Source organism: Leptonotus elevatus, chromosome 5, assembly GCF_054856555.1.
Source record: "Leptonotus elevatus isolate MCC_2025b chromosome 5, RoL_Lele_1.0, whole genome shotgun sequence".
Classification (NCBI taxonomy): domain Eukaryota; kingdom Metazoa; phylum Chordata; class Actinopteri; order Syngnathiformes; family Syngnathidae; genus Leptonotus; species Leptonotus elevatus.
The window spans coordinates 7,597,761-7,702,030 of record NC_141243.1 but is presented as its reverse complement, the minus strand read 5'-3'; the positions used below and the strand labels follow the sequence as shown (position 1 = coordinate 7,702,030).

At 39.8% G+C, this 104,270-nt stretch overlaps 4 protein-coding genes across 6 annotated transcripts; 2 read left to right on the top strand and 2 right to left on the bottom strand.

Annotated features, from left to right (window-relative positions):
• Positions 1-4,671: 4,671 nt before the first annotated feature.
• Positions 4,672-8,138, bottom strand: tmem167a (transmembrane protein 167A). The gene is made up of 4 exons (XM_086077257.1): positions 8,089-8,138; positions 7,317-7,426; positions 6,011-6,045; positions 4,672-5,890 (listed from the first exon to the last, which is right to left on the bottom strand). The coding sequence occupies exons 1-4, from the start codon at positions 8,089-8,091 to the stop codon at positions 5,820-5,822; spliced, it is 219 nt and encodes a 72-aa protein (XP_085933383.1). The 5' UTR covers positions 8,092-8,138; the 3' UTR covers positions 4,672-5,819.
• Positions 8,139-8,194: 56 nt separating this feature from the next.
• Positions 8,195-36,559, top strand: LOC147173513 (DNA repair protein XRCC4-like). 3 transcript variants are annotated; one of them, XM_086076750.1, is made up of 8 exons: positions 8,195-8,297; positions 12,568-12,719; positions 14,654-14,859; positions 26,497-26,663; positions 27,075-27,227; positions 28,368-28,435; positions 32,615-32,779; positions 33,477-36,559. In XM_086076750.1, exons 2-7 carry the CDS (start codon positions 12,581-12,583, stop codon positions 32,740-32,742), a joined length of 861 nt encoding a protein of 286 aa, XP_085932876.1. In that variant the 5' UTR covers positions 8,195-8,297; positions 12,568-12,580; the 3' UTR covers positions 32,743-32,779; positions 33,477-36,559. The 3 variants fall into 3 exon arrangements, with proteins under 3 accessions (XP_085932876.1, XP_085932878.1, XP_085932877.1); XM_086076752.1 differs by lacking the exon at positions 32,615-32,779; XM_086076751.1 differs by lacking the exons at positions 32,615-32,779; positions 33,477-36,559 and adding an exon at positions 29,997-30,594.
• Positions 36,560-44,780: 8,221 nt separating this feature from the next.
• On the top strand, positions 44,781-79,978 carry LOC147173512 (uncharacterized). Its single transcript, XM_086075732.1, has 21 exons — positions 44,781-44,954; positions 46,279-46,342; positions 49,513-49,893; positions 50,410-50,584; positions 50,674-50,801; positions 51,930-52,223; positions 55,685-56,875; positions 60,129-60,349; positions 60,452-61,198; positions 61,907-62,952; positions 63,166-66,291; positions 66,859-69,566; positions 69,651-72,389; positions 72,573-72,797; positions 72,904-73,017; positions 73,111-73,224; positions 74,197-74,355; positions 74,519-74,601; positions 77,613-77,757; positions 77,985-78,167; positions 78,249-79,978. The coding sequence occupies exons 2-21, from the start codon at positions 46,279-46,281 to the stop codon at positions 78,407-78,409; spliced, it is 14,004 nt and encodes a 4,667-aa protein (XP_085931858.1). The 5' UTR covers positions 44,781-44,954; the 3' UTR covers positions 78,410-79,978.
• Positions 79,979-81,268: 1,290 nt separating this feature from the next.
• On the bottom strand, positions 81,269-89,646 carry LOC147173511 (hyaluronan and proteoglycan link protein 1-like). Its single transcript, XM_086077247.1, has 4 exons — positions 89,396-89,646; positions 84,251-84,592; positions 83,042-83,344; positions 81,269-82,651 (listed from the first exon to the last, which is right to left on the bottom strand). Exons 1-4 carry the CDS (start codon positions 89,484-89,486, stop codon positions 82,362-82,364), a joined length of 1,026 nt encoding a protein of 341 aa, XP_085933373.1. The 5' UTR covers positions 89,487-89,646; the 3' UTR covers positions 81,269-82,361.
• Positions 89,647-104,270: the final 14,624 nt, after the last annotated feature.

The following is a 104,270-nucleotide window of genomic DNA, read 5'->3' as shown; positions in this document are numbered from 1 at the left end:
ATTACACTGTTTACATGTTTAGATGTCATGAAAGTCGTAATTATGCTGACTAACTTGCGCCAAGATTGGGAAGTAAAAGTCTCTGAGGGAATTGATTATCGAGTTTAGTCATCAAGTTTCATTTCTGGAAGGGGCTCTTGAATAATTAAAAAAGAAATAAATCACATCTTAAATGCTGTATTTTTTGATGCACTGTTTGTACTAACTACTGCATGAGTTGTATATAATTATTACTATATGATGTTAGTTTAGCCTGTCTTTTTTTTATTTTATTTTTTTGACATTAGGTAAGACAGCTTAATTTATACAGCCACGCGTAGTGCACTATACACAAGGTAACTCAATGTTTCTTCATATAGTTACAAAACATTCATAGGCAAGGCAACATGATGTGTTAGCATTAAGCTAGCAGACTTTAAGCATTAAGCTAGCGAACGCTGATAAGACAGTTACCCGGTTTTGGTTCAAGCAACATGCAATTCTATGTGTTTTATTTATCACTAAGCTTCAACTTTGAGTGGCAACAAACAACTTGAAGTAAGTAAAATCATCTCCTTTTTGAGGGAATGTCCGTCTAAAACCGCGGTTTCCTTCATTGACAGACCCGAGACATTGTTTTGCGCATACGAGCTTTCCGTCAGCTCATACTTTTTAAACATTTTGTCGTATCCAAAACTCAGGGCGGTTGGATGTGACGCTAACTCCGCCAGCTCAGCAAAACTCTTCTCCCCAAAGTGGGCGTGTTATTTTCATTTCACGCAACCAAATCTTGCGGTCATACACACGCGCGTTCTGCCCGTGGCTACGAAACATCACTGCTTGGTTACCTCAGCCGAGCTGCCAAAACAACGCTAGTGATGGAAGCTGTGTGTCAAAATGGCACTTGATGAAAATAGGAGAAAATTACATACTTAAAAGTTTCAGCTTTTTAATGGAAGATGATGTACGGTGAATTCTAGTCGTGGTCATGTGCTTTTCGCCATCCACTGTGTGGGTGTTTCTACAACTATGGCAGCTTTTTAGAGATGATGTAGAAAGAAGAAAAAAAAGACTCACTTGCCATCTCCTGTCTGGAAAATTGCCTGTTGCACTCCAGAGGCCATGCTCGCTGCCGTATTTGAATTGGTTTTTGGTTTTACAGGAAGTGATGGAGAAACTCTTGTAAACAAAGACTACTGATTACACCCACCTACTTTGTTTTTGTTTTATACTCGAATATTGTTGTGGCAATGTTATATGGAGTGTTTCAACCTAAAAGGAGTTGTGGATAGTATTTTGAAATGTTTTAAGCGCGCCCTTTCTTTCTTTTTGTAAATAATTAGCTATAAATGGTTTGGATTTTTTTCCTCACAACTAAAGCATTTTTGGGAGCTAGAAGTAAAATACAGTACAGTAGTTAACCCCCCCCCCCCCCCGCACACACAAAAAAAAGAGCAAAAAAAAAAAACTCACATATTAAAAAAAAAACTCACATATTCAGCAAAATACTACTCCCAAAAACGTTTTCATTTACAACCCAAAAACCTCCCACTAACATAAAAACTCGCACATTAAAAAAAACCCTCAAAAACCTTTGATGCACGAAAAAATTTCCAACAGCAAAAGCCACTGACAATTACCAAACGATCTCTCACGCACAAAAAAATCTCATATACAACAAACAACTTACATATTCACCAAAAACCTCTCACACATAAAAAATTAAATAATAAAAAAAACTCAAGCCCAAGCTTTAAAGTTTCCATCCATTTTCTGTAGCTCTTGTTTTCATTCAGGCAGGTAACACCCAGCACAGAGTGCCAGCACATTTCAGAGAACATATAGACAAACAAACAAGCGCATACGCTTATTTTCACACCTGTGGGCAATTTAAGTCTTCGGTTAAACTAACATGAATGTTTTTGGAATGTGGGATTACACAAACACAAGGAAAATCATTCCGTCTCTACACTCGGAAGGCCTGAGCGGAGAATTCAGGTTGTAAATGTAATTTTCAGCATAAAATTCAGAAATAAGAAAAATCCTCTTTTTCGGTATGTTTTTGTTCATGAAAGGGTAGAAATTGTGCTCTCGTGTTGTGCCTCTTTCTGTGTTACTAAAAAGCGTTCCCAATGAAGGTCGTGCCCAACAGCCTTCATCCGCCTCCTTCATCCGCCTCCTCCTTTCACACCGTGTATGAGGAAGTTTGGCTTCAAATCTAAAGCAGCCACCCAAACTCATCTGTCCTCCAAGATAGCAGTAAACCGAGAAACCACTCACCATTCAAATAAACCAGGATGAAAAAAATAGACCAGGATAAATAAAACAAAAAGTTGGAACGCTGAAGTCATCGGCTGCACTGCCAGACTTCCGACCGCTCTGTGCTTGTCATTCACGCCAACTTTATACAGTACATGCTTGTTCATCTTCGAGAAAATTAGGACACTGGTGGAGGGTATGTAGCATTTATGGGGGTGGGGGTCCATCCAAATAACATGAAATTGATTTGCAATATTTCTCGAAGACATTGAAAATACAAACCAAAAAGTAGGGGTGTTAAAAAAAATATTTTTTCGGCAATGTATGGCGATATTACAACGCGCAATCAATGTTTAACTCATTCACTGCCATTGACGGCTATAAACGTTAAAAAAATATTTTAACTATTTCTATTAGTTTAACATTTTTTCCACTTGTTACAAGAGTATAAAAACCTATAATTTTTTTGATAGAAAAATTTAGAACAGATCTAAAATTTGTGATTAATCGTGAGTTAACTAGTGATGTTATGCGATTAATTACGATTTAAAATGTACATTTTTAGTAATCTTAAAAAAAAAAAAATGAATTTATGGCAGTGAATGAGTTAAACATCAATTTATTTTAATGAAAATATTCAACAAAATGTTTTACTTTGGGTTAGGGTTCACACTTTAAGCATGGAAGGCCTTAAGCCTTAATATTTTATTTCAATGCTGTTCAAACATGAAACCGATTGCAACCCGCTTGTTAAATACTCACAGCCTAAAGTTTCAGATAAATACATTTTCTTACAGTGAACATTTACAAGTTGTTGTTCTGATTAGTATTTTCCTCAATTTGAGTAAAAATCGCAATCATCAACTTATAGATTCGTATCGGGATCAATCGTATCGAATTGAATCGCCAGGCAATTCAACCCCCCCCCCCCCCCCCCCACACACACACACACAAAAAAGACATTCAACGAACACGTTTTTTTTTTTACACGGTGTTTATTTTTTTGTTAATTAAACAAAATACGTTTATCGAATGTGCAGGGCTGATGATAAAAGCTTCCTTATCTTCCCCTCTTTCATCATCAGCAGAGACTTGAAGGTGGCACGTTGACATCGGTATCTCTTACTCGCCAAGATAGAAACAGATGCCTGAGAGCTTCCTGCTTCTCTTTGGCCTCCTTGTCCCCGAGCCCCGACCTGATAATCACGACGTTTACCGGCAGCCGTCACTTGAACTCGACCCGGCAGGGCCTAAAATGAACGCAGGCCGACAAGGGAAAGTCACGCGGGAGTGACGGGATACGGACACTCAGCAGGTATCAAGACTATCGAAGGTGAGCGAGTCAACAAGTCTTCCCGCTTTATTTAGGCGTCGTCGCTGCATGGGAAAGAGGAAATGTTTGTCTGGGAGTGCTCCTGTTATCGGTTGATTTATCTTGAAGTTCACTTGCAGCTGACTGATGTAAGAATGCTGCAATTTTAAGACCAAATAAGGAACTGCAGGCACATCGCATGAGATTCGTTCGGTTGCGTTTAATCTTTGAGAATTTTATTTTGTTACGTTTCCCCTTTAGTTTGCTGTGCAATTGCTGTACATTGAAATAATTTTTTGTAGTTTGACTTTCCTATATTGAAGTGCAGTGTTGATGTTAAACTGTGCATTTACATACATACAATATGGATGATCTGGGATCAAGTTCGTCAACATGCGGTGCACTTAGTAATTGAACTCATTCACTGCCATTGACAGCTATAGACGTCAAAAATTCATTTGAACTATATCAATTAGGTTAACATTTTTTCCCCCTATTTTTGTTAACAAGAGTATGAAAACCTAGATTTTTTTTTTGGTACATTTAGAACGGATATCTATAAACGTAAAAAAATATATTTTATTTATTTATATTAGTTTAACATTTTTTCCACTTGTGTTACAAGAGCATAAAAACCTAGAATTTTTTTTATTGAAAAATTTTGAAGATATAAAATTTGTGGTTAATCGTGAGTTAACTCGTGAAGTCATGCGATTAATTACGTGTACAAATTTTAATCGCCCGATGCCCCTAATTTTTAATCATCTTTTCTTTTAAACAAAAAAACTTTTAATATATATATTTCTTTAATTAGGGGCGCCAGGTGATTACAATTTTAAATTGTAATTAATCGCATGACTTCACTGGTTAACTCACGATTAATCACAAATGATATATCTGTTCTAATACAATAAAAAAAAAAATCTAGGTTTTCATACTCTTGTTAACAAAAGTGGGAAAAAATGTTAAACTAATAGAAATAGTTCAAATAAATTTTTGACGTCTATAGCCGTCAATGGCAGTGAATGAGTTAATGTGATCCAAACCAAGAATCCATTATTTCACCTAATTAAGGTGCATTGCTCGCTTTTATTGTTAATTGCAAAAAAAAACACAACAAATGTGTGGCACTGACTTTATTGTGTTTGGTTAAGTACATCGCCAATGGAAAATTGGAAAATAAAATAAACTGTTAGATTTTACATGGAATAATTATCTGACAATGATGCTGTTCATTTCCAACTCTTCGTTTGTACAGTACGAGTGTAAATTCTGTAGAGTAAATGTGACTATTTAGAGTGGGGCCAAATCGACTCCGTTTTAGAGTAGGTTAACATTTACACTTGGAAGAGAGTAAAATAAAGAATTGAGGAAGAAAAAATCAAGTCACTCAAGAGTTGAGGAACAAACTCACGACCTTCCGCTTGGGGGACTGCCACGCTACCACCCGAGCTACGCCACTCCTACTGTTTGCTTACCTCCAAGAGGAGACCAAAAATCTTTTTTCTTGGTCTGGGAGTTAGGAAGATTGCGGCTGACGCGAGTGATATACTAACAGAAAGCAGGAGCTGCGTGGCTCGGGGAGTAGATCGGCTGTCTCCCAAGCTGAAGGTGGTGAGTTCGTTCCTCAACCCTTGAGTGACTTTTATTTATATATATTTTTTCAATTCTTGATTTTACTCTCTTCCAAGCGTCAATGACTCTAAAACGGAGTCTAATTTACTCGACAGAATTTACAGTGAACGAGTTTAAAATACAGTAAGAACAACGCAAGTGGTTTTTACTGAGCATGTTTTCACTTCTTCTGTCGTCCGCTAACACATTTGAGCGTTGACGGGAAGTTCACGTAATCCACTTGAGTCTGCTGTCGAACATGATGGTTGAGAGAACACACGCCTTCACGCCCACATTGATAAAAGCTTCCGGACAATTTGAAACGTGTAGGAAAATGTAAGAACAAAGCTGTGATCTCGATTTTTTTGTTTGCTTGTTTTTTTGTGGAGACATTGAGATCGTTCAACGTCAGACACAGATTTGAGAACATCAATTCTCTCCGATGGCGCCCCCCCCGCCCGCAAGGATCCACGGGAATGGAAGAAGGACAGACGACCTTGTCCACAGAAGAACGGACGTTCCTTGCTGCGGAGAGCGAAGACACTTTCCTCTTTGTACATTATCCAACAGCTACTGGAGTTCTTGCTGCGCTTCCACGATTAGCGGTCACTGTCCGTGTTCTCGTTGCGCCGTTTCCTTCCTCCTCTTTGGATGCCTACTGTAGGAACAGTATACTAAACGCCATGACGATACAGCAGCAGGCTACCCAAGGACTCTTCCGCTCGCCTGAAACAAAAAGGAAAATCGTATCACGATCCGTTGACGCAACAATTGATTGACTTTCAAATTGGATTTAAATACAATTACATACGCAGTGGATTGTGTTGTGTGATAAAACCGTCTCACCTATTCTGGCGCATTTCCAGAAAATCCCTAGCAGCCTGGAAGATAACAATAATTATTATTATTAAATCACACATGTTTAACTATTTGCACATGCGTCAGCAAACAACTCATTCGTAGTTTTCATATGATTTATTAGGGGTGTGAATTGCCGATTCGATTTGCATCACGATTCGATACCGATTAATCCCGATGCGAATCTATAAATTAACGATTGCAATTTTTTTAAACTCAAATTTAGAAAATACTAAATCAGTAAACTTGTACATGTACACTGTAAGATTTGTATGAACATTTATTTATCTGAAAATTCAGGTTGCAGTCTGTTTCATGTTTGAACAGCACTGACATAAAATATTAAGGCTTAATGTTCCATGAATATAACATTCTTCCATGCTTAATGTGTGGATCCTAACCCTAAGTAAGACATTTTGTTGAATATTCAAATAAAAAAATGGATGTTTAAAAATAGATTCGGCCGCATATCGAATCGATTCGAGAATTGCACGCTTTAATATCGCGATATATTGCCGAATCGATTTTTTTCTAACACCCCTATGATTTATGTTGTATTTTTTTGGGGCCTGTTTTACTGCCACTTCTCTCTCTGTGGTGGAACTGACCGGGAATCAAACCGGTCTGAAATGTGGCCTTGAGACATATTACTTGCGCGTAGGAGATCATTTAAATCTAATAATACAAAGAAAGATAAACCACAAGTGGGATGAGCGGCTCCATTTCAAATATTTGTCTTACGACAGACGGTTTCCCGAAAACCCAACACACACAAAGATAATCTAACCAACTCAGAGCCTGAGTCATCCATTCTGACCCAAGAACGGGAACGGCAGCTATCTCATGTCACTATAAAGATTAGGGCTCGCAAAATTCTGGGAATGTTAAAAACTTTCCATGAGTATTAAACACAGGAATAAACCAGGATTTTTCAAAATTGAAGGTTTGTGGTTAACTTTATATTTCCGCATAGTCCTGACTAAAACAACCAGATGTCATGCAAGTAAAGTGAAATCTTGATTTATGGTGTGCCGCAACTTAGGTTTTTTTTTTCCAGTTATGAGCCCTCACATCATTGATTTATTCATTTATTTTGCCTTTTGTTGCAAGCCAATATTTGAGGTAAAACCAGGGTTGACATAAAAAAAACAAATGGAGCCATTAAAGTATTGCAATATTGTCTTATGGGCGTAAACCTCGGCTGCATGTGCCTGACCGTTTATTCAATTATGCCATAGTATTACGGGCTAAATATGTTAAATATGTAGATTGAGTACACATGATGGGAACATACCCAGTTTTATTCTTGTCCAGCAAGCTGGGAGCCAGCGCTCTGATGTAGGCACAGGTACATATAAGGAGAAGAATCACCGTGAGCAGTGACTGGAAGTTGAAAATGGCTGACTGCAAAATGACAAGAAAGAAAGCAATACAACTTTAGGCATAATTCAGTTCAGTGCCACAGGATGGATGTGCTGGGATTTAAGGCTTGTTCTCCCGTGACGTCACGAACCTCGGGGACTCAGCTGTTTCTTCACCCATACTGTACCACATCACAAACGGACAAAAATGTTTTCCTGGCTATGTAGCGTACAATTTAAATCATTCAAATGTGCATGTATGATGACATAAAAGCTCATCTTCACGCGCATTTGCATGTGTTTTAAACAGCATCCAACTATGTGGTGGAAGCGTCCTCAATGGGACAGCTGCAGCGACGTGGCACAGTCCACGAAACGGTGCTAACGTACCAGCAAAAGAAATCAAGTTCGACATATGATCCATCGTATTGCGACGAGTTAGGTGGCGATAATCGATGGATCAGTCATGTTTAAAACAGCAATGCAAAGTGATCATTTGACTTTTATTTACTGGCTAACCATTTAGCATCATAGCTAGCGCAAGCCAGCTCCTGTACGTCCAAATCCGTCCAACTACGCAATAAAGCATTATTTAGTGTGTCAGTGGGAGTGAAACGTAGACCTAGTTAAGCGTGCATTCATTAAATCTCGACTAAAAGGATCATTAAGCGAACACATGCACTTCTTGAACAAAAATATGCTTACCATTTTGACGGTGAGTCAACGCCACATAACACTTCCGGTTTTGAGGACCGACGTAGGTTTGACGTAATGACGCAATGCGTGACAATTCTGGGTTGCTGATTGGCTGACGAAACAAGGGTTTAAAGTGTCACCTTGAACAGGGAAATAACTTGCATACAGTCATTTTCATTTTCATACAGCCGTCGTTCGGACAACGCAGTGTCCTAACTGTAAGTCTTTTGAGTATGTTTTTACGTGCAGCATAAAGCACACATTTGAACATATGTCGTCATGTTATTAAATCACTGTTCAGCGGCGCGTGTCATTTCTAATGAAAACGACACGCGCCGTATATTTCCGGGGTGTTTTGCAGTGTCAACAACTTATTAAGTGTAGCTAATTAAAGAGTTTGTAGAAGTTTAATTCCCCGTAACTTGGCCAAATGAAAATATATATATTTTTAAATGTGCATACAAAATACTTGCCTTCTTTTATTAACTTTGTGCCTGCATGTACTGAGAAGGAATAAACATCAATGGACACAGTTTTTAATTCTGAAAGGATGATCAGGAGTTCTTTTCGGTTGCTATTCACCTCGCAAGAATTATTTGTGAGTGGAAAGTACATTTACGAGTGCAATACAAGGATCATTTGTGTCTGAGGTTGAAATTGTGTTATTCTACCAGCCTGTTTTGGTGTTGGGACATGCATTTGTTACTCTGACTATCCGTGATTGTACATTTTAATGGAATAAATAGTAGGCTACAATATTTATTTTTCAGTATTAAGTATACGTTTTAGGAACCAATTGTCTGGCTCATTTTAGATGAACTCGTTGGCCTACTTCACCGCTTTATTTTAGTTGGCTACCTTACACGATAGTGGTACTTGGAGAGAAAGTATTTATTTTACTAGACTACCTGGCCCTTGAAAAATTCATGGAAACTTATTTAGTCCATTGGTCATTTGGAGATTCAACTGATTTTTTTTTTTAATGTGACAATACTCCCAGTGAACATAAACTTTCATATTCATTTTAATACAGAGTGTTAGCAGTTGTAAGGAGAATGTCCAGTGAAAATAATTGTTTAACTCATTCACTGCCATTGACAGCTGTAGACGTAAAAAATTCATTTGAACTATTTTTATTAGTTACATTTTTTTCTCCACTTTTGTTAACAGGAGTATGAAAACCTAGAAAAATTCTTTATTGCACATTTAGAACAGATATAAAATTTGTGATTAATCGTGAGTTAACTTGAGAAGTTATGCGATTAATTACGACAAAATGTTTTTATCACTTGACGCCCCTAATTTTTAATAATCTTTTGTTTAAAAAAAAAAGAAATGATTATTAAAAATAACAAAACAATTAAAATTATAAAAAAGAAGAAGAAATGATTAAAAATCAAAATAAAATTATTAAAATATATTTTTTAAAGAAAAGATTATTAAGAAATTTAAAAAATAATTAAAATTACATTTTTATTTTTATATTTTGAAAAGGAAAGATTATTCAAAATTAGGGATGCCAGGCGATTCAAAATTTTTATCGTAATTAATCGCATGGATTTTTTTCTAGGTTTTCATAAAAAAATAGAAATAGTTAAATATAATTTTTTACATTTATAGCCGTCAATGGCAGTGAATGAGTTAATTAAGGACATCTTAATTGTCAGAGTCCTTTGATTGTAATCCGTTCTTCATGTAAAGCACAGATTTCTTCAAAACTGGATACTTTCTTTGCAAATTCCCCCCCCAAATCATCTCTTGTTTGTTTAGTACTTCCGGAACATAGCGTTGTGTTTCATTCTGTTTTAACGTCGATAGGAAAACACAAGACAATGGTTGCAGGATGAAAGGGTCAAAGGTCGCGAGTCAAAACTGTAGGGGTGCTATTGTTGATGATTTAAACACTCCAGTGATTCTGTGTTTGTGTATGTGCGCCGATGCAGCACGTGAACAGATAGACTTCAGGATTCACTCTGAGGGTTTTTGTCTAGCTCGACATTCCTAACAGACAACTTTTTTTTTTTTTTAAATTGGAGTGTCCTTCTGTCATTACCAAAGGGTCATCGTCCCCGCACACCAGATGTTACAGTAACTAATGACTAGCTGTGCTCCATTTATGAGGTTAAAGTTGAACCCTTCATCTCCCTCATCATCTCATTCGGTCCCTTCCTGTAGCCACACCCCTTCTCAAGGCACAAAGGCTCAACTTTAATCTGCTGCCGTAATGTAACATTCTTTTCGCGCAGCTCAGTACGTCTGTGCGCTTGTCAGAATATACGGTAAAAAAGAAAAATGAAAGGTGCTGACACGTTCTAAGTTATTGCAAGGTGTCTAAAGGGAAACGGAGACAACTAGCAACTAGGCCAACTGCCAATTTAGCTTCTCTTTTTCCCTTCAGTTCCAATTTCTTTACCCTGTATTTTAGCAGGGAGGATGTCAAACTCACTCCCACTTCCACTAGAACCACTAATCACCTATTCTAGCCTGGACATCCGCAATCAAGTAAAAGTTCTCAAATGATTTCATAGGAATCAAAAATGTTGCCAATAAATGGACAGTTAAAGACTGTTCAAGGTCATTTTGCAAATAACAATTTGCTCATAACTCAAGGTGCAATGATTAATCCACAGCTAATGAATTATCAAATGAATGATTTGTTAATTATTTTTCGATTGGAGGGTTGATCATTTAAAGACCTTGTTAAAATGGTTTAAATCCTCGGAAATCAACTCATCAGTAAATATTCTCACATTTCACTTTCCTTTCTTTTCTTTGATCCTTCCTCGGGTCTCCTGACAACCTCGCGACTCTCGCTGGATTCTGAAGTATTCGGTTTAGGTGAACGGTATGGGATTTTGAATAGGTTTTAGGTGAATTAATGAGTACACACTCACACGCACGCACACATGCACACACACATACACACGCACATACAAAATAAAAATTAAAAAATGTAAAAAAGAGAGAGAGCAATGATGATTACATGTCGAATTGGTAAAATTACAGAATTAACAATACTGAGCTCTATCAAGAAAAAGAAAAAGAAAAAGAAAAAAACAAGTAAATATTCTCACATTTTTGTAGTCCTCCATTAAACCAGGCTGATTATGTTTGTGTTTTTTGTAAGAGATTTGCAAGCATCTGCGTATACTTTGGAAAATAATAATTAACATTTTTGCACATTTTCGGAATCATAATCAATCACATTTGTGTATTTTTGTGCATTTTCTGCAATGCTAAATAAATGCCTTATTTTGAATAAAGGATGGACATTAAAACATATTTGAAACAAAATCAGATTTTTCTAGTTAATTGACAAAATGATCAACAAATTAATCGATTATTGAAATAGTCTTTAATTGCAGCCCCACTCTTAACTCATTCACTGCCGTTGACGGCTATAGACGTCAAAAATTCATTTGAACCATTTCCATAAGTTTAATTTTTTTCCCACTTTTGTTAACAAGAGTATGAAAACCTAGATTTTTTTATTGTACATTTAGAACAGATATAAAATGTGTGATTAATTGTGAGTTAACTAGTGAAGTCATGCGATTAATTATGATTACAAATTTTAATCGCCTGACGCCCCAAATTTGTAATGTTTTCTTTTTCTTTTTTAATTCATTCACTGCCATTGACGGCTATAGACGTCAAAAATTAATTTCAACTATTTCTATCAGTTTAACATTTTTTTCCCACTTTTGTTGACAAGAGTATGAAAACCTAGAATTTTTTTTATTGTACATTTAGAACAGATATAAAATTTGTGATTAATCGTGAGTTAACTAGTGAAGTCATGCGATTAGTTACAATTTAAAATTGTAATCGCCTGTCGCCCCTCATTTTTAATTATTATTATTTTTTTTTATGAATTCATGGCAGTGAATGAGTTAACTATGTCCTACAATCCGACATGGCAGTAGAAGTTCCATCCATCCATCCATCCATCAAATTTGTAATTATTTTTTAAGTGCAAGCTGTAAATAAAAAAACATTGTTAATCAAACTAAATCCATTATCATGAGGTACTTCTGTGAAAAAGAAAAAATAGATTTTTTTAAAAATTAATTTACATTGATATGAATATAAGAATATGCGTTTATCTAAATGTTCCAATTAATTGATAGACGGGCGAATAAAATAAAGTGAGGCTTTGATTCCACTTATTGCCACATGTAATTAATTACATCCCGGTGGTCAAGCCGGCCTCACTCCCAACACAAAAGCCTGCCAAAACCTGATTATCTCCACGTGGTCTCACTGACTCAAATGAGACCCCCATTAAAACACACACACAGGCTTTTATGGCCAAATCTGAGAAGAAAACAATGAGGCGTTTTGATGTAACTAAAAGATGAATACAACGCAAGTTGCAATGTCAGACTGAAATGGTTCTGCGGAAACCGCAGGTTGTCCGAGTAAGCTACCGATACAGCCCAATACTGGAAACATGTATTGCATCACAACATTCTTATGCGTCTGCAGGTGAAGGTGACACATGAGCGGTGCAGTCAGACAGGTCACCGTGGCCACAGATTCAGGGATCCCTTATTTCCTGCGAGTTGACTTTGCTGTCAGCGTCAGTGCTGGATTCACGCTCGCTCTCTCCGATGGCATCGCTGCGTGGCGTGGAGAAGGTAAAAGAAAAGGAACTTTTTACAACTGCAGATTTCAGCTCAAAGGACTTTGTCGTTTTCCCCTCTCTCCTTCCTTATGTTTTCTTTTTTTCCATCTAAGAAATTCGGGGCGCTATAGTAGCGAACCGCCAGGCTTCCTGTTATTTTTCATTTTTATTTTATTATTTCTTTTAATTTATATTATTATTTTTCGTTTTGTTTCTCGGACAGGTTGCGACTAAAGAGAAATTCCTTGTGTACACGTAAACAGTTGACCAATGGCAAAAAGTGTCTCCATTTCAGATTCTCGTCCTATTGTTTTTGTTTAGTTTTCCTCTTTTGTCTGTTGGTTTGGTTTATCATCCGTTTCTTCCCTACACAGAGTATGCGCCTCAACTTGTCGTAATATGCAGTTGTATCTTTTCATGGGATACAAATTTGATTTGAAGGTTGATTTTATGTTTACCAGCTTGTGTGAATGAAGAAAGAACGGCAATAATGGTGGACCTTTTGAAACTGTGGCACGCTTTAAAGAGTCATTGAAGAAGGTGGAAAATAATTCTCATGCATTAATTAGCTCCTCCAGACACACATTTTTTTCTGCTGGGCAAAATTTATTTTTGTGTGTGCTGATTTAGACTCTTTTCCCACATAAGAACATATAGATTTTTTTTTTTGGGGGGGGGGGGGGTCTATCTCATGTTTTTAGTTGTTATAGTGGATGCCAGGATAATATGGCTGTAACCTGTTGTAAAATGACCAAGCCTATATGCAACATTTTTAACATGCATATCATGCAAATCAACTTGCGATTGTGATTGGTTAGTCAAGATCTAATCATGAACCAGAAGTGTCGACATCATCCATTCCAAAATATGCGTTTTATTGGTTTAGAGATGCGAATATGTCATGTCCACTGGGACCATCTATGATCTCTGATAAAAAAATTTTTTTTAAAAATCCTAAAATCAGTAGTGCAAGCAAAACATAAAAAAAAAAATACACTTTTCAGAATCAGATTTAAATTTGTCTTCACAGTTGCAGCCCGTCCGAGCAACGCGAAAAATAACAATGTCCAACAGAGAGAGACAGAATTGGAAGCCTGTCGGTTTGCTAATTAACGTCCTGAAATTCTTTGCTGAAAAAAAAAATGGAAACAATGAGAAAGGAGGGTTTCTCCGAAACATTGTTTGAGAATTAATCATCTGTTCATTCATTTCAGACGAATTTTCAGACAAAGATGTGTAGTTCGTCATTTGATATAAACAGTATTTTTGAGGACGATCTTGCCATAATTGACCTGCAACGTGTGCGTGGAAAATCAGTATGTAACAGTTGCAAGCTGCAGGGGTCCAGGGACCCCCGTCGGTCGGTTTCGAGTGATTGATAGATCACCTGCTCTGTAAATCAACAGACTGGCCCAACTGTTCACTTGCACCTGGCAAAGGCCTGTCCAATAATATTGAACTCGAAGGACACAAATGAAGCAGTTTTCCATCATTCCTTCACTTGTGCTGCAGCGCACAGGTGTATAAAGTAGATGCACCTCCACAAGAGCCGTCTTTGTACGTGCACGCCTGTGTTGAGTGTGTGTATGTGTGTGTGTGTGTGCCTGGCATAAGCACAGGAGTGTACACCTGGAAACTTAAGCGCTCCTTGATTTTCTATTGCTGCCCCTCTGCAGGGCTGACAGGTTGTGGGTCGCGACAGCTAAGCATGCGCAGACTCCTCGCTCTCACCGCGTGTCTGCGTTTGATGTGTTAATTGGGACCCTCGGCCCTCGTGTGCGCAGCTGCGCAACAGCCCATGACATTGCCCCGCACGCTTTTAAATTGAAATCGCCGTTCACATACATTCGTGCCTTACTACGTAATTTGTATTGTTTTGCTCCGCCGTCTGCTATTATCCATTTGGTCCTTGATAAATACCAAAAAAAACGCTTTCTTTCTGTCCAGTTTCACATGACGAGGTCAAGAGAGAGGCCAATGACATGGGGGTCCCAATGGAGAGATATGTCGAGGATCTTCATCTAGCGCTGACGACGGGCGGCGGGCTAGAGGGACGAGGCGGGAGGAGAGCCACTGACAAAGACATCTATTCTTTTCAGCTCACTTTGGATCACTGTCAATTCTCTTATCACAAAATGTGTGATGGCATCCCGGTAAGACAGCATTTTGAACATGTACAGTTTTATTCACTTTTGTTTTAAAAAATGACCCTTTTGGTGGTCGTTCTGAATAAAACAAACAAAAAAATAAATTCTAAAATAAATTTGCATCTGTCATATAAACACGTAAATATGGAGGACCAAAATTGCCAAAATTAAAATAAATGGCTAAATAAATAAATGAATGAATAAAAGTGAAAATAAAAACGGGTATAAACAATATAATAAAATTATATATATATATATATATATATATATATTAGGGGTGTGAATTGCCTAATACCTGGCGATTCGATTCGTATCACGATTCATAGGTCACGATTCGATTTGATGCCGATTAATCCCGATACGAATCTATAAATTGATTATTGCGATTTTTTGGGGAGGTAAACTCAAATTTAGAAAATACAAATCAGTAAACTTGTACATGTACGCTGTAAGATTTGTATGAAAATATATTTATATAATTTATATTTATCTGAAAATTCAGGCTTATTACTGAGCCACTGCATTTAACAAACAGGTTGCAGTCTGTTTCTTGTTTGAACAGCACTGAAATAAAATATTAATGTTCCATTAATATAACATTCTCCCATGCTTAATGTGTGAATCCTAACCCTAAGTAAGACGTTTTGTTGAATATTCCCATAAAAAATTGATGTTTAAAAATCGATTCGGCCGCATAATGAATCGATTCGAGAATTGCGTGCTGTAATATCGTGATATAGTGCTGAATCGATTTTTTTCTAAACCCCCCCCAAAAACAAACAAACAAAAAAAAAATATATATATATACATATATAAAATACATACATATATAAAAACATATATATATATAAAACGAGATTCAAAAAATTTTAATAAATAAAAATAAATGTCGAAATAAATACAAAAATATATAAATAGAATTAAATATCAATCAATAAATAAAAATCCTTTGAATACCACACTCCTGTGTATAAATGATTTGATGTTGACACGTACATCACACTTAATATAAAAGATGGGTTACTAACAACCCTCATAAGTGCTTGACGTAAACAAAAGCCCATGTTTAGAAAGCTGTCATTGGTGGCTCATTACTTTGCCCTTAAATTCCTCAACATCCTGTGAACCCCCCCAACTCAAACCAGCATTCTTCCCCAGGGAGAAATACGTGCAATGGCATAGCCCCAAATAGAAAGGAAGTCTTTTTACAGGGGGGGGCTGTTAAGAAGATAAGCTTTATAGTCGACGTTATTGCAGAAATAGAAAAGCCCTTTTCCCTCCAGGTGGCCTTGGACAAAAAGGCACATGATAGAAATCATTGTGTTTGTTGCCAGGAGATTGTGCTGTAATGGGTACAGCTTGTAAACGCTTTGGCAAAAAGCTTTCAGCTGTGGTTAGATAGCGCGGTGCAGATAGTTTGTAAAAGGTACCTCACATCAAACACACGCTAGCTTCGTTGGTACCAAATAGTGTTCATTTTATCCGCCATTTTAAAATTCAGTCTCTCAATCACGCTTGTTAGTTTTGATCACATTTAGTCCAGTTTGAGTCGACTATTAAGCTAGAATTTTAGTCTTTATTTTAGCGCAAGGAAATATAATTGTATTCATATAGTTTTAGTCAACAAAAACTGGCAATCATTTAACCCCTGTATACGCCCAGCAGATTATGTTGAACACATTTTCTCTCATATTAAAAAAATAAAAAATAAAAAATGACTTGACACACAATTACAGTATATCAACAAGTGGCTACTATGGCTCCATGCTATGAGCTAGTAAGTTAGCCAGCATTAGTTAGCGGTTGGATCATGATTATTGTTGGAGCGTTATAGCCGTTGGATTAATGTTACGTAATTATAACTATAATTTACTCTCTTTTTTAAAAATGTTTTTACCTTTCACCGTGAATTCAACTCCCATGTGTTTATGCATGTTGCATTTGCTAGCTGCAGATTTGAAAGGGGATGTGTCACATGACAGTATCACAGTGACAGATTAGCAGAGGCAAGATTTTACAAAATTAATAAATCGTTTTTGTCTCGTTTTTGTTCATGAAGTTTAAAATATCCATCGTTTTAGTGAAGTACATTTTCGTCTCGTCTTCATTAGTCGACAAAATTGCATACAGATTTAGTCTAGTCTAGTCCAGTTTGAAAAATGTGTGTCGACGAAATCATTTTTGTTTAGTTTTCGTTGACGAAATGAACACCCGTACCAACTCAGAAGTGTGCTGAGTGAGGCTTGACATGTTAGACACCCTGGGGTTCTTCCACTGCTCGTGGTGACTAGCAGCTTTTCTTGCAGAGTGCTTTTGCCCTTAGGATGCAGGTCACCTTGGATCTTACGATGTCTGTGTCGGCAGAAGAGGCCAGAAGGCGAAAGCCGGAGGCTTAGGAACACTGTCAAGGCCCGTAAAACCCCGATTTATGGACAGGACGTCCTAATCTACCTCTATTATACACAAGTTGATTAAAGCTTGTTCCCTTGGAACGCCCTCGAGCTTTCTCTTTGAGTGCGTATGCACCGGTGCTGCTCATTTTTTTTAAAAACATAACAATTCGACTTCAATCAAGGCACTTTTTCCGATTCGAGTCGTGAGGAAAAGCGGTTGAGAAAATGGATGGATGGATGAAATCGGTTTTCGTTACGCTCCTATGAAATAGCTTTTGGTATAATGGATGGAAAGAAAGTGGCTATTGTGCTATGTAGTCGCTGAAGTTTGGGGATTTTAAACCTTCGCTTAAGATAGATAAACAGCCCACCTGCTGCAGCAGCTGCTGTGCACGGCAGGGAGAGAGTACAAACGTGTGTGTATGTGACTTTTGGCTTAATTACATGTCATTAATCCATTTTATTTATTTTAATTCGGTTTTATTCTGTTTTGTATTCATATTTTACAATACAGTGCTGTTTTTATTTGATGAAAAAGAGCAAAAAGTGAATTTTTTGGGGGGGGGGGGGTGGAACAGATGAATGACATTTGGAAAAATCAGTTATCGTTCAGTATTATTTAGGTATAATCGAATGAAATGAAATAATAGCGTATTGAGGCTTGACGCATTTTTTTTCTGTCTTTCTATCTTGGCACAATCAGACCAGTGCGTGCATTGTGTGTGGTACTCTACCCACGTTTTTTTTTTTTTTGCATCTTGTTTAACACCTGCTTCTTTTCAAATCTCTTTCACTGCTTTTTCCCAGCCAGATAATTTGAGGGTGCACAAATAGTCAAATATTCGACAGGTTTCCTTTCAGAGAAGAAGAAAAGGTGGGTTGGGACAAAACAGGTGTTGAACTTAACCTGACATGAATATTTTATGAATATGACCCCCAAATTGGTAATGATGAATGTAATTGAGATGTTTGTGGTTAAACAGCTACCAAGCAGGTGTTTTACGTTGCCGAGTCAATTATTATCTTCTCCTCGATGCATGTTTAAGTACAAATCTGTCATTGAGTGAATACGTCAACAAAGACCTTGACCAATCCAGACTGTTTCTAGGAAAGTTCCCTTTGCGGGTGACTTTTTCATGTACTTTGATCAACTTTAGTATTGTTATGTTACACATAGTTTTTATAATTCATTTGCTCTCAAAATTGTATACAAATTTTCTGTTTTAAATTTTGACGTGTTCCCCAAAATGTATTTATACGTTTTTTAATTTTTTTTTATGCTAGAGCATACAGAAGGCTTTGATGCAGCCTCTGACCTGAAGAGGTCGCTTAAAGCAATGTCAGTTATTACAAAAAAACTGCCAGCAGGTGGCAGCAGAGCATAAGAGATCAACCAGGGCCATGTTGCCAAACAGATTTGTGAATAATGATGAAACTTAGCTATATACTAATGCTAATTGCTGCAAAAAGGAAACGGATAGATTTTTTTATTTTTTTTTCCTGATGAAAGAAGAGACTCTAATATTTATTTTGGTAGGTTCCATGTTTTTACTGCAATTAACAGAACACAATATTCCGTGGGCCTTGCAAAATCAGTCAAAATCCAGTAAACCAGCCGGGAGCGAAGGGGGTTGCTTCGGTGAAAATGGCTGGGTTAATTTGACATACCACAGAGGAGATGATCTTTTAAAAACCCTCCCGTATTTGAACGTTTACAAAAAACACACATAATATATCAAATGAGCCTTCAAAACCACTAGCGCTAGCCACCAGATAGCTCACAAGCTAACAACCTCCTCGCTTGGGAATTTAAATAACAGACAAAAGACTGAATTTAAAAAAAAGTTGCAGAAATGATTTTTTCCAGTTTTTTATTGGACACTTTCCTCCCTCAATGACGGTGGGAACATCTTTTGTTATCAGGCATGGCCTGGCGACTCCCGCTCCTGCTTCCTGCTCTTTATCTATAGCCCCACGCCCCCTGACGGCGCTGATGTCTGCTCCATGCCCACTCTTCCTGTCCTGAGCACGCTTGCTCACTTTCTAATACTTTATTCTGTCATCATGCCACTCAGGGTTATCACGCTCGCTTCCCTGGAGATGATGCTTAACCCTGAGATACCGTTTGGGATCCAAATTTGACATTTGACACCAATAATCATATTTCTGAAGACCGCCACAACATGGCGGACACCGTGACGTATTATGTACAGGATTTTGTGTGCTTGTATTTCCAATTTTCTCTCCGTTGATGTCATATACGTATTTGTGTTAGCTCCATTTCAACTCTGACCCACGCGGAATGTGGTGTTAAGTCCGCGTATTAGCTGATATGACAAGCAAAGCTCATTTGCACCGTACGCCCGACCCTTCTGCTTTTGTTTGACCTCATGCTCTGCTTTAGCTGTCAGGAGACACACAAAAACAAACATCAGACCACACATCGTAATTTGAAGCCATGAACCTAGATTTATACTTTCAGATATCCTGCTCAATTTAACATAAAAGCTCTGGCCATCAAACTTTTGCCTTGAAAATGACAATGCTCTTTATTTCTGATTTGCACTGTCAAGTGTCAAACCATATTTATTTAACAATGAGTTTTTATTGTAGTTGTAGTTCAGCGGTGCAAGAGTCATGTTCAATTCACTGCCATTGACGGCTATAGACGTCAAAAATTCATTTGAACTATTTCTAGTTTAAATTTTTTCCCACTTTTGTGAAAAAAAGTATAAAAACTTAGATTTTTTTGCATTAGAACATATATACAATTTGTGATTATTTTAGTTTGAGTTAACTATTGAAGTCATGCGATTAATTACGTAAAAAAAAATTAATCGCCCGACGCCCCAAATTTTTTTATAATTTTTTCTTAAAAAAAAAATCATTATTAAAAATTAAAAATATATTTTTTTTTAAAAGAAAAGGTTATTAAAAATTAGGGGCATCAGGCGATTAAAATTTGTAATCGTAATTAATCGCATGACTTCACTAGTTAACTCTCGATTAATCAAAAATTTTATATCTGTTCTAAATGTACAAAAAATTATAATCTAGGCTTTCATACTCTTGTAAACAAAAATGGAGAAAAAAAAGTTAAACTAATAAAAATAGCTCAAATGAATTGTTGACGTCTATAGCTGTCAATAGCAGTGAATGAGTTAATATTTCCATACATTGAATGGGTCAAAATTAGAGCTGTCAAATGATTAATAAAAAAAAAAAATCAGATTAATCACATCTTAGAATTTTAATTAATCATGATTAATCGCTTAATTAAAAATTAAATTAAATTAATTAAAAATTGAAAGAGCACCTGCTATGTGTTATAAGGACGTCTTCATCATTTTTTATTCACTGCACACGCTTATCCTCCTCTTTTTCTAATCAGTTAATTACTTGTATAATTTAAAAAAATTTTTGATCAATTAATGAGTTAAAAGCTTTAACTTTGGCAGCACTAGATCAAATATAAGAAATGACAATACTCGATTTACACCGTCAAGGCATATTCAATTAACGATGAATTCTTTATTGTCGTTGTAGTTCAGTGTTGCATCATACTGATGAGTCATGCTAATATTTGGATACATTGAATGGGTCAAAATGACACAATCAACATATTTACTGAAATGTAGGCTACTTAATGTGGGTTATCTGAATAAGTGAAAATAAATATATTTTTTTATGATCAAAAACAAAACACCTCTGATTATCAGATGTCCATGAAGGTGTCATTTCATGTTGTGTTGTATTGATTTAAAAACTCATGTCAATTCTCGAGAATCTTGCATTACTTTAGTTGTGGACTAGAGTACATAAATAAGTGTCAGTAGGTCATGGACCTTTAAACCTCAGCCAGACCTCCCACACCTTAGCAGAGCCAGGCTGACCTTTCACTTTATCTCTTTGTCTCAGGGGAGAAGCAGACGCTCAAGAAAATAAATGGAGTATTCTAAGATCCCTTTCTTCTTTTCACAAAAGACCTACAATCAATAACAAACACATTCCATCTTCCTCAAGCGCAAGGCTCGGTTGCACTTTGAAATCGAACTCTTGTTTAGAGGATGCTTCCTCTTTTAAGGTGAATGAGTGTACGGAAAGTGATGTGTTTTTTTTTTTTGTCTAACCCAATCACACGTATAGAATAGCTAGAAATCGAAAAGATTTCAGATTTTTGACCAAATCCTACTCATCGCTCAGGAAATCCCACCGCTACTTCGTAAGCGCTTAATATTAGAGCCACACTTGACTTTACGCGACCCCCTTTCACATACTGTTGCTGATTTATTGCCAAATGATTTACTTTACGATCAGATGACAGACAGCAGCAGGTTCGGGAGTAGATTGACGGAAGATTACGGCGGCAATGAAAGGGTTCGAAACAGCTCGTAAATTACAGTTGCAATTCTTTGAGATGGATAGTTGTCTTGCGGTCGTGTATAGCATTTAGTGTATGCGAACTGAGACGCGGGTGTAGCCTTGGGGTCTTAAATCAGCCATTCCTCCGAGTGGGCTTCCGCCAACCAAAGAGTCTTCGTTTTGTGTTATTAGTGGAACATCTTGCGCAAACTCTGAGTCACAAGTCCGTGTCACACGGATTTCCCCTGGACAGTCTGCACCGGATCAATGTGACATTCTTATGTTGCTTTGACTTTTATGAGTTTCCCTGAGCATCCTTCTTCTTAGATCTCGGGTGGTCTCCCCATGTGCTATTTCCACTGACAATACTTTTTTAAATTTCTTTAGTTACTTCATTGTGAGGAATAAGCGGTTGGGAAAATGGACGGATGGATTTATAAAATCGCGGATCCCCTTGTTCCGTTCTGTTCAGGCTAGCCATGTCTAAACATGACATTCTGATGAATTTTATATTTTTGGAATATGAGTTATGAAGCAAAATCCGGGGGCGGCCATTTTGCCACTTGCTGTCGACTGAAGATGACATCAATGTTCTCAGGATTCAGGCAACAACCAATCGGAGCCTGCTTGTTTTCTGAAGCTGCACTGTGATTGGTTGTTACCTGAGACCTGAGCAACGTTGATGTCATCTTCAGTCGACAGCAAGTGGCAAAATGGCCGCCCCCTGAGATGGAAAAAATTTGCTCAAACTCAAATATATTCCACTAACAAAATATTAATCAGAATGCAGAGGTGGCAAATCCAGGTCCAGAAAGTAAAAACCCTGCCACAGTTTGGCTTTAGCCCCAGGTGCTAGCTAGCTAGCTAGCTCCCTAGCTCGCTCCCATGGTGCTTGTTTACCTTTTAGAGTGACAGCTAGCTAGCATCAGGGGCTAAAGCCAAACTGTGGCAGGGTTTTTAGTCTCTGGACCTGGATTATCCACCTCTGCTAGAATGCCATATTTAGTAAGGGTGTGCCAAAAAATTAATTCTCGGCAAGCGATCTCATTTAGTCCGATTCAGAATCGATTTTTAATGTCCCAAAATTTATTTTATTTAAATTATTTTATACTGTCTTCCCTTTGTTTGTGTGTGCCTTTATTTGGCGCGCTGTTCATGTTGTACCCGGTTTGGCCACTGAGGGGCAGTGTGATTCCACGCGGTCGTGTATTAGACCGCGTGGAATCACACTCCACAGTTAAGTTGTAGCCACATTAGCGAGTAAAAGGAAAAAGCCACGATCAAGTTATTCCAAAAAGAGCCATACTTTTGAGTGATTAAAAAGTGCCGCAAGTAGCTAATTAGCATTAGCGAGTCAGACTGGAGTAGATCATTACAATTCCTTGCACATCTATAGATTGAAGCAAAAATCATTGTCAATCAAATGATTTTGAATCAAAAATCGCTCTCACTCGGAAATCAATTCTGAATCGAATCGCACACCCAAAAATCGGAATCGAATCGTGAGACATTCAAAGATTCCCACCCCTATCATTTATTGTATTTGTAATTTTCATTTATCATAATGTAGAAGTGCATGCAGTATTGTGTTCCCTATACTCTGCTTTATATTCTTTTACACGCAGCAGAGAAAGGTAGACCACACACATGCAAGCATGCAGGGAGAAATGTCAGCGGGAGGGGGCACACAAGTGGACACCCCTGATGATGAACATGACAACTGCATTCTTCTTCAAACAAGAACAGTAGTTGCCTTGAGTCATCTTTTGCGAATAACCATAACGTGATGGCTGAGAATCTATGCAGACTAATGTGACAACGACTGTGACACACAAGTGAAAACAGCTGTGCGGCTTGCCAGGGCAAAATCAGGCCTGGACAAAAAACAACACGTTTTATGGGTGCTTTTGAAGATGGCAGCTTTATTGCAGTGGGATTTGAAAGTTTGACACATCGCGTAGTTCACATTCAGCGCCTCGTCACCTTCTGGTTTAATAAGTGAATCATGATCTGCACCTCAGCGCGTTTGTGAGTGGACATAAGTGTGCCCTTGTAGGAAGTCGGAAATCCGGAGCGCTATCTCCAACAGTTTGTCAGTGCAGTGATAACATGATTGCAAAGGTGATAGTCTTTTATCATAATTACAATCAGGGTTGGGAGGGTTACTTTTAAAATGTAATCCGTTACAGTTACAAGTTACCTGCTAAAAAATGTAGTTAGTAATGTAATCCAAGTACCATAATATTAAAGTAATGGATTACTTTTGGATTACTCCAATATTGAATATACTCATGAAGGCAAAATAAAAACAAATATCACCACAATATATATTCTGTACAAAGTGCCCCTGCAATTTGTGAGTGACTGTAATGGAATACAGTTACATTTTATTTACAATCTGATTACGTAACGGCGACACATGTATTCCATTACTCCCCAAGCCTGATTACAATTTACAGTGCTGAACAAGTACTGTGCGTATATTTCAAGAAAATGTAGTCAATAAAATGACTGTTGCTCGATTTTGTAAAAAAAAGTTTCAAATTTCTTCACCATCAATGCCAAAAAGGCAAAGAAAAAAGGCCAAATAAGAAAATGTTTATAATATCCAGTTTTGAACAAGAAGCGAATGGGGAGGAAAATCTCCTCGTTCAGCGGATTAGCTATGAATCCCGCCTGTATTTCTCCCAGACGGACGAAAACACCTCATCATCACATGAAGTCTGGCACTTCAGAGAAAACCTGATGTAATGGTTTGTTGCACCTTCGTACTGCAGATCATCACGGGATGGCACACAAGTGCAAATGTTTGCTGAAACCAAAATGCAGATTTGGGAAGCTAGTGGAGATGAGAGTTGTTTATTTATTTCCCCCGCCATGACAGTTCTGCTCTGTTTTGATGATTTCCCCTACGTTAGCCAAGAAAACACACCTTCAACTGGCAGAGTTACATTTGAGAGTATCCTTCTTGCCTTGCAGTCTATTGAAGGTTTTACTTGTAGTATAAAATGGTTCAGCAGCGGAATGGCCGCCGTGCGCGGAGCGACGCGAGTCCAACTTGCTGCAGCAAGAAAAACTGCAACCCTCGGTGTTCTTATCAGGAAACAACATTTTAAGATGCCACTTTTATCGAGCCACTAACAACACAGGGTGATTGTCAATTAAAAAGAGGATTGCCGTGGCCCCCTGTTGGTATATTTGAATGCAAACAGAGGAGAAGGAAGGAGAGTGTGGATATTTGACAAGCTGTTGCACTCACAGCAAATATAAAAAACAATTTTTTGCATAACAAATTTCCATTTCCATTTTTTTTTTATAGATCATTTTAACACAAATAAACCTTGTGTGATACATAATCATTAGTCTACTTATTTGAAATGCATAATCCTCAGGTTTATGTATTTAGTATTAAAGTAGCACTAAGGAACTTTTCAACCTTCATAAATATTTTTATAACTCTTGAGATGAAATATAAATTTAAAACTAGTTGAACGGTACCTTTGCCATGGCCTGAGGGGGTCTGTATCAGTTTTACTGGCACTAAGCAACTTTGAGGAGGATGGTAGGAACACTGCCACACAAAAAACTACAAATGTGCTGACTGCTTGATGGCATACGTCACTTTACCCCTTTACCCATTCGTTATAAAGATGGAAGTCAATTTGAGCTAAAAAAACAAAAACAAAAACAAAAATGACGCAATGTGCTTGTCCTCATGGGAAATGTGATCTTCCTTCAGTCATAACATTACCGCTTTTGCCCATATGGCGCCGCCATAATCAACGTAACCTGAAAGTTCCTTAGTATTGCTTTAATAAAGTATAATTACTTTTTTGATTTTTACATTTTTGAGATGTCTGCATTCAGTTTCATCCCAAAAACAGAAATGTAAAAAAAAAAAAAGGACATAAGTGTTTTTTACATAGCAGCGACGATATATTATTTATCATGTATCGTTAACCTGATTATTATGCAATTCAAACAATACACTTCATGTATTTTAAATACTCTCATTTAGAGTAATTATACTTTATTAAAACTAAATACATAAACCTGAGGATTATGCATTTCAAATAAATAGGCTTGATTAGACTAATGAATATTTATAAGGGTTATGTGTTAGGTTTGTGTTAAAATTATGTTAAAAAAAAAAAAGGGGGAATTTGGCATGTAAAAAAATTACTTAAATGTTAAATTAGGCTTGAAATATTTCTGTGAGTGTGGTAATCCCCAATCATGGACTGCACTAGTGTTTTTCAGCAACAGAGATTCTCCACACTTCGCTTTTTAGCCACAGGTACATATGAAATTATCAATAAAGTTAACTATTATTGTAAAAAGTATGTATACTGTGTTGTTACAGCTTGCCATAACCAGCTGCATCTCATTTGCTACCCGGAAACATAATTGGTCTTGTGAAAGATCATAAACAACACTTTTTTTCTTCTTTTTTTTCTTCTTTTTTTTTTAAAGAGCTCAGTATTGTTCATTCGGTAATGTCATCATCATTGCTCTTTTTTTTTCCCTTTTTTTTTTGTATGTGGTTGTGTGCGTGCGTGCGTGCGTGCGTGCGAGTGTGTGTGTATTCGTTAGTTCACCAAAAACCTATTTTTAAAAAATCCCATACCGTTCACCTAAACCGAACACCGCCGTCAGGAGACCCGAGGAAGGACCAAAGAAAACAATGGAAAGTGAAATTCAGCACCGACCAGACACCACCCACCGGGCCACCAACCAGAGTTCTTCACCAACCCCAGAAACATCTAAATTCCAACAAATCCAAAAAATCAGGGAGACCTCAATTATCAAGACCTTATTCCATTCTGACGCTGCAACTACAATTTGCAATACTGTTTTCCAAAACTCTTTTATCTCCTCCCATTTTCAGGTGCACTTGGGCTCTGTGAACCTTCAGCCTGCTCAACACCCGGTAGCGCTGACCCGGGATATGATCGGCCAGTCGCTCAAACGCAACGCTAACCTGGCGAAAGAAAACTTGCTGCTATTGGAGGAGAACCGTAAACTGAAAGAGGACCATGCACAAATACTTCAAGAGTAAGTTTGAGGAGTTTTTTCTTTTTTTTCAAACGGCCTTCAAAATGTGAAATAAATGATTTCCCCAAAATGTCAACAGTCTAGCAGAATAGTAATACTGTAATATTTGTTCGCCGTTAGAGCCGTTTGCTTGCAAGCTCTTGTTGTTTTTTCGCACTCACTGCCAGCTGTTTTTATGCACAGCAGTCAACCGTTATGACATCATATACCGGTCGCCCCTATGAGAAATGAAGGTTACACCCAGAGCGCCAAACTAGGCTTGTGATTTCTGGGAACTGGTGCATGGCTTTCAAGTTTTTTGTTGAGTTGTTTATAATTTAGCCAGCCTTCATAATTATTTTGTGCAAATGACTCCAAAAGTTTTGTTCAAATATGTGATGTGTGTGAACATCTTGGCCCCTTTGTTACTAGGCTTGAACATCAAGTTCAGGATAAGGAAACATTGACAAGCGACCTTTACACCCGATTTGTTATGCTGCTCAAAGAGAAGAAGGCCAAGATCAGAAGCCTGCAGGATGCTCTTAGTGAGCTCCGACCGACTGCCACCGTTCAGAAGAAGCAAAGGTCAGATGCAGATAATGACGTCAACGGATTCTTAACTCGTTTGCTCCCAAAAACGTATAAAAACATTCTATTTAAAATATTGCCATGGTCCCCAAAATGCATTTATACGTTTTTTTTAATGAATGCAGCCTCTGACCTGAAGAGGCAAAAACAAAAAAAACGGCCAGCAGATGGCAGAAGAGTATAAGAGATCAAGCATGATCAAACTTTACTTAGCTATATTCTAATGCTAATTGCTGCAAGACGGAAACAGATACAAATATATTTTTATATTTTATATATTTTTTTCCTGATGACTGAAGAGACTCTAATCTTTCTTTTGGTAGGTTCGATGTTTTTATGGCAATAGAACACAATATTCTGTGGGCCTTGCAAAATCTGTCAAAATCCAGTAAAACAGCCGGGAGCAAAGGGGATTGCTTCAATGAAAATGGCTGGGAGTGAATAAGTTAACATATGTGATGTGTCCAAAAAAAATAAAAATAAAAAAAATAAAAATAAAAAAAATAGGACTGGAGTCACAAAAGATATTTAGCTGTATATGGTATGTTTCTGCTGGGCTAAAGTGATTTGAACTGTGGGCAAACTTTTTTTTGTAAGGCATTTGTCCTCCACCTTAACTTGTAACCGTGTGTAATGTATTTCCAATATATAAAAAAAAAACCTTTGAGAATGTGCTTCTATAAACATATAATAACCACGACAAATTAAGGGTGTGTTGTATATCGCATTCCTGTAAAGTAGATAAAAGAAGTTGTTTGTCAGGTGAATTGAAGTACAGTACTTTGTAACAGTGTCATAAATTTTAGTATGTATAACTCTACTTTCCATTTAGGTGAATGATTTAGTTTTTAATGCTAATGTCTGGAGACTATCATGGAAACTTCAGAGCCACCAAGAACCACTTGGGCCGTTTTTTATCCAGTACCACAATCATGTCAAATCAGCATGAGCCACAGCTGAACCGCTTTTTTGAATTTTTTTTATTTATATATTTTTAGTTTTCTCTCTGTCTACTTGTTTTGAAGAGCAGCATAATGATTGGAAGACTTTACTCTTAGTCTGCCTGGCCAGGTATCATCCGTATACATTTATTCCTACATAATTCAGACACCACTTTTGCTTTTTTGTCTTTTACAGCCCAGACAGAAGAGAGGAGACAATTCAGGACAGCCATCTATCACTGGAACCAACCGTCCTCATCACAGGTCTGTGTTGTATCACAAGAAAAATGACTATACAGTCCAATTTAAACCAGAATTGAATAGTAAAAACGAGAGCCGCCGCCTGATCAATTTTTAATTGCTTTTTGTTGCGATGCAAAATTTGACTTGCGGTTGAGCTTCAGATTGAGAAAGAAGGGCCACGCTGTCGCTCACTGATGCGCGCTTATTGAACGAGACAAGCAGCCAGGCAGACAAATAGAAAAATGAGAGCGCACAATAAGCGTGAAGCAGATGTTAGCCGCGTGGCAAACGGCCAAGTGGAGCTGGAGTCAGAGCGACTGATGTAACTCGCTGGGCACACTCCCACGCACTTCCACTACTGTGTACACTCTAAAAACAGTTGGGTCAAAAATAACCCAACGACGTGTCAAAAATGGACCGATCCTCTACTTGGGTCTTTTAGTGTAAAACAACTCCTAAAAATTGGCCATATCCTTGACTTGGGTCTAAAAATTGGGTTATTTTGTATGAAATAACCCAGAAAGTTGGGTCAAATTGACCTATAGAGTGGATTGGTCCATTTTAAAAAAATCTATAATTGGGTTAGTTTTGAGCCAACTGTTTTTAGAGTGTAGTGTCGCGAGACTTGACCCGTGCTATAAATGTAACGGTCAGTCAACGGAAAGAATCTACCAACCTATTATGCACATTTACTCAATTTTGCTATGTGCATTTGATGAGCCATATTCTGCACTCTAAAAAGAGAATTGTTGAACCAATATAAGATTACACACTCAAATAACAGTTGGGTCAAAAATAACCCAAATATGGGTAAAAAATGGACCGATCCTCTACTTGGGTCAATTTAAGCCAATTTTGAGTCAAGGAATGGGTCTTTTTATTGCATAACAACTCATAAATATTGCTCAGATCCTTTACTTGGGTCAAAAAATTGGGGCATTTTGTATATAACAATCCAAAAAATTGGGACCCATAAAGTGGATCGGTCCATTTTTTATCCATAATTGGGTTACTTTTGACCCAACAGTTTTTAGAGTGCAAATTGAATTGTTGACCAACTTAAAAAAAATTGCTTCAAGTCGTAAAACACGATTTATTTCAGTTGGTCCAAAGTGAATATATTAAGTTTAATTAATTATGAGTTCATTTAACTTAATATGTTCATGTGAATTAAGTTAATCCACACTCTAAAAACAGTTGGATCAAAAGTAAGGCAATTTTGGATCAAAAATGAACCGATCCAAATTACGGGTCAATTTGACCCAACTGTTTGGGATGTTTTATACAAAATGACCCAACTTTTGGACCCAATTAAGGATCTGACCAATATTCAAGAGTTGTTTTACACTAAACGACCCATTTCTTGACTCAAAGTTGGGTCAAATAGATCCAAGAAGAAGGTCTGTCCATTGTTGACCCATAGATGGGTTATTTTTTACCCAACTGTTTTTAGTGTGCAAAGTAATGATCTCATAATTAATTAAACTTAATACATTCATTTTGGACTAACTAAGGGCTTTTTTCAAGTTGCCAACAATTCAATTTGTCTTTGAGTGAAACGTGACTTTTGGCTCTCTTCCAGTTCTTGCATATTACCAGCCAATAAAGTTCACAGTTGAAGAATATAAACCTAAAAGCACATACAAGCACAGATTTCTGGGAGACACCACACGTCCATGAGTCAAACTGCAAAGTCGGCCGCGATTGCTCCAACCCGGGGCAGCTGTGAGGTGGTCTCCTACTTCCTGCGTCACACAGCAGCCATGATGTCAAACCCCCGCAATGAACCAATGCAGTCTGCAGGGAACGCCGTCCCATCGCTTTCATCCTATCTCATGACACAAGACGATACACCCGCCACACCTCTACCCGACTGCCAAGTCAATAAATCTACTGTTCGCTTAAAACATGTCATTGAAAATTACTCACCACTCATGTATCAATGAACTTTTCCTACTATTCCGCGTCATTACACAGATGTTGTCAAGATTGTGCGTATGTGGGTGTGTTTTTCCGAGTACCGCTTTGCAACAGTTTCTGGGCGTTATTTTTTTTTCTTGGCCAGCAACTCTGTGACGGAAACAACTCATGCATTCATTGTGGTTGCATTATTTTATTGGATGCTGAATGCATTGTTCTTCATTATTATATCACGATTAAAATTACATTATATGTAGGAGACTTGGTACGGAAGCGTATTGCATTCACTTGAAAAAAAAAAGTCCTGTTTTTCTGACTAATTTTTGCGGGAGCTTTGTTTTTTTTTTTGAGTATTTTTTTTTCTGTTTAAAAAAAATATTTTCTCTGTTTTCCTGAATATATTTTTTCCTGTTTTTCTGAATATTTTTTCCCCCTCAGAGATTAGAGAACAAACCACAATACAGTATACACATTCATTCCTTTATTGAAAGCCAGTAAGTAAAGATGACCATCTTATTGCATATAGAGGTATGCGGCTTCCGCTATTAGCGAGCCTGCAACAAGTCACTTAAATAAATTACTCCGAAAAACAGAACAGCTGTATTTTTGGGGAAAAAAACGTCAGTTTTTTAAAATAATTTTTTTCTTTCTTTTTTAAATATTTGTTTTTCTGTTTTAAAAAAAATCCCTGTTTTTCAGCAAAAACATTTTTACCCTGTTTTTCGGAATATTTTTTGACAGAACAAAATATTCACTAAAACAGAAAAAAATATTCAGAAAAACTGAAAATTTAAAAAAAACAGGAAAAAAACAAAGCTCCTCAAAAAAAATTGTCAGAAAATGTTGTTTTTTTCCCCAAGTGAATGCAATACGCTTCCATAACTTGGATTATCTTAAATGATCATTAAATATTTTAGTAGTCGTTTAAAAATGTATTAATTTTTTTACTAGTTGTCATGTAAACAAATACGGAATTTGCATTTAAAAGTCTTTCCCAATTTTACATACTAGGCTATACTTTCACCCCTTGATTGGCCTTTGTTACCTCAGGCTGTGTTTTCATATTCGCGAGCCTTGATAAACAAACACGCGCGCGCACAAAAACTAATGACGGAGCCGAATTGGAAACAAAAGAATAAACGCAGCCTCTGGGATTAGCATCTGATAATGGCGACATAGGAAACAAATCACTTGCAGCGAGTTGCCTCCAGATAAAAGAGCCAAAGATGGAAGTAAGATAATGGTAGGGAGGTGCAGTGTAGAAGAGGGAGGGGGGGGGGCGCATCTGCAGTACTAATGGATACAATTCACTCAAAGTGATTATTTTTAGTCAGATATAATATCAATTGGTGAAAATACGCTGCAAATTGTTCGTTTTTTTTTCTTTATTACTAAATCTGTTGATCTGATCTAAATTTGAATAGGCTAGCAACAGTATTAAACGGCAAACAAGTGGGTTTGTGTCTTCTGTCTGTATAGATATTAAGGATAGACTAATTATTACTATTATTCAGCATTTTGATGAATATTGGCCATTTTGAAGAATCATACGCTCAATAATAGATCAATTAAAAAAAAATAAAAAATAAAAACCTTCAGGGCACTAATTATGAAAATTTTCAGTTGTGTTTTTGTTTTGTTTTGTTCCTTTTGTTTTTGTTTGAAATTAAAACTAAGATAAGTACAATTTTAACTTAAATTTTTAATTTAAACTTTATTTACTGTAGAAAGAAATGGAGCTATTTACTTAAGTTTTTGAAAACATGCTACTATTGCCCCTGGGAGATCCCTGAACCTTTCTATTGACTGTTTTTTTTTCACTCCAATATTTAATGAACCCTAAAAGTTGTTCAAAAAACATATTCTTAAAAATGTAAAAAATGTAAGAGCTAGAGTTTGTATTTTTTTCAAATTTTTATGCCAATATTTTCCCTTTTAGAAAAGGAATATCGGCTCCAAATATCGGTTATCGCCGTCCTTGACTACTAATATTCGGTATCGTATCGGCCGTGGAAACACCATATTGGTCTATCTCTAATCTATATGATTACATCCTACTTTACGGCTATTTTTAGAATGTCATATATTTATTTGAGATTAAAAGGTCACTTAACGAATGGAGTTGTGCAAAATGAGTCAATATCTTCCAACACACAAAAAAAATATTATTATTATTAAAATTATGTAAATCTGCTTAGAAACGTTCGTTTTTTCTACTGTACGTTACCCATTTGTTAGCGATTAATGAAAGGGAGTGTAAGTATGTGTTTCTGCATGCAGGACATAATCAGGTCAGCCAGGGTTTCTCGTTAGACCACACCATGTCTCTTGACGAGAACGTTCAAGCACGATGGAAACCGACGGAAACACTTGACGACCAGAGCCCAGGAACTTCTAAAATGGAATGAAATCACAAGTTTGTCAGACAACCATGAAAAAACTAAAGTACAGTACTTTTAAATTCATTTTGCATGTTTGTAGTTATCGCCGCTATTACAGCAAAATGCATCTGACAAGCAGAAAGAGAATACATAAATGCAAGTGTATTTTTTAATCATAACATGTCACGGATGGTATTTACGGAAGACGATTAAGGCCGGTGAAGAGGAGAAAAAAAGTTGGAAAAGTCAAAATTCTCACTTTAAAGTCAGAATTCGGAGATGAAAGTGATAATGTAATAATTCTGAGATTAAAGTCAGAATTCTCACTTTAAAATCAGAATTCTGAGATTAAAATCAGAATACTGAGATGAAAGTGATTATGTGAGAATTCTGAGATTAAAGTCAGAATTCTCACTTTAAAGTCAGAGTTTGGAGATTAAAGTCAAAATTCTTACTTTAAAACAGGACTTCTGTGATTGAAGTCAGAATTCTCACTTTATTGTCAGAATTCTGAGAATAAAGTGAGAATCCTGCCAACCCTTTTCTTTTCTCTTCACTGGCCCTAATCATCTTCCGTAGGTACTGACTTCACTTAGCAAGCGGTGTGAAAAATAGATTATTCTTGTAGTTATTACAGTAAATAACATGCATGAAATGTAAGGGGCAATACTGTCTTTGACTGTGTTTAAATACATCTCCAAATAGAAAATCTAATTAATATAAAATGATTCAATTTCTTTGCTCCGTTGCTTCTTCCTCAGTGAGATGACACGTGGGAATCAACATGGACATGAACCAAGACAATTTGGACAAACTCGCTCCCTGTGATGCAACGCTGCAAGCTTCGTTTGGCTGCTTGGCTCCCCCACTTTTCGTCCTCAGCGGGGTTCTCAAATTTGATCCTTCCCTTACCGTAAAATTTCACATCTGGATTGTTTTACTGTAATTGAGCGTCGGCCTGCGTGTGGACATCGGTGGTGGCGCGAAGCACATGCTCGGATGTGTCACTGATCATGTGATAAAGAAGAACTGAGCGCTCCCCCTGAGCTCTCCTGGGAATGGATGGCGTTGCCGCTCATGACTTGGAGAACACGTTTGTGACTATACGGGCAGCATGGAAGTCATTTTTGAAGCATTTGGACGTCGCCTCGTTGAACCCAGCGGCCTTGGCTGTGGGTGAGACCGACGAGAGAGCAACATCTTGCGCTGGCTACACCCAGAAAAAAAAGTGTCATCACCAGGCAACCCCTCCTGCTTTGTAGCAGCTTATTTGTCACGCCGAGCTGAGGTTTCACTCGCTCTCCCCTCCTCGTTTAGTCAAGTGAAATATATGCCGTATGCTTTAAGCCAGGGGTGTTCAAATTACAGCATGGAGGCCATTTGCAGACCATCGTCCATAATTATTATTATTTTTTTGCAGCCTGCAAATATACAAAAATTTAGGGGTGGGAATCTTTGAATGTCTCACGATTCGATTCGATTCCGATTTCGATTCAAAGGGATTTGATTTACAATGATTTTTACTTCAATCTATAGATGTGAAAGGAATTGTAATGATCTACTCCAGTCTCACTCGCTAATGCTAATTAGCGCGCTACTCGCGGTACTTTTATCATTTAAAAGAACGGCTCCACGGTGAAAAAAACAACTTTCATTGGAATAACTTGATTGTGACTTTTTCCTTCTACTCTCTAATGTGGCTACAACTTAACAGTGTATTAGACCGCATGGAACCACACTGCCCCTAAGTGGCTAAATCGGGTAGAACATGAACAGCGCTCCAAACACACAGACAAAAGCAAGACAGTATCAAATAATTTAATTTTTGGGACATTTAGAATCAATTCTGAATCGTACTAAATGAGAATCGCGATTCTTATGAGAATCGATTTTTTCGCACACCCCTACTAAAATTATCAGATGAATGTCATTTACCTGCATTGTACCACTTTATTTCTACACTGGGTGGCAAGACATTAGGGATGTAACAATAGTGACAATATTGCGATATTAAAATTGCCACAATATCGTCATCATCGTGTAAGAAAGAAAAAGGCAAGGTTGTATTCCATTTGTGCAGTTCTCGTACACTCTGGTGGTTAGTTTAATAGTGCAGTTTAATTTTAATTAGGGATGTTTTGGCCACTGCAGCAGTTAATCGCTCCCATAAATCAGTCATATCAGCAAATATTTGATAACATCCCCATCGAAAAACATGACTTTTTTTCCCCCCGCTTCAGCCGAACACAGCATTGTGAATTAATAGCTGCGTTTCCATTACAGTTTTTCGCAAAAATAAAAGCAATATTGTACTATTTCGACTTGCCGGTGTTTCCATTGAAAAGCGTTTCGCTTCGGAGGCGCAATTCTCGCGGGATCTCGCAGTTCCGTCGGAGGTGCTCATGATGTTTACGGAAGACGGACGCCCGCAGTTGTTAATATTACTTTAAAAACATCTCCCTCCCCTCATCGGGCGGGTGCGGGCATTTGGTGTTGGTCTTGTGTGTGCGCGCGCTTATAACTCGTGTTGTGGTGCGGATGGATGGATTTCAGGGGCAACGGCCATTTCTCATGCAACGATATGGGACGTGCGTTGAACGGCGGCATATTAGCTCCATAGCTAAATTGCTTTGTGCATAAAAGGACTTGTTATCCCCTCGTTGTTATTTACTTGTCCTGTGACCTTAAGAAGCTAAGGTGTGTTAAGATGAGGTTAATGAGCTTATTCTCTCCTCCCTCCTTTCTTAACCCTCACCTCGGCTACCAACTTCAGATCCTGAGGTCATGGCAGCGAGTCGTCTCGCTGACAGTAATGAATCAAAGACGACTCATTATTCCCGCATGTCCGATTATCCTACCGTTGATTCCTAAATCCTGTTATAGTCTGTATAGGCGTATTGCATTCACTTGAAAAAAATTTTTTTTCCTGTTTTTCTGACAAATTTTTGGGGGAGCTTTGTTTTTTTGAGTTTTCATTTTTCTGTTTTATTGAATATTTTTTTCCCAGTTTATTTATTTATTTATTTTTCTGTTTTTTTTTTAAATCCTCAGTTTTTCTGAATATTTTTTTCTGAGTAATTTTTCCCTGTTTTATAAAATAAATATTTTTCAGTTTTTCTGAATATTTTTTTTCTTCTGTTTTTCTGAAAATTTATAGAAGGGGATTTCCCTCAGATATTAGAGAACAAACCACAATACAGTATAAACATTCATTCCTTACAGAGCCAGTAAGTAAACATGACCATCTTATTGCATATGGAGGTATGCGGTATGGCGGTAAGTCGCTTGGAGTTCAGCGGTCAAAAAAAATAATTACTCCAAAAAACAGAACACAATCTCTGTTTTTCAAAATATTTTTATTTCCAGTTTAAAAAAAAACTATTCCTCCTGTTTTTCTGAATATTTTTTTGACTGGAAAAAAATATTCAGAAAAACAGAGAAACAAATACTCAAAAAACAAAGCTCCCCCCAAAAATGAGTCAGAAAAACAGGAGGGTTTTTTTTCCAAGTGAATGCAATACGCTTCCGTAATAGTCATAATTTTTCTCCACTTATATTAAGAAGTTGCATGTATGCATACTATGTGTATTGTGAAGTATTTGTCATGGTGCGTTTGTTGTCAAATGATTTTCCTCACAACAAAGCAATCACTACATTATCTTCATTGAATTAAACAGATAATCATTTGCATGCTGGATGACTATTTTCATGTGCGTCACTCTATTTGGTAACACCATGTATGGCCAACTAACAGTTTAGGTTAGGTGTTAAAGTTACATATAATATCTTCCATGATTGGCTTTCATTTGACGTAAAAATAAAAAGTATTTTCGTCATTTGCTCACGGTGTGCACCTGTCGGCTTCTCGTCGTCTTGGGAAATGACAAACTTCTTCCTGCTTTTCATGAAGACAGAGTGAGCTTTGTATGGTTCTGGCTTCAATCTTCTCTCACTGCGATGTCTGAAACAGTTTGGCCTGAGCTACGCAACTTTTCTCAACCAAGCAGGACAACTTATTTGTGTTCAAGTCAAACACTGAACATGAACTCGAATCGTGTGCACAAATGTTTTGGCCCAATTGTGCGCATGCGTTAGCCCAAATTATTAGATAATGTAGATGGTTAGCTAGATATTTAGCTAGCTAGTTAGCAATAGGCCTATAGTTTTGTTTTTGTGTGTGTTCTTTTTTTTTGGGGGGGGGGGGTATTCCACATTATCAATACAGAACTTAACCTATACTGTTGTTATTTACCTAGCTAGCTAGCTAGACAGATAGATTCCGTAGCTATTTACCTAGCCAGCTAGCTAGAAAGATATTATTGAAAAGTACAATTTAAAAAAAAAACATTTTCACTTCAAAAAAGCTTTACCACAATTGTCTAATCTATTTAAAGGAAAGGTTTACACATGATCTACTATTACACCTTTTAAGGTGGGGATATAATCTGTAAATGGCAAGATTTGTGACAAAATACGAGACAGTCCTCCAATAAATACAACCACATGGATCGTTTTGAAAAGGTGCTAAATTACGACCAAGTGTTGCGTATTTTAGTTTAGCGACCTCTATCGGTTAAATAGCGCAAAAATCCAAAAGCGAGACTCGAACCCAGTCCGTCCGGCCCAAAGATGAGTGTTTATCTGACTGCGCTATTTGGCCAGTGATTGTTTTAGTGTTGACTACATGTTTTGTTAATGTTGGCTACATGTTTTCTAACGGTCTACAACCACTGTGTGTGCTTTTTTCTAACCTCAACCATTTAGTGTCCCATGTAAAGATGTAACGTGTACTGTGCAATCTCACTGAAAGCCTCATCCTAACCCCGAATTGACGGCGAATTGACATACATGTGAACAAAAAAAAAAAACCACTCATTAGCTCAATAAAATAAATGTTTGTCTTCCAACCATACGACCCGCGTTCGACCCCCCCGCTATTTGACATGGCTGATAGAACATGGCCGATAGAAGTCGCTAAACTACAATATCGAACACTCGGTCGTGATTGTTGGAGGACTTGTTTGAAAATGCACAGTGAGCAATATCGATCAAGAAGTTACCATAAGAAAGCCCATAAACATCTTGAGGTTGGTTCTGTTTGCACAATGCTGTTCTATTCTAACGCACGCGGGCCAGCCCCATGACGCGGGAATGGTCTGTTTCTCGTTATCGACCCATTTTCTCGGGTCTTTCTCACTCACTTCCTGTCTGTTTGTTCCTTTGCCAGATTTGCAAGACGGTGGTGGTCACAGTGATTCAGCATGCTGCCTTTTTTTTTTTTTTCCAAATAATCGCTCGGAGAACGTGAGCTGAGGCAGGGGCGTTTTGGTTAGTTGGCTGAGTCACAGTCACTGGGACCACTCATTGGGTGCAAATGCATAATAAGTTCTGGGTGTATACAGCACTCACTGTCCTAACACATAATTCATTCCCAGCATATTGAGCTTCACTAAGATCTGAAACTTTTAGTAACATTCAGTTTAGTTTGGAAAGGTACTTTTTAATTTTTAAAAAAAAATTTGCACGTACATCGCAGACAAAAAGGGTACGGGACGTTCCGATCACATGCCTCTTACTGCATCAGAATTTTATGCTATTATATTTTTACTGTAATTATAGAATAGGAGAATCCGTCTTGGCTTTGTTACGGTTGTGAATTGCCTAGTACCCGGCGATTCGATTCGAATCACGATTCATAGGTCACGATTCGATTCGATACCGATTAATCCCGATACAAATCTATAAATTGATTATTGCAATTTTTTTTAAAACTCAAATTTAGAAAATACTAATCAGTAAACGTGTACATGTACACTGTAAGATTTGTATGAAAATGTATTTATTTATTTGAAAATTCAGGTTGCAGTCTGTTTCATGTCTGAACGGCACTGAAATCAAATATTAAGGCTTAATGTTCCATTAATATAACATTCTTCCATGCTTAACGTGTGAATCCTAACCCTAAGTAAGACGTTTCGTTGAATATTCCCATAAAAAAATTGATGTTTAAAAATCGATTCGGCCGCATATTAAATCGATTCGAGAATTGCGCGCTGTAATATCGCCATATATTGCCGAATCGATTTTTCCTAACACCCCTAATACGCAGTTGTAATATTCCGGTTTGCTGCGTCTGGGGTGAAAGGCACAGGCTTTATCGACACTTCCTCTTTTGAATTGTTAATTTTCTGGAAACTGTTTATGGAAAGGGCTTCTAACAGCCATTACACATCCCTTTTTGGCATATGGTTTCATTAATTTAGGGGCAGCGCTAGACATTGCAGCTCAAATATGGAACCTTCAGAGCAGGCATGGCATGAGAAAAACATAAAACGTGTCCCTTCTCAAACAACGCTTGTATTCTTGCATAACATTGGATGTCCTTTATTGTGTTGTATTTTGTGTACTGGACTGTATCTGCCTATATAACCCGAGGACAAAACAAGCAAAAGATCAGAGTTAATTGGGCTAATCCAGTGGCAACCAATAGGCCCTCGGGCTGCATCGGGCCCGCCAGCTGCCTATTTGTGGCCTGCGAACTCTTATGTCATTTTTCACACTGAGCAAAGCACAATCCACGGTTTTGTCTCCATGCCAACGGTACACACACAGCCTGTTAATGAGTCACTGAGAGTTCACCGCTGCGAGCGCAAATGTTGACTTTCAGTTTCATTTTTGGAGCAGTGTGTGTTTTCGACTTTTGTCATCTGTAGGAGCCTAGATTAAAGGAAAATGTTACAAGTCGGTGCTAAAATATAAGTGGACTGTGAAAATGGGCAATTCATAGAAAAATGGAAGGAACATTTTACATTCAACCAGCACAAGCTCAATGCACTGATATGCCAGGAAGACGATAGCTGTGATGTAGAGTTACAATTTGAAATGGCGTTTTTAGACCAGGAATAAAAAAAAATTCACAGGTGAGAACAAGAAAAATCAATGCACTGTTGTGTACGCACAATAAGCTATGTACAGAAATAATAAAGGACTGCATCATTGATATGTTGGGCACGTTTGATAACAAATAGAGGAAATGGCAGCTAAAATTAAACAAATAACCTCATTCAGATGTGGCAAATCCAGGTCCACCCCTTCCATAGTTTGGCTTTAGCCCTGTGAGCTAGCTAGCTAGCTAGCTCCCTCGCGGGTAAATGAGCACCCGGGGAGCTAGCTAGGGAGCTCGCTAGCTAGCTAGCACACGGGGCTAAAGCCAAATTGTGGAAGGAGTTTTACTTTCTAGACTTGGATTTGCCACCTTTAACCTCTTTCCGTTTTATGTCAAGATGGAAATAGAACTAACTAATGTTTTAGTTCATCTCAATATTGTAATTGTTCAAAGTCACAGTTCAAAGATTTCGGCAGTATTAAAACACACACTTAAATTTGAGTCCGAGATGTGAAAACACTGACTCAGACGTATCAACAACGGATTCTGCTTTATGTTACATACTACCAACAGAGCTTTAAAAAGTAAATATGAAGTTTGTCATCAATCACAAATGTGTGGGGAAAAAAGATGTTCTTTTATATCAAATCAGTCGATACTGCACTTCCATTTCTCCACCACTTAATGTAAACCCAAAGAAAATGAAAACATAGATCGGCCTGATTTTGATTTGTGAGAACACAATTAAAATTAGCTCTTGTGCTGCTTACCTCTCGTGGCCTCCAAATAAAGCTTGACGGATCATCCTCAGTGGTCTGGGCCTCCATGCTGGGCTCCGAAGGATCAAGGTTCACATCTGTCCAGAGGCAACTTCATTTTCCCACAGAATGGATGGCTCGGGAAAACACGCTTGTTTCTCCTGTACCTGCAGGTTAGTTACAATGTGCTACTTTATGTGACACTGACAGATAAGAATTGAACAATGTGTTTATTAGTGGTAGTTTGCAGGGAGAACTGTACTAGGGGTGTGCCCAAAAAATTGATTATCGTAAGAATCGCGATTCTCATCATCATCGATTTTATTTAAATTATTTGAGACTGTCCTCTCTTTGTTTGTGTGTGCCTTTATTGGGAGCGCTGTTCATGTTGTACCCGATTTGGCCACTTAGGGGCAGTGTGGTTCCACGCGGTCTGATACACTGTTAATTTGTGGCCAGTTTAGAGAGTAGAAGGAAAAAGTCACGATCAAGTTATTCCAATAAAAGTATTTATTTTCCAAAGTGCCGCGAGCAGCGCGCTAATTAGCATTAGCGGGTCAGACTGGAGTAGATCATTACGATTCCTTGCACATCTATAGATTGAAGCAAAAATCGTTGTCAATCAAATCATGTTGAATCAAAAATCGCTCTTTATCGAAAATCGATTCTGAATCGAATCGCAGACACCAAAAATCGGAATGGAATTGAATCGTGAGACATTCAAAGATCCCCACCCCTATTGGTTACCACAGCTATCTCTCAGTGTGAGGATAATACAAAATGTAAAAGTTAAAAGTTAAATACAACTGAACGCTATGAATAGTACTTAAATCACCAAAGTACTTGCTTATTCAAGCTTATTTAAGATTATTATCCTGTGGCGCTTACATTTGCAATTCATTCCCAGGATAGCTTTCAGTCTAAGCTTAAGCCGTTTTCACAGTGTGGATATTTGTCATTTTGATGTTCCTCTTTATGTGTTTTCTGTTCGTTGAAGGACATTTTTATTTGATCTATGAAGGGGAATGTGCTGAGAAAAAACGTTGGTTGTTTTTAGTTTGAAACATTCATTTAGACATTTCTCCAAGGAAGACGCAGGAGTTTATTCTTACAAGGGCAATGTTTTCCACAGAAGTCATATTCCTGTAGTTTATGGTTCTGGAGGGTCCCTAAAAAAAAGAAAAGAAGCTTGCTCCGTTTCAATAAGACAAATCCCCGCGGGGGTTCAGCGAGACATTTAATGCCCCCTTTAATGCTGTCTGAGTTGGCATGGGGCCGGAGATGGACCACCTTTATAAGTAATATGATATGTGGGTCATCCCCGGGATCAAACACTGATTGGCTCTTTTTTATGCCATGATTTATGGCGACTGAAAAGCAACAGGGGATCCTGGATTACGCATGCGGTCGAGGCGATTTAGTGAGTGACTTGCAAGTTCGTGACGGTGACTCGTTTAAAAAGGTAAATGATGAAACGATTCCCGAAACCCTAAGCGAAGTGGTCGTTAATTAACGTCCGGGTCAGGCGGTTAATTCCATCCAGAATCCAGGTCGGGCTGAGTACTGTGTCAATGTCCTGTCATCTGAAGGTTTACAGTATGTCAACTTCTATTAGGGTCAATATCACTGTGAAGCCTTTGGCGTTCTTATCAGAGTGACTCGGCAAGAAAAAAATATATTCATATACTAATAAGGCTTTTAAAATTGATTTCCTTTATTTTATCCTTTTGAAAAAAAAATTGGATGTACACCATTTTGACATGTTCCACACGCTGTTCCACTAAATACAATGTCTGTAATAAGTAGTTTAACTCATTCACTGCCATTGACGGCTATAGACGTCAAAAATTCATTTGAACTATTTCTATTAGTTTCACATTTTTTCCACTTTTGTTAACAAGAGCAAGGAAAACCTAGAAATCTTTTTGTTGTACATTTAGAACAGATATAACATTTGTGATTAACAGTGAGTTAACTCGTGAAGTCATGCGATTAATTACGATTAAAAAATGTAGTAGCCTGACGTCCCTAATTTTTAATAATCTTTTCTTTTCTTTTTAAATCGTGCCAGGCGATTAAAATTTTTGATGGTTATTAACTGCATGACTTAAATAGTTAACTCACGATTAATCTGTTATAAATGTACAATAAAAATATTTTTTTCTAGGTTTTCATACTCTTGTTAACAAAAGTGGGAAAAAAAGGTGAAACGTCTATAGCCGTCAATGGCAGTGAATGAGTTAAGATAATGAATCCCTCACAGGCTCCCACACATACAAACAACTTTACATGGTTTTATCATCCACACCGTGCTTTTATTTTGAAGGTCAGACTTTAGATAGGATGCATCTTGCCCGAGTGCTTCAGCGTAGACTGGGAGGATTATTGCTTTGATTTGTTAATAAAAGCTCGCATAGTGGAATATTACTTGCCGTCTGTTGAACCCTTTTTATGCAACCTATGAAACGTTTCGGACGATCGCACAGGTTGTTGCTACCTCAATGAGATACCAAGGAAGAATTAGTTATGAGCAAATGGCATTGCGCAGCGATTCCGAGAAATTAATGGCGGTCTCTTTTTTTTTTTTTTTCGTACAAACACCCTTCACATAAATGAAAAGAGGGACACAATTTTAACAAAAATAGTTATTGAAAAATTAACTGTGTTTAAATATATGAAGGAAAAAAATCAAGTTTCCTTTGTTAGTTCCATTAACAGATGATCCATTTGTGTTTTTATGCATTTCAAAAAAATTTTTAAAATCCATTTCTTTAAAGAACCCAGTGGTCATAAAATAACTCATATTCTGTACTTATTGTATGAGTGCAGAGAGGCCAACAAACAACAACAAAAAATAAAAATCTGGAAACAGATTCCTTCAAATCAAAACTCACAACTCACTGCTTACTCCATTTAATGTTTCCTGCCAGTTTGTCTTTCCTATTGTATTGATTTTATGCCTTGGGTTTGATTTGAACTGTCTTCGTTGAGCTTACTCTGCCCTTTAAAGTGTCTTTGGGTGTCTTGAAAGGCGCTGATAAATTTCATTCATTATTATTATTATTATTATTATTAAAAGCACTGATGATTCAACGCCATTCCTTAAATCAACCTACAAAAGTACAATGAAATGTGCTTTAATACAAAACTAAAAAGTTAAACATGAAATGTTATTGTCGTTTCCATGCAGTACCTTTTTTTTTGATAACTTCGGATAACTGAAAAAAAAAAAACTTTTCACACTAGTTTCCTTCTAGCCGAATTTCACAAGAATCATCAGGACTGAACTGACCTGATGTATTTACAAATCTGAGAAGACCTCCCTCCCGCCTGCCCCGTATACTGACGGAATTGAGTTGCTGGCAACAACATTGGGTTGTGACTCAATTTGGAGCGGAGACATGACCACCCTGTTTCCATCGCGCGTCCATGAGCGCGATGGAGCGCACACAGCTCTGTCCGTCTTTGCGTGTGCGTACGCGATGCTAGCTGGGTTAGCTGCCGTGCTAGCTTGTGTGTGTGCATGATGCTAGCTGTGTTAGCTGCTGTGCTAACTGGTCAAGAAAAAACTAAGCAATATCGTTGTAGTTATTTTATAGTTGGTCCTTTTGATGATATATGATCATTTCGTAATGTACTTTAGTGATGGGATGAATGAGGTTGTTAAATAACACGAGTTAGCCTAGCATTGTTTTCGTTGGAGTGACACACTCTATTACGGCGTTAGCTTGCTGAATCTTACAACTGACTTTTTGTTTATTTAATCTTCCGCTAGATTACAGGTGTGAAACTGAAGGCCCGGGGGCCAGCTCGGGCCCGTCACCTCATTTTGAAAACAAATCATTTGTGTCACGTTTCTTGCTAAAATACCCAAAATACCAAATTGTCTTCAATTTTAATAACATTGGGTTATTGCAAGCGTTTTTGTTCCAATCCCCCCTCAAAGTATATTGAAAAATGGTTATATTTCTTTTAATGGATTCTTTTGAGTTTGTGTGATAATATGAAGGATCATACTTTTATTATATTTACTATTTTAAACAGCAAGCGCACGTTTCTGTATTTTGTGCATGGATTGTTTAAAATTCCATGGAAGGAGCACGGGGAGTGACAGTAAATGCCCTCCAATTCTGGGATGACTCTTTTTCTGTAAAAGTGATGATCCTGGCTGATAAGGACTCACCTTCTTGACAAGACACGATAACCTGGAAAAGTCCAATCTGATTGGACGATGATGCCCCTCAAGAGGCGCAGAGTCAAATGACGTGTCCCCCCTCCCTCCCCAAGGTGTCCCATTCACTTTCAGCTGGGGCACTCTTCTGCCCCTCCTCCCTCCTCCCCAACGCCAAGGAAATAACAGCGTGCGTTAGGCTCAAGTCAACTTGTCGATCGCCGGCAGTTGAAGCCTTTCTGTCGCTCCGTCCACAACAACCGCCACCAAGCTCGGAGCGTGTCCACGCAGCCCTGCAGCATCACGGGAGAGAGAGAGAAGAGCTGGAGTGCGCTCTTTTGGGGACGCTTTTACGCACGCCAGTTACGCGCTAGGATTTGCTGGATTTTAAGGAGAAACTTTATGGAATCATAACAGCTTCACCGTAAGTATTTTTTTTTTTTTTTGATGCTGTTGCTATTAGTGGGGTACAACATTACGAGTTATTTTTTAATAACATGGAACGGATCAATGATTTCCTGTTCATTGTTCATGAAAGTGAACCGAACAATGTGTTTAGAGATAGTGTTTCTCATGGGTTAATTATTTTTTTATGAATTGCTCATAGGATTAGGGAACCACCCAACGATGCTGTTGTCCTCATATAACCTTCAAACATGGTCGCGCGCGTACGGTCATGCGCACCAGCTACGCGTGTTCCAAATGATATGGCTTGTTGATAAATGCTTTGTGACCAACCATGAAAGTTCTGATTTCTATGCTGCTAAGATTTGATTAGATTATTTGAAAAATAGCAGGTGTTTGGACAAAAAATGTGCCAAAGAATGGGACCAAAACCATTTATTATTATTATTATTATTATGACTGTTCTCCCTACTGGATAATGCAACTTTACAAGTTAGGCGACGTTGGTACTTTCCTATTATTTAGGTCAGTAAGTATGTGTTTGCATTCAACAAACGATATTTTAATATTTAGTATTTGTTCTGATTTAGATTGTTTTTGTTTGTTAATGTAACTAAATGTATCGGCATATCAGACATTTTGTTCTTTAATGTGCCCCATAATGTCTGAAATATGTATTGCATCTATATATTTACAGACAGAAATAATGTACTGCTCAAACTATGCACCACTTCTGCTTAAATATTGTGAATGAGGGTGTGTGTGTGTGTGTGTGCTGTTGGGCTGGGGGTGGCTGATTCAATCCTCATGTGCAGTCTGACCCCACAGGAAGCTTTGGTGTCAAACTCATTTTTGTCACTGGCCAAATAATCGTTACGGCCTCCCTCAGAGGGCCACGATGATCGTCAGAATCCATTTGAATGGACAATCACCGCATCATAGTGCTGCATTCTTTTAATTGCAAATTAATATATGATCAGAAGTCAAGGAAAAATGGGGTAACGAAATATGACATTTTTAAGTATATAAGTATGGTTGGATTTAGTGAAGAAAATGTATTAAAAGTTAACATTTCAATACAAATTTTCTGCCAAAATGAAAAGAATAAATCTATTTGAATAAACAAGCAACATGAATAAGAATAATTTTTTTTATTGGGCCAAATAAACTGATATGGCGGGCCAGATCTGGCCCCCGTGCCGTACTGAAATCGACTAAAAACTGAAATCTCTACCAAGCCAATCTCAACATGATTATTTTGAATGATATTGTTAAACCCCACAAAAACAAGAACAAAAGCTCCTGTTTCTAAATGTGCATTTATGTGTTTTTTTTGTCAACAGATGATCCTAAATATAAAGCAGATCCTGTGGTTTTATTGTCTCTGTGAAGCAGCAACTGCAAGCGGTAAGTTTCAAACAGGCTTCCTGAACACTCCCCTTTCTTCCTACTCGTCCACTGCGCTTTACTCTTGTCTTAAGTCTGTCATTCATTTTGGCAAGTTGACATTCAACCATGTTGCCAGCGATGCCTCGCAGTATTCAAGTTAGCCACCATTTTTTAAACGAGGGGTATCAAACAAACTGCCTGCGGGCCAAAACCGGCTTTCCAGGGGGTTCAAACCGGTCCACAGGATGAATTTGATAGTGGGGAGAAAAAAAATAATGCTGAAGCACCCTTGCAGTTTTGTGTTGTGTTAAGAATTATGATGAGCATACCAGGCTAGTTAATTAAATATATTGTTTTTTTAAAGGTACTTTTTTTCCTTTTGCAATCAGTAGAGTACATAAGAAAGCAAATAATCCGTTTAACCTTTTAGAAGAGCATATTTTCAAAGGAAAATTTCCCCCCAAAAAATCTTCATCTTTTCTGCTGAAAGGAAATAGAAAATGCAGGTTAACGATACCATCATTTCCCTGGTCTGGCCCACTTAACATCAAATTAGGCACTATGTGGCTCCTGAACTGCAGTACAATAACTTTGACACCCTCCGCCTTAAACCAACCTGTGAGAGCTTTCTCAAGGTGACAGTGTGTCTTAAGACCTTTGCACCTGGGGTGGACCCGTTGGCCCCCAAGGCTCTGCTTGGCCCCTGGTCTCCGTATGCCCTGGACACCTTTCAATTAGAGCGAGTTCCCAGTCTGGAAATAACAGCTGGTTTCAGCTCTCATCCTAATAAGGCCCTCTGTTAAAGTGCACACACTCATGCCTCGAAGGCAGTCCCATCGCTGTTTCCAGAGCATTCCCTACATTATTCCCCTTCAATACTCCCCCACCCCCTCTGATCCCCACTTGCAACCCCCCCCCCCCCCCAAAAAAAATCCCTTCTCACCACATGAGTCAGCGTGATTCAGCCGGTTGCCATGTTGTGTTTGGTTGTCTGTCTGATGTCTCCTTTTCCTCCCGACTCGGAAGTGGACGGCGATACAGTCAGCAGGAGCATAGTAACAGTCACACTGTCTGGTTCAAGGCTGGTGTAATTATTAACTATGTGCAGAAATGGATAGAATTAAAGAAAATACATTTTGATTATGATTATTATCATCTCCAACTTGCATTGAGCAGTTGTGATTGAAGTACAAGATCATGTCCATGCTGATAGCGACCTGCCAACTTCCCGCTCTGTATAAGTGTTTTTAAATATAAGCCTAGCAGTGAAACTCACTATATATACAGTATATGGTACATACTTTATTAAAGTGGAAGTCAACCATAAATATTTCTTGACAATAATATGTTATATGTGACCTCACTAGTCTAAACACGACATTCTGATTAATATTACATTTGTGGAATAAGAGTTATGAAGCAAAATCAAGCCATTTTTAATCCATCTCAGCAATGTTGCCAAGGGCTCAGGTAACAACCAATGACAGCTCAGATTCAGAAAACAGGTGAGCTGTGATTGGTCGCTGAGTGAGCCCTGAGCGACTGTGATGTCATCTTCAGTCCACAGCAAGTGGCAAAATGGCCGCCCCAGGCAACGACCAATCACAGCTCAGCGGTTTTCTGAAGCTGAGCTGTGATTGGTTGTCAGCTGAGACCTGAGCAACATTGATGTCATCTTCAGTTGATAGGAAGTGGCAAGATGGCCGCCTCCTGAAATGGATAAAAACGGCGGGATTTGGCTGCTTAACTAATATTCCACTAATGCAAGAATACCGTATTTATACCAGCGGGGCTGCACAGAACATATTATTGTCAAAAATAAATAACTTCCCTTTTAAACCGTATGGTAGGCCTGAATCTCACTTTATCAACGACAAGGTATTTTTTTTTTTACTCTGCACTGCAACACTGTTCACCTGCGATTCAGCAAAATTAGTTTCCAACCATTCATGAACGCTAGTTGCAGAACCCACAGCCAAGTTCGGTTGCGTCACTCAATGTGCGGCGGACTTTAAACACACTGTATAGTCCATATTAAATGGGGCGTCATTTACAAGATGAGGTGTGACTTTCCAAGGGTAATTTTCAGAGCCATGATGTTTCTGACAGCTTGGGTGGTTTTGTCACACACTGTCAGACGAGACGAGTCAGAATGCAGACGAGTTGGGCAATAGTAAACCGTCATACCCTTTAGTGGTTCTTAACTTTGTTATAGGTATTGAACCATCTAGTTTCCTATGCACATTCACCGAACACTTATTAGAAAATAAGACGGGATTATTTTCAAATTCAAGACATTGGTATAGGCCGGTTTATTGCTGAACAAATTGAACAGGGAGAGTAGCATTTTCATCAAATCTGGCCCTCTTCACCTTGAATTCAGAAAGCGTTGTGTTCTTGTATCTGCATGCAGCGTCAGGAAATGTTCCTTGTTGTGCTGGAATAGAATCACTCAACTTGGCACTGCCCAGCACTCAACTCAACTCCATATTTATAGAGTGCGTTAAAAACAACTACTGCTGTTTTCTCAAGATTGAACTCAGAGGCAGCAAATACAATAAAAAAGAAAAAAAACCCGCAGAGGTTCCAGAATTGAACCCTGCGGAACACCGTACGTTCCGTTAATTCATATTGCGCATATTCATCCGACCACGTTCTGTTTTGCTCAGCATAGTTAGTATGAAGGAATTAAAATAATTAATAAATCACACGATCTATCTACCATAAGAACAGTTAAAAGTCGACTACTGATAGGCCAAGTAATCTAGCGTGCTCACCTGCAGCCAATGATGGCCAAGCAGGGCGTGTCATCATGAATCATATGAGTCGGGTGTTTGTCTTGACCTCTGCCGAACCCCTAAGACTGACTGACTGGTACCGTTAAGAATTTGTTTCTTGAAAACAGTCTGAATGCCCTTTTAGCTTAGCGCTACAGGCCACGTTAGCATGTTGACTGTATTTTGAAATACTGTCGATTCATACAACAGTATATTGTTGTTGATTTTTTTTTCTTTCTCTCTCTTTTTTTTGCATTTTTTTTCTCCTTGTGAAGCTTAACACTGACTGTGTGCTCTGTTGTTGCCTGAAACAAAACAAAAAAGAAATACATAAATAAATAAATAAATCCCTATTTTTGTTGTATGATGATGAATACACATGAACCCTTCTTTGTTTTATTTCCCCTTCAGTCGCCAACACATTACCAATCATCAAGCCAGTCACTGGGTCCCTCTCCGGGAAGGTTAACCTTCCCTGTTTCTTCTCGACTATTCCAACGTCGTCACCCGTCAACCCGAACGCCACCGTCGTTTTCTCCAAAGACTACCTACGCATCAAATGGAGCAAAATAGAAGGAGAGGTGGAGTCAACGGTGTTAGTGGCACAAAATGGGATCATCAAGATTGACTCCAGCTACGTGAACCGGGTATCCGTGCCCAGCCACCCCGAGGATGTGGGCGACGCCTCGTTGACGATGGTCAAGCTGCTTGCTAGCGATGCCGGCACGTATCGCTGTGAGGTCGTGTACGGCATCGAAGACACTCGTGATACAGTTAACCTCAATGTTGATGGTAAGAAGATTCTTTTGTAACTCCTAAATATATGTGCAGACGTATTTTCACAATCACTCTATGAACTATGATCTTCCTTTAGCTTGCTGTTGACACATTTACTTAATCAGGCGCAATCAACTGCTAGCGCTCCGTTGCGGATGATAGCACATGCTACGTTCCATTGTGACACCTCTGAAACATGATCCTTTTTTTCATGTTTATCTATCATCGCAATCAAACAGTTTTTGAATTATTATGTTATGTTATTTGAACATAACGAGCAAGCCACAAGATATAGCGTTTTTGGCCTATGGTTATTATCGGCAATGTGTTTTCACTTAGAAATATAACTCGTGTTTTTAGGATGTGGAAAGCATGGGTGGGATTACTGTAACATGTTTTGTGCTTGTTGACAATCATCACAACCTGATTTCTAGTTCCAAGGTCGTGTCAGTGGGATTTAAATGAATCGGATCAATTCTGGACCAAGATCATCATCATATTTAGATGAAATGATAACATTTTTGCATCCAGGTGTCGTCTTTCACTACCGAGCCAACACCAGCAGGTACAAGTTTGACTACGAGAAGGCTGTCGACGCTTGCTACGCCATCGGCGCAACCATCGCCACGTACGACCAGCTGAAAGCCGCGTACGAGGATGGTTTCGATCAGTGCGATGCCGGCTGGATCGCTGACCAGACAGTGAGGTATGTTGTACTTGGAATCTTTCTATCTAGCATTTTTTCCACATCTCAGAGAGATGTCAAATGGATCTTCCATCTTTTTGTGTCAATAGATACCCGATCCTAAAACCTAGAAAGGGCTGCTATGGAGACCTTCAGAATAAACCCGGTGTGAGGTCATACGGAACCAGGGAACCCACAGAGACGTATGATGTATACTGTTATGTGGACAAACTGCACGGTAAGATAAAATCAAACTTTCTAGCAAAGCATTCATAGACAACTTACTGATAAAACCAACATTCGCATGCACTCTCTGTAGCGGTCACATAACCAATAAAAAAAAAAAAAGTGACAATGGTGTTGTGAAAATATCTGGGATTGCTTCTGATGAACTTCCCTCCATGTTTTTTCTCTCACTCATGTTCCAGACTGTAGCTGCTGACAAGCTCAGCCAATTTAGCGCTCAACAGAGCCTTTTAATGACGCTCTCAAATCATTGCCCAGTCTCCTTTCAGTTGTTCATCTCGCTGGTATTTCTATTATGCAGCTCAGATATTCCATTGCAGCGTTTCACATCAGGGTAATTTAACTGTATTTAACAAATACAAATGTAGTCATTTAGAATGACATTTGCATCATGAGTGTGAACAGATGTACATGGTGGTGTCAGCCAGAGAACAAACCCCCGACCCAACAGCCAGCTAAATATCGTTTTTATTTTAATATATTGACTGCTGGTATATGTGTTTCTTCATCAGACATGGCCAATCTGATAATAATCATATTACTTAATAGCACATTTCATTGAATAGATTTTAACCATTTGCTGAAAGTCCAAGGATGAAAATGGTGAAACAACTAAAATCCAAATGGACTAAAAATGTGTGATGTGTGTCATGCTTTAAGGATGGATGACATTCCTTGGGTGGATGTCAATGCCACTGTAAATCAAAGGAATTTAAATATTATGGGATTGCTTGAAATGTTACACCCCGGACTAAATGAAAACATGTTTTCAGCCAGTTGTCCATTTTTTTACTTTATTTTGCTAAAGACCCGGAAGTAAATGTGTAGGTTTATCACTAAATGAGCAGTATAGTTCCGTTCAAAACTGTAAACACTGATACAACATGTGCTTCCACACCGTGCCAGTTAATACCATTTCTAATTTTGGACACGTTCAAAATTTCCTTGCAACAAGAAAGTGTTTTCTTTTTAAAAACACCAAAAACAAAAATTTGGAGGGGAGGCTGGTATTAGAAAAGTTGAAATGAAATCATGGCAACAGAATCAATTATACTAATATGCAGCAGTGTTGTTTATTCTTTTGTTAACCCTTCGTTGCAATTTGTCATGGTCGTTCCAGGTGACGTGTTCTACGCTCCTGTGTCCCAGAAAATGACTTTTGAGGACGCAAAGGAAGAATGTAAGAAGAGAAATAGCGAGCTGGCAACTCCCGGCCAGCTTCACGCTGCGTGGCGACGAGGTCTCGACAGGTGCAACTACGGCTGGCTTTCAGACGGCAGTGCGCGGCATCCTGTTTCTGTACCCAAAATCCAGTGCGGCGGAGGTCTGCTGGGGGTCAGGACCCTGTACCGCTATCGGAACCAAACGGGATTCCCAGACCCGTCAACCCAGCTCGGAGCTTACTGTTTTAAAGGTGAGCCCGTCATGTTGACTGAGGGTGATGAGTGCCGTGGAACATGGCGTTACCTGTGTGGGGTGGTGCTGACAACATAATGTGTTCATATTTGGCTTCATTGAAAAGTGGGATTGAAGGCGCAGACGTTTTTGTACAACAGCCCAGACGATGATCTCATTTGCTATTCAGTCCCCACCCTTTCACCCCTCCCCCCCTATACATTTAGGTACAAAACAACACTATTTTTGGGGGGTATGTTTTGTCAGTTTCTGATACATGAGATTCAATTATGCTAGAATTATTTTTTTAATATATTTTTTTATAGCCATTTATTTTTGATGATGTAGCTGTCTTTTTTTTCCTCACCGCCCACTTCTGTCGTTGCAAAAGTTAGCCAAGGGGAGGGGTAATGGTGACAAACGGTTTACCTAAAAATCATATCTGACCTATTGTTACTTTTAATTGGATTAATGGCTAAGATTTTATTTCTGAGCGTCTGATACCTCGTTTACACGTAGCTGGGGGTTTTGCAAACAGGAGATATTTTTTTGCGTTTTGTCCTGTCATCCACATGACCCCGGGGATTTATCTGGATCCGTGTTTGCGTGTGACCTTCGTAAACGGAGTTTTACGTCATCGCTCTCCACACATACTTTAAGTTGTTAAAAAAAAAGACTACTGAAGCTTTTTATTTTTTTAAATTTATCCTTTGTTTTCCTCTATGCTCCGTTTATGATGTACTCACTCTGATGGACTGTTTACATGTATTATTTTATATATATATAAAAATAAAAATAAACGATTTGCGTGTGCTGGATCCCAGATACAAGCGGCCGAAATGAGTTTCCTCCGCAGGGTAGCCGGGCTCTCCCTTAGCGATAGGGTGAGAAGCTCGATCATCCGGGAGGGACTCAGTGTCGAGCCGCTACTCCTCCGCGTTGAGAGGAACCAGTTGAGGTGGCTCGGGCATCTGGTTCGGATGCCTCCTGGACGCCTCCCTGGGGAGGTGTTCCGGGCATGTCATACCGGCAGGAGGCCCCGGAGACGACCCAGGACACGCTGGAGAGACTACGTCTCTAGGCTGGCCTGGGAAGACCTTGGGATCCCGTCGGAGGAGCTGGCTGAAGTGGCTGGGGAGATGGAAGTCTGGGCTTGTCTGGTAAAGCTGCTGCCCCCGCAACCCGACCCCGGATAAGCGGAATTGAAGACGGAACAGAATGGACTTGTGTGCGCTGACAGTCCGTGCTTGTGTGACGTATGGTGGAAGTGACGTCAAGAGCAGTATTTGGCAAACTACTGCCACCTAGAGGCTTGGCATGCATCTAAATGAGCTTAAAAACGCACTTCTCAGTTGATGTGTTTTTTTTTGTTTTTTTTAACAAACGAGGCATAGTGTGGACAGATTTGTTTTCTACATGGGGAGGAGGGAAATATTAGTTTTTTTAAATACCTGGCTACAAGGCCTGAATGTTTCCTTTTATGTACTCTTTTGGGCTTATCCTACAACATCCCATTGATTGATCTGAAACACATTCATGCATTCATGTACTATTCAAACACTGTTCAAGTATCTCTTGGCGTAGCTTTCATGTCAGATGAGAGTTAAATTTGTTTCAGTTGTGACATGTCTCATGTGATCTCAGGGCTTGTCCCATTGAAAAGATTCAAGTATGCGTACAAATAAGGTCATTGTTGTGCCACGGGAAGAGAAGTGACTATGGCAATACATCTCAACAGGAGTGACACTTTGTGGTTCACTGGAAGTTAGCAGACTGGGACAATTCTCAACTAATCAGCATCCCCAAGGCAAAGCAAACAACTGATGATAGGTTCCTTTTAAAGAAGCAGCAGAATGCCTCACCTGTCAGCCCTTTTAGGCTCACTATCTTACTCCCTTTTCGCCTTTCTCCCTTCATTTCCGCTGTCAGACTTTTTCGCCCTGTCATTCTCACTCGCACTTATCAGAGCAGACATTTGGATAATGGACAAAGCTACCGCTGGACTTCTAAATTCAGTCATCCTCGCTGACCCTTGACCTGGCCTTTCCATCTTTACAAATGAGAGCTTGGGCAGATAAGCCGTCCCCTGCCTGGCCATTTAGTGCCCTGAAGGAAGGCTGACTCTCGCGGTGATAAGTCCCCGCGGAGTTCAGAGGGCACACAAACAGCCCGCCCTCTCCTCCCCGCTGTGTCTTCCATGTCGCCTCTCTCAGCCATTTGTATTTACGCCCCCATCTGAGTGCTTTTCAAGTACCCTTGTTTGGTGGGACCCACTGCATCATTTCCTGCCTTCCCGCTCGCAGCCATATGTCACAAGACAAATTATTATGTAAACAAAAAAAAGTATCGAGACCAAAGCGGGTTCAGGTTTAAGCTGTCAAATTCCCCTCTCACAAACTTTAATCGCACTGAAACTGATTCAAACATTATAAACGTATTTCAACTAAAATATTTTTAATGGCAAATATGAGCTGTAGCTCAGCTCAGCTCACTTATATGGTTGGGATTCGCCGGCCTGAATCAAGGCAGCGGATAAGGAAAAAGGGTGTAGTTGCAATTTGATTGGTTCTGGATTGTCTTGTACTAAACAGGCGTCAGTAATAGCAACAGTTGAAATGTTTCTGTGAGATAATGCTCTCCCTTTGAAAGCTGCCTCTGTTTTCCTGTTTTGGAAAAAACGTGTCTTGTACTTGACATCAGAGATAGTTTGAGGATGGAGTTACCGTATGTGTATGTTAAGACCTGTGTTTACACAAGGTATGTACGTTGTCACAGAGGAAAGCTCTCTAAAGGCCACAGTATACAACAGTTTTCTGACAATTTTGCATGTGTGGAAGAACACAGGTCACCGTTTTTTGTCAACATATATTTGTGTTTAATCGTACTTTAACGTATCGACAAACTTCAATTCTGATAAAAGAAGTTTACTCAAAAGCTCACTGGTTGATTTTATTTGAATGATTGCCTAATATCATACATCTTTTGTTGAACAACTTCTCTGGTACTAATACATACGCAGTATCATATAAAAGCCAACTGGTCATCTGCAACTATCCATTTTGAGTTGTGTTTGTATTTGACAACCGTGAAGAAAAGCTGAAAGGTTCAAGCGCTAATAAATTGCGTAAAGAGTTTACACAGTAAAGGCCCTGGCGTGGTCTAAATGTTTATATTCTCTTCTTCTAAGAATGACATTTGTTGTTTTAGGGACTTGAGGAAATGTTTAGAGGATTATTCAAACTGGGTCCATTGCTTACCTGCAGCAATACTATTTTTTTTTCTCCAAATAATCACAAAAAAATAATGATGTATTGTAAATTACCCATCAGTCCATCAGTTTGATGACACCCTTAGGTTAAATATTCTTAACAGCGGAAATCTTTTTGTTATTCCCATAAATTGACTCTGCATTGAATACTTACTCTCTGTAATTTCGCTAAAAGATTAATTGTCTAATATTATAACGTTTGTATTTTACAGGAAAGAAACTGATGATCAACCAAACTTCTTTTGTGGACGTATCTGTGATCAACGAAACTAGCACCTCCTTCACTTCCTCCATTCCTTTACTTGAGAGTAGTGCGGTTACTCAAACCCAAACTTCTGAAACTGGATCAGAGGCTGAAGTGGACCCAGATCTTACAGATCCTCCATCTATGTTTTCTACAAGTATGGTTCCACCACGGCCCACTCCAGCAGGCAAAGAAGATAAGTTATTTACCACAGTGCTACCGAGCAATACGGAAGACCATGAAGACATTGATGATCTAAAACCAGTAGACCCTGACTTTGATGTCGATGACTTTGTACATGAGAATGTAACATTGGTTGAAACCGTTCCCCTTCGTGGGGATACGTTACCAGAACTCCACATCACAACAGGAAGTACTGACACGACAGAATCAGGGTCCGAAGCAATGGAAGAGCCAGATGATCATTCAGTGATTGAAATCAGCACCATTGAAACCGATGTGGTACTACAAGATGCCTCTCCTAGCACAGAGCCCATGTTTGCCGAAGGGGAAACAGAGGAAACTATTTTGACTTCTAACCTCACTGACACAGCAACAGAAGTTGAAAGTGAAAATGTTTTCAGTTTGTTAAAAACAACACCACCAACGGACTCAACACCACCATTCCCATTCTATGATGGCAACACGGATGTAGAGACAGATTTACTGGTAGAGGCACTGCCACCCACTGTCACAGGACCGTCACAGGACCTCTTGCTCAGCACAGATGGGACGGACATTCCGACCACCACTGTCATTCCGACCAGTACTACATTTATGTGTAACACCAAGCCTGCTGGCACTGAGATGGACATCAGCACCACCACCCTCTCACCACTGGAAACAACCATACCGAACAAAGTCCCAACACAGCATGCCGCAACTCCAGAAGAAAGTCTGTTGGCAACCGGGACAGGCGCGCCCATTCTCATCGAAGGTGTGACATCACATGATGCGTCCACGAGCGTCTTTGACGAGTCCACCGATCAGGTGTCAGAGCAAAGTGGTGACACCGTCACGCCGGTTGACACCACAACAAGTATTGATGCAGAGTTCTTCGCGACCGCTACAGTGATTTCAACTGCAGACAGCAGCAGCAACTCACCAGAAGCAACGGTCACAACGGAATCCGCTGTCATGCAGAAGCAGAACTCATCAGGTAAGACTCACCAACACGACCTTTAGCGTAGGACTTATTAATTGCCACCTCTTAACGCTGAATCAATTATTTCAGAATCTCTGCTTTAAACTTTCACTTTGTCTTGGACTTAGATCTTGTTGTTGCCGTTTTCTATGTTAAATTGTTGTTGCTTCGCAGAAGGCAAACCTTAAGCGAACTTGTTTGTAGCTGTCTCTCAAATCAATGAACAGGCAAGATATTTTCTGATGGGTACTTTGCTTTTTTTTTTTGTGGAGTGGTACAATTAGACACCATGTGCATCAAACACCATGCCAACTCGTTCTGCTTGCCAAGTTAAGATTCAAGACTTAGGTTGTGTTTCCTCTTTTTGGAGCTTTGCTTTGGATTGTCTTGAGAGTCAGGACTTAAGTGTGTCTGTTGTGTCATAGAACTTTCCGAAACCTCAGAGAGAGCCCACCTTGAAAAAGAGAGCCCACCTTGAAAAAAGCATACTGTCATTTCTGGACTACTGAGTGCACAAGGATTAGTCTCATATTAGGAGCTGTCACCATTCACTAATGGGAGACTAACCCCTCTCAAGGAAATGGGAAACATTTTAATATTTAAAAAATTGGCGGCATGAAGCTCATTAGCACATAAAAATGAAAAGGTAAAGGCTTATCAGCTCAGTGGTTTAGTGGTAGAGTGTCCACCCTGAGACTGGGAGGTAGTGGGGTCATACCATTTGCCTCCCTGCTAGACAGTCAGCATTAAGGGTTGGAATTGGGGGGTTAGATCACCAAATGTTTCCAGAGCGTATAGTAGCACACATTGCAGTGTCATGTCATTGCGTTTGTTATCCTATGATAAATAAAATAGTCGTTAGCACACAGACACAGTGCTTTTCTGCACATTGTTGGATGTAATAATCTGGAGATGAAGCTTTACTTTGGTTAACTTTTTCGAGTGTCGTCACTCGTCAACCTCAATTGATTTGGGTCGTTGCTGATAACGCAGCTATCGTCTCGGTCATGTGTAATAACGAATTGATTATTCAACGGGGGGCTTTATTCGCATTTCAGCAGCAAGCAATTTGTTGTAGCACTTCAGTTGCAGAATGAAAAGTTCGATCGGTGTAAACTAGCGTGTAGCTGCTACACACACACATTGGCCTTGTGTTGTCTTCCGCATCCTCTCCTCTCGCTGGCGCACACTCCATACGGAGATCATGATACTACTTTCCGCTAACACTTTATGCCATTGCCATTATTCCTTGCCACTGATTTGAATAGCATCGACCGGGTTAGCCTCAAGGCGCTAGCCATCGGCTACTGCTCATGAATTAACAGTGAGAGGCGGAACACCCACGGCGGCGTTTAATTCATACATACTCTTGCTTGCAGCAGTTTTTTTTGCTTGCGTTACCACATCCTATTTCGGCCATATATTTTCGGCTCCAATTTAATGCCGAAAATGCATATATTTTTTCACATTTTCGGACGAATATTTTCGGTGACCGAAAATTCGGTGCATCACTAATATAGATGTTCTTCTGCATTTAAAATAACTCGCAAGTCCAAAGCGCATTTGATCATAAGATCAGTTGCAAACAGCAGGTGCATCCCTTCTCCCCACTGTAATTTATGATCCACCACAGCTACTAACATTTCCACTGTGACTTCAACAATGACACAATGGATTTCTGAGTTAGAGAAGTCAGTCGTGCATGATTTATTGCATGTTTGGCTGCCTCGGAAACTGTATTCTAGGTTCTTTCCTCTTGGTATGTTTAATGGAACACGAGCAGTCAGTTTCCAGTTGCTGTATGTACAGTATGTCTGTGTGTACAGAGAGAGTCTGCCTGTATCGACTGCATGATTGCGCTTGCTCACAAGTAAGCACATATGCTCTTCTTTAGCTCACGTTGGACCTGCGATCAAGTGGTGATGTCACCTCTAGCACAAAGTCTCTGTTCGCTGCCAGGACAGCTGGAATCCACGTGACCAAAGTGGGCGATTACAGCTACTTTTACTTCTACATCATGTCATGTGGCTCAGATGACACACACTTTTTGCTCTCCCAGAATTTTTGTGGGAAACTTTTTGGAAAATTGGCATAGTAGGAGGCCTGTCTTGTCTGGTTGCATAGTAACAGTAACAGAGCAAAATAAGCTACTGATGTACATGGGATTCTTTGATGTGTGATGTGTTTGTGAATAATTGGATAGATGGCTAGACAAATACAAAATATGCTCAGATTTGAAGTGTCTTGTTCAGAACAACAATACACAAGGTATTAGTTCCATTTCAACAACTCAAGTGTTAGGCCTGTCACAAACCTGGACAGGCAAAAGCATATATTTTTTTACATTCAGAAATTACAATAATGTGTTTTCCAAAGACCAAAATGAAATAGTCTCAATGTCTTAAGGCAATCCTTTAGGTAAAAATAAGAATGCAAATGCAAATGTTGAGATAAAAGGTAGACAGTCTAGTGGGAAAAAATGCTCTGTCAAGCAGTCTTTGTGGTGACAAATTTCTGTCTGGAACTTTGGTAAATGACCCATAAAAGTCCCATACTAAGACCAAGGAGAGAGTGAGGGAGATTGTGTGTGTGCGTGCGTGCGTGCGTGCGTGTATGTGCTTGAGTGTGGCTTGGCCAGTTGGGTCCCTTACATTTGTTCCCAGGCTGGTCTGAACTTTAAACAGGTGGTGCAGGTTGCAACCAATAATCTTTTTCAGTCACCATTTACAATCATTTGTGGGAAACCACAAGAGGGAGGGTGAGGCAACTATGTTTGTGTTCAGATTTGTTGATAATAATCACCTGTTTTTTTAAATTCATATTTATTGAAAAATATCACATATTGTAAAAATGCAGTTTTCACTGCCATGCACGAAACCCAGAAGATAGCAGTGTATATGACATGACAAAATGTCAGCCCCTTGAGGATGAAAATGGGCAAATTAATTAATTAAATTTTTATTCCACCAATGCAATATGAATTACAAAGGGCACGTAGAACGTACAGTATTATTGGAATGAAATGTTTTGACTGGAGTTCCCCAATAAAGCCTTACATTAATTTTCCTAGGTTATCAGCATTTGGTTTAAAACAATTAACTTCCGTTATACAGTATATTATTAACACACTTTTTGAGTTTGAATATTTTAAGAATATTATGTATGTAATATTGTGAATATTGAATTCTGGAACTGTTTTTGCTTTATTTATGTAAAATAATTCCTAACACTTTTCCTTTCATGAGCTTTATCCTTTCTCTTTTTGCAGTTAACCAGATCCTTCAGTCACAGAACTCACAGTCTCCTGTCTCGCCTGACCATCCCACCACCTCAATGGTAGATGGTGAGCGTATCCTGCAGAGTGGACACCCACACTTGTCCCCTGCCACACTAACTACCACCCCAATTGTTAGTTTTATTAATGGAAAATATGAGATAACGCTTGATCCACTCAGTCCAGAGGACAAAGAAGCCAAAGGTACCCAGATTGTGACAAATGTGAAACATTTAGGAGGAAATGAAGAAACAACTACAGTGTTTGATTATGGATGGCCCAACCTCCCTGCAGATGGGTTCACTGAATTGGCACAGGGGCTTCTCTCAAGCACAGATAAACTGAACCCAAACCACCCTAACTCTGATATCCCAACAGTTGAAACAAAAAACCCTCGTGCTTTTCCTGAAAATGAAGAGGGCTCCACACAGAAAGACACAACTTCTGCTCCAACTGCAACTCTGGGTGGCACCACATCATTTAAAACCACACAAAAAGCCAGCTCCGAAACCACAGATGGGATGTTAGTTACAGCTACTTCTGCTCATTTCTTTCCGGGTGTATCACCATCTGAGGCACATAGGACCAAAATAGCAGAAGACAGCCAAATAACTTTATCAGATAAGATGACCTCCACTGTCATCACCTCATCGGCACAAAAAGGGGGAGACACGTCAATGGCCGCTCCCACAACTATGAAGAGTGACTCACAAGTGACTCAGACAGACAAGGCAGAGGATCCATTCCTTTTTACTTTGGCAACAGATCTCTACACAGACAGAAACATAGCTGAGGCAACAGTAGAAATAAAAAGCACTTCTGCCCCACCAGCTGCTGAAGATTCCGCTCAAGCTTCTCCACAGACTGTGTACATTCCCTTGTCTAACGATGCGGATAGGAAAACAAGTTCAACAAGCAGCATTACAGAAGGAGCGTTAAAACCATCCATATTACAAGTGACATCAACAATTTCTTCTGACATCAATCCAATATCAATGCCATCCTCTACATTTAGTACCACCCCAAGTACAGTTTCTAATCAGAGCACAGAGACTTCAATGGCAGTCACAGACAGAGTTAAAATCTATGAGGCTAAAACACCCACAGCAGAGTCTTTTGTATCTGGCATTACAATGATGGTCACAGAAACACCACCCAGCATGGCTTCCAGTGTATTCTCTGCTGTTTCAGAAACTTCAGATGCAGTTACTTTATCCTTACTTGAAGAGGAAACTGCAACGGATCAGACAGAAAAACAACCAATTCTGACTCCTGTTTCTGATAACACAGAGGGGAGTTCCCTTCTTGATGAGGGCTCAGGAAATGAAACACCTGAAATGTTCCTCACAACATCTTCAGCTTCATCTTCCCAAGACAGCACTGAGATTCCAAAACCAACATTATTGTTAAGAACAGAAAATTATTTAAAAGAGCATACAAATGTACCAACAAGTTCACGTACATATAATGCTACAGAAGGCTCTGTGACAATACAAACAAGCAGTGAGCCTGTTAAGGTTGAGTCGGTTCCTTCATTGAGTGAATCAACCATTACAACTAGAGCAGGTTCATTCTTCAATACCCAAGACCCAGAAAGGTCAGCTGATAACGTCGGTGAGTTTGCTGAAGAGTCAACGATAACAACTACTATCTCTTCAAAGTTTAGTACAGAAACACCAGCAATGACAGCCTCACATGCAAGTGGAACAAGTGTAATTTCGAGGACGTCTGTCACTGCTGCATCATCCATTTATCGTAATGAAAAACAAAAGCCAACAGCTAAGACTGAGGAACTTCAAGATGGTTCAGGTGACCAAGGCCTAGACATGATCATTCTGACATCTTCTGTGTCTGCTGCATCAGCTCTTTACAGTACAGAAGTATCTACTGTCAAATCTCCAGTTCTATCATCAACTGCCCAAGAGGTTAAGGTTGAAGATGCAAGCACTGCATCCAGTCTATCTGTCCTGGGGTCAAGCTTGACACCTGAAACAGAATCATCATCTGGAGACTCAGTCATTTCACCAACCACTCCCACCTCGATAATTAGCACTAACACCCAAGTAGTGAAAGAATCTCACAACCCATCTACTGAGCCCTATGCACATTTACATCAGACTGAGGACTCATTCCAACCACTAGAAACAACTTCTCAGACAACAGAAAAATCATCAGTGAAAGAAGAACCTTTAGTTTCTCTGCTCTCAAATGTAATGAACACAAGCTCTTTGTCTTCAAGTTCTTCTTCTGTGATATCGTATACAGCTGCAGATATTGAAGAGGAAGGTATGACCAGTGAGAATATTCCTTCCTTCAACAAATCAACTCTCCACCCTGAAACGGCATCATATTCCACTTCAAGAAACACAAAGGATTCTGGAGACATAGCAGATGCTTCTTTTGGAGACTCAAAAATTGCATCCACTGTTTCATCCATGTTTAGTACAGAGACGCCAGCAATGATAGCATCAACTACCAGGTCTCTTGAAATTCAAACATTGTCACATATGGCTAAGACTGTTAATGTGACATCGACAACAGATGGAACTTCTCTTATAAGCCTAGCAGATCAAGATGGTCCAGATATTAAAGATGAAAATGTGAGCACTAATTCCATTACATCTGTCATTGGCTCAAGTAAGACACCTGAACCAGAATCATTACCAGTCAGCAGCACTTTTCCAGAAGGTTCTGGAGATGAGCTCATTGGACAGTCTTTCATTTCAGCAACCATGTCCTCTTCATTGTTTAGCACTGATACTCCAGCAGTGACAACATCACATGGAACAAGCCAGACTGATGACGTATCACTTGCACCTGTAGAAAATGTATCTTTTCCAGAAAAAGAGGAAGGGAGTTCAGGTGAACAAAAGACTGAGGTGGCATCTCCAAACACATTCTTGCTTGGCACAGAAAAAACAACAAAAACACCTCTTGAGGATAAAGAAACTTTTGCCACAGGATCACCTTTTACCACCGACTCTGTGATGTCACATGAAACAACAGACAGCCATGACCTGAAAACAGAACTAGATGTGACACATCCAATGTCAACCATGAGTAAACCAACAATGAGGAGTGAAGTGGCATCAGTCTATACCACCACATACTCAGAGAGTTCTGGAGATGGCATTGATGTCTATGGTGGAGTGTCAAAAATCACATCTGTTTCTCCAGTGTCTAGCACTGATGCTCCTGCAGTGACAATGTCACATGGAACAAGCCAGAATGACAATGCATCCCTTGCACCTGAGAACAATTCAGTTTTCCCAAAAACAGACAAAGACAACTCTGGTGAAAAACTGACTGAGCAGTCCCAAAAACTGAAAGGATCTCCTACCATTTCATCATTGTTAAGCACAAGAAAAACAGCAGAACTGCATCTTGAGGATAAAGAACCATTTTCCACAGGTTCACCTTTCAGCACCACTGACTCCCAAAAGGCCATTTCACATGAAACAACAGAAAGCCACAAACCAGACATTGCATCAACTACAGGAAAACCATCAGTTTCCCTGGTCTCTGATGTGACAAATCCAATACCAACCATCAGTGGCCCAACGATGACAAGTGTAGTGGCATCAATCTATATTACTACACATACAGAGAGTTATGAAGATGGTGCTGATGTGTTTAATGGTGAGTCAAAAATCATACCAACTGCTGTTTCCTCAATGTTTAGTACAAAAACACTAACAACATCATCGCATGAAGATGTGATGCAAGACACTTCAAAGAATCCTTCAACTACTGCTTCACCCCTCTATAGTACTGAAAAAACAACTCAAGTAGATCCTGAAAGGCAAACATCATTAGGTTCAGCTATGATTGAGGAAGCTTTGGCTCTGACCCCAGTAGATCAAGATGGATCAGGTGAACAGACTCAAGAAATGCTCGCATCTTCTCCCAACACTGAATCTACTACACTTTACATCACTGAGGCATCAACTGCAGAATCTCTCGTGAGATTATCGACACTTCCAGATGGTCAGGTTAAAGTTTTTAGCACTAAACTACTTCCATCGGCCAATGAACCTAGCATCACACCTGACAGAGAAAGTTTTACAGGTATTGATGATGGAATTATGGGCAGTGTGCTGGTTGAGTCTTTACCTTCTTTATATGGAACAACCATGATGCCTGGAATGTCAACAGACATTGAAAGTTCTGGAGACAACATGAATGAGTTTACTGGAGTGCCAAAAATCAAAACAACAGCGGTCTCTTCAATGTTTAGTACAAAGACACCAGCTGTGACAGCCTCACATGAAGATGTTACACATATTAATTCAAAAATCTCAGGTACTGCTGCATCATCCCTGCATAGTACTACGAAAACAACTCCACTGTCTTATCTTATTACAACATCTGTACCGATCACAGTAGACCAAGATGGTTCAGGTGATCAAACCCAGGACATTTTCATTCAAAGATCTTCTTCCATCACTACCGCTACTCTTCCCACCACTGAGGCACTAACAGAACATCCTACTAGTTCATTTACAGTCACAAATATTGAGAATGACAATGTGAGCGATGAGTTCATTTCATCAGTTATTAGGTCAAGCATAACACCTGAAACAGAATCATTACCATTAGTCAGTACCACTTTAAATGACAGTCCTGGAGGCACTATTGGTCTTACTAGAGAGTCATTCATTTCAGCAACTACTTTCTCCTCAACGTATGGACCTGACACCCCAGCAATATCACACGGAGCTCATTCTAAGCCACCAGCACACACAAGTCAGACCGAGGATTCATCAGCTACCATAAAAGCCAGTTCTATTATGAAGCTCTCAAATGAAGACACTACTGAGATGCTCAGTAAAGTCACTGCAGCTCCAGATGGTTCTGGGGAGAGCATTGAGGACTTTACCGGAACTTCGGTTTCAATGCTTCGTACTGATACACCAGCAGTAACAGTATCACATAAAAATGGCACTAATACTTTCTCAAAGACCTCCAATGATCTGTCATCCCGCTACAGCACTGAAGTACCAACAGCAGAACCCCTTATGTCATCTACGCCCATGCTTGGATCAAGTATGACACCTGAAACAAAATTATCATTCAGTACCACTGATGGCTCAGGAGCTCTTGTTGATCTGACTGGAGATTCATTCATTTCAGCAACAACTTCATCCTCTTCATTGTTTAGCACTGACACCCCATCATTTACAGTATCACATGAAACACCTTCTGAATCCCACGCACATGTAAGAAAAACTGAAGACTCATCAGAGACTATTCCGACATTGCCAGACATTGAGGAAGAGAGCTCAGGTGAACAAATTACTAACATGACCCAAAAAGCTCCTTCACCTCCTACAGCTTTCTTAATGTTTCACACAAAGAGACCAACACAATTGCCACTTCAGGAAAAAGAGACTTATACTAAGGGCAATTCTTTGTACAGTACCCATCCCCTACAGCCAGTGTCAAGTAAAACAACAGAAAGTTATGAAACAAAGTTATCATTAGTTACCACAGCAGACTCTGAGAGTTCTGGAGACAGTGGTGATGAGTTAACTAGAGAACCAAAAATAACACCACCTACATTTCCTTCCATGTTGGTTACAGGGACATCTGCAATGAGCACATCACATGGTGACATTTCAAAGACATCTGTTACTGCTGCATCGTCCTTCTTCAGTACTGAGAAACCAACTCCAACTGTATCGTCGACTCTTTCAGACAACGAGGACATAGGAGATGAAGGAATTAGCAGTGACGCTATGATGGTCGAGTCTGTTCCTTCCCATATTGGCTCAACCATCAAACTTGGAATCCTACCATATGCCACTACCAGAGATTTTGAGAGTTCTGGAGACAGTAGAGATGGATTTATGAAGGAGACAACAACAACAACAACTGTTTCGTCAATGTTCAGTACAGAGACACCAGCAGTGACAGCATCACAAGAAGCTCAAAACAGTCAAGTCTCTAAAGCATCAGTAACACTGTCATCCCTTCACAGTACTGATAAACCTACTTCAGTGACTCCAGAAATACAGAAGTATGTGACTACAGCTAAGACTGACGGAGTGCTGTTCACAGTTGGGACAAAACCATCCCTCGATCACCTCGAAGGGTCGGGTCATCAAACCCAATACATACTTGCAAAGACACCATCTTCTGTCTCAAACACTGAGATGCCTGAAGGAGTACAAGGTGACCAAACAACCAAGCTCATGCCTTCATACTCAAAACCACAGCCGTCTTCTCCTAGTACTTCTGTGACAAGCTCTACTACCGAATCTTTGCTAATTGTCTCTGTTTCATCATCCGCTCTTGCAGACATTGAGGATGACGTTAGTAGCCAGACAGACATTGTGGAATCCATTCCTTCCCGCAGTGGAACGACCATGAAATTTGAAACCATTCAGGATATGGATACCTCTGGTGACCACACTTCAGATTATTCAAAATACCAGTCAAGCGAAACATCCACAGTCCCTTTAATGTCCAGAACCCACATACCAGTAACCACAGCATCAAATGACAATGTGACAAGACATGTCTCAAATGATACTGTTACTGTAGCCCTTCTTTCAGCCAACACAGAGAAACTAAATCCATTGTTACCTGAAAAGCAAGGAACTTCTAACATAAGTCATACAGAGAAATCTATTACCACACTTGAGGCAAAATCTGTAGTATCGACAACAGATGACAAGCACAACACTGATGTAGCCATCAAAGAGACTATTACAATTATAAGCTCTGTTTTTTCCCAAAGCCCTGAGCAACAAACACTGGCAGAGTTGCTCACCTCTGATCAAGTAGAAGGCTTCACTAAAGCAACACCTAGTTCTGATCTCTCTGAGCAGTCTGCATTACCAGGAATCACTAGTACAACACATGCACAGTCCATAAACACACAATCTAAAATACTACAGAGTACTTCAGATGTTCCAATCATAAATGAATTGGATGCAGGTTCAACAATCTTTCTTCCAGAACAGGACAGCTCAAAAGGACAAACAACTGAGATTTTAACAGAAGAGTCATCTCAGTCTTTATTGCCAACTACAGACAGTACTATGGAACATAGCAGCCACTCAGCTGTTGTGATTGGCACTTCTCAAGAGACATCTACAAAATCTCCAATCTCCCTAAAGCCTTCCATTCAAATAATTGATGACACAGAGATTATTGATAAAACCTTTGCACTTTCTACAGAGGTCACCGGGAAAACATCAGCAACCATCTCTTCAACGTTAAGTACTGGACCATCAACAATATCAACATCACATTCAACGAGAGGAAATGGCAGAGATTATTCTCATTATAGCACCGAGACTCCAATTTCCCCGGTTACACAGAAGAACACAGACAAAAGCATGGTTACAGTGTCCACTGCTGATAGGACATTCACTGAAGAGCCTACATCTGGCCCTGTCACGGATGTCTCAACATCTTTGTACAGCCCAGTGGAAGATGCAGTGACAACTATTTCACTTCCTAGTGCAACAGGTTCTGATGCAGAAGTTATCAACATTCACGAAGGCTCTGGAGACCTAATTTCTTCTTATACAGACTTTACCCTTTCCAGCACAGAGTTCCCAGCAACTTCAAAACACAGCATCAACACAGATATTAACTCAGTAGAGTCTATGCCAACCTCGAGGAAACCTACTGCTCCTACTACTAGCTCAGCATTTATCACAAACTCAAAGTTCGTAATCACAAATGATGAAGGTTCAGATGATGTCACAGCTGATCCCGTTTCATCCATGTTTAGCACAAAGAATCCATTTTCAACCGTTGCAGAGCAAACCCCTTCCACTAAGGTTCATACAGAAGCAGCAGCAATTCAAGTTCTTTCAGAATCTGTCAATTATATAACAGAGAAGTCATTAACACCATCACCTGAAATTGAAGCAAGTACTGTTTTAAAACCTCAAATTACTTCAGTGTCTTCTCTGTTCAGTACTAAGAAAATTACATCGGTGACTCCGATTGAAGTTCAAAGTGCATCCTCTTTATCGGCTGCAACAGAGCAAAGTCGTGATGCAGCGAGGCAGAGTGTTGGAAGCTTCGGAGATGACATCTCTGCTGTTACAAATGAATTTCTCGCAGTAACTCCAAAAGAAGAATCATCTAGACCATTAGTTACTGCCGAGAAAGAAAGTTCAGGGGATAGTATATTTGCTGTTTCATCAAGTCCTCATATATTTGAAGGGACTCAACCCATGGAAATGCCCAGTCACTCTATGCTTCCCTCAAAAGAATCTTCCACTTATGTCGACATGGAGATCTCTGGGCTTTCCCCTGAAGAGGATGATTTAGAGATAAGTTCAGATGGATCAGGTGGAGATATATCCCTTGATACAACTAGTGAGATTGAAATAGATAAGAACACATATGATTCGTCAACTCAACTAAGCAGACAGTCCACGCAGGAATTTGTATTATCAACCCAAGCCCCATACAAGACAAGCGATGAGATTTACTTAACTGAGCAAGGAAGTGGGGTTTTCAATGATAGAACACCTGAGGATGAGATATTGGGTACGGACTTTATTGACATATCAACAATATCCATACCAATGGCAACATCATCTGTGCTTGACACCACTGCAGCAGCCACAAGTCACATCACTCCTTCACCCATTGCTATTGCTGTTTTTGGGGAAACTTCAACTGACAGGGAGTCTACTGAAAAGGCTGTAACACAAAAACTAGTGAGCACTGCAGATTCTTCCCTGCACAGCACTGTGAGATCAACAGTCTTTTCACCTGAGACACAAACAAGATTATCGAATAAAGAAAAGGATGGCATACGTGAACATTCCACAACCGAGGTCATTTGGGCTACCATGTCGACATCTCATGAAAAGACATCTACTGAAAGTGAAACAATTACAGCCTCTTCCTATCAGCAGACAACAGCAACAACTGAGAATCTAAAAATTGCTGTTACAGAGACATCTTCTCTCTTCAGTAGACCAAAATCAACTGTGACTGCAGGGCCTACTCTCTTCAGCACAGTCAAACCTAACCCTAAAACATCATATGTGATGCCATCTGCCCAATCAGTTACACCTTTAACTGATAAATCAACACCAGATTTGAGTTTGACAGAAGGTGAGAGTTCTGGTGACCAAACCACAGAGATGTTCACTTCCAAGGCATCTGTGATTAAAAACATTACAGTTGGAGAGGCAACCGGCGAAAGTGAAACGTTAGTTTCAGTCAATTCAACCACATATGAGATTTCATCACAGGAGATGGAAATGGCTCAGGTTACAAAAACTCCCCAAAACATGGAGAAAACACAATTTCCAATCTCTAGCACTGGTACTAATGCATTTACTACAGCTGAGAAGACAACAGAGTCATCTTTTACAACTTGGCTCCCCTACACAATTGGAGGGTCAGTGGATGTTCAGAGTGTGAATGACCTCACCACAGTCCACTCAAGCAGTGAATATAAACAAGTTGAAGTTACATCTTTGCCAACCCCTATTCTTTCAGTTGAATATCATAGCATTTCAGAGCAACAGGTAGTCAGTGTTACTCCTAGCAATGAGGCCAACAATGATTTAGAAGACCAAACATCCACCATGGTGCTGCATGTGTCTAGACCATCGACCAACAAAACTATTCTATTTACAGAAGATACAAACGATGAAGATGAACTGCTCTCCCCAGTTACACACAGCATACAAGAGGAAAGCCCACCCCCCGAGCTCATCCCTAGCACTGATATTATTATTGATGCTGATACCATTTCCATCATCCCCTCTTCTCCATTTTACCCAACCATTGAGGCTGAGGAGGGAGGAGGTCTCACACCAATTACAACGATGCAACAATTGGAGGTGACAGAGGAACCAGAGGCTTCAGGAACAGATGCTATAAACTTCTTCACACCTACTCATGCCTCAGCAGCCTCTCCTACATACTCTCCAGCCCTTTCTGAATCATTACCTGTGGAAAGTGTTTTGACTACAGAAAATTCTAGTGTACGCACTGCATCATTGTCATCACAAACTGCCTCAACAAAACCAAGCCATGGAGCATTATATGATGTAACATCATCACAACCAGTTTTCTCACTTGATACTCATACAAAGCCAGTTCTCAAACGTGTCTATGACTCAGATGAAGGCTCTGGAGGAGAAAATGTGTTCAGTTCTAAAACCACAGCAACAATAGAATCATCCTCTGGATGGACAGCATCTGATATAGTAACATTACCAGCTTCTTCACTGTTCAGCACTAAGAAGCCTGGAGTTATTAGTGGAGTTGACAATGGTATAAAAAAATCAAGCATTTGGTCATCTCTCTACAGTACTGTGAAACCGACGCCCAATTTTGTACCTGATGTTGCTGGCACCTCAAGTAATGAAAGGCTGACAGCTTCAACAATGGAGCCTAAAACAATATCACATCTGGAAGTGTTGCCTGAGCCTGGTAGTGGGGAAGCTGAAATACTTCTATCAGGTGCCACCTCTAGTCTCTACAGCACTGAGAAGCCAACAGCCACTTCCTTCACTGATAACACTTCTGCAGGATCCACTCTTTCGAGCACAGATAAAGCCATAAGATCCCAAGAGCATGAAACAAATGATGTAACCACAATGCTACATGAAGCAGTATTTTCAGAAACTATTTCACATTCCTCCGACAGAATAACATTAACACCATCACAGAATGAGAGCACCATGGACCATGTCACATCTTCATTTACGAAAGATAAATTTTCTACATCTAAGGTACCTTTTGTTGAACACACCTCTCAATTTGACCCTCCTATCCAATTTGTTACCACATTTGCCCCAGAATTAGAATCTTCCCCATCTGATACATCCATCCAACAGGTTGAGGTTGCATTCACTCCTCATTCCAATATTGTTCAGAGTGGCACAGCCACAACAAGCCCAGGGTCTCCCATTGAGGGCTCAAGTCAGGACTTTGGACCTAGTAGTATGCTTAGTGAAGTAGAAGATAAGACATTTGAGCCTTCACCGACTAATGTTGTACTCATTTCATCCCAATCCCCTGAAATGCTAGATTCCAAAGCAATAGAATTGACTGATGTTGAATCTGTAACAACTCCACAATCTAGTCAGTCTATAAAACACCAGGAAGAAACTACTCAGGCGGAATCTGATTCAAGCTCACTTGAAATGTCTACTGAAAGTCCAAGTCCACAAAGAATTACTCAATCATTTTTAATCCAACCAGAAAGTACCCCATCTTCACTGCTAAGCCCTGCAACTCCAACAGTAGATGCCATTTTAGATGTTACAGAACAGTTATCCTCTAACGAAAATGTGAATTCAACTACTAGGGCACGTGATACAGCTGGTGAAAGTTCAAGTTCCTCAGAGAGCGTGGCGGCTTCTGTGTCAACAGAGACAAGTCTCATCACTTCAACAGAAGAAGACGGTTCAGGGGTCACAACACCAAGTGTCTACAATGCAGAATTGGCTAACCCAACATCGACTCAGACAGGGTCCTCTTTATATGAAGAGACATCTACTAAGACCCCCATGACACAGGTTTATTCAACCCAGTCACCTGGTATGTCCCGAATTCCTATTGAGAATAACGAGACACAAACTGACACATCAAGCACACAAGAACACACTGGTATACCAGATTCTGGAGAGACTACTACCAATTACCAAGAAGTGGCTACAACAAAACCAGCAGAACACATTTCAGATGTCCTTTTTGGAGCAATACCTTCACAGGAAAGTATTTTGGTCCATTTTGTCACAACCTTTCCTCCCCAACAACACCCAACACCCCCCCGAGAATCATTGGAACATGCCCGGTCAGAGTTTGCTATCACCCACCACCCTCACACAGACTACTCCTCTGAAGACGTATCACCGACCAGTCCCATGTCTGCAAGCCTTGCTATTGGCATTTCAGTCATTGAGCCTGTGTCTGCCACAGTGGCTCAAGATACAACTGACCTTACAGATGAGCAAATTTCAAGTGGTGAAATTATTGAATCAACTCCGGAAGCAGACGATCGAGGAACACAGTCGACAGCGGAGAGTGGAGAGATTCCAGACTATGAGGGATCAAATCCCAACAAAGTAGAGAGCATTCCAGATGACAATGAAAGTATAAAACCAACAGAAATACCAATGTACACAACTAGCCAAGCTGCAGAGAGTCAGCCTTTTGACTCAGCAACTCCTTCTCCAAGATCTGACGAGGCTTCAGAAAGCACCAGCAGTCGAGAAGATAGCATGAATACAAATAGCATACGTAAACAGGATCGTGGCGAGGTCACCACTATGTCATCCTCCATCTTTACGACTCAAGCAGGGAGAGAAACAGGCAGTTCTGTGGCACTGTCAGGAAAATTGATCACCACAACAAATCAAGGATCAGATGAAATCCAGACAGTCTTCAAGGTAGATGCTACCACCACTGCATCAAAGGGGGAGTCAATCCCCCCACAAGATGGAGAGTTCACAACAATGTCACCAGCTGAAACCCAAAGCCAGAACGTGCTATCGGTGCTCCCCACCCGACCTTTCTCTGGCAAGGATGGTAAACCAGGCAGTAACATAACTGCACCTCCATCGCTCACTGGAGGAGAATCACACAACCCAGGGGAGGGCACAACTTCGCTTCCAGTACAAGACCTGAGGCACACCATTGTAGGAGAGACTGTGGAAATTTCCGGTAGGTCTAAAATATATATATATTTTTAAATAACACTATTCTTTAATCAATATTATTAAGCAGACAGACCATTGTTGAGCAAATATATATATTTTTTTTTTATCAGGAATTGACTCATGTACTGAAAACATTTGCCTGAATGGAGGATCTTGCCTCATGAGTGGCAGCATCCAAGCCTGTAGCTGTGCACCTGGTTATAGCGGCGATCGCTGTGAAACAGGTAGAAAACTGTCTTCAAAAATATGTCTTTATGTAAAAATCCTCTTTTGAAGTGATCTGCTGTAGTTTCTAAATAATATATCTGTTTGTTTAGACATTGATGAATGCCAGTCCAACCCTTGCCGCAATGGAGGTACATGTGTTGATGGGGTGGCTTGCTTCACATGTGTTTGCCTCCCGAGCTACTCCGGGCTCTTTTGTGAGGAAGGTATGTTTTTAGTGATCAACCTATTTTTAAACGACATCCTTGCTTACGTCACAGTCAGACCAATAACCTGACGTTCAGTTGTATTAATGAAAAATATATTTGTTTTTACATTTAATACACTATTCAATTTCATATATCACAGTCTTTTTACAGTTTCTTGGATCAGTTTCAACTATTCACCAATCCCCAAAAAAATTGCTTAAACAAAAATTTGGAAGTGTATCGTTAAAATATTACTTTCATTTCATGAATGAATTGTGTTTTTTTTATTCCATGCTGAGCCCAGGGTATTTTTTGGGGTGTAGGCGCTTTTAGAGCGTGTCTATTCTCCACCATTCGTTTTGGAAGAGATCACTCATCAGTGAATTACACTCAGATTGTGTACTCTACGCAGCTGCTGTCTTAGAAGTGTTTGCTCAAACAGCGGCCCAGAGAGATATTTGCCCTTGCATTCTTCTTAATTGCGCTGAAATGAAAGGAGTTAAATTAAGAGAGTTGATGTTGTTGTTAATATTTAGACACAGGGATCACTGTCAGTGTGATATAAATCAATAGTACTGTGTTGTTAGGCTACTATGGGTCAAATCTCAATTCTTTGGTCACATACCCTTTTGGGTCAAATCTCAATTCTTTGGTCACATACCCTTTTGGGTCAAATCTCAATTCTTTGGTCACATACCCTTTTGGGTCAAATCTCAATTCTTTGGTCACATACCCTTTTGGGTCAAATCTCAATTCTTTGGTCACATACCCTTTTAACCTCACTTTTTTTGTTTTACCTTCTACAGCTCTTAATGTGCTTAAAGTGGAACTATCTAGCTGTCATCTTGATTAAAATGACTAACCAGAGCCTCATGGGTCAGGCGTAATTTGCGTAAACACTAGTTGAAGCCACAGAAAGATACTTAAACGGATCAGAGTAACTCAAATACTAGCTTATTCCTCAATATCTGTTGCTTCCTTTCCTTGCAGATGCAGAGGTGTGCGAATATGGCTGGCACAAGTTCCAAGGCCAGTGCTACAAGTATTTCCCAAGCAGAAGAAACTGGGATACGGCAGAGAGAGACTGTCGCATGCAAGGGGCTCACCTGACCAGCATCCTTTCCCATGAGGAGCAACAGTTTGTCAATCGTAAGTCAGAAAATCTCAGCATGTTCTTTGAAAATCACAGTCAAATCTGAAAATGTCGATTCAGGCATTGACAATATTGTTGCTTTGTACCCTCTTCTTTTTTGTTCATAAACACTCCTAACATGGGCAAGAAATGTCATCTGTTGTCTATTCTGTTTGGCAGGTCTTGGGCAAGATTACCAGTGGATTGGTCTGAACGATAATATGTTTGATAGCGACTTCCGCTGGACCGATGGAAGCCCCACGGTAAGATAGGTTGCTCTTTCCCGCAGTTCTTTTCTCCCTCTCAGCAAACATGGCAGAGCGACAGTCTAAATATTTGGACGTCATGTCAATGACGGATGCTCTCATGTGGAGAGGAACACCCTTTATTAGGGGGCACTGTTGATTTTCTCATGAAGTTCTGTTGAAAGTGTTCCCAGCGTGAGCCTAACAATATATGAAGGAGGCATTCGGAGTGCGTAAAAAGCAGTACACGAGCGGAAACCGGTTAGAAGTGTTCAATGGTGGGAAGTAATTAATACATAGTAAGTATATAATTTTCTGATATTTCGACTTTACTTGAGTATTTTTTTTTCTAATGGCATTTTACTTTTACTCAAAACAGATTTAGTGGTGACTCGAGATACATGTTTAAAATGTTCTTTTGACTAACGTTCATATCTGAAATCAGTTTCCCCCATTGAAATAAATGCAAATGCAATAATCCCTTTATGCTCTTATCTCAAGACACAAAAAAAAGACCAAGCTCAGGCTCTTCCAAGGCGCTTGTATCTCAAGGCACTACAGTACCTGTACTTTCCATGACTTACTTTGACAAAAATAGGGTCAGTACTTTTTTCAACCTCTATATGACACAATGTAAAAAAGACGTAACTAGACAGTGGTTAAGTCAACCGCGGCTAAATTCTTGATTCATTGATTATAAAGTGGGAAAAAAACAAGGACAGCAACAACATGGAGGAACGTGAAGTAGGTAGCATTAACGATGACGGCAACAGGTTCGGATATAAAGCAGGATATTTCCTAATCCGTTACCTTATTTAAGAGAATTGTTTGATGCAGTCGTTGACAAAAATGATTTGTGGCAACTTAGCATTTTTTGCTTGCCAGCCCAAAACATTAGCAAAGCTGTGGCAGCACATTTTAGCACCATAAAAGTTTTTTTTTCTGTAATTCCAACTTTTTAAAATGGATATTGTCTATAAGTAAATTTCTGGTACTCAAACACAAGTTTTTCCTTTTTTTTTTTTTTTTCTTTTTTAAACATAAGTATCAGGATTTACAGTAAATATAGCATGTGAATACTTTTGCTTTTTGAGAATAATGTCCACATTTCAAAGATTAGTCAACAGATCAGGTTTAAAGATAATCACCAGCCCTTTCTCAGCTGACGGGTGATGAGGGTACGAGTGACACTTTTGGGGGAGGGAGACGGAGGGCGCAGTGCGGCAGGCGTAGACAGGTACGGTTTAGTGTCCCACCATCCCCCTCGCTTCCCTCCCTCCGAGAGCAGGCAGCCACCAGGCAGGAAGACAACACAGATGGACAGCACCTGTGCCCGCCTGCAGAAAGACAGAGAAATGGACAAAGCAATATGGGGGGTCCGCATGGGTGGTCACACTCACCCAATATTAGAATCGCATTGGCTAAAAATACTCCACGTGTTTACGTGTTTTCTTAACCGTCATGATCAACGTTAAAATACAGTAAGAGTTTATTCCTTAATAAAAGCCAGTAACAATATGCTCAGTTTGGACAATAATGCCACACTTAAATATAGGGGGGAAAATTACTTAAAAATTATGACATAAAAAAAAAAAAGGCCTCTTTTTTTTTTTTTACGGAGTAAAGTCTATTTGGTTTTGTAAACGTGTATGGCTAATCAGGGTTTGTTTGATTATTTTGAGGAAGATGGCGTCCTGCTGTGCACAGTTGTGCAGCTGATGACATTTGTTACCTTCGCAGTAAGGCGAGCAGGAAGTGGCTGTGTTTGTAAAGCCTAATGACAGAGTAGCACGGCCCAGGGACAAGACTTGTCGTAGGGGTCGGGGGTTGGGGGTGCGCGAGGGTGTGCGGAGGGGGGTGGGCTAAGTTGGGGTGGTCTCATCTTTGAAGAAGTCGTTTGAACCCGCTAGTGGTGAAAGACTGCAGGTCGCACCAATTGCACGTCGAATACCCCGCAGCACTACAGCTGTGTGTACGTTGTATGAATGTGTAAATGAGCAGCACATCTGTGGAGTCACATTTAAGTATGTTAAGTATGCAGACTGTAAGCCTTAAGACCATTTAACATGGATCCCTGCTATGCAATCGGGGTTCGATTTGGAACTCATGTTCACAAATTCACTGAACTAGAATCATTTTCAAAACTTTGTTTAGTGTTACGCATGATGTCATGAAGCCTTGAGTCATTCCTTTATTACAGGACAATTTAGGCACTAAGATTTTTGAAAAACGGACCATTTATTTCACATTTTTGTTATGTTTCCCCAAAAATTAATAATTACTGAGGAACCTGGAAAAACATATTTTAAAGATATTGCTGAACCAATCCTCTACAGTTGCTATATTTTTTTTGCCAAAGCTACAAGCTAGCTGTGTTAGCCGCTATGCTAACTGGTCAATAACAAACTTAGCTATACTGTACTAAGAAAACTGATTTAATTGAGCTTTTTCTGATTTGAGAAACAGAGTTGTGTAAATTTTAGTGACAAGTTCTGTTATGTGGAAAACATTGACCAAATGTGAAAAATAGAAGCAAAGACTTACCTTTTAGGTCTATCTATGGAGTGTTAGTTTGACAACCATTTTGTTCACATTTTTGTCTTCCAATCGATGGCTTAAAAAGGTTTTTAGTAACATGGTTGCGTGTTTGGTCAGAGGTTAAAACTTCAAAATCATACCTAAAAAAGGATTATTTGAAACTTATTTTATCGGTTATATTTGACAGATGGTCATAAAGAGGGTTAGGGACATGACAAAAAAGCCTTTTTTTTTAACCCCCAAAAAATATTTAGGAATCCCTTTCACTACCAATACAGATACATTTGATCGCAGAGCAACTATAATTATACAAAAAGGGGCATACATCACACTTCGTGCTGATTTAAAAAAACATTTTTTTAACTTTGTGCTGATTTCGCCTGTCCATCTTTTCTTCACGCAAAAGCGACCTCTTGTGGCCATTGAGGAAAATCACAACTCAATGAAAAGTATTTTCTATTTGCGTGACATCATCCCTTCTTGAATTGCAGCACTATGAAAACTGGAGGCCCAACCAGCCCGACAGTTTCTTCACTGAAGGAGAGGACTGCGTGGTGATGATCTGGCACGAGGACGGCCAGTGGAACGACGTTCCGTGCAACTACCACCTCACCTTCACTTGCAAGAAGGGTACAGGTAAATGTCAGACATACCATGCAAAACATCGCACCTTCATAAATGCTTATATTTTATATTAGGAAAAATGACATAACAACTTCAGTATTGGACAGTAAATTATTTTATTATAAAAAAATGTTCATCTGGCAAATAGGGCTTGTGCAGTCACAGAGAGATGTAAAAAAAAAAAAGAAGAAAAAACTGCATAAACAAAACTTTCATGCAAAGTTGCTTTTGTTCCTCAGTGGCATGCAGCCAGCCTCCACTGGTGGAAAACGCGCGGACATTCGGGAGACAGCGTGAACGCTATGAGGTCAATTCGCTGGTGAGGTACCGATGCAGCACAGGATACATTCAGAGGCACCTCCCAAGCATCCGTTGTCGTGGCGACGGACATTGGGATGTTCCCAAAATCGCCTGCATGAACCGTAAGCAGAGCGAGCATTCATTTGCATTCAATCCGAAGTTCTCGAGATCACTTTTCACTTTTTTTTTTTTTTTTTTTGCAGCATCCAACTATCAACGAAGCTTCTTCCGGAAACATCAACACGCGCGTCTGTACAGCGTCGACAACTTTCGGCAATGGCCGGATCAGCAGGTTTTCCACCTCCATCATCAGCGTTACAGGGGACGGCGAGATAAGCCGGAACACAAACGGAAGAGGATGTGATGACCGATGCGGCTCCGGGAGCAAATCTATTATTTGTGTGCAACAAAAAAAAAATAATGAAAAGAACAAGCACAAAGGAATACAAACAATTTAAGAGGACCTGAATGCGGGATGACAATGGAATCGTATCAAGTGCCTTTTTAAAGAAGATGACTTTTTCTATCAAGAGACACGTGGAGAAATATTTTCAACTTGCTACTGGAAATGCAAAAAAAAAGACGCTTTTTTTTTTAAGGCAACATTGATATGAGTGATACTGCCATAAGTGGTCCTTAGAAAAATGTTGCAAATTGATAGCGCTTATGTTATGTAAATGAGTTGATCTTTTTATACAATGGCTTTGTTGACATTTCAGAGCATATTTAGTCGTATGAGTAATAATACAACGAATTTGATCTTGCCGTCATATAAATGTCAACCAGTTCAATCGTTTTGAACAAACCCTTTAATGGAGGCAGCTTTCAAAGGTACCAACCTAAACTCCAGCCTTGATGTTTTGCGGAGACATTTTTTTTTAATAGTAGAGAATAAAAGCAATTTTACTTCGTAGTATGATCCATGCGTCCTCGGTAGCGATGTCGCACAGCAATTAAAGCCATCAACGCACCAGTGGCTTTATATAAAGCACGTTGCAACATTAATGTGCACAACTTGTCGCTGTGACATGTTTACAATAAACATGCATGCTGTTTAAATGTACACACCACAGAACTTTGCTCTCATCTGCTGCTTCTGAGCGACACTTTTGCCTGTTATTGAGAGAACGTATTTTGTGAAACGCTCCCGAAAGACTTGAACGTAAGACCCGTTTAAGCAGAGACGCATGTAATTTATTTTATTTTTGCTTACCTGACAAATCAATGCCAGCCGGAATCACATTGAGGATGATGACCAATATGGTGGAATCTTGAACTCGTTCGCTGCCATTGACGGTTATAGACGTCAAAAATTCATTTGAACTATTTCGATTACTTTTGTTTAACAAGAGTATGAAAACCTAGATTTTTGTTATTGTACATTTAGAACAGATATCAAATTTGTGATTAATCGTGAGTTAACTATTGAAGTCATGCGATTATTTACGAGTAAAAATTTGAATCGCCCCTCATTTTTAATAATCATCTCGTCGGGCAATTAAAATTTGTAATTGTAATTAATCGTATGACTTCACTAGTTAACTCACAATTAATCACAAACTTTATATATGTTCTAAATGTACATTTTCATGCTCTTGTTAACAAAAGTAGAAGAAAAAAAAAGAGTTAAACTAATAGAAATAGTTCAAATGAATTTTTGACGTTTATAGCCGTCAATGGCAGTGAATGAGTTAATACAAGTAGTGGACCAAATAATATGGCTTTAATAATGCTGTTCTGTACCAAAGACGAAATAATTTACAATGGAAACGTGATTTTGTGAATGCCCTTGTGAGTGTCTCAGCCTTAATGTGCACATAATCTCCTTTTGTATTTATAACAATTTGTTTCTTTGTGTCACACTGTGAATGTCTGGGATGTTTTTAATTTCTTAAAGAGAGGTCAAGCCTACACTCTTTCTTTAACTCATCAAAGAAATAAAAGCGAATATATGAATATGCTGTAACATTTCATTCCACAAATTGAGGAAAAAGCTTTAAGAGACAATTTTGTGTTTGCACCAGCAGGTGGCACTGTTGATCAATCTTTTGCTTCATGAGTGAGTCGGGCGAGGTTTTACATTCCCGGCAGCAGCAGGCATAAATCTGTAAATATGGTTTTTAAATTGGCCAACAAATCCACTCAGAATGTCTTTTAATGTCATATTATTGTTTTGCTTCTGAAGAAAGAATCAGACATGCTTGACAAGGCCCTGCGGAGATCAACTTTACATTCTGGCGAGCAGATCATGGGAATTACAGAAAACATATGGAGAAAGAAGGGTTGCTTCCAGAAGCTGACAACTGATTTACAAAGCATTTGCAGCATAATTGCATTGCTGACACCAGCGATGGGGAACTTTCGAAGGCCATGTTTTATCCATACCCCCCAAGAACCAGAATGCAAAAAGCCCCAAAAGTGAATAATGTTTTTATTTTTATTTTTGTTATAGACCTAAGTTTTTTTATTTTCTGTTCTGTTTTTTTCAGAATAATTATTTTTTTCTTTTTTTTTAAATATTTGTTCCGTCTTTAAAAAAATATCCCCAAAAATTGAAATACAATATTCAGAAAAATTAATATTAAAAAAAAAAATCAGAAAAACGGAAACAACAAAAATATTAAAAAACAAAAAAAAACAAAGAAAGAAACAACCCCCCCCCCAAAAAAAATTACACAGAAAAAAAAATTAAGTCACTTCCATATTACAGTACTGAATTGTTCTTTTCACATCCACTTCTAAAACACTCATCCACACTACCGAAACGCTTACTTTCCATGTATGTATATATATATATATATATATATATATATATATATCACCCCCCCCCCCCCAGTGAGGAGCCTATATTTTTAGTTAAGTCTTGTTCTTTGCATGTGTTATGTAGACTTTCCATCAATGAAACTTTCACAAACCCATTTAAGTTTAGTTGGCATTTCCCCGCTCGAGCAACCTCAACTTGACCCCATTCCCATGCATTGCAACAGACTGCCTTTGAGACAGACGACTGTTCCTTTTGTTTAACTTGAGGGGCTTCCCAGCCAGCCCAGTGCAAATTAAAATGAGCCAAAGAATAAATAAGTGCATTGAGGCTTACGTTGGTGTTAAATCTTCTCAATGAAATGGGTCCGTGCCAGCTGCGTGGCCTCTCAATTGGCAGTTTTCAGAATTGTTTGGACGACAAATGTTGATTGTGGGAAGAAAAACTCAACAAAGTGACAGATCAGATGTTTTTTTTTTATTTATTTCAAATTGTTTTGAAGGAAAATGCAGTCGGAATTGTAAAAAAAAGAAAAAGAAGAAGTATAGAGTAAAAAAAAAAAAATGTTGACACATTAATTTTTTTCTGATTTAGATAAACGACTCTTAAAAAAATAAAATAAAATAACTCACGTGAGACCAGAATAAAATGTGTGTTGACAACATGGAGCAAACAGACTGACTGATGATTCAGGAATGCCAGGCCAAGTTTGTTAACCAGGATCATCATGTTTTTGGTTTGTTTTTAAACTTTAAAAAAAAAATCCACTCAAAGTGTTTTAAAAACATTATTTGTAATCATGACAAATTAGATGGATGTGCCAGACATTTTTGTCTCACAACTGCAGTCATTTCTATTGTTATCGGCAAGTGGAATAAATGATTGCCCAAAAGGAAAAGTATATAACTCAGCCCTTCAGGGAACCTTATTTTTTTTCCTGTACTATAATAAAGTGTAATTGCACATCCACTACAGTAGGTGGCAGTGGCGCTCTCATTGTCAGAGAGTGCGCAAAGAGTTGAATTTACCACAATTTCATATAGACAATTGATATCGACATGGAGGAGAGATGGTGTGTGTGTGTGCGCGTGAAATGTTTTCTTCTTCCTGTAGTGGGGACGCATAAAAAAAAAGAAAAGAAATTAAGAAGCACTGATCTAACTGTTGTGGGAGTTGATTTGATTGGTGCTCTCTATTGAGAATAAATCACAGTCTAAGTTGTTTACATTCATTTTTACTGCACAGTTATATATTTTGCAAAGTTTTATTATAAAGAAACCAAGACCGGTTTCTTTGTTTGCACTCTGACCAAAGCAGCGCTAAACTTTTCCATAAGTACTCTGTGGAGAAGAAACAATCAAACTCCTTGTCAGTGATGTCACAACATTGATACATTTTTCAAACATTTGATGATATGATATTGTCCTGTAACTGGCAACCACCGTTTTTTTTAGATGTTCTGATGTTCATTTTATGCAAAGATTAGGTCAATTTTTTTGTACATTTTTGGGTTGTGGTTGTGGCTCTTTGGTGGTCGAGGCTTCAGCTGGGCTCCTCAGGGCTCCGGCGCAAAGCAGTAGACACCGTAGAGCTTTTGCTGCTTGTCAGGAAATCCCACAAAGCGCACCGCAGCCTCTGCGGGGCTGCAGTTCTTGCGCGGTCTGGAGATCGGGTAGCGGACGCTGCCGTCAGCCAGCCAGCCGGCGTCGCAGCGATCGTAGCCTTCCAGCTTCCAAGCGGCGAACATGTGACCCACCTTGGCAATCTCGGCGCCGTCATCCAAGCAAGCCCGGGCGGCCTCGTGGAAGTTGAGATTTTCAGGCTGAGTCAGCCAATAGAAACGTCCTGTGTGGAGCAGACAAATGGGAACATTTGGTCAGGACGGAGTTTCAGTCCCATAAATTGAAGTTAATGTCGGAACTGTCATGCTACAAATGACACAGACAAAAAAAAAAGGCACTTAAGTGCACTCTGCACAGCAATAAATTATGGTCCACGTGAGCTAAATCTGTTGGCCAGATGCACCTCTCATGCCTCCATCTAGTCTTTTTCCGCTTTTCCCGTGTCCTCCTTCACCAGTTGAGTCATAAAGTACAAATAATGTGTACAGTAGTTTGGCAGATTTAGGAATTTTCGGTGCTTGACTTCAGCATTTCTTGAGTTGATCTGGCCTATCGTACCCGGAGTCCGGACGGCAGCAAACAAAAAAACGCAACGTTCCGACTTAATGCTCACCCTTCAATTGCGTGGCGTAGCAGAACACATCAAAGCGGCTCATGTACTTGTCGCGCCTGCCGTAGTTTCTGAGGCCGGGTCCGTTGTTGGCGCCGCCGCAGGGTTCTCTGGGCTTCGTGATGGGATACTGCACGGTGCCGTCGTCCAGCCAGCCGGCGTTGCACCAGTCCAGGCCGTCCTTCCAGGCTTCAAACAGGTGTTCAAAGGAGGCGACCACCGCGTCCTGATCCAAGCAAGCCTGCACAGCCTCGTCGAAGTTGAAGCTGTAGCGGCCAAGTGGCGGGAAGTGGGGGAACACCACGCCTGCAGCGGAAAACAAATACCATTCAATGCATTGATCGGGATGTCAATGTGATGTCATCCATTTCTGTCGGTACGCAGCGTAACTGAATCTTTCATTCGCTCCCAGCCATTTTCACTGAAGCAACCCCCTTCGCTCCCATGTTTTACTGGATGTTGACTGATATTGCGAGGTCCACAGAAAATTGTGTTCTGTTGCTATAAAAAACATGGAACCTACCAAAAGAAAGATTAGAGTCTAAAAAAGTACATTTGTATCGGTTTCTGTTTTTGCAGCAATTAGCGTTAGAATAAAGCTACGTTTCATCATTATTCACAAGCCTGTTTAAAACACTGGCAAAAAGAGCTTGTTGCAACACGGCCCTGGTTGATCTCTTATACTCTGCTCCCATCTGCTGGCCATTTTTTTGTAATAACTACCATTACTTTAAGCGGCCTCTTCAGGTCAGAAGCTGCATCAAAGCCTTCTGTATGCTCTAGCATAGAAAAAAACATAAAACACGTCTAAATACATTTTTGGGGATGAAGGACAAATAATTAAAACGTATTTATACGTCCTTGGGTTTGAATGAGAAATGGATGCTAACGATGGATGGATTCGTTTGTTTACCGCAGTTGGACTGATGGTTTATTAATGTAAAAAAGTAAAAAAAACTATTATCTAATGGTGGGTCGAAGCTTTGTCATTGCTCGACTCGGCCACTTGAGTTGTGCTAAGCTAAAGCTGCGCGATTCTTTCAGCAAGTGCAGTGTGAAAAGGGCTTTACTCTGAGCCTCCTGTGTTCCATTTCCTGTTTGAAAGCAGTAATGAATATACAGCACGTTTCACTATTTTCATTTTGTTGTTCAATAGAAACGAAATCCATTTTATATACGACAAAAAAAAAAAAAAAAGGTACATCAATTTACCATCAGTGAGGCCACTTTGCACCTCCAAGCCAATCTCTTGTACGGTGTCCACCATCCCGTTGATGATCTCACAACGGTACGTTCCGGCGTCGTCCGCGGAAACGTCGGTTATCACCAAAGACGCGTCGTCGCTGTCCAGCTCCTGCAGGTAGACGCGATCCTCGAAGCTGCCGTAGGTTTTCTTGTGGAAGCCCATGGAAAGCAGCACGTCCTCGTTCAGGGCCTCGTCGTGCGCCAGCTTGGTCCATTTCACGCGGATGCCGACGCTGAAGAAGCTGTGGCTTTCTTGCGGGAGGCGGCACGGCAAAGTAACGTTGGCTCCGAGGTCGGCCGAGACCTGAACTGGAAGGAAGAACGGGATCGGTTGAACGTTGTTAGAAAAAGTTTAGTTTGTCCCTAAATGGATCTGAGTAAGACAGTTAAAAGTAATAAAGCAGGAGTTGAAACAGATATAAACAAAGCGCAACACGTAGGTAAACGAAATGCGCGCTTCGAAAACGGGAGCGAATTTATTTTGCCACATTCGCTCTCACAACCTCTATAATCACCGTTTTTAGACCTCACAGGGCTCGGATAAGTGGGCCCGAAGCAGCAAAGCAACGGTGCCCCCCCCCCCCCCCCCTCGGCAATAATAAGCCCCAGATGGACAGATGTACACAACCCCTTGACCCCTGGCTCCACAGGAACTGCCCTTGAACCAGTCGAGTAATTGGAGTCAGGAACCGCGGTGAGCTGCTTTTTGAAAACAGTATGTGTTTGATTTTTGACAACAAGTTGTGAAGGAAATGAATGCTGGATCTTAAGCATAAGATTTTCTCCACTGGGCAAACAGGGAATACGTGGCGCCACTCGTACCCTTGAACCCATTTATAAATAATCTGCTCAAAAGCATATTTGACACTTAAAGACCCTGTTGTTTCTCAGTTGAAATTGTTTCAATGTTTCTATATGAAACAGACCAAAAATAATAATAAGACTGAGAGCTACTGTAAGCTACGTAGCGCTCACAGATTTTCACCAGTTCAGACTTTTTTTTTTTTAGGCATATAATATGGGTCCAGTGACATGTTAGTCCTCCCTGACTCTATAAGAACTTCAGCACCTTCATTCACGTCAGCAGTTAGCTATTGTAGTTTGCCTACACCTAAAAACCTGTGTTATTTTAGAGTGCCTCGTTGTTGGCTGCGAGTGCAGACATTACACAGAAAAAAAAACAAAAGGAGTGAGGAGGTGGGTAACAATTGGTGGACGTGGGCTTCGGACTGATGCGGGTGCTTTAGAGCGCCTCATTGTCGGCTGTGAGTGCACGCACGTCATTCAGAGAAAGACACAAGAGAGAGTAGGAGGGATTTTTTTTTTTTAAGTCAGACTTAATTGAAAGCGTGTGGACAGGGATTTTCTGATGGGATGAGTGTATTAGAGTGCCTTGTTGTCATGGCGTGGAAAAGCCCACTGACAAATATGTGGGATATATTTCAGCCACTAGAGGCTGGGCACAAGAAGGATGCGAGACAAAATAGCATCCACATTTCCAGGCAAAGTGATATTTGAATGACATTTGAGCGGCGTGAAGTGTCGCACATTCGGCGACACGACCAAACTGTGCATGTGAGCAAAAACAAAGACGATTTCCAAGACACTTTATAATATGCATGGTTCAACACCTGTGATTTTTTTTAATTTTTTTTTTACATTAAATAATTTTTACAAAATTTTTTTTGTTGTCTTTTTTGGGGTGTTGGGGGTTCAATTCTACACGGATTTTTACTTTTTGCGGACCGGCCTGCTTATTATCCCCCCAAAATAGACACGGGGGTAGTGTTTTTTTGTTGTTGTTTTTTTTAATTGGCAGGGTTAACACAATTTTTATGTGGTGGTAAGACATATATTTATTTTCAGTTTACAGGCACTTTAAATTATTGACACTGAAAAAGCATCACTAGGCCTACTGCAGTCTGCGGAATTTTTCTTGGGCAAACAAGGACTAACTTTAGCCTCTTGTCAGATTGAACCCATTTATGGATAATCTGCTCTAATGCATATTAACACTGGAAAGCATCCAAAAGGAGACCAGCGCTTAATTTGGACCACATGGTCGACATCCCTGAGCTGTCGTGCAGATTCAATCTGGCTCAAGTGAAAGCAGAATCATGCTTCACAAAACTGCATTTATGTGTAACCTGACTGGTCAAGAACATGCCAAGTATTATCAGAGGAAGCACCAGTTTGTGTGCCAAATCCAAGCATCTTCAAGCTTCTTCTTTTTTTTTCTTCTTTTTTTTGTCCGTGTTGCCAGAAAATGACTCAAGGCTTTGCTAGGCCTCGTAAATACTCTGCGCGAGTACTCGTTTCATGAGGTGCGCTTAAAAGCCGAGGGATTCAAAGTGACGAACCAGCTTTTGAAAATTCCTGGAACAGATGACAGTGACGTCAAGATTGGCTCTCCAGATGTGATTGAACTTGTAAATCTCTTTAAAAAAAAAAAAGTTGTTTATTTAATAAACAATGAAATGCATGTTATTGAGCGCTATTTTAATCTCGTTCTGTGGACATGTGAATCAATGAATGTCCAATCTGGTGTGTTCTTGAGATTTCACATCACAATCGGCACATTTGTTAGCCTAATGTGCAAATAATTGTCAAAAAAGTTAGAACTTAATGACATATTGGAAAAAAAAAACACATCTGTGAATGAAAGCACACCATGTGTTAAAAAAAAGAAGAAGAAAGTTTAACAGCTGCTGCTCATAACACTTACAATTTTAAAGCACTTTACTTTCTAGAGATAAAAGGTTGTATTAGAAAATGATTGTAACCATGTGCATCTTCGTTATAGAAGAAACAATTGCAAACTGACCTGACATTTCAAAGTTTAACCGCTGCATATCCATTTTCCATGTTTGCATTGTAAAGTTTGAGCCAGGCCAAGAACATCGTCATCGTGATTGTCAACATCAAACGGAGAACCAACGAAATGTATTCATAGCCTTCCAGACATTTAGCGATGATTAATCCTTCATCAATGTTTCAAGGGAAAAGGAAAATGTACATTTCACGTTTCACACCACTCCCTTTTGGATATGAACATCTATCAAAAAAACGCCCAGGTTTCAAAGCAAACACGGTGAAGCGACATTTAGCTGTTATGCTGCGCACAAATGAAATCAGTTGCCATAATTCAGAACACACTGGTAAATGCAAAATCCGTTTTAATGGGACAAATTCGACCTGGGAACGCAATGTTTTAGCACCTTTAAAAAAATATATATAATTTTTTTGGGCTAAATTTTGGGTCACATTAGTAAAAGCTCATCAACACTATTTAATGTCATAAAGAGTCAAACATCGTTTCAAATGTGACAGATGACACCGTGTTTGTAAGCAGGCTCCGCCCATTCTTTCAGATGACGATTGAACATTCCGACCCACAACTTTTCCTTCCTTCGCTGCTGGCCTGTTTGCGTCAATATGGCAGAATAATTAACAAAGCCCAGCTGGGGCAAACGCCGCACGTCGAAAACCTCCTCACTAATTATAATCCTGTACTGAATAATGAGCACAAATATAGAAAGTGGGTACAGCACAGCGGCACGGATGCATTCCCAGAACACGAGCAGTCAATTCATTAGCAGATACGGAAATGCGGCGACGTCCTCTCGTAACACGACTTGAGCGCCGGATTTGGTTTGAGGCCATTTCCAAGCAAGCCCTTTCCCCAAACCAATGAGCACAGCGGGAATCACACTCAACAGACTATTACCTCACAGGGAACGCGTCATTGGCCGTCATTCAGTGTGCGGTTCTAAACATTTGGCTGCTGGTCATTAATCTTAACTCGGCTCCTGTCAGGATCCCCCGTTACGGTGGCAGATTGCCAACATGCTTTGAGAGCAGGAGTGAATCACGAAAGCGGAGGACCGGCGACACCCTGTGAGCACTTTTGCATGCATTTTTAAAAATCAAGTATAGAGCAGTGATTATGTTGCCTAATGCAAAGTAAATCCTTATAGTGGACTACTAATTGATATTTCTTACTCTCTAAAAACTGTTGGGTCAAAAGTAGCCCAATGATTCATCAAAAATGGATCAATCCACTTTATGGGTCAATTTGACCCAACTTTATGGGTTGTTTTATACAAAATGACCCAAAAAGTAAAGGATCTGATCAATAATTATGAGATATTTTACACCAAAAGACCAATTTCTGGACTCAAAGTTGGGTCAAATCGACCCAAGTAGAGGATCTTGTATTTTTGACTCGAGAGTGTAATAAGGGCCCAATGTAACTTATGTAGGAAAATACATCAGAATTTCAGATTTGTGGTTGTGAATGCTAAAGAGCTAAAAAAAAAAAATCATTTAGTTTTCACAACAAATAACGTGAGTTGCATGATTTAAAACATTGCTGTTAAATGAGCAAACGTAAACTCGAACATAAAAATGACTTAAAACAAATCACATCAAACAGTCAGAAGTACTTTACCTAAAAGCTTAGTCCCAGCTGTGCAAATGTTTCCAAATAGTGCAGCCCCCCCCCCCCCCCATCCCGCCCCCAATTCCAACATTTGAACAAAAAGCTTCACTACTTCCCAGTGTTGTCACTCCCACAGACGACCCTGAATAGCACAAACTCCGGCCTGTGTCATCTGAGTCAGCATGCAGGGGATGCTGAAAGTGCATTTTTTTTAGGTTTTCATACTCTTATTAACAAAAGTGGAAAACTAAAAAAAATAGTTCAAATGAATTTTTGACGTCTATAGCCGTCAATGGCAGCAAATGAGCTAACTAACTAACTAATTGAACCATCTAGACTGACAAAAAAATCGTACTCTCTATTACCAGCTAACTACCAGAAGCCCCAGCAGACACATTGGCCCCTGTCAGACATTTCCTCCGAGCGGTTCTGTCTGACTCGGGGAGTGCTGGCAGCAAGGGTGATTTATTCTCCGAGTCGCTCCACAATGTGTTGGTCTGCTGGCAGAAAGTCAATGAGCCGCCGTCTATGTGTTACTACCCCAGAAAACTTCGCTCCAGTGACCCTCGTGCTGTGCGGAAGCACTTTTTGCTCATTCCACGGGTCATTTACTCATGATTTCAAATAACAAAGTCGGCATTTTTAACATGGTAAAAAAATTGTAATCTTACCTGAATATGACGTGGGAGCGCCTGTAAGCTGACTGGACACACTGCCAGCCAGGGCCAAAGAGAATACAATGATGCACAGCAGACTTGTCATTTTGTCTTTTTTTCCACACAAAAGGCGCTCTTTGGTGGTAATATGAATGAAAAAGATTTTTTTTTTTTAGAAAGTTGGTTAACAACTTTTGTTCTATTTTTTATTTGTTTTTAAATTATTGTAGCCCCTTTCAGTGCAGCAGATGCCTTTGATGCTACTGGAAAGTTTGGGCTCCTCAGAGGTCCACACAAGAGGCTTTTATTGAAGCCGCGTACGCTCGAGGCCACTCCCCCCCCCACCGTCAGCTCATCAACATGCGTGGCTCTATTGGGGCTCCTCTTTGGCGCATTCTCTGGAACCCCCTCCTCCATCTTAGCTCAATGGAAGTCTTGGCTTGGCTTGTTCTCAACAGCCAGCACGTAGACAATGTATGCGATTGTGTGGACTACTAAGATGCGAGCAATCGTAACAGTCAATCGGGTTTAGAAAAAGACAAATTATTGATCAATTTGAGAGCGAAGCTATGACTAACCAGTCAAAATAGTTCCTGTTTTTTTTGGGGGGGGGGTGCAAGTAATTACAAAGACATTCACAAAATATTCCACTTTATTGTTATTATTGCAGATTAGTCTGAAATTTCTCAACAAAAACAAGCGTACAAGTTTTGTCACGGCCAAGTTTCAAAATGTCACTCAATTGGTCTTCAGTGGACAAAATTAGCAACAAGTCAATTTAAGTGGAAAAAATGCAGTTTATGTTCTGTCCTCATGGGCCATATTGGACCCCCTGACGGGCCAGTTATGACCCGCGGGCCATATGTTTGACATCTTCCATCTGGTTTTGTGTTTATCGGTTTTAGCTTGCACCTTTGATACAAGGTGACTTCACCCAAAATATTGTAAGCATCATATTCATCAATTATTTGGCAGTATATAAGAAAAACAGTGGTGCCTAGTGATTAGGGATCGTCGGTCCGATACCTGGTCTTCTTTCAAGGTTGATTAAAAAAAATTGCCATTCATTTCATGCAATTGGAAAAAAAATGCGATATTGGGATATATAGGTATGGGTATTTCTTTAAAATTATCTGTAAAAAAAAAAGAAAAAAAAAAGAGCAATGATGATGACATTACCGAATGAACAATACTGAGCTCTTTTAGAAAAAAAATAAGAAGAAAAAAAAAGATTTTTTTTTTATCTGTAACTTTTTGTGGAGGAAATTTTGTATATCAAAAGTACTAGGGGTATCGGTACTCTGTATCGGTGACTACTCAAGTGTTGGAGTACTCATACTCTGACAAAAAGTGGTACGAAAGATACTCATTTAATCTGTTTTATGATCACTCTCCTAACTCAAAACACTTGCAACTAATGCGTGGCCCCACTTACAGTTTTCCCAGCCACCTCGTTTGTCCGTCAGAAGAACGCCAAATGCGGGAGCGGAGCGACATGGCGCAGATGCTGCTCTCAGCAAGCCCCTCCATCCCAAATGACCAAATAAGTCATTGGTTACAGCCCACTTGAGTTATCGCAGCTGTGATAAGCTAAACTGTTTTCTGCCGCCATCTCTGGCTTCCCTGTCTGCCTGTCAGTCTTTCAAAGCCCGCTGAGACGGACGGCAGCGTGGTGGGCCTTCCATTGTGTATTTTACACTTCCAGCTCGCTCCAGTCTTGGATTTCCCCAATTCTCGAGAGATGGAAGGGAAAAGTTGCGTAAGATGAGGAAGGCTGGACATACATCGAAGTGATCGACTTATATGGTCTCAGAGTGAATATTACTGATGTGATCGATTCTTACGGTTACGTTAGGATCATACGAAGACATCTTTAGAGCATGTGAGAATGCTTACGATTAAAAAACAAAAACACATTTTCTAATAGGTTTTTGGTGAGCTAACGAATACACACACACTCGCACGCACGCACACACATTCAAAAAAAAAAAAAAAAAAAAGAGCAATGATGATGACATTACCGAATGAACAATACTGAGCTCTTTTTAAAAAACAAAAACAAAAAAACACTTTTAAATGTCACACAATATGCGTGCCAGGCAGAAAAATTGGCAACATGGTTGACCTATGCTTAATGAGATGAAAAATATGACAATTATGCATTACCATTGCTTCAACAGGGCACAGAGACGAGCTGTATAGGATAGTATAACTAAAAGTGATAATAAAGGAAACCAACCAGCATGACAAAAATGTACACGGTTTTACAGGCTGACAAATCACTCATCAGATTATGAAAGAAAAAGCATTTAGAGCAGCTTGGGCCAACGAATGTACGTGCCAGAAAGGGATATAAATTATTACATAACGACTACCTTTTTCAAACCCTGACGGGAACACAGCTATAACAATGATGTGGAGATATTTGCCATATAAATCAGCACTGTGTTCATTTTCTTTTCTCCCCCCCCCCCTTTTTTTTTTGGGAAGCACAACTACTTCCATTGCCATTTCATGTGGTAAATAATCTTATCATAAATTGTGTTTTATAAACTGTTAGCATCCTGTGGGAATCTTTATATCCTTTTGGCTTATGATTTGAGAGCGAACCAGCCTCCCCAACGGATGATAGGAAAAATGAAGAAAGTCACCACATGAACAATTTGTTTTGTTATCGGCCTGAACTTTTGTCACGTAACATTGAAAGATTATCCACGGAGTTACACTTTTGAAGTTTATCACCTCAGCGCTCACATTTCATGTAATGTTGCATTTGTAATTAGCTTCATTTTTATACTGAGAGAAGAAAATGAGATGAACATCATCCTTTTTTTTATTGAGTCTAAAATTCATTTATTTGAGCCTGATTGATTGTTTTAGCATTTTGATATAATGGACAAAATTGAAGCATGACTTCGATGCACTTTTAACACATGGCCCTGATTCCTGATTGTCGGCTCTTCTTAATGAAAAAAAACCCCGCTCAAAATGAAAGGTTTTCGTCAAAATTCTTGATTTTATGCAAATTATGGCCTTCATATTGCATTTTAGGGATTCGCTCATGATATTCATAAATAATTATACTATTCCACTTTGTTAATGCATTTGTTCAAATCAACTTCATTAAACTTCATATGAATGATAATTCGCCAAATAAGTCCTCAAATGAATGTTTGAGTCGAACGCTAACAAAAATGATAGCAAAAGTTACAAGTATAGAATTACACACAGTCCAATAATTTTAACTTCAATCGAGCACCGGCGTATCGAAAGCTTGCTTGTAAGAAGTGCAAAAGAAAAAAAGATCCTTTGGCGGCTCATAACTTCAAATATTCATAAATCGGGAGATATCATAATATATATCACTGTACTTGGGATAATTATTTATGACAAACCGCTTGAAGCAAAAAAGAATGGCCTTCATTTGGAGAGCTGCCGAATTAAAAACACGGCACATTCAGGAGCGGAAAACTACATATAAATAAGACAACAACCCAAAAAAAACCTACAACCGCCAACCTTATTATATAAACAAGTGGAAAACGCATAAAATAACACCGATGCACAAATCCTGCTCACAGTATGCCTCAACAAAAATATGCAAAAATGATACTTTGCATTTTGAGCCACACGAGTGTGTCCTAATTATTTTGTGTGTGCAGATCTAATTTAAAAAAAAAAAAAAAATCTAAACAGTTAACGTGTAAACAGAAATTTCATAACACTGTTTCTGCGAGGTAAAGACAAGCTAAGAATAGAGGATCGGGAAAAAATTGGCATCTTTGTTTAAGCTACGGGGCTCAAGAGAACTTTATGGACATTTATCAGCGTGTGTACACGTTTAACAGGACAGAATGTACTGGAGGGTTTTGATGTATAGCGGATGTCTAGGATTTGGAGCTCCACCCAAAGTCCTCCGCTGCGCAGTCAATTCTCAAGGCCGTGAGTGCATTCGCAGCTGGCTGTCGGGTGATTCGGCTTGCAGGTCTTTGCTGGCTTGTAAAGTTGCCGCTAACAACAAGCGGCTCTCTCGGTTGCGGGCCTTCAAGAGCACCGAGGGGGACGGGGACAGCCGAAGTCTTGTGGGACTCGCTGACGTCAAACTTCCCAGTGTGGTGGAAGCAAGCGCCGAGTTATGAAGCGCTTGCCAAATTCAGAACAGCCAGCGCCGAGCATGTGTTTCTCATTATTTTGCATCTGCTTTGCTCCGAAGATGAATAGAAGATAGTGCATTGTTTGCCGCTAACAAGGCAGAGCGACGACGTGAGAGATCGCCGACTGAAGGGCGTGTGCGGAATAAGAAAGAGTCAATGTGCTGACTGGACGCAAAAGTTGTGCAGGACAGCTGGTCTGCGTTTTGCTACGTGGTTTGAGAACCGGGAGGGGAAGAAAGTATGGTTTGTATTACGGTCTTTTGAGATGACTCGTTGCATGTTGGTGGCCTGATTGGGGGCTTCTTGGGTCGTTCTTTGTGATTGTTCGCAATATTGGGTATGCTGGATGGGTTGCGCAGTAGCACAAAAGGAGGGTCAATTATCCAGACATTTTATACACCACTTATCCCAATTAGGGTTGCGGGTGGGCTGCAGTCTAAAACCCCAGCCGACTTCGTACATAAAGCGTGTCAGAAACGTCCCGGGACGAAAGGATATAATGCGGCACCAAACTACCTACGTTGGAGGTCAGACAACACGAAGAGAAGTTAGACAACTCGTGGCTACTTCATGACAATAATTATTTTTTCTTCTTCCGAGCTCAGGAGGGTTCTGAAGACTTGGATGACATCAAGATGACTTCAATGCATTTAGACTCCTGGGGGGCTTTTTTTTCATTTGTTTGTTTGTTGGCAATTTGTGTCTTCAAACTATCAGGCCTGTAGTCAAGTCCGCATCCATCCAGTCCAAGTCAGGTCTGAGTCACAAAGGTCTGAATCTAAGTCAATACTGACCCACAAGGTCTGAGTCAAAGTCCAGGTGAGATCAAGAGTCAACCTTAAGACAGAAAAATGCAACTTTTACGACCACAACATTGCCAAGAAATCCAAAGAAAACCCACAAACTCCAACCAGAAGATTTGAACCCGACACTTCACAACTGGTTCCACACTGTAGACCTTCATTAGTCTTTTGCATACCAAGATAGTCCTACCACCAAATTGTTGAATTCATCACTATATCAGCCTTGGCGGGAGTGTTAGCCAGAACCCTCAACCTCTCAAACGAGACGTATGTCTGCTAACCGCAAGTCCACATATGATCCAACTGTGAGACTCGTGCTGGAATTCTTTGACTGTCAAAACACAATAGAGGCACATTTGAGTCTAATGCTCGGGAGCGCCTGCCAGGGAGGGGAACTGTGCCCACGTTTGTGCATCTTCAATGGTTTTCAATGACCACCGGGTGGGAGCCAACACAAGAAGATATCAGACATTTTGGCTATGGCTTATTTATCTTTGAATCGGACCCAATTTTCTCTCATACCGAAGTTTTGGTTATTCCATCTGAATAAAATGATCTACTGTATGATTCTCGGGGACAAGCGAGTATATGACTCTGTTCAGTCATTTACCTTTTGGTTCCCTTGTCAAACTGTTTTTTTTTTTTTTGTCTTAGCAAGGTTCACTTGTGAAACAACCTCACATGTCAGGTTAGCTAGTAACTTACGACATCAAGGTTCACAAAATTCCAACAGCACATCACTTTTAGTCAAATCGACTCCTTCCTAAAATACAGCGGAACCTCGGAGTTTGAACGTCTCGGAACTCGTACAATTCGGACTTTAACCAAAACAATCTGAGTACAAAATGCCTCGGAGTTTGAACTCATTTTCGGAGTTCGAACATCCAAGCGAAGCAAGCTAAGCTGAACGTACCTTGAAAACGGGTAACCGAGTGAAGCCGAGCGAAGCCGAGTCATGCCGAATGCTCACGTTGCGGTAGTTGAGACGATGCGCTGCTCATTTCCAGTCAGATCGTGAATATTCCCGTAGGTGCTCCATACTCGCGAGTGCATTTTGATTTTTCTTCGCCATGGGCCCAAAGAAAGACAACAATGCCAGCGGCAACAAAGAAAAACATACAGTGCTACGAACCACAGTGGAATTAGGAAGGAGATTATCGCGCCGTTGTAACTACTGTCACTACTTTTGTAAATATTGGCGGGAGGACCCCCCCTTAGCTGTTCAACAACGTGCCTGACGTTAAACAACACACGCAAGGACCGCTTAGTCGTCTAACAATATGTCCAATGTAAAATACACAAACTCAGCACTGAACTAAAGCTAGCATTAACATAGCATTTAACATCCACTGATGCCATCACGCCACAACAGGTAAGGTAAGTTTTGTTTTATTGTTTAAATACTGTACTGTATTGTAAAAAAAAAACATAAATAGAAAATAAAATAGGAATTTTCTTGGGAACGGATTAATTGCATTTACATGATTTCCTATGGGAAAAAATGTTTTGGAGGTTGAACAATTCGGATTTTGAACACTTCGCAGGAACGAATTATGTTCAAACTCCGAGGTACCGCTGTAATCGCATAAGTCATTTTTTTTCAGATATTTCAGGAAACACAAAACATTTAACCATTTGCATCATGAGGAGGTGATATAGGCATATAAATATATATATATATATATATATATATATATAAATGTTGGGTTTTTTTTGTGCAAAAAAAGACTTAGGTCGTGAATATATATCGTACACTACATTTTGAACACGTTGCGTCATGAGAAAATAGGGCGAGTATTTGAGTTCATGTGAAGTTGACGTTGCTTACTGCTCCTTTGCCTCTTTTCTCGTTCCCTCGTCTCTTTTTGTACAACGTTCTCACCCGTGGGTGTGTCATCAACAGCTGCAGAAAAATGTGGGAGAATCTCCGAAACGGCACCCGCCAATTCAGCTCATGATATCTAATCACGTCGTCAAATGGTATTTTAGTCACCGCTGGATGTTGGCAATTACTGTCAGCTGCCGAGTCAATGAAATACAATATAGTCTTGGAATTCAGGATGAACAGAGCCATAAGAATTTCCCGGGACATGGTTCACATGTTTTTTTATCAGTCATGAATCTTACTGACAACATCAGCTCATAACTTTAAGGATTGATAGTAGGCATATAACTGTAATTGATCGTAAAAAAAAAAAAACACATGCGGCAGACAGATTTCATTAAGGATGGAACACTAACACCAAATAAAAAAAAAGAAAAGATGGTGACTATTAAACCATGACTCAGAACACGGTAAATTTGAGTCATGCAAAACCAACCACAAACGGTCTATAGTCTAAAAGCATATTGATGTCGTGTCACTGGAGGTTGTTTCATCCAACCTGCACTGGAGGTGAGCTAATGGAGTCTGGATCGCCATAACAGTGAGTCACACATATTACCGTGGAACATATACAGGTCGTTACTCTTGTACGCCGCATAACAGCTGTTTCTCTCCACACGTATGATATATGCGGTACGTGTTTCTGATACCAGCATGAGGAGCGTTTTCCAGCGCAAAAAAGTGGGTGTTATAGTGTTTTGGCAAGTACTGCAACGGCTGTAACAGCATATGTTGTTGCTTTGGTAGCCACGGTAACAATAACTTATTCCACAGCATTGCACTGTTCCACATGTCGGGGCTCCAGAAACTTGGATCGAAAGTTGGACGTAACACGATTAAGTCTTACGTACTGTACACTGCTCCAATTGTCCCGTATCAACCGACGAGACATTCAGCTTGACGATCAATCGGGAATTAACATCAGCTCCATCGTCAGAAAGGTTCGATATAGGACCTTATCCAGTCTGAGCAGACTAAAGAGGCAAAAGGCTTTCACCGACCACAAAGAGTTTATGGTTGCGTTGTGTAAATTACTGTGAGGCGATTTTTATTGATATATTTATTCATTTTTTACCGGAAACCTTTCTGTCTGGAGCTTTAAATGTTCAATAACCAAATGTGCTATTTAGCGCCGCTGCCTTTCGAAAGTACCGTTTACTACTTTATTGTCGTAAGCGATTGACTTAAAGCTTGATTTCCAAAGAAAGTCATTTTGAACTTTTTCCTGTAAGTCTTTTATTGCTGTGAAGTCATTATCGCCCAATTTATGGTATGCATAAAGAGTCCTGTCGGTCGAAGTTACAGAAAGACACAAACATTGAAATGGCGTATCGAAAAGTGCTTCAGTATCCGAGATCTTGCGTGTGGTGATCGTTTTTTTTGGGGGTGGATTTCACACGGGTTTAATGAAAAACTGGAGATCCTTAACAATGTCAGTATTTGAGCACATGTGCTTTTTATTCAGCACCGATTTACGTGCGTATTTGAAAGTCAGGTTCGAGGTTTGTAGCGGAGGAGCAGCCAAGGACACGGGTGGAGTCGCCCATTTGAAATAGTGAACAAAAGAGATGTCAAGCTGCTTGGCGAAATGTTTACAGTTCATTAGCAACAAACCAAACAGAATTATCAAAGCCGATGAATGAAGCGTTGTTGCATGCGGTTCCTGCAAAAAGTGCTTCCAACTGAAAACAAAAGTGGGCTCTTAAACATGCGTTGGCTGATTGCAAACAGACGCCGACTTGAACTTGCGCAATCACAACTGACAGATGTTCTGACTGTTTTAATTATGACATTTTATGAAAGTCATCAATCCAAAAACAAAACAAGTTTGAAAAGACAGCGTGCGTATTATACAAACAAAGCAAAAACTTGTAAACTCGTCACTAATCAGTCAATTTGGCAGGATACATATATTGATACAGTGGTTGAAATGAAATGAAACAGTATGGTAGACATATGCAAGACCAGGAAACCGATTCTTGTTTGTTTTCTCGATATAACCATAATCGGTTAATATCAGTTATTTGAGACAATTTACAAACGAGTTTAAAACAGATTAGTGGACACAAACTTTGGATGCAGTGGAAGAGAAATAATAGAATGACACAATGGCTGCCATAAACGACAACAATCACTGAACAGTGAAACAATTGGTCAACTGACATTAACTCATTGACTCCCAGCCATTTTCATTGAAGCAACCCCCTTCGCTCACGGCTGTTTTACTGGATTTTGGCTGATTTTGCAAGGTTCACAGATTATTGCGTTCTACTGCTATAAAAACATGGAGGCTAACAAAAGAAAGATTAGAGTCTCTTTTTTCATTAGGGAAAAAATGCATATTTGTATCATTTTCTGTTTTAGAATATAGCTACGTTTCATCATTATTCACAAACCTGTTGAAACCACTGGGGAATAAGAGCTTGTCGCAACATGGCCCTGACTGATCTCTTATACTCTGCTGCATCAAAGCCTACTGTATGCTTTGGCATAATTTATTTAAAAAAAAAATTTAACGTATAAATACGTCTTTGGAACACTACAAACTTAAAATAGAACCTATTTATACGTTTTTGGGAGCAAAGGAGTTGAGAAATGAGGAAACAAAGCATAAAAGTCACAATTGTATTACCTCATGTCTATCATTCGTTAAATATGTTAAGTAGATTGATAGTTTTGTGGACGCCAGTATATGTTTTAGCTGCTGTAAGGCTACGGTGCAAAAATGTTTTGGGGGGGGGCCTTACTACATTATATTCTGTTTTACTTTTAAATCTGTTTGAATATATGCAAAAGGATCACAATGGCACCAAAAAACAATAAAGTCCTTTGCCATAGATTATTCCCACTAACTGCACTTGATAACAAAAAGAAGTTGTAGCTACTCACTCATTAAGCTCATCTTGTGCACCGCGCTCCGTAAAGTCGTTTACGATCCTCCTTGGGTCCAAAGTAGTATTTGTCAGAAAAAACACCTGTTTCCTTGTTTATTGTATCTGGGGAACGGTCCAGTGGGCCTGAGCCAATTGCTAGACGATACAATAGCCTATAGCTTTTTGCGTTGGCGTGAAATTCATCCCCTGAGGCTGCGTAGGTGGCGGGGAAAGCCGCTGGGAGAGGTGGGACGCGGCTGGAGGGTCAATGTCGCTTCTGCAAAAGGCAAAAGATACAGCGGGACACAGCGGGACACTAGATTTTGCTTCATGAACGTCTCTTTAAAGATTTTTTGCCTTAATGTCATGTTTTTTTTCTCTTTTTTACGCGGCACTTTTTTTTTTACGTTTGCAAAGCAAAGATGGCACACACACACTCGCTACCGCTTTTTTTTCTCCAACTCGCATCACGTCATTGAGGCTCCTTGAGACTGATTCTTTCTTTCTTTCTTTCTCCCTCCTGTCCTGGGCCCCCGCACCGTCTCTGGGCCGGTGCGACACATCTGCTGCACCGTCGATATTTACGCCACTGCTGTAAAGTGATAGTAGTAGTACACATTTAACTCATTCACTGCCATTGACGTCTACAAACGTAAAAAATATATTTTTAACTATTTCTATTAGTTTAACATTTTTTAATAAACTTTTTTTTTGGGGGGGGGGAAGAAAAAATTATTAAAAATTTGGGGCGTCAGGTGATTATTATTTTTTAATTGTAATTAATCGCACTACTTTAATAGTTAACTCACGATTAATCACAAATTTTCTCTCTGTTCTAAATGTACAATACATTTTTTCTAGGTTTTCATACTCTTGTTAACAAAAGTGGGAAAAATGTTTAAACCAATAGAAATAGTTCAAATGAATTTTTGACGTCTATAGCCGTCAATGGCAGTGAATGAGTTAACGTCACATATACTACATTGTAGAACTTGAGAACGGTGGCCCTGACTAAGCAAAAATACTTTGTAATACGCACACCTCACATGCTGGTAATACTGTATATTCATGAAGCTTTGAAATAAACATAAATAATATATTGGTCGCTACTTTGCGGATTTTGTTTATTGCGGGGATAAATTTGGGATGACTGTACACTTTTTGTACACAAATTTATGTGCATGTAAACTCGTTATACAGGAGCCAAAACAGTCCAAAGAAGAATCATGGCACAACACGTTGGTGGTGACGATGGGAATCCCAACTCTGGAACTCATTAAAAAAAACAACAACAAAACATATACAATTAACGGCGGCTAAAGGTGGCCGGCGGGCCCCGGATCCTTCAAAGAGGGCCCAAACACAATGTTGACTTTACTCCTTTTACGGATAAAGCCGGCTGCGATGCAAAGAACTGCGTTTCCCCCAACCCAAATACATTCCCCTGAATCCTCCGCTGGCTGGCACCCAGTCTCCCTCTCACAGAGGATCCTTTGTGTGATAGGCGGCGGTGTGAAAGTGAGAGAAAATGAGAGTGGAATGGATTAGTTCGAACCTTTTCTTCTCTTCAATCGCGCTGCGAGAACTACGTTTGGCAGGAAATAATTGAATGAAGTAATGGTTGTAAACGACTTGAATGCCTATTCAGCGAGGCAGCGATGAAGCTCATATAAATGACTCAAGAGGAAAACCAGGAAAATAATAACAACAATGCTCCGATTATTTGTGGGGGGAAAAAGTGATCGGGTCCCCCACGCAACACATTTCAAGCAAGATGTGTCAAGTCGTCACTTGGATTAATAGAAATTGAAGTGATAATAAAATTCTGGTTTAGTGATCATACCACCCAAAAATGATATTTACATTCCGTTCCGTTCCGTCTTCAATTCCGCTTATCCGGGGTCGGGTCACGGGGGCAGCAGCTTTAGCAGGGAAGCCCAGACTTCCCTCTCCCTAGCCACTTCAGTCAGCTCCTCCGACGGGATCCCAAGGCGTTCCCAGGCCAGCCTAGAGACGTAGTCTCTCCAGCGTGTCCTGGGTCGTCCCCGGGGCCTCCTGCCGGTAGGACATGCCCGGAACACCTCCCCACGGAGGCGCCCAGGAGGCATCCGAACCAGATGCCCCAGCCACCTCAACTGGTTCCTCTCAACGTGGAGGAGTAGCGGCTCGACGCTGAGTCCCTCCCGGATGACCGAGCTTCTCACCCTATCTCTAAGGGAGAGCCCGGATACCCTGCGGAGGAAACTCATTTCGGCCGCTTGTATCCGGGATCTCGTTCTTTCGGTCACGACCCACAGCGCGTGACCGTAGGTGAGGGCAGGAACGCAGATCGACCGGTAAATCGAGAGCTTTGCCTTTCGGCTATTTACATCTGTATTATAATTATTTTTTTTTAATCACAGCCCTAATTCAACAATATGCTTATTTTTGTGACTTTAGATTGAAGTGGCGTAGAAGAGGTCTTTCTCTTATTTAAACCTTTTAAGTGTAACGAAATCTGGTGACCACATTATTAGATACAGCTGCAGTGCAGTTCTACACTGCTGCACTTTACAACCAGAATAATTAACAATCGTGTCAAAAGTCGGCGTTGTTATCTTTGGAAAGTGATCTTTCATGCAGCTCTTTGCATTGGATCTCTTTAGAACAACAACATGATGGTTACATGTCAATCACCAAACCAAACCAATGGATGTTAAATAATACAAAATCTACAATTAAAGAGTTACCAAATATTATATTGTACTGTAGAAATGAAAAGGGCCACCACTTCCCATACAAGATGAATCTCACTCTGGATTTGTTTTTACTATATAAACACAAATGCAAAATCGAGGTGCCTCAGGGGGTAACGATTGAAGACCACCCAAACAATTCTAACGCACAAGCAGGAAGTTCACTCCCAGATCTAAAAACAAGGTGACGGTGTTGTGGTACGATAAGCAGCTGTTGCTAGGGTCTACTAGTTAAGAAAAAACATGTACAAGTTGAAATGCACTTCTGCAGCACCAACATCACGTTTCCAAGTCTCTTGGCAAGCAGCCGACTGTATTTTCACCATCAAGCCACAAATGGACACTTAACCTTCCTAAGAGGATTTGGAAGTTTTGCTCCAAAAGTTAAGCAGTCCAATCCAGGACAGCTCATTTCAACTGCAGCAGTCAAATACATGCATTCTGGGGGGACTCTTTTATACAAGCCCACTGTGTAACGATATCCCCCCGCATGCAAGTTCACTCCAACGCTTTCCCATACACCCTCTTTCAACCCTTTCTCTCTCCCGCTCATCATAAAAGTCTCATCCTTTGCCAGTCACATAAATATTATTAACTAAACCGTGAAGGGAAAAAAAATAATACAGCAACCCCTTTGGATCATGCTGTGTACATTAAAATAAATAATGATAAAAAAAAGAAGGGAGATTAGATGTTGCGTTCCAACTACAGGGGAATCTTACTATTCAAGCCTCCTTGATAAAGTCGGTTCAGGGGTCCGTGGGACCCTGTGATATGGGCTCTCCGGTCGCTGTATGACCAGTGTCAGAGTTTGGCCCACATTGACAAATTTGTTTCCAGTGAGGGTTGGATTGCCCAATGTCATCTTTATGGACAGAATTTCTTGCTTTTTTGCAGCTGTCAGACTATTGAGCCTCTCTGATAAGGTTGATTAAGGGGTTCCGAAGGGGAGCGTCTGTTGGGAGGTTTAATCTCAGATCCAGCAGGAACAGTGTGGTTCTCTTCCTAGCCGTGGACCAATGGAACAGCTTTAGACCGTGACCTTGGGAGTGCATTAGGGTACCGGACCCCGTAATACGGGCTCTTCAGTCCCTGTATGACTGGTGTCAAGAGTTTTGGTCCCCATTGGTGGATTTGTATCCAGTAAGGGTTGTACTCTGCCAAGGCTGCCCCTTGTCACCAATTCTGTTGATAATCATTATGTACGGAATTTCTAGGTGCAGCCAAGGCATCGAGGGGGTCTTGCTTTTTGCAGATGATATGTTTCTGTTGGCTTCATCAAGCCGCAATATTTAACTCTCGCTGGAGCAGTTTGTGGCTGAGTAAGAAGCGGTTGCGATGAGAATGAGGGCGTTCCAAATCAGAGGCCATGGTCCTCGTTTGGAAAAAGGGTAGAGTGTCCTCTCAGCGGTCGGGAATGAGACCAACCCCTAAGTGTACGAGTTCAAATTTCTTGCGGTCTTGTTCACGAGCGAGGGAAGTGATGCAGACTCTGCATCGGTCTGTCTTGGTGAAGGAAATGAGTCACGAGCCGAAAGGGTAAGCTCTTATTTCACCGATCGATCTATGGTCCCATCCTCAACCGACAGTTCGTGAGCAAAAAAAACAAGAAGAGGCAAATATGAGGTTGAAATGAGTTTCCACCGCAGGGTGTCCAGGCTCTTCCTTAGGGTGAGAAGGCACAGTTATCTGGGCGGGGCCAGAGCAGATATCGGACTGTGGTTCCTCTGCATTGAGAAGTGCCAGATCAGGTGACTCGGACCATCTTGTGAGGATGTCTCCTGGATGCCACCCTAATGAGGTTTTCCAATCAGCCCACTAGGATGAGGTCCCAGGGACAATCCAGGATATGGCCTGCGAATGCCTCGTGATCGCCCCAGAAAAGCTGGATGAAGGGGCTGGGGGAGAGCGAAGACTGGGCTTCCCTGCTGAAGTTACTGCCCTTGAGACCCGAGTCTGGATGAATGGAAGTAAATGGATGTATGGTGACTATTATTATTTTTAATTGTAAAAATGACCCTAGTTTTTTTGGTTGTTGCCATTTTCATCTTCTATATCCTTGTAATTATTTAATTAACTGCTGTGTCTATATTTTAAAAAGTCACCAACTGCAAGGCAATTCAAACGAGCATCTACTAAACGCTTTGGCTTTCCCGGGGGTCTGCAATGCAAACATAGCAAATAGTTTCCAAATGTACTCCTGCAGAGGGAGAATCTCAGAACAGGACTGATAAAGAGTGGAAAGTAGCAAAACAACACTCAATAGATCTGAAGTATAAGACCGCACATTTGATGACTTAGATACCGCATGCGTACGAATAACAGAAGTTATACTTTGGTTTAAGATATGACACACTTCTTTTAAGCTATCCCTATAATTCTGAAAAGCAAATTATTTCTACCACATGGGCAGTCGAAATTTTTGTCAAACATCTGTAAA

Coding starts and splice junctions, on each gene's coding strand:
- LOC147173511 (XM_086077247.1), bottom strand. CDS start 89,486: ATGACAAGTCTGCTGTGCATCATTGTATTCTCTTTGGCCCTGGCTGGC. Junction 84,593..89,395: donor CGCTCCCACGTCATATTCAG/GTAAGATTACAA, acceptor TCTTCCTTCCAG/TTCAGGTCTCGGCCGACCTC. Junction 83,345..84,250: donor GCAAAGTGGCCTCACTGATG/GTAAATTGATGT, acceptor TTTCCGCTGCAG/GCGTGGTGTTCCCCCACTTC.
- tmem167a (XM_086077257.1), bottom strand. Junction 6,046..7,316: donor CTGGACAAGAATAAAACTGG/GTATGTTCCCAT, acceptor GTTATCTTCCAG/GCTGCTAGGGATTTTCTGGA. Junction 5,891..6,010: donor CTGGAAATGCGCCAGAATAG/GTGAGACGGTTT, acceptor TTTTTGTTTCAG/GCGAGCGGAAGAGTCCTTGG.
- LOC147173513 (XM_086076750.1), top strand. CDS start 12,581: ATGAGCGGTGCAGTCAGACAGGTCACCGTGGCCACAGATTCAGGGATC. Junction 14,860..26,496: donor AAATGTGTGATGGCATCCCG/GTAAGACAGCAT, acceptor TCCCATTTTCAG/GTGCACTTGGGCTCTGTGAA. Junction 28,436..32,614: donor ACCAACCGTCCTCATCACAG/GTCTGTGTTGTA, acceptor TTCTGCATGCAG/GACATAATCAGGTCAGCCAG.
- LOC147173512 (XM_086075732.1), top strand. CDS start 46,279: ATGATCCTAAATATAAAGCAGATCCTGTGGTTTTATTGTCTCTGTGAA. Junction 72,798..72,903: donor AGAGACTGTGGAAATTTCCG/GTAGGTCTAAAA, acceptor TTTTTTTATCAG/GAATTGACTCATGTACTGAA. Junction 73,225..74,196: donor CGGGCTCTTTTGTGAGGAAG/GTATGTTTTTAG, acceptor CTTTCCTTGCAG/ATGCAGAGGTGTGCGAATAT.